Genomic DNA, 144,179 nt, shown 5'->3' with positions numbered 1-144,179 from the left:
TTTTGGCCAGCTTTTTTCGATTTGGGACCACTGTGCGCCGGCTGTTGTGACACAAGTCAACAAACGATTTCGCGCAGTAATTTGAGTGTTATAAACAGTTTCCCAGAGTCTATACTAGTCGACTATACGAGCTCCATATAAAAAAACAATTACTTTTCTCCGTAAAAGATAAAAAAATATTGAAAAAAAATTAAATGAGTTTTCTCGAATATGAAAAGCGTTAAAATTAGTTAAAAAGTTACTTAGGACCCTGTTTTTCAAAAATTTCAACCCATGATTTTGGACCCACCCCCCCCGAACGAAATTCCTGGCTACGCCAGTGACGCTCGGCATACAAGGCAAGACCATCATGGAATACATGCCTCCCCAAAATACTATCGCTCGGCCATAGGACTTGATTGGGACAACGTAGAAAAATAGAATATCTACATCTACACAATACCCCGCAAGCCGCCTAAAAGGCGTGTGGCAGGGGGTGTTCGGACATCAGCCGTTTACAGCTAAAAAAACATGAAGGGCTCTAACGAGGTTGGGACTAGCGTTTATTAAAGTCCTTTATGGTGCGGGGGAAAAACGAATTCCCATATCTATCCGTTCGGCAAAACATCTCTTTTAATTTATCGCTTCTATCGGACCTGGAAATATAGTGTGGCTATAATAATATGTTCTCTGTGTCGCTCTTAAAGATATCCATTCTCAATTGCTCAAGCAATCTAAGTAAGCCTAGCGCGCAGCCTCCGAGTCTCCAGCAGCTCCCAGCCTAATTCGCTTAAAATCTGGGTAACGATATTTGTACGTCCATAGCATTTTTTGACGAAACGCGCAGCCTTCCTTTGTATTTTATTCAGTTCGCGGATCAAGTCTTTTTGCACCGGATCCCATATGCTCGCTGCATATTCAAGGTGCGGTCGGACGAGAGCGAAATAGCACCTTTCTTTTACTTTCTCATCCGAAAATCTTCCCACAATACGCTTGACGATTCCTAATTTTTTCAGGGCTAGGCCGCAAATATTCTTTATATGTGTTCCCCACGTGAGGTTCGAGGTTATCGTAACTCCCAGGTACTTCACTTCATCTGTTGCCTTTATATTAATGCCATCCACTGCATAAACGTGGTTAGAGTTGGACGAATTCCGCAAGAAATGTAACGCCATGCATTTGCTCAGATTAAGTTCGAGTCCCCACTCTTGGCTCCACAAATGAACATTGTTTAAATCAGATGATAGACTTTCATAGCCAGAGTGATCACTAATTTCGCGATAGATGACAGCGTCGTCAGTAAATAAACGTATTTTACTGCTAATGCGGGAGCAGATATCATTAACATATATAATGAACAACAGGGGGCCGATTACGCTTCCTTGTGGTACACCTGATGTAACTTTTACAACATCAGAGCTAATTCCGTCAAGAACTACTTTTTGTTCACGATCTCTGAGAAAGTCGCGTATCCAGTTTACAACTGTTTCGTTTAATCCGCATGACTGTAATTTGCATAAAAATTTGTTGTGAGGTACAGTGTCGAAAGCTTTCTTAAAATCTAGAAATAGTGCGTCAAGTTGTCTTTTTGATTCACCAGTTTTTATAACGTCGTGAAGAAAGAGCGCGAGCTGTGTTTCGCATGATTTACCTTTGCAGAATTCGTGCTGACAGTCATGGAGGAAGTTACGTCTGTCCAAGAAAGTCATGATATTGCTAACGACGATATGCTCAAGTATCTTGCCTATGATCGATGTTAATGAAATCGGACGGTAGTTGCCTGGGTCATGTCTGTTTCCCTTTTTGAATATGGGTGTAATTCCCTTGCAATTTTCCAGTTTGGCGGTAACTTCCCTTCGGAGAATGACTTCTTGAATATGATCTCTAAGTAAGGTGCGATCTGTGGAGCTAATATGGACAAGACATGCTAATGCATTTTTCACCAACATCTGAATCTTAACAATAAATAGCTCTGCTAAGAAAATATGGGGCATAATTTTTTGAGCGACCCTCGTAATTTCTCATTGTCAATATTTACCATAATATTTACCAATCTTTATCATAGCAACAGAAAAGCATTTGGAACTGAGGTCGAGCAGGCAGAGGTTTGAAATAAAAAAACTCCGTTTCGGCTGTGCGGACGGGGTGGGTAGATCCCCCCCTAGCGAATATTTTCCCTGCCGTGATGATTTCCAACGGAATAACGAGTGGAACCCAAATTTTAAGAGCCAAAATGATGTAAAATGTATTTCAAGGCATGTCATTTTTCAAAAATTTTTCCGGACCCCCTGTTGCCTGAGGTGGGGGTGTCGCCCCCCCCCCCCCCCCCCCCATAAAGCATATTGCTAGTAACGCCAATGAATGAAATTCAGAATAAATACACAATTAGGAGAACATCAGTTACCGGGAGAGTGGAGTGGACAACTGCGTCAACCCAATCCTCTGATGGATGACTAATGACTATGGTGGCGGTGGAACAAATATTGTTGGTTCTTGTGTTGTTTGTTGTGCTGATTCAGTGTTTAGATTGAGATAAGGTTAGCTTTTTTGCAGTTTATTAATTTATCAGCAAAACTGTTGCCTTGGAAATCTTTATATAACAACTTAGCGTGAGATTATATGCCTGGAAGGGGTAATTTGGGGACGTATTTATTTACTATTCAGAGTGAAACTGCGACAAAAATACCGTGAAATGGGTTTAAATGTCTTCGAATTTTTTCAAAAGAAGAAGTTCGTCTGTTTTATGTCTCACAATTAAATTTACACATAACTATTCCGTCCAACCTTTTACATAAATTTCGTTAAAATAATTCATTAATATTGTAAATAACTATAATTGGGTAGTTTCCTTCATCAAAGAAAACAAAAGGCGTTGATTGCGATTCGTTACCCAATACCCACCATTAGTGTATTCATAATAAGTAAACAAATTATTTGGTTATAAAAATCCCAGTTTAGACGAATGTTAATGGTCAATTTTAACCTCATTTGAACAAGGCCAGATTGGCGCCCATGCGATGCCATGCCACGTGAATTCACAGGGACCTAGATTCAACACGAGTAGATAGGAGTTTTACATTGTCTGAGATTACCAACGCATGCATGAGGCACAGAGCTCCGGGAAACATCTCTTAATCATCTTCTATTTAAATTGCCTAAGGTCAGAAAGTTTTCTTCGTTTGACAGGGTAATAATAACCCTTATTTAAGCCAAGCTCTACCTGCTAGCTGGTTAATCTGCTGCCTGCTAGCAGCCTACATCGTAGCGGCGCTCAAAGCCTCGCCCCAATGTCACCTCTCTCGACGACAGCGGGAACCAGAAATCGTCACATGGGCTTTTCCAAGCATTCATTCTTAGCTGTCGCGTTGTCGGCGCTTGAATTTTTTCACTTTTCATTTTATCGCGAAAAATAGATATCGTCATTTAAAAATCTAAGAGCTTGAAATGCGTACTCCAAGAGTAATAGTCTTTCTATTTAGGCAATTACAAAATAATAGTAGACCACCCTATTGTTGTCGTTGATTATTTGAAATAGAAGTTCTTGACCATGCTACGGAGGTGAAGCAATGTTTAAATCCAACCACTGCTATTTCTTTATTAGATACAGACATCATCAACGAAAAGAATTCCTTCCTACGGTACGATTAAGAAACGGCGGATAGAATCGGCAATATCTTCGGGAAGTTTAATCTAAATGCCATTTTCAAACCCCACATCCAGGTGCGACTGCTCTTGGGAAATTTCAAGGACAGGACACTCTTCACATTGAAGGAGTGTGTGGAATTCCGCGCGGAACTTGCAACAAGAAAGAAATGCGGGGGGAAACAGAACGAACCGTCAAAACTCGACTAGAGGAGCATGAACTGGCCATTAAACTGGGGTACTCGACGAAGGCGGCCATAGCGGAACACGGAGCCACAGGACACGCGATCCATTTTGAATAATCTTGAGTCATTGCGAAACATTTCGAACTCGTCCGTGAAACAAGCGAGATGAAGGAAAAGATATGAACAGAGACGCCAGATTGGGAATCAACAATAAATGACCATTTCTCCATCTTACCCTTCCCCCTCACCCCCTCGGCCAACCTCTACCACTTGAAATAAAAAGTGAGCAGCGCCAAACACCTCCACCATCCCCTTGAAGAAGTGACCAGTAGTGGGGCACGCAACGTCGGGGGCGTGTCGGATCAAAATCCTAGATACCTGCACGCGGCATACACTCACTAGTCCAACCATCACTAGTATCTTTAGCTCCCTATAGAGTTGTGAGGAACCTTCACATGGCAGAATGCAAGTCTGTAACTGGCACGAATGTCATTATTCTGATTTCATACGAAGACAAATCTTAGAGATTGAAAGAATATCCGGATGGGTGACAAAACGGAAGCAATAGTGATTTAAGAGGGAAGTGCAGTAGAAAATAATTAAATGAGAGCCAACATCTTATGATCGGAATTTGATGCAGCAATCTGAATCCTGAGTAAGAATAAGAATTCAGAAATGGACCATACGCATGGAGAGCTAATTTAAAAAGTTAAAACTTTAAACCAGCTCTAAAAAACATCTGCGAAATTTGCGCAATAGGAGATATATATCATGTGATATCGAGTAGAATATCATCATTTCTATCCCAAGAAAGAAGGAAGCACAGTGTTACATAGGAATGACGTATGGAAAATATGTCAAAGATAGCGAAAAGAATCAATTGCTGGAGAATAGAACGAAGAGCAGAATAATGAATTTGAGGAGGACCAATTCGGATTCAGTAAAGCTAAGGGTACGGCAGAAGCAACAATGGTAAATAGACTGATTGTTAATAAGAGAATGTAAAGAACAAAACGAAGTTCATTACATTCTGTCCACTTGGAGAGGGCTTTTGACGGCGTGAATTTGAATGTTATAATCAGAATTCTCAAAGAAATGTTTATATCTTACAATTATAGAAGAATTTCGCACATTCTATTTAAAATCCTAGTATCCGTGATATAATGTGAATTAAACTGTGGAGGGAACGAGACAAGTTGTGCACTTGTTTTCGAAATTTTTAATGTTAAATCGAAAAAATCACCAAAGAAATCGTAGAGAAGGATTCAAGATAAGACATCCATGGCGAAAGAATTAGCATGTTACGATTTTCTGACGACAAAGCAGTCATAGAAGAGAAAATACTTTGGTGATAAAAATTATAAGGGCCTTGCACAGAGGAAAATCGACAAAAATAAATCTAAGATAAGCATCTAAAGAGAGGAGGATAGGAAAAACATGAAACTTGTGAAACAAAGGCTTGATGAGGTGAAGCAGCTCTGCTACCAAGGAAGTCGAGTAGCCAGCAATGGACGAAGCAAACAAGAAACAATCAGTACAATAACTCGAGGAAAGGAGGGATTCTTCCGGAAAATGCTTCTCGGGTTGCTGCGTCGGCGGAATTTGGAAATTATCGCTCCTGATTCTCCTTCCCACTACTCCTACCACGGTTCTTCAGACATCCTTGACATCGCTCTCTCGCTAAATATTCCTTCAATTGGCCATTCTGCTGCAATAGATTACCAATTATCGGACCATCTTCCAGCCACCTTTACTATCTACTGTCTTCCGGCGCGCAACTCCTCCACAACGAAAAGAGGCATCAATTACAACAAATTCAGTCGCCTTGTTGGAGACAACTGTCATCTGCTCAACACTCTTCCGATTTCAACTCGTCAAGAAGCCAACTTCTTCGTCGAAAAACTCAGTACCATCATCCAGGATGCCGCAAACGACGCATCATATGAAATTCCGCCAAAAAATCGTCCTAAAGCTATTCCGGCCGACATCATCGCCATTATTCAGCAGCGAAACTCAGCCCGAAAGATTTGGCAATTGGATATTATTAAGCTGAGCATCAGGATAAGAAGTGTTTTTAGTTTTATTTTGCCTTTAAGAATGGTCCTGGTCATAGCACCTTGATGACATCACCATAATTTCCTTCTTTTCCCAGTGACAAATGACACTTCTTCCTTTGACCATGCATAATATGTGGTAACTAAATCAAAAAGGTAGCATTCAGGAAAGATAATCCACTAGAAGAAAGTTTTAACCCTTTCGTGCAGGACGTCGGGGACGGGCATTTCCATACACGGAACATCTGACCTCGGGTATAGCCGTCGCAAACTTTTCTACGCAGACGACAGGATGTTGGGTATAGCCGTCCCGGAGGATGGGAAGCGATCGCAGCGGTAGGTAGCAATAGTTGGTGGTATTATGGCCCGGCCCAAGATCCAGCTTAGCGAGACCCTTGTGCATTAAGACCCTTAGGCATTTAAGCCTGACCCTCCCATCCATTTATGATCATTCCCACGGCAGGAATTTGCGGTGAAGTGGTTGAAACGGCAATGGTTTTTGCAAACAATAATTTGTTCATTTTTTATTCATTGTAAGGAATTCTTTGTTTTGTTCTGCGCGTAGGCAAATTTTAAATGAAATTTTAGCGTTTTTTTTGACGAACTTCTCATGTGAATGCCTTAAAACCTTGCTCTCCCATACGGGATGAAAAATATGTAATGGGGAGATGATGTTGTTTTCCTGTCATTATCGCTCATGAATGTTACAATCCGAATAAATTCCTACATTGCATGCCCTATATTTCTGTTTTTTTTTCAATCGCATGCATCCAGAGTGTACGAAAAACACGAAAAAAAATATCGCGAAAAGTTCGTATTTGTAGCCGTGGGGCGCTGGCCAGAACGTCCCAATCCATTCCAATGCAGTTATATGGAGAGTGGTAGTGGTGGGGGCTGCTGGTGCTATGACGAAGCCTGTGCGCTTGTGCCTTATAGGAGTCTTGGGACGCCGTCCGGACATGCGCAGAGCGTCGAGTGTTTTGGCATCGCTGCGCCGGCAGGAGCGGCGGGCGTATTATCTGGCGCCTGCTTGGTGTTGCCATAGAATAGGGACCTACGCAATCACAATGGTCACTGTTCTGGGTGTAGTCATACGATTTTAATTTTAAATTATTCATAGAATATACTTCTTCGGGATATATGAGAGTCATTCAATGAATGTCAAAAAAGTACCGCGCGCAATGCACCTTTTGTGTACAGGTTCATCAGCTTTCTAGCCGTCCTTGTCGTATTGCGTAGTTCATGTTCACCTAATTCCTCTGCGGAAGAGCGGTAGCTGTCTGATGGAATATGTCCACTTGGGTCTGATTTAAGTGGCTTCGAAGAGTTTCTATGAGCGCGGAGATCCTTACAGCTCCCATCTGTGGCTCAGAGTCGTCTTCTTTTACGATCTAGAATTTATTTTCTATTTTATCGTGGCAATGATTTCGAAGACACGGTTATTTCAAGGGCGACCCGTTGGCGTTTCGTGTGTTTACCACATATGAATCTTCGACTCAAGGAGATGGTCCGTGACGTCTTTTGTTTGCTTGAATGCCTTTGCTCGCCTGAAATTCGACCCTCAGCTGAATCGGCATTAGTAGACCACGGCTTCTATCTCCCTTGAGTCGTCCTTATAGTAATGGCAAGACTCTCGGAAAGAACGGAGTGAAGTGAGTTCAGACATCATTTTCGAGGAGTTAACTGTGCGTACTTGCCGATTAAGAAGTTTCTCAGTGCTGTGTATACATTCATGAAGACAATTTGGAATTAATCAACAGTGCTCCTTTTTGTTTTCATTGAAAGTGTAGTTTAATAGGGAAAAATTGTCCCAACTCTGTGTCCAGGCACCTTTTTCTTCTTGGTCGTATTTTTCGTTGGCCTATTTTGTGTCGTCCCTTGTGTATTAAGTAAACCCAATCATAAGAGTCCTTTTCTTTTTTAAAGGCTACAAGTATTAGTACCTCCTCACTTAGGGAAAAAGTAGGTTCTATTCTGTGGTGAACTTGAAACCGTAGCTAAACAATTTAAACTATGCAAAGTGGAACTGAAACAAGAACTTCTAGTTATATACAGCAGAAGAAATTTTTCAAAGGCAACCGGTTCATTGCGGCTTCTTAATTTCATTTATGACAACAACCTAAAAGTTCTCCCAGAATGAGTTAAACTACTCCAGATCATCGGCACCATACGAATGACAACAGCAGAAAGTGAAAGATGTTTTTCAACATTGAAACGAATAAAGACATTTACTAGAAGCACGATAAAAGAAGATAGACTTAGTGCCCTTGCCATGTGTTCAATCGAAAAAAATTGTTGCCCGGCGCTGATTTCAACGAACGTGAAATTAATCACTTTGCTGGATAAAGGGAAAGAAGGATGGACTTCTGCTACAAGCAATATAACTAAAGGCAGGTAAGTAGAGTATTTCAGATTTGGTTAAAAATGTGTGAGAAATGTTTAATTATTGATTTTAAATCATACTGTATTCAAGAAACAACGACAACACAGCAATCGAAGGTTACATCTGCAATAACAAAGCGCGCGCATTCTAGAAGTGTTTCTTGCCTAGTGGAGGTCATTGACACTCCCCTCCCTCCTCAGGTGTTACAAGTGTCATTGCTACCTAAATCATTGCAAATATTGTATAGATTTGACAAATAACGCATTATGATTGAAAAACGAAAAAGAAGTCTATTGCGGTCATATCCGCGCGAGAAATGTAGGAGCTAAAACGTAGAGTTACGTATTTTCGCTTTTTATTGGTAAAATATCGCAACATATATATTTTTATTCTTCAAGATCATTGATCAGCACAATCGAGAGTCCGGACTAAGCTGATCCGTATGACCGAGAGTCTACTGCTTTTAGTATTTATAAATCAAGAAAACTAGGTATTTTTGTTGAAAAAAACGGAACATACGGTATCACAAAATTTAATACCTATATTGCCTAAAAAACTCATTAAATTACACAAAATATTAAAGATTTAAGACTCCTCGGTGGAGTGCGCCCCCCCAGCATTTGACTCTCGAGCCGCCACTGTACGTATATCTTATATTTCACGTCCTTCTTAATCTGTTACACGTCCTCTATTCGTGGTCTTCCTTTTCCATTCCTGCAATCCAGTTTTACCTCGACTCCATCAGGCATTGATGTCTCATGACAGTGGCATAAATATGGGCGAAGTGAGGGGATAGATCCTCCTTCAAAGCCTCAGAGAAATATAAAAAATATTTAAAACTATGCACATCCAATTACTCTCGTCGGGATTGAAGGACGAAGGATTAATAAAGGCAAGACACAGACGAAAATATATTTTATTCGAGTAATTACTTTACATGGATTGATTTCAATTGTATTTGGGTTGAACAATTGTTGTGTTCCACCGTTTCTTCAGCGCATTCCATGCCGAGCCCAGGAGGCCGCGCTTTCGGCTCGTTATCCTGTTTACTGTGGGGATTCCCCTTCCGGTCCCCTTCGGTTCCGGTGAGCCCTATTCAGTAACTAAGTCTCCTCGTTTCCGTGATTTCGGAATCGAACTTTCCGTTTCCGTGTCCGATTCCGTTTCCGTCACTCGGAAGCGTTGTTATGCTATCCACTATGCTTCTCGGAATATATTCCGTGCCCTCCCCCCTTCTTGGGCAGAAGAGGCGGAGATTGCCGAAGTTACTGATGACGTATCCTCTCGGAGCCAATGGCTGATTATCGTCCGGCAATTGTTTATCATACCTTTGAAAATGGAACGCGGAGGAGGTAAGTGAAAATATGCTAATTTTTAATAAATATTTTTGTTTTAAGTCGCAGGCAACTATACTGGACAATTCTCACAGCATTGATTTTATTCGTAAGTAGCGAAATCGCCTAATTTTACGTTGGTATACCTAGTGTAATTTCACTTTTAAATACTGAAAGGTAAGCGTAAATATCAATGGTAAACATAAACAATATCCAAAGCTTAAGTAAATGCCAGTTATTCTCACGGCGACATTGATACAGCGTATTTTTCTGGTGATCCATTATTTCTTACGATTGTTAATTATTGTAACATTGTTCCTTAAAATGCAACATTACGTTGCTGCGAACTAATAAAACTTTCGCATAGGATACTGCACAAGACTACTTTCACAAATGGTTCTTTCCTTGATAGTTTTAATATTTCGATGGATATTTCCTGGTGATCTAAGCTAATTTAAATTCTGCATATTTGTAATATAATATTTTTTTCAATAACTGAAGTTATCAAAATTCACAATAGATACTGGCGTAAGCATTAGTGCTGTGCGGGTGACACCCAGGGTGTCACAGGAGCAGAAGGAGGAGCTCCTGAATTTCATGGTGGACCACCCGGGGTTAGCCACTAACAGAATAGTTGGCCCACAAGCTGCTGCCCAGAAGCAGCAGCTGTGGGCACAGCTAACTATTCGCCTGAACGCCTGCTCCAGTGGAGCAACAAAGACGGCGGAGAAGTGGGCTAAGGTAATATTGTGCTTACACTAATCCAATAGCATTGTCTCTAATTTGATTTTTTGACAGTATCAGAGGAATATTTATTGGCAGGTTTGGCAGGATTGGCGGTGCGACACTAAGCAGAAAGCTGCCAGGATTATGGGGCATGCCAGAGGGACAGGAGGAGGGCCATCCCTCAAAGTGACAGCCCTCACTCCTCTTGAGGAGACATTGCTTGGGTTGTTGGGCCAAGTGGCTGTGGAGGGCCATTTAGATGTACCCGACTCCATGCAGGTAGAACTATTTGCTGAATCGTAGAAACCTATAAAATGGAGTTTGAAGGCAATAATTTGTATTTATTGAGCAATCAAATTGAATAGAAACAGAATACGATTGCTAGATAATGCTGACAGAATAATATAGATAGAGATAACAATTTTTAATCAATTTTCATAAATTATTTCATCCAAAACCAAACCATAGGAGTGCCAACACCCTATTTACACATAAGACTACATATTTCAATCTATTATGGTCAACATTAGGGGAATGGATAATATCTTTTCATGCTAATGAGAAGTTGAGTAGTGTACTACCAAAAAAAGAAACTTTAAATGGCATTACTTGTCACATTACAGTGTTGGCTTCAGTGATAAAAAACAATAATAAACTATTAATAAGGAGAATATAAGTAACACTTTTAGTCACAAATGGCATGCAATATAGTATTGAATATGTCTGTGAGATAATTTAAAATCTCAATGAAGAGGAAAATTAACAGAAATCAATGAATAATTAGGTAATACTATCAGTTTATTAGTTCAAAAAGCTTGATACATTATAATAAATATATTTATAAATATCCCTTAAAGACAAGTTTGTTAACCAGTATGAACATATCACCATAACTACTCACAGAGAGCAAAATAGATAATATTGTGGTATTTTGATTAGACATAATTGATGATGGTAATGTGTTATTTTTATGTGGACATAGATATCCATTACCTTTTTATGATCACCTGATCAACATATGACAACATATTCCGACTGTTACATTTGTGTAATCAAATTTTTGTATCAAATTGTTCATTTTTTGTCAATCATAATCACCCTTGAAATTAACATCATTTACATTGCCCAAGGTCACCCTAGGATGCTTTGAAAAAAAACCACATGCTAAGTAACGTAGAAGTTTTTATCTTCCATTGAGTATCATACATATTAACAGAATCAAACACATGAACCAATATTTAAAAATGCAGTTATATAATAGGGCAGGAATAGCACAAATAATATGCTGTGAAACAAAAAATACTAATTTAGCTCCTAATATGGCTGTTCATCTTCTAAAAAATTAACAGAGTGAATAATAATAAGGCTCTCTGCTAAAAAAATTTAACATTTCTCTTAAAATATGATGGTGTTGAAATAAACCTTACCTTGCAAGGAAGTATTAGAAACAGAAAATCTATATTACAATCTACACTAGTGAATGCACTTTTTTGGTCAAATTAGATACCTGTAACACTTTATGATTAATTCCAATGGCAGTACCATCAAAAATTGTAAAATAGCTGTTGTTGTAGATTTTCAAGTTCCAAAACCTTTTTGGCAGTTGTATATCTGTCTAAAATGTCTAATGAGAAATGACTACACATATACAGCAATTATAGACTAGCTTCTTCAATATATTCCAAAAGACTGTTTGAACTGAAATTGGCCCATAAATTGTTGATTCTAAAAATGTCCCATAATAGGATTTGGTCTCAACCTTGCTTGCTATAGGGTTGTAGGAAATCACCCAGAAATGAATGAATAATTTATAATATGACACGATGAAGAGATAACATTATTAAAAGCTTTAATAACCTTTGAGGGAATCTAATCTGGCCCAACAGAAGAGATATTTATAGAATTGATAGCCTTCCTCACCTCAGATGGAATAGTTGGGGACCAAAAAAGTAATGACAATGACTGCTTGCTCGAAATAACTTAGACACAGCATTACATTGAGAGATAGAGAAGAAATATTAATTTAGTATGGTATATTCAAAGTTTATGCAATTTCTTGCTGATCAAACCATTTTCCCATCAAATAAAATATTTTGATTTGGTTAGTTAACTGAGGAAGAATTAATATGCCTTAATTAATTGGTATAGCATATTTTTAATTGACAATAGTAGATTTAAATATGTTGACTTATTGAATAAGAAACTCATTTTATCAATGTTGTTGCAATCACCCAAAGAAGACTGGTTTGAAGTGCCAGTTTGACTACAAAGAAATCAGCATTAGTGATATGAGAATACTTATTCATTTCCTAATTGAGAATGAGGTTGAGGTTTTCACACAAAGTTTTCACTGATGCGATTCAGCAAAAACTTTTGTATTCAAAAGGCTTTGATATTTTTTATAATGGACATCTCTAAGAAGAATGTCTAACAAGTCTTATGGTGGGAACTGGCCCAATAATGAGTATATTTTCATTTTCTCCAATGAAACTTATTGTCATATGAGGTGCATTGCAGAACGTACACTTTCTTATAGCCTGGCATTGGTGAAACCAAAATAATTCCTTATTAATGAGGAATTTGTAATGAGAAACGAATAATTCCGATTGTCTAAATGGAGGTAGGTGGATCTCATATTCAATATTGCTGGCTGTTCTAAATGAATACACTTATTATTGAAGGGCTGAAATTGCGAACTGGTGGATGGCGTGATGGGTGGAGTGGTGGGAAAAGTGTCATTTCCGGGGAAGTTTTTATCCTTCTTATTGGTGCTGTCAAATGCTGAACTGAATCAGTCAACCGGTATTTCAATACCTTTGAATATCCCAATATAGTAATAGGCCTAAGTATTGCGTAGAATCAACATGGAAAAGAATTCAATTCAAACAGTTTACCATAGTATCGAATTTACCATTGTAACCATCAAAGAAATCTGAGGCCTCATGTGTCATAAACTTTTCATTATTTCTCACAGGTTACGAGGCAATTAAGTGACGGCATTCCCGATTCCCACCCACCCATGCAACTTCCTACCCAGAGCTTATCTACCCCAATTGAAATTGAAACAGTAACTTTTCCCACCACTCCACCCATCACACCATCCACCAGTTCCCAATTTCAGCCCTTCACTTTTATCCCTCAGCCCGTCCTAGATGAAACAACACCGGCAGCATCTCCTCCACCTCCACAGACCAGCAGCCGTAAGAGGAAAAGGCCAGTTGCCCATCGTAAGTAAACCTGAAAATTAAAAGTTACATTAGAAATGCTGTTGTTGCTATTGTTAACTGGTAATAGTTCAGAATAACACATGAATTTTTACTTTTGGAGAGGGAAAAATTTAAGCTACTCCATAAAATGTAAAATCACTCTTAGATGCATTAATGAAGGAATATTTGCACTATGATACTACTCTGAATTATGATTAGAATGAATAAGATGCCTAAATAGATCAACCAGCAACATCAACCTTTATGGTTAATTATTGATATCTATTATATATTATATTGTACCCATCATAACATAGGAAAGCTTACTCGAGGAGGGTTGAATAGTGGGAAAGTGAAATACCAGTGAGCATGTAGGCAATGCATATTGCCAATCTTTTGAATCATCTACTTTTACTCCAGCAAGTAATCAAAGACTTTCTTTTAATCAAATAATCTTTCAATTAGAAGGGGCATTTGCTAAACCTAATCTAAACCTGACCTAGATGAATATAATTCATGAGTTCAAACAATTTATGTAGTAGAAAAGAAATAAGTTCATTCATCAATATTTTCTGGTGCAATTTCCATTGCAGATACCCCACCAGACCAGTATGAGGAGAGACTGGTGAAAGCAGCGGAAGAGAGGGCTGCCGCTGCAACATCCATGGCGGAAACATTCAAGGAGACTGCTCAAGTTTTGTGTGAAACTTTGAGGGAGGTGAAGACAGAGTAAGTTAGTGGTAAAAACAAGCACATTATTTTGAAACACATACCCATAATTTATCTTCGCAAACGGAGAATAATGGACTCCCTCACATTCCTTGCTTCTCCCAATAATGCCCTAGGATGGGCAATAAAAGGCTCTGGTGGGTTGTTTGGCATTTGCCCATTATCCTCTTCTTCCTCCGGTATGGGCAAACCATGCCCCATACACATATTGTGGAGTATTGTGCATGCATTTATTATCCTTCCCACTTTGGCGGGAGCATACTCAAGTGTGCGGTGAAGGCATCTAAACCTTGACTTCAACACACCAAAGCACCGCTCCACAGCACTCCTAGCCCGCACATGAAGCTTAGTATAATTTTCCTCTGGTGAACCTTCCACAGCATCCAGTATGGGTGTTTGCAACCAAGGCTGGTGTGGATAGCCTGAGTCACCTGAACAAGCATATCATGTAATTAAACTGGAGCTGCCCAATAAGCAAAATTTGATAATATTAACTGCCCCCTTAGGGATGAGGTGTAAAAAATGGAATGTAATTAAATGCAGCAGTATTTTCCACAATATATCATTTCACATAATATTTTCAGGCATTCACACAGCTATCTTCAATAGTGTGCTTTGTGAATTATGATGGGCCAAAATTTTGGCCCATCATTCAGCCTTAAGGCGGAATCTCATGTTGAAATATGCAATGCGGTGAACAGTACCATTTTTCCAGGTGTATTTTTCTCCATTTAAACACAAATTTCTATTTTAAATCACTGTTATAACATTATATTTTGCAACTTCAACTGCATTCCAATCTAAATTCTCCTTCCCAAATTCCTTTTTTTTACTTTTCCCGCTTGGTTTGAGTCATAAAACCATTTTTAACGTACTCTTCAGAACATGCAATAGTTACAACTTACAATTAGCTATCAATCTTATCTTGCTCAGGCATTTTCTTCAATAGTTATTCAATTTATGGGTTTCTATTGGAATGAGATTTAATAATTTGACATGAATCATAACTACCTAGTAACCAGCACCTCTCGCCACTTTCCCACACTGTCCTCATTTCTCTGCACACCTCAGGATTCCTCCAAATGAAAGAATCATGTGTGCTGCCAGGATACCTAGCCACACAGTTTAAAATTCTTAGCCTGCTATCACACACCTAGAAAATGCAGTATAACACAGAAAAATGAATTGAATGTCCATATAAATAAATTATTTTCACCTATTCAACAATACTTACCATTTGAGCATTGAGGGAATGGTATGATTTTCTATTAACATACAAATTTTCCCTCTCTGATGGTGCTCTTATGGCCACGTGTGTGCCATCAACAAATCCCAGCACACCAGGAAATCCTGTTGCTTGGTAATTCCTGTTGTGAAGCAGAAATCTTTGGCATTAACATCAATATATTTTTCATTTCAGATTTATAACGTATTTGAGGAGGCAGACGTAATGGTGAATAATTTTTTATATGTATTTTAAATAAAATGCTTCTACCCCTGGAAGATGCTGTGTTATTTCTTTACATTTATAAAACCTTGAACTTGTGGATTTTGTTGAAAAGAACTGGGTAAGGTGGAATTTTCATCAGCAATTGCTAGGTGCAGAAGATGCCTAAAGAAAAGAGTAGCAGTAAAGACTGACACCAAGTCAAAGGTTCCCGTATCCAAAATTAATGAAAATTTATGTTGCTGTTAAATCCATCAATAACTACTTAGAATGGAAATGTAAGGGACATTCAAGTTAAGGGCAAATGCATCTTTGTGTTTCAAAGTATTCTTTTATGTATGCTGTGAGAGAAATCGACAATGGCTTACTCCTGTATGGCCTGCCGTCTTTCATTGCGTGTCTGTGGAAAATGAACCCAACGTGTCAGCACTTGAGGAGAGTTCATCGCCTCAGTCACTTCTTCAATTGCACGGCTGACAGCAGCTTGGCTGAGGCCCAGGTGGCAGTCACTCCCAGCAGACTTTTGGTAGCTGCCTTGCCCAAAAAAATGTAGAGCACATAGGACCTAGGAGCATTTCAGAAAATATATCATTTTGTAATAACAAGAGGCTTGCTGTGCTCATTTATGTGTATTCTCACCTTTAATTTGGTAGGTATTGATGTGCTTCTCTCAGCCTGGTGCATATGCGGCTCCAGCTCTTCAACAAGCTCGGTTGTCAGAGCCTTATTAAGCCGGTAAAGCCCTTGATAAGCAGCATCAGGCATGAGGTATGGGTCGCTTAATTCACGGAGCCGGCGCAACCTTGTCCTGTTGACTTGCCTCAACTCCCTTCTTCTCCTCTCTCTGATTAACCTCAACGCCTGTATTTCGTTCATCTAAAAATGATTTACGTCATTTAATTGCATTATGTTTGTTAATAGAATTGAGATACTTGTGATTTCATTTAACGTTGTGAAGATCTGCAGACGACGTAAGAGAATATCAAAACCCACAAGCTTTTCAAATGTTGTCAAGGAAAGATCAGATGATGAGAGTACTGGAGCCAAATGTGACAAACAGTGACAGTCATACGCCAGGAATTCCCGCAGGAAACGAACTTTCTCAAACAATCAATCATAACTTGTCAAAGATTGCACTTACCTCGCAAGATGTTCCGAGTACGAGGTACTACTAAAACAAAAATCAAGGTCCAAACGGTGCGGGGTCAAAGCGTTAATCTAATCCAAAAATCGAGGTCCAAACGGTGCGAGGTCAAAGCGTTAAGCAAATACTAGCCTAAAAACGTCAGTAAGTAGCGATTCCGAAAAAGAGTAAGTCCAAGAGGTCAGTCAAAATAAGAAAGCAGTAATCCAAAATCATAGCAGGTCGAAATCCAAACACAACGTCAAATTCGTAACAACTGACTCCAAAACAAATTGATTAAGTAAATTTAATGCATTGTTGAAAAGCGTTAATGCCTTTATAAATGCATTTATTTATTTATTTCAACGGATAACACCATTTCCCAAATTGGAACTTATTAAGAAAGTTACTACAACTTGAACAATGATAGGCATTGACTTCTTCGGTTCAACTGCAACTTTATTTGATTCCAAACTTCGTACATAATCATCTATTTACCATTGTATTTAGTACACATACCGTGCCAGTATTGCAAATGATTTGAGATTTCTTACCAGCTTCCACAGCATCACTTTATCGGTAAAAATATTCCATAACTTACCAGCTGGCATATCACTTTCCGTTTCCGAGAAACGGAAAGTCACTTTACGACACCCTCCGTCATTTCGGCCGCTCTCGGACGAGTTCCCGTGACGGAAAGTTCGGATAGACCTTAGTGAATAGCTCATTCCGTAATGATGACGTCTTTCCGAGAACCAACCACGAACTATCCGAGAGATTGTCTGAGTGGATAGGGCCTATACCACGCACCCCCGAGGTCAGAGTAGGGCCGTGACCCTCCTCTGGCCCCGTTCATTCTCACTCACTCCACAGCTTGCTGACTGAGGTACCCATGGCCTCCTTTAATACTAGTATTAAAGAAGGTCATGCAGGAACCACTCGTGGAAGATGTCATCCATCGAGAAGTCACCTCCAGCCATCAGGCTGCGCTCGAAAGACCCATGGCCCCTCTCAACCAGCGGCTGAAAGTGGTGATAGGACCCCGAGCCCTCACCGCGGCCATCGTGGGGGACAGGTAGAAGCTCCTCCTCTCCTTCGTCTTCTATGTCCCCCAGGTAGCCTTCCTCCGAGATTTCGCTGGACGCATCCAGCGAAATCTCGGAGGGATCATCTCCCTCCACAACTCCCTCCATCACTGCTTCAGCCAGGACCGTCACCTCCTCCTCCGTCTCCTCCTCCTCCTGGCGTCCGCAGCAGCAAAGAACGCAGCCCATTATATCTCTTAGCTATGGCTTAAAGACAGCAAGTCCACAACTAAGCAGCTATACAGGCCAAATGAGGAACCCGAGAAGTGGTCTCCATGGAACTCCCATTGTTGCTCAGCGCCAGAGCCTTGAACATCTCATCCATGGTAACGAATGAAGGGTACTTGAAATCAATTGTTGCCTCCGACGTGATTGAGATTTTAGGGTAATCATAAGATTAATAAAGTTTAAAAGAGACATGGTATAAAACAATAATTAATCCTTTGAATCAAAAATTATTTCGATTTCAAATTGAAATCCCTCGTTTTTATCGATTTTTCAAATTTATTCTCAAGTGAGAAATCAGAAGGTGGTTCAGTTTAACTTTGAAAAAAGGTATAATAATTATTATTGCTAGTGGAGGAAATTAACCATAAAAAAAGTGGTTCGATTACTCACATATTATATTTTTAAATATAGCGAGGTGGAAATTGCCATTACTTCGCAAAACAAAAAGTTGTAATACCTACTACGAGATTGAAGTGCAGTAGTCCATACGTCTTTTCCCAACCTGATTATTTCATATTGGAACAAGTAGAGCTTCTTCCGCACAGATATCGGATTTCCCCCAGTGACGCACCGACATCATTGTAGGCTTAGGACACTGCTCAATATAGGGCCTACCCACCATCTGAAATTTATCCCATTCACTTTTTGAATACAGAGAAAACTGGGAAAAAAATTTGGAAGCATTTGGAACTGGAGGTGCGACCTGGGGAAGTTCCGCTGTGCCATAAGTTCTATTATCATTACATTTTAATTTATAGCATTGAATATATAGGTAATTAAAGACAGTTCAAGGACCGGATAATAATTAAAGGTGATTTTTTTGAGAAAAATAGAAAATAATGATGGTCACTCGGAGGGTAGAATCGGTAGAATGTAGGTTTCGTCAATTTCTGCTGAACTTATTTGGAGCTTACAATTGCAAAAAATAGTCCTCTAGTCAAGGTGGACGAGCCTCAGATGTATTTGGAAATCTCATTTTCGCAAAAATTAGTCATCGTCTGGCTCTTGCACTCAGGTTTTCAGATCGTGGTCAATTCCTATGCATGCTTTGCGCATTTATTGAACAGCCTGCCTACCAGTCTCGCTACTTGCCACCAATTCGAAGTTTGCCCCACCAAATCGCGTAGTCTAATCATTATTAACATTAGTACTGCAAAATTAACTCAAATATTTATATGCATTTGTGTTTTCTAGGGCCGCCCCCAGACTTCTTGTGGCCGGGGGTCGAGTTTGGCTGTGAGGCCCCCTTCCCCGAAGAGAAATAGCGTTTGAAATTTCACGAATCTAAGGCCCCTGGCCCGGGGCAGACTGCCTTGGTCTGCTCCATCTGCCCCTCCTACCGACGTGTTCGGCCCTGGTTATTTCTAAGCTTAGGAATTCAACATTCCTAATCCTGAAAATATAGAAACACCTATGGAAATTTATGAGATCACTGCTCTAAATATGTTAAGCTGAGCATCAGGATAAGAAGTGTTTTTTTTTCAGTTTTGTTTTGCTTTTAAGTATGGTCCTGATCAGTGGCGTAACTATGGGGAGGGTTGAGGGGGATAGTTATCGTGAATGACCGTAAATCGTAACTTTAAGAAGTGATATGTATCGTTATATATATTTAGGAAGGTATTATTAAAGAGCATTTCTTATTCGCGTGGATATTTTTATTCCATATTATTTATTTCACGCTAAATTTATTACATATTTCTACGCTTTTTCCATGTCCTAATCGTCACATAATTCAATTAATGATTTGCTTTATTTATAATATCTTTTGTTTGGCCGCTGAAATGGAAACTTGCGTGAGCGAGGAACATTAGAACGTCGTTCCCAAGTTAAACAAGGGAAGGGAAACTTTTTGTATGCTATTTATCCTTTAATACTTAACTAGTTTCACTGCCAAATAACATTTTGCTGGTTTTAGCTACTTTGTGACAACACGCGTCTCGCGACTCCGCTCCCGCCCAAGCCATTCTATCTCAACGGTAGTTGCTCCTCACATGCACCATCTTTAGAACGGAATTCCAATGACTACCGAAAAAACCTCACCGTTCACCATTGCAAACATCAACCTGTGGGAAACATTAATATTAATCCCGTCTGAAGCCCATTTTGTTGGCACGATGTTTCCGATTTGCATATCAATCCGCACCTGATATAAATTGTTTCCTTCTACATTTGCAAGTTAATGGGCCAGCCATGGGCCATTAGATAAATAGCCAGCAATCTCAGGCATGCCATTAGCCAGCCATGGGCCGAAGGTGAAGAGTCTTTTATTTTCCCAAACTATTGGTATCCTATATCTTGTATGATATGTGGCACGATATGATGGAAGTAAAACTTGGAAATGTTGTTGTAACAACGAAATGCGTCGAGTGAAAATAAATTCAGTGGAAACATTACAATGTCTCTTTTAAACAAATGTTTGTATCCTTTTTTTCAGCGGTTTAATCCAATTTATCTGATGAGTAGTATAAGCAGGTAAAACTTTGAGCCGTCAAATAAGCCTCTTTACTGTTATATTTTAAGGAGTGGCCCGAGCATCCATCATATCAAGTATTCATAAATTGCTGGAAGTCCCCTGTGTTATCCCTGCAGGAAATACATCTCTGGATCATGCATAAAATAATTTATGGGTGGAATAAATACATGTATGATTTTTCCGCCAAATAAGAAGACTTACTCGGTACAATTCCGGGAAGACGCTATCACAGGATCTAGCATTTTTTATCCTTTGATCTACGTGGTCTTGCAAACTCAGTAATTTTACTATTTCTTCTTCCACTGTTTTATTTAATCTTCCATTTATTTCTTTTCTCCGATGGTGAAAGCTTACCTTCAAAGCTGAAAATTGTCAAATTCTCATTGCTTCGGTCACTTATTGTTCCTTAATCCATCGAAAATAAGTTTTTATGTTTATAAAATAGCTTTCCAAAAGTATCAAATATATGACCGTTGCATTATTTGTTTATTAATGTTTGTTTATTTGCCTAACACCCGACCGTCTTTCTCCCGCCCCTCGAGCTATCGCGTTGCGTGAAAAGCGCGTGCTACCGCGGGTTAACACCTTAAAAATAAATTTACTGCATGTAATGAGAAGTCAGGAACTGGTTGATTTATGCTTTTAATGGAGTGGTTTGATATCAATTGTAGTCATCGGATTGTAATGAACCTTCGAAAAAGTGGTTTCATTACTCTCATGTTTTTAAATAACAACTGAAAACAAAGTGCATCGTCCAGATTCATAATAATAAATGATATTTTCTTTTGATCTGATATATTTTGTTGAAGGCGAACTTTTAAACATCGATATCAGAGGAAGTTTAAGTACAATATTAGGTTTGCCACATTTGGTGTACACCGCTACTGCATGGGACCCTAATGAAAAAGGAATGGTTTTGGGTATAAATGGAATACATACAGAGGCAAGCAGCAAGATGTGTTGAAATAGTAGTGTATATGTAATTTTGAATAAAGAATGGCAAGGTCTGACCGATTGAGAGGTTAAAATTAGATTAACTATTTTGTGGAAATTTATAGTAATTTTTTTGCCTGGTGTTCAAATTATTTTAAGAGGGCCTAATTAATATGGTGGAAATAATCTCAAGGATAAGATTAGGGAAATAGACTGCAGAACCGATAGAGTTAAGACGTCGCTTATTCCGCATGAATTCAGAGACCATTCACTATCCCTGCGATAATTTAGCTCTCGGGTAGCTTAATTCGGAATAGGTGAGGTAGGCTCTGTATGTTTAGGTAATAACTAATAGCCGGGGGGAGGAAGACCAGATGAGGATATATTACATAAAGATGGACATTGTGAGTGCTCCTTCTGTTTGCCTTGATGTTGACGCTAGAGCCGTCGAAATTAGTCGGCAGCAAATAAAAGTTTGTGGAAGAGTGCTACTTGGTTTTTCCTTGACCATGAATATCTCATCGTTCCACGCCAAAATCAGTTGAATTCATTCGTCACTTTTATTCGGTGGTTTTGCCGATCTCTAATGGAATTGGGACCGAAAACAGGTTAGATGTAGCAAAGAAAAACCAAAATGTAGGCCAACTGCGAACATTGACTTAGAAAAAACAAAACATGCATTTAAAGGTTTTATAATGGGGAAAAACAAGGTTTGCTAAAGTACAACCAGATCAGGCCCAGAGAAAAAGCTGGACCAAGATAGGTCCTTAATTTTTCTCCTCATCTCCACTGTCGACCTCAACTTCTCGGTACCCTGAGTGTGTAATGTGCATCCGCTTTTCCCCTGGCTTCACGAAGTTGACGGACAGTTTGACGACGTCGTATCCCTATTCGGCCAACCCACTATAGCCCCTCCACATCTACGAGGCACTGTGCAATCCACCGCAAGGGTGTGTGGCCCGGGGGGTGATTCAACACTAAGTCGGAATACCTACAGCCACTAACATCCTAACAAGATAGCCGCAATCAAGAACACGCTCGCTCGTCTGACACGGGCCAAGCGCACAGGAATGGAAGATGCGGTCAGACCAGAGAATGCTAAGGACACGAACATGCGAATAAAACCACTATGTAGAGATATAAAAACGAAAACTAGCGCAGCAAGTGATTCATGCATGAATTATAACATGCCAAAAAACTCATACAGGTAGTTAGTATTTAGAAATATAATAAGCTACTTACCTTTGCATTATATTCAGGTTCTCACCGCGTCCGTTGACTTTTGTTGACAACAGAATGCTTCGGCGATAGGGGAGGGGTAGTACCAAGCAAGGCCGTAGCCAGAAAATATTTTCGGGGGGGGGGGGGTTTATTCGAATAGTACGCAAACGTAAAATAATTATTATAAGATAAATAAAATAGCGTATACCGTTATATATAAGTACACATTTATTATAAACCATTAAAGGAAAATATAAACATATTATTATAAAATTAAATGTAGCCTTCTAGCTTTCTTTGCAGCGAACAAATTAATTATCTCCTCGGTGTCGATGTCAATTCTGCGGTGGATTGACATCAAAGCCAAACCGTTTAGTCTTTCTTGGCCTGAAGAGTTTCTTGAATAAGTTTTGTGGCGTTTTAGAGAAGAGAAAGTCCTCTCAGGAGTGCATGTGGGAACAGGCAGTGTTGCAAAGACCTTTAGAAATTTGTGAATATTTGGGAATAACCCCTCATTGCATCCTCCAAGAGCTTCAATAACCCATGTAGGGGTTGGGCGCTCTATTTCAGACTCTTTCTGCCATTTCATCCGCCACATGTCTGATTCAGCGTTTACGAAGTCCCATTCCAAGTATTTTTATAGAGGTCAAAGTTGCGGCGGTTATTCTGTTCTTTGCAACACACAGGTGGTATTAAAATATTGAGAGATGTGATTTTGAAATCTCGACGTAAGCTGATCAATGAAATCATCCAAAAGTTGAATCATTATAGCAATCTTCCATGTATATAAAATAAAGTCGAAAATTGTGTTAGTTAGAACACTTATAACTCGAGAACGGCTGCACCGATTTTAGTGACATTAGGCTCTTTGGATTTGTCTCAGCCCCGAATTACATATTGGACATTAAAAAAAAGGAAAAGTTCACAAAAAATTCAACTTTATCTTAGAGATATGTTTTTAGGAGTTGATTGTTAAGACGGTCAAAAAAATAATTTTTTTTTTGTTTTTACTAATGTATTGTCTGATCTTTTTAACAATATTAAAAAAATTTAAAATTTCAAACATGTTAAAAATATGAAAGTAATATTAAAATAGTATTAAAATAATTGAATTAGAGGTAAGCTCAGCTGAAGCAGCAGCGGAGTTTTCTTTTATAGCAGCAGTACTAGCTGCCAGCCAATCAGCTGTCTTCTAGTTGATTCAGGAACGGGATGGTTTCTTACACTATAGTGGGCTTCTTTTCTTGAGGTTTCAGTCTAAGCATTGCATTGGGTTAGGTGGGGAAAGGAATATGGGAAGGTTTTAGGGCAAATTTGGGAGTTTTATGGCTGGGTTAATTTGGAATAATGTAATCCCAAAGATTCATTAACAGTTCGTTATTGGTTTTGCCAAAAGAATGCTGAAATATTTCTACTGCGGTTTTAAGAAATGACAAAATTGGTGTTATTTTGAGATCGCTTCGGATTTGGCGGTTTTCTAATGAACCATGGTGCTCCAATTATTTTCCTGATAATTTTATTTTCACAGGTCTGTATGCGCTTCAGATGGGTTGCTGCGGCGTGTAGCCAAACTGGAGAGGCGTACGTTAATAGCGGTTTGATCGAAGAGTTGTAGAGTAAAAGCTTAGTTTTTAAAGCCAGAGGAGAATTCGACTTCATCAGTGGAAATAAAGCGGCGTAGATTCCCTGCGATTTCTTAATTGATGACAGGATGTGACAGGACCAGGTGAGGCGTTTATGTAGCGTAATTCCGAGGTATTTTACAGTAGAGCATTTCGGAATACGCTTATTTCCGTAGTAAACATCATGGCCTTCGCCGGCTTTCGGTCGTCTGGAGAAAACTATATGATTGCATTTATCTGCGTTGACGCTGAGTTTCCATTCGGCCGCCCAATCTTCATATTCGTCCAGGTGGTCTTGGAGAATGTCGGTTGTTTTATGCGGATCGGATCCCAGGGCCATTAAGGTTGTATCATCAGCATACTGATAAAGGCGGGTTTGAGGAAGGGAAGGAGTATCATTCACGTAGAGGTTAAACAAGATTGGGGAAAGGATTGCGCCTTGCGGCACGCCGGAGGAAATGGGATGGAAATAGGATACAGAGGAATAGATTTGGACAAAAAAGGATCGATCGGAAGTAAAGGATTGGATGATTTTGATTAGGTAAGGAGGAATATTGATATCAGTTAATTTTTTAATAAGGCCTAGTGTCCATACGCGGTCGAAGGCAGCTTCGAGATCAAACAGCACGCAGTGAGAGATCAATGTTGAGTTGAAGCCGGCGGTTATATCTTCTACCAGTCTCAGCACTTGATGAGTAGTTGAAGTGTTGCTGCGGAAGCCGGTTTGCTCTGGTCGGATGATGTTGTTTTCTTGCGTGAAGTTGCGTAAGCGAGAATGAACAATCGATTCGAACAGTTTTGATAGAGTATTTAGCAAACTGATCGGACGGTATGAAGATGGATGAAGGGAAGAGACGCGTGTTGTCACAAAGTAGCTAAAACCAGCAAAATGTTATTTGGCAGTGAAACTAGTTCAGTATTAAAGGATAAATAGCATACAAAAAGTTTCCCTTCCCTTGTTTAACTTGGGAACGACGTTCTAATGTTCCTCGCTCACGCAAGTTTCCATTTCAGCGGCCAAACAAAAGATATTATAAATAAAGCAAATCATTAATTGAATTATGTGACGATTAGGACATGGAAAAAGCGTAGAAATATGTAATAAATTTAGCGTGAAATAAATAATATGGAATAAAAATATCCACGCGAATAAGAAATGCTCTTTAATAATACCTTCCTAAATATATATAACGATACATATCACTTCTTAAAGTTACGATTTACGGTCATTCACGATAACTATTCCCCTCAACCCTCCCCATAGTTACGCCACTGATCAGGACCATACTTAAAAGCAAAACAAAACTGAAAAAAAAACACTTCTTATCCTGATGCTCAGCTTAACATATTTAGAGCAGTGATCTCATAAATTTCCATAGGTGTTTCTATATTTTCAGGATTAGGAATGTTGAGATCCTAAGCTTAGAAATAACCAGGGCCGAACACGTCGGTAGGAGGGGCAGATGGAGCAGACCAAGGCAGTCTGCCCCGGGCCAGGGGCCTTAGATTCGTGAAATTTCAAACGCTATTTCTCTTCGGGGAAGGGGGCCTCACAGCCAAACTCGACCCCCGGCCACAAGAAGTCTGGGGGCGGCCCTAGAAAACACAAATGCATATAAATATTTGAGTTAATTTTGCAGTACTAATGTTAATAATGATTAGACTACGCGATTTGGTGGGGCAAACTTCGAATTGGTGGCAAGTAGCGAGACTGGTAGGCAGGCTGTTCAATAAATGCGCAAAGCATGCATAGGAATTGACCACGATCTGAAAACCTGAGTGCAAGAGCCAGACGATGACTAATTTTTGCGAAAATGAGATTTCCAAATACATCTGAGGCTCGTCCACCTTGACTAGAGGACTATTTTTTGCAATTGTAAGCTCCAAATAAGTTCAGCAGAAATTGACGAAACCTACATTCTACCGATTCTACCCTCCGAGTGACCATCATTATTTTCTATTTTTCTCAAAAAATCACCTTTAATTATTATCCGGTCCTTGAACTGTCTTTAATTACCTATATATTCAATGCTATAAATTAAAATGTAATGATAATAGAACTTATGGCACAGCGGAACTTCCCCAGGTCGCACCTCCAGTTCCAAATGCTTCCAAATTTTTTTCCCAGTTTTCTCTGTATTCAAAAAGTGAATGGGATAAATTTCAGATGGTGGGTAGGCCCTATATTGAGCAGTGTCCTAAGCCTACAATGATGTCGGTGCGTCACTGGGGGAAATCCGATATCTGTGCGGAAGAAGCTCTACTTGTTCCAATATGAAATAATCAGGTTGGGAAAAGACGTATGGACTACTGCACTTCAATCTCGTAGTAGGTATTACAACTTTTTGTTTTGCGAAGTAATGGCAATTTCCACCTCGCTATATTTAAAAATATAATATGTGAGTAATCGAACCACTTTTTTTATGGTTAATTTCCTCCACTAGCAATAATAATTATTGTTGTGCACCCCCACATGGCCCTGCTTGTGGTCTGTTATCAATATCATGACAGCTGTATGAGAAGCAGAGCCTTTTGGCCTTTTGGGGGGCAAGTCGAGAGTGGGGGGAGGTGCGATTAGGACACAATCTACGCAAGAGGAGGATGTGTCGCCAGTTCTCTCCAGAGAGAGTAGACGGCCGGGCCGGGTTTTCCGGCGTCTCGACGAGCTGGACTAATTAGAGGGGACTTGTATTTTACTTTCAATAAATAACCTCACTAGTATCCAGCGGGAATTTTATTTATTTTTCCCCGATTCTCAACCACACCCGCGAGTCAGGAGGCAGCCACTCGACTCTTGCGACTCGCGATTGTCATTACGTCCTGGCGAAGGCGTCGGGATGCGACATTAAAACTGGTGTTAGGTGTGTGGGGTTTTTCGAGAATCGTCGTCGTGGCCGCAGTGTGGAGACCTGAGAAGGCCACCGAAGAGCCTCACTGAGAAGCAGAGGACATCAGGCGCTGAGAGGGGAGGCTCTAAGCCTCACTGAGAAGCAGAGGACATCAGGCGCTGAGAGGGGAGGCTCTACCGACTAGTCGCCGCCACCCCTGAGATTTCGGCATCACCTCATCGCAGCGGTTCGTCTAGAGAGGAAGCTGCGCTGAGAGAGGGTACAAAGGAGAAGTCGGCTTTACTGTAAGTAAGCCACCCTGATTCCTTTCCTCTGCCCTTTGTATCGCCCTTACTAAGTTTGTCTGCTAATTGTCATAATGTCCGTCACAACGATGACTAGCTCAGAAGGCCTTGATAGCCGCGGAACGTTCTGCAGTATTTCGGAAGCCATAAAGATTGTTAATAAGCCATTCGACGGGAACAAGAAAGAACTCCGGGAGTTTTTAGAAAACGTGGACGTTGTGTTCGAGTTAGTAAATCCGATCGATCATGACAAATTATTAAAGTTCGTGAAGGCTCGGATAACGGGGGATGCTCGTTCAAAAATTCTCGTCAGAGATCACGCTCACACGTGGCCCCAGGTGAGAGCTATTTTAGAAGAAAACTATGCTACAAGACGTACCCTAGACTATTACGCATGCGCAATGTTTAACTCCAAGCAAGGTCCGACGGAGAGCATTGCAAGTTGGGGTAATCGCATAGATTCTATGCAAACGGAATTGAGGGAAGCGGCCAGACGAGTATCTCGAGAGGAAGAGATCGCCGGCGCTTTAGCCTTAGTTAACCATCTCGCAAAAGCTTGCTTTGTTCAAGGGCTGGCTAATGAGCGCATACAAACAATTGTGAGGAGTAAGGGAGAAGTTATACTATTGCCTGCTGCGGTAGAAGTCGCCCTAGAAGAGGAGAGTGCCATATTGTCACTGAAAGAAAGAGGGAATATGAAAGGATATTTTAAATGTGAAAATTGCGGCAAGCCTGGGCATTCAGCGCAAAAATGCTACCTTAAAGGGAAGGTAAACATGAAAGAGAAGGAGATAAAAAAGGTAGAAAGTGTGAAATGTTTTAACTGCGGGCGATTAGGCCATTTTTCAAGAGACTGTCGCAGACCAAGAGCCAAATCCTCCGAAAATGGATCGCCTCAGCCGCGTCAAATTATGGATGATAACTCGCGGTCGCTGAATGGGAAAGGAGATAAGAGCTTTCGTCTGTCGGAAGTAAGAAAATTGTCGAAAGGGCCGAGTCGCTGTGACGTAGCCGATACGATAACCTTCCAGAGTCGAGAGAGCAAACGAGGCATCTTGCGTCTTCTAATTGATACCGGTGCAGATGTGAGTATTATTAAAATGGAGTCCTTGAAGGGGGAAACCAGGTGTTGGCCGGAGGACTACTTGCTATTAAGAGGCATTACTGATAAGCCCATCAAGACAAAAGGGAAAGCGGCTATATTATTGGAGGCGAAAGGGAAGGAGATGCAACATGGTTTTCATTTGATAGAGGGAGCCGATGTTCGTCTTGAAGTAGATGGAATTCTCGGTAGGGACTTCCTGAATGATCTTGGCGCAGTGATTTATTGTACACAAAAAAGGGTCTACATGAGAGGCCTACTCATGGACTTTGACTCAAAAGAATCCATGGAAGACGTAACTAAGAAGATTAGAAAAATATCTATACCCTCCCGAAGTGAAGTGCGAGTAAAAATTCCTACTGCATCCACGGGGGTGGGAGTGATAAACAAGAAAGAGATAAAAGAGGGTGTCTTCTTAGCATCAGCTTTGACGGAGGGGAAGATGGGAGAGTGCATTGGAAGCATTTTGAATATCAGCGATGAGGAACAAGAGGTAGAGATTTCCCCTGTTGAGTTGGAATCTGTGGATACTGATATGAAAGAAATTCAATGCAATGTTCCTGTTGAGTTGGAATCTGTGGATACTGATATGAAAGAAATTCAATGCAATGTTGAAAATAATTTGTCAAGGAAAGAAGTTTTACGGAGTTGCTTAAGGCAAGAGCATCTGTGTGATCTAGAAAAGAGAGTGATCACTGAATTGTGCGAAGAATTCGCAGATTTGTTTTATTTGCCTGGAGACAAGTTATCGCACACTAAGACGTTGAGTCACGAGATTCCCACTCCCAATTTAAGAGGAGCCATTAATACTCGACCCTACCGACTCCCTGAATCTCAAAAGGAAGAGGTAAAAAGGCAGATGGAGAAAATGCTAGAAGAGGGGATAATTGTTCCCAGTAAAAGTGCATGGAACTCCCCAATACTCGTTATACCGAAGAAAGCTGACGTTACGGGAGATAAAAAGTGGAGAATAGTGGTGGATTTCAGAAAATTAAATGAAGAATCGGTGGGCGATGCCTATCCATTGCCAAATATTACAGACATTTTGGATCAATTGGGAAAGGCACGATATTTTAGCACATTAGATTTGGCAAGTGGGTTCTACCAAATCCCGTTGGATCGGAAGGACCAATTTAAAACGGCGTTTAGTGCCTTAGGAGCTCACTATGAGTTTCAAAGAGTGCCGATGGGTCTTAAAGGAGCTCCTTCTACTTTTCAGCGCCTTATGAATACGGTATTGAGTGGTTTACAAGGGTTACACTGTTATGTTTACCTTGATGATATAGTTGTGCATGGAGATAGCCTAGTTACGCACAATCAGCGCTTGAGAGAAGTGTTCCAAAGGCTAAGGGAACACAACTTGAAATTGCAGCCGGAAAAATGTGAGTTTCTTCGCAAGGAAGTGAACTACTTGGGGCATGTGATTTCAGAGACGGGGGTCAAACCAAATCCCTCGACTGTGGAGAAGGTGAAAAATTTCCCCAGGCCGGATAAAGTAAAAAGGCTGAAGGAATTTCTTGGATTGGCGGGGTATTATCGCCGCTTCATACCGGGGTTTGGACTGATAGCTAAACCTCTACATGATTTATTGAAAAAGGATGCAGAGTATGAATGGAAGGACGAGCAAGAAGATGCTTTTAAAAAACTGAAAAATCTTTTGATTACGGAGCCAGTTCTTCAATACCCAGATTTTTCACGCCCATTCATTCTCACGACCGACGCGAGCAATTACGCGTTGGGGGCTATATTATCTCAAGGCATCATTGGGCAGGATCCGCCCGTGGCTTATGCAAGCCGTACGCTCGGTAAAGCTGAGGTAAATTACTCCGCGACGGAGAAGGAAATGCTAGCCATCGTATGGGGAGTTAAGTACTTCCGTCCTTATCTTTACGGCAAAAGATTCACCGTAGTCACGGATCATAAGCCGCTGACTTGGGTATTCAATGTAAAGGACCCGAGCTCTCGGTTGATGAAATGGAGAATCAGATTGGCGGAATACGATTTCGATGTGGTATACAAGAAGGGATCGGAGAATGCTAATGCTGACGCGTTAAGTAGAATTTACTCTTTGGATGCTGAAGAGAAGACGGATGGTGTTGCCAATCCATGCGAGGAAAGAAAAAGAGAAATATTGAAGCAATATCATGACTCACCTCTTGGGGGACACACAGGAATGAATAAGACGTACAAACGAATCAAGCAGTATCATGCTTGGAAAGGAATAAAAAAGTTGAAGACCTCAGCGTACCATCCAGAATCGAACGGAGCCCTAGAGCGAAGTCACAGAACTCTGATAGAGTTTTTACGTCATTTCATCTCGGATGACCAGACAAATTGGACAGAGTGGGTGAAGTACGCCATTTTTGTGTATAACACTACACCGCATTGCGCAACGGGATTCTCTCCGCATGAGTTGATGTTCGGGAGAAAGGCTAACCTCCCAGGAATATTGCAAAAGGACCCCTCAGTTCCCTCGTACACGTATGACGACTACGTGAAGGAATTGCGGGATAGGATGCAAAGTAGTCACATGAGGGCCCGAGAAGTCTTACTAAAAGCAAAACAAAGAAGTAAGGAAATTTACGACAGGACTACTCACTTGGAGATATTTAAAGTGGGCGATAGGGTCCTGTTGCATGACGAAGCCGTTAGAAGGGGGCGTTCAAAGAAATTATCTTCTCAGTGGATCGGTCCGTATGATGTCACAGGGGTGGACGGAGTGAATGTTACGATAAGGAGGAGAAGGGGGTCGGAGGTGAAAGTCCATGCCAACCGGCTAAAGATATTCTTCTAATCTTCCGCAGGATCCTAAAAATGGAGATGGGAGCCTGCATCTTCCTCTGTTTGAGTCTCGCGACCATCGGAAAGGGGGAAGACCACAGAATAGAAGAGTACAAACAATCACCTGGGCTGTATTACGATTCACAAGGAGAGGCGGAAATGTATAGTAGTGAATGGAAATTAGTCACCTACGTAAATGTCACTCAACTGGAAGGAAACTTGGCCGTAGTAAATACTTATGCTTCGTTAACTGAAGACTTCTGCAGGAAATATCAGAATGCTTCGTGGATTCATCTGACTGGGTGCCGAACTACGTTTCATGGACTGAGAAATGATTTGAATAGAATTTATAAACTAAAGGACATAATGGAGCAGTTAACTTCCCGTTCGAGATCTCCTGATAGGCGAAGAAGAGGCCTTTTTAATTTTATAGGGGAAGTAAGTAAAGTTCTTTTTGGGACCCTGGATGACGCAGATGCATTGTACTATACAGGGCAAATAGGTAACCTGGAAGCTGAAAATAAGGACCTTCTAACTATTGTGAAGAAACAAGTAACTCTCATGAAATCCACTATTTCAGCTGTCAATCAGTCATTAATAGACGTCGAGGGAAATGAGAAAATACTTTCTGAAGGATTGAGAAGGTTAGAAAATTATATTGATAAAACAACGGGAGAGCTGATTGATCATACAAAGTATATTATTTTGGTCTTATCAGGGAACGAACATGTCCAACAGTTAAGTCAAGCCATCGGAGAACTCTCCTATCAGTATAATGCTGTGATAGACTCACTAATAAACGCGCAAAAGGGAGTGCTGCAGCCACAAATTATTAGCCCAGAAGAAATAATGACTATGTTTGACAAGCACAAGGCAGACATTCCTAAAGACCTAACCCTACCTTTCCCTCAAAGCGTGGCTTACCGAAGTAAACTTCTCAAAATGCTAGAGCTGGATGTATTTCTATCTAATCACGTATTGGGATATGTTATTTCAATTCCTTTGAGTAACTTAGTAAGATTTAATGTGTACCATGTAATACCATTACCTATTAAGATTAACGGCACGTCAATGAAGTTTATTTTTATCCAGCCGGAGAGAGAGTATCTACTGCTAGATAAAAGTGGGAGATATGTAACAAAACTTTCCAGAGAAGATTTTGCTGATTGTAAATTGGTGAGTGCAAATGCACGATTGTGTAAGCAAACATGCCCACTAAGACTTGTGCACGTGCTTGATGATTGTGAAACTCAGTTGCTTCTATCAGCTTCCTCAATATCATTAAATTGTGATCGAAGAATTGTGTCGTTAGAAAAAACATTCTGGACTCGTTTAGGATCGAGGGAGTGGTTATTTGTTTCTCCAGGACCTGAAAAGGTCACCATGCTATGTAAGAGTGATGACCCTTACGACGTTACCATAAGTGGCACAGGAAAATTAATGTTTAATGACTATTGCAAAGGTTATAGCACTGGTGCTATTCTCCAGGGTGATATAAACCTTAAATATAATAATTCCAAGGATGATGTAATACCTCCTCTTTCATTGACCTTTGATTGCTGTTTATCGGAGGAGGATTTAGTATCTTTTGCGAGATTAAAATTAAACTTGCCGTTTTCGCCTTTGATTCGGCATTTGGATGACTTAAAATATGCTAGTGTAAAGGTCTCGGAGGTGGAGCAATCAATTGAAAAAGAGAGTTGGAACCAAGCTCACATCTATGAGCACAAGAAAATTTCTACATTTACTTATGTATCTTTGATTCTCATATTACTTGTAACGATTTATTGTTGTTGTTGTAAATGTTGTTTAAAAAGGTTGATCCCGTATTCAGATGACAGGGGACGCCGTGAATGTAAAGATTTATGTATAATCTTTAAGCCAAAAATTGTTAGTAAGGTGCATACATCTACAGAACAAATGCATCAAAGTCCACCATCTGATACGGTAAATCTACCGCTGGTACCCCTTCCGGGTTCAAGCCAGCAATTAGTATCGAGAACGGGTGGTAGCAATACGCCACAATCGGGAAAACGTTAGTGCTTTAACTGTGTGTATTTTTTTTTCACTATTGTATCAGTGACTCCAGCATTCATGTTTTTTTTTGTGTGTAACATGTATGTATATCTGCTTGGCATGTGTGCAGTTTGTCGAGAGAATCGTGTGGAAGATTCTCTCTGGTAAGGGGGGGAGGTGTTGTGCACCCCCACATGGCCCTGCTTGTGGTCTGTTATCAATATCATGACAGCTGTATGAGAAGCAGAGCCTTTTGGCCTTTTGGGGGGCAAGTCGAGAGTGGGGGGAGGTGCGATTAGGACACAATCTACGCAAGAAGAGGATGTGTCGCCAGTTCTCTCCAGAGAGAGTAGACGGCCGGGCCGGGTTTTCCGGCGTCTCGACGAGCTGGACTAATTAGAGGGGACTTGTATTTTACTTTCAATAAATAACCTCACTAGTATCCAGCGGGAATTTTATTTATTTTTCCCCGATTCTCAACCACACCCGCGAGTCAGGAGGCAGCCACTCGACTCTTGCGACTCGCGATTGTCATTACGTCCTGGCGAAGGCGTCGGGATGCGACATTATTATACCTTTTTTCAAAGTTAAACTGAACCACCTTCTGATTTCTCACTTGAGAATAAATTTGAAAAATCGATAAAAACGAGGGATTTCAATTTGAAATCGAAATAATTTTTGATTCAAAGGATTAATTATTGTTTTATACCATGTCTCTTTTAAACTTTATTAATCTTATGATTACCCTAAAATCTCAATCACGTCGGAGGCAACAATTGATTTCAAGTACCCTTCATTCGTTACCATGGATGAGATGTTCAAGGCTCTGGCGCTGAGCAACAATGGGAGTTCCATGGAGACCACTTCTCGGGTTCCTCATTTGGCCTGTATAGCTGCTAAGTTGTGGACTTGCTGTCTTTAAGCCATAGCTAAGAGATATAATGGGCTGCGTTCTTTGCTGCTGCGGACGCCAGGAGGAGGAGGAGACGGAGGAGGAGGTGACGGTCCTGGCTGAAGCAGTGATGGAGGGAGTTGTGGAGGGAGATGATCCCTCCGAGATTTCGCTGGATGCGTCCAGCGAAATCTCGGAGGAAGGCTACCTGGGGGACATAGAAGACGAAGGAGAGGAGGAGCTTCTACCTGTCCCCCACGATGGCCGCGGTGAGGGCTCGGGGTCCTATCACCACTTTCAGCCGCTGGTTGAGAGGGGCCATGGGTCTTTCGAGCGCAGCTTGATGGCTGGAGGTGACTTCTCGATGGATGACATCTTCCACGAGTGGTTCCTGCATGACCTTCTTTAATACTAGTATTAAAGGAGGCCATGGGTACCTCAGTCAGCAAGCTGTGGAGTGAGTGAGAATGAACGGGGCCAGAGGAGGATCACGGCCCTACTCTGACCTCGGGGGTGCGTGGTATAGGCCTGACCGGAACCGAAGGGGACCGGAAGGGGAATCCCCACATTAAACAGGATAACGAGCCGAGAGCGCGGCCTCCTGGGCTCGGCATGGAATGCGCTGAAGAAACGGTGGAACACAACAATTGTTCAACCCAAATACAATTGAAATCAATCCATGTAAAGTAATTACTCGAATAAAATATATTTTCGTCTGTGTCTTGCCTTTATTAATCCTTCGTCCTTCAATCCCGACGAGAGTAATTGGATGTGCATAGTTTTAAATATTTTTTATATTTCTCTGAGGCTTTGAAGGAGGATCTATCCCCTCACTTCGCCCATATTTATGCCACTGTCATGAGACATCAATGCCTGATGGAGTCGAGGAACAACTGGGTGGCAGGAATGGAAAAGGAAGACCACGAATAGAGGACGTGTAACAGATTAAGAAGGACGTGAAATATAAGATATACGTACAGTGGCGGCTCGAGAGTCAAATGCTGGGGGGCGCACTCCATCGACGGGTCATACATTTTAAATTTTTGTGTAATTTAATGAGTTTTTTAGGCAATATAGGTATTAAATTTTGTGATACCGTATGTTCCGTTTTTTTCAACAAAAATACCTAGTTTTCTTGATTTATAAATACTAAATGCAGTAGACTCTCGGTCATACGGATCAGCTTAGTCCGGACTCTCGATTGTGCTGATCAATGATCTTGAAGAATAAAAATATATATGTTGCGATATTTTACCAATAAAAAGCGAAAATACGTAACTCTACGTTTTAGCGCCTACATTTTTCGCGCGGATATGCCCGCAATAGACTTCTTTTTCGTTTTTGCAATCATAATGCGTTATTTGTCAAATCTATACAATATTTGCAATGATTTAGGTAGCAATAACACTTGTAACACCTGAGGAGGGAGGGGAGTGTCAATGACCTCCACTAGGCAAGAAACACTTCTAGAATGCGCGCGCTTTGTTATTGCAGATGTAACCTTCGATTGCTGTGTTGTCGTTGTTTCTTGAATACAGTATGATTTAAAATCAATAATTAAACATTTCTCACACATTTTTAACCAAATCTGAAATACTCTACTTACCTGCCTTTAGTTATATTGCTTGTAGCAGAAGTCCATCCTTCTTTCCCTTTATCCAGCAAAGTGATTAATTTCACGTTCGTTGAAATCAGCGCCGGGCAACAATTTTTTTCGATTGAACACATGGCAAGGGCTCTAAGTCTATCTTCTTTTATCGTGCTTCTAGTAAATGTCTTTATTCGTTTCAATGTTGAAAAACATCTTTCACTTTCTGCTGTTGTCATTCGTATGGTGCCGATGATCTGGAGTAGTTTAACTCATTCTGGGAGAACTTTTAGGTTGTTGTCATAAATGAAATTAAGAAGCCGCAATGAACCGGTTGCCTTTGAAAAATTTCTTCTACTGTATATAACTAGAAGTTCTTGTTTCAGTTTCACTTTGTATAGTTTACATTGTTTAGCTATGGTTTCAAGTTCACCACAGAATAGAACCTACTTTTTCCCTAAGTGAGGAGGTACTAATACTTGTAGCCTTAAAAAAAGAAAAGGACTCTTATGATTGGGTTTACTTAATACACAAGGGACGACACAAAATAGGCCAACGAAAAATACGACCAAGAAGAAAAAGGTGCCTGGACACAGAGTTGGGACAATTTTTCCCTATTAAACTACACTTTCAATGAAAACAAAAAGGAGCACTGTTGATTAATTCCAAATTGTCTTCATGAATGTATACACAGCACTGAGAAACTTCTTAATCGGCAAGTACGCACAGTTAACTCCTCGAAAATGATGTCTGAACTCACTTCACTCCGTTCTTTCCGAGAGTCTTGCCATTACTATAAGGACGACTCAAGGGAGATAGAAGCCGTGGTCTACTAATGCCGATTCAGCTGAGGGTCGAATTTCAGGCGAGCAAAGGCATTCAAGCAAACAAAAGACGTCACGGACCATCTCCTTGAGTCGAAGATTCATATGTGGTAAACACACGAAACGCCAACGGGTCGCCCTTGAAATAACCGTGTCTTCGAAATCATTGCCACGATAAAATAGAAAATAAATTCTAGATCGTAAAAGAAGACGACTCTGAGCCACAGATGGGAGCTGTAAGGATCTCCGCGCTCATAGAAACTCTTCGAAGCCACTTAAATCAGACCCAAGTGGACATATTCCATCAGACAGCTACCGCTCTTCCGCAGAGGAATTAGGTGAACATGAACTACGCAATACGACAAGGACGGCTAGAAAGCTGATGAACCTGTACACAAAAGGTGCATTGCGCGCGGTACTTTTTTGACATTCATTGAATGACTCTTATATATCCCGAAGAAGTATATTCTATGAATAATTTAAAATTAAAATCGTATGACTACACCCAGAACAGTGACCATTGTGATTGCGTAGGTCCCTATTCTATGGCAACACCAAGCAGGCGCCAGATAATACGCCCGCCGCTCCTGCCGGCGCAGCGATGCCAAAACACTCGACGCTCTGCGCATGTCCGGACGGCGTCCCAAGACTCCTATAAGGCACAAGCGCACAGGCTTCGTCATAGCACCAGCAGCCCCCACCACTACCACTCTCCATATAACTGCATTGGAATGGATTGGGACGTTCTGGCCAGCGCCCCACGGCTACAAATACGAACTTTTCGCGATATTTTTTTTCGTGTTTTTCGTACACTCTGGATGCATGCGATTGAAAAAAAACAGAAATATAGGGCATGCAATGTAGGAATTTATTCGGATTGTAACATTCATGAGCGATAATGACAGGAAAACAACATCATCTCCCCATTACATATTTTTCATCCCGTATGGGAGAGCAAGGTTTTAAGGCATTCACATGAGAAGTTCGTCAAAAAAAACGCTAAAATTTCATTTAAAATTTGCCTACGCGCAGAACAAAACAAAGAATTCCTTACAATGAATAAAAAATGAACAAATTATTGTTTGCAAAAACCATTGCCGTTTCAACCACTTCACCGCAAATTCCTGCCGTGGGAATGATCATAAATGGATGGGAGGGTCAGGCTTAAATGCCTAAGGGTCTTAATGCACAAGGGTCTCGCTAAGCTGGATCTTGGGCCGGGCCATAATACCACCAACTATTGCTACCTACCGCTGCGATCGCTTCCCATCCTCCGGGACGGCTATACCCGACATCCTGTCGTCTGCGTAGAAAAGTTTGCGACGGCTATACCCGAGGTCAGATGTTCCGTGTATGGAAATGCCCGTCCCCGACGTCCTGGACGAAAGGGTTAAAACTTTCTTCTAGTGGATTATCTTTCCTGAATGCTACCTTTTTGATTTAGTTACCACATATTATGCATGGTCAAAGGAAGAAGTGTCATTTGTCACTGGGAAAAGAAGGAAATTATGGTGATGTCATCAAGGTGCTCGTTTTTTTTTTCTTCCTTCAATCGGCCTTTATTACCTACCTTTTCTTTTCATTAAAATTTTCAGTAAACTTTTAGTCACTTACCTTTGCAGAAAAAAACGGTGCATTTTACTTCGGTGCATTTTTGGTGATTATTTACGATCAATTTATGCTGTACCATAGATGGTATGCTTGCTATGGCACCAATGTGATCAATAGGTATATTTGTACACATAGGTATTTTAATTAGTGAGCTTTTCCTGATATTTTTCTGGCAGATGTAGGTGTGACGCTAACCAAACGAATAACCTTATCTTTCATGCCTCTTTATAGGAGATTGTTTACTTTTTAGGATGTTTTGGCAAATAATTCTACTCTTTTTACAACAATTATTTTTTTTATGTTGGATTTTTTGTGCGTTAATTTACTCGTTAATGTGATTTTTATGTATATGTACTTCAAATGTTGACTTTGTTTTAAGCTCCTAAAAAAATGTTTTGAGCATGAAGAGTTCAGCATGACTTCTTAGCCAAAATTTGCTACATAGCATGATACATGGCAGGTAGACATTTCTTAAAGTGTGTCTGATGTAGATGTCATAGAATTCCTGTGCAGAGAAACTTCTGGATATGTACTTTTCAAAAAGCGACCTCATTAAACAATTCATCTTATGATTTTAAATTGCTTTGGCCGTCTCAGTACCAATGGGTTACATTGTGGTGCCTTGTAAAATAGATTACTGGGAAAGTGGGATGATTTTTGCAGTGATTTTAAATTGTAAAAGCTATTTAACGGAATAGATTACTTCAAATATGCCATAATCTGTTCACTGTACTCATTATAAATGCATGGATAGAAACTATAAAATGTGGAAATGAAGACCTCTTGTAAGACAGTGCTAAAATTCGAAGAAAACCTGTGCAGCTATTCCCCAGCTGTACACAATAATCAGTGCGATATGTTCTCGGGGATTACCGATTGTACGCTTGAAAACATAGCAAATTATCAGATAGGTTTCTAGTGTAAGAAATGGTGAGGTAAGTCCTATTTGATCGATATGGTGTTCCATGAAGCATAGTTTATTATGAGAAATGCTGGAAAGTCTTTATCCACCTCAATTCATTTCTGGAAGGCAAATTGTAAGGCCTTATCTCAGATCTCTAACGAAGGGCAACAACCAAAAACAAGGCAAAATAGCATAGGTATATAGTCAGGTTAGTTACACAGTCCATAAAGATGATTCAAATCATTTTGTTTCAAGTTTTTCAGAATGGGAGTGGACTCAGTTGGTGAGAAATCAGGCTCGACAAGAATCACCCCCAAGCACTTCGTGTACCGTCACATGGTACAGCCTATATCTCATAATCCACAAGGAGTATTTTAGTTATATATTGGATTGAAAATTAAAATAAGATGATAAAATAAATGATGGAATATGAGCAAAAATAGATTATAAAAATAATTCAGGCATTAATGGGTTGAATAATCAAAGAGCACGAGAAGTTTCTTTGAAGATTAATGGAAGAGATTAATAAAATAGTTTTGAATTTTGGACATTTAATTAAACACCACACAGATTCAACGCTGGTCTCAGTTACGGTTAAATTAGCGGATACGGTTATCGCTTGGCTGACGATTGAATTCTTTACAGCTATAAAAACTCCGCCCCCAACTCGATTAATTCTATCTTTCCGATAAACAGTGAACGATTTTGGGAAGATCTCATTGTCTGAATCATCATCTGTTAGCCAACTTTTTGTTCCAAAAATGACGTTACACTTCGTACTATGAATTAAATGGTGGAATTCGGGAATCTTATTTCTTAAACTACGGCAATTAACCACAGCCACGATTAAAACTTCGGAAGTAGTATTATTGCGATTCGGGAATAATTCTGATTTGCTTTTGTCGAATAGACTATTCACAGGCTCTATACCGCTTATAAATGGAGATGTATGTCTTATTGTCACACTATCAAAATGACTTGAGCCTTGTTTGCCTTTGAACGTATTGCTCGACTGACGCTTCTCGTGCTTAAATGTAATACCTGAAACGCTGATTTTTCTTTCTACTTCTCTATTCTCATTTCTGGAAGAATCTTTGTCTGTGAAAAGTTTTGAACTTACCCCTTTATTTTTCAACCCACTAATATATCTACACTCTGCACTACTCTCTACTCTAAAAAAGACCTACAGTGCTCAAATGTGCCACTCGCTATTCTTCAAGGCCGTGTACTCGTTTTGGGTAACACGTCCGTAAGAGCGGCGGTCTTTGGCTTGTACTCTTTGGTATCAAACAAGACCACCCACTGGCCTCCCCCTGAGTTAGCGTAATGGTCTTCAGAGGAGGGTTCATCATGGTACACCACGGGGGTGGGGTAGTGCTGGGGTCGACGGGAGGAGCCGTCCTGCTGCTGACCGGATGCTCCCCACCCGTGTGCTCTGTGACTCATTGATGGACGGTGGTCGGGATAGTAGTTACAAGTGTAGTGTAGGGAAGTTGTTTGTCTCGGGTCTGATTTGTGAGTAGACGGTGGGCCTGTCATTGGTCGGACTATTGTAACCTGGCCGCTGAGGGCCGCTGTGTGTCGAGGCCCATTCTGGGTCTTTACCATCCGTTATGATGATGAGGCCGCTTGCTGATGAAGCTGTCGGGAATGAATCATGTGGTTGTGGAGGCTTTGGTTGGTTGTGCCAATGTTGGCCACCTTGGTAGAAGGCATTGGTTGGAGGCCTGTGGCATAGAGGTATGGCCTCTATGGCCTGTGGTATGATGGGGCCTCTGTGGGGTGAGGGGTGCGTTGGGGGAAGGGAGCCCTCGTTGCCTCGGGAGGCTTGCTCCCTGGGTTGTTCTTGTCAGGGGTCCACTTGGATATCTTACTCGAGGACCACGGGATGGGGTCTAGAGCCATCCAGCCCTTCTTGCCGTTGTGCGGTGGTCGGTGTGGGGAGGGTCTGTACCACAGGTTGACTTTGGAGAGTTGTTTGCTGGAATGTTGCCCACTTCCAGTCCCCTCTCCTGAGCTCAGCTCTCCCTCTGGACCAGTCTCCTCCTCTGTACCATGGTCTCCGTTCCGTCGGATCCCGTTTTCTATGCCATCCCAAAGTGTCTGCACAAATCTGGTGATGGACTCCTGGGGGTAGGCATGTGGGCATTAGTCCATTTTTCATTTGAGGTGAATTTATATGGAAAATTATAGCATGTAGTGTAGTTTACTAATTATAGTACTAGTAATAGAGCGTTAGGAACATCTGTCCTGTATCTATGTAATCCTTAGATAGAAACTCAATCTAACCACCCATTGTAGAAGTAATTACCATACCCTATATATGGATATATGAAAGTCTTTCAACTAATAACCTCGTCATAGATATGTCATCTCAAGGTAAGCAAAATCACCCCAGTTGATGGAACTCAAGAATTTTCCCCAAGGGTGTCTACACTTTGTAACCTGCCCATGGCCATGCATTTAGTACATAAGTATTTGGAACTCAATATAACGCACATACAGGCTACTGTGCACAACCTTAAAACAAAAGATATTAGCTTATGTGAGGAGATGCCTATCATATTGTTTGACGATTTTAATGATGATCTATTTGTAATAGATGGTTGATAAAATCGTCAAACATTATACACGAAAACGGAAAAAGAAGCGTCAATTTCCTTCTGAAAAGCATGTATCTCGTGTGACATGCCATTAATAATGCTTGTTTGTATGAAAAAGCCTATTGCAAGAACCAAATAACCAAATACTCCCGTAGCCCGTAGCATAGCCAGAAAATTCGTTCGGTGGGGTCCAAAACCAGGGGGGAAAATTTTTGAAAAATAGGGTACTAAGTAATGGGTTTTAAACTAATTTAACACTTCTCACAATCGAAAGAACTTCATTTGTTAAAAAAATACTTTGTAAATTCATGATTTTTCAATAATTTGTTTTCTTTTATTAAGGAAAATAATTGTGCTTTTATATTTCGGACCTTTTACTGACCTTGTCGGTGCCCGCTTGTCAGTGCTTCCATCTAAAGCCATAAGGAAGAACCTAGACGTTAGGCCGGTTCACATCGTCACTTCTTAGACCATGGTCCATGGTCATTAAAATAATAGACATCCGATTTATATGCCATTATATGCTATGATGCGCTGTTGGGTTCGATCTCGGGGTGCGATCAGCGATCAATCTAATTGGTATATTTATATGATTTATGTACTTGGTTGTGCTTGGCGGGTTTAGCACCTTGTACCTATTTTCAGCGGGGACTAATTGGTGGTTATTTTTAACTTAGGTAAATAACTCTGGAAGTAATTAGTTTATCTAGCATGCCTCAAGCACACCATTCATTTTTGAAAGTTTATATTAAGTTCTTTTATACTTTCTCAGGTCTCGCACACGATGGATGGGAAAATGAAAATATCATTTGGAATCAAGGCTTCAAAACAGAGTTCTCTGCCTAAAAAGGCGCCTGTTAAGAATGATGTGGAATACATCAGCAGCTTCGATGGTACATGTAAGCCTATTAGGTAAGCGCGTGATGTTTTTACTTCTGTTTATGTTTTCATGGGTTTTTAGAATCGCTAAAATTTCGGTACGTGACGCGTAGTTCAGGTGGAAATCATCAATCTAATCAGTTTTGAGATGTATGCGTGCAATAGAATCATGTACCCAAGGAGGATCAAGAGGCGTTTTGTTTACTATACTCATTTGTACTCCCTCGTTTCTGTCTGTTACCGTTAGTGGCCCCAGCAGATATTTCAAATTTGTGGAATGTTCATAGCTATTGGTTAACCAAATTAGTACACCCAATGTTAAAAACGGGACGACCTGTGTGTCAGTTAACACGTGGTCCATGTTGTGATTAGTCCAAAGAGCAACCCGCAGCCGCGTATGTTTCTCGCGTTCCGTAATAGATGTTATATGCTTTCTTTTCATCCTCTTATATGAATAACTCCTTTAAAACCGACTCTTTTTGCAGAGCCCTGTCAATTCCTGGGATTCCAAGTAAAATGATTTATTGGATGTGGTGATTTTTATCTCATTATTTGGGTTGAATAAGGTTTTTTGGGCAACCTCCCAGGACAGTTGCTTTGCCTTCATAAGACGATTAAACGACCAAAATCTGTTGTTATCCTCAAGGATCAGTTAGGGTTACTGGAGAGTGTTAATGAGAATTAAAGGGAGAGGAAGTAATTAGAATTAAAGTTGAAAGGAAGGAGATGAATAGCGACAGCAGGTTCTGCCTTAGCCAAGGTGGTAACTTTGAACAGAACCTCGGTCTAGGTAGAACCGTCCTAGCAATCAAAAGTTCTGGCTCTAGCCGCATGACTGTTGTGCTCATTGACATGCTGTGTACTGGCGTAGTGTGTCTTGCATCATACACAATTTTGTCCTCAGAAACCAACCAAAGGCGAAAAAACTGTGTAGAGGAAGTAAATGCCATGGTAGTTCATTTGGTAGAACACTTAACAATTTGGGAGGCCTGGAACCAAATCCTGGTTGAGGTCAATCATTTTTCTTCATTTGTGGAATTTTCGCTCAAATTGAGTGCCCCCATGGGTGAATCCAGTATGGTATGCTTTTGGCTATTCTTTGGTTATTTCCTTGAACGACAACGGGAGTTTTGAATGTTGAAATGTTGGAAGAAGATGGTGCAAGTAGCCTGTGAGATTAACGAGGAATGCCATCCCCGGGAAAAGCTATTTATCATTCCTTGGGATGTTTTTTCTCACAGCTCACAAGAGACGAAAGAGCTGGTGATTCCATTCCTGGGGAACACGATGAAGGGGCCATTGGACAAATTAACCAAGGTGACTGAAGAGCTAAGTGTCGGGGGTGAAGAGAAGAATGCAGCAGTTGCTGAACAAGGCCCCAATCCACCTCCATCCTCCTCTCTGAGTCTTGAACAGCTGGCTGCTCAGGAGCTCCTGAAAGGTAACGACCCTGTCTTTCTTTATCCTTAACAGACTTTAAAAAGTTTTATCCATATCTCCAGGAATTGTTAATAGGTGTCAGCAAACCATACACAAGGTCGTATTGCTAAATATTAATTTTAATCCAGTGTGTTTATTGGCTAGGTGTGCAGATACTTCAGATGGCTCAACTTAGTATAATTAATAGTCACGGGCAGCGTAACTTGGTGGAAATCCATAATAGGGTAGTTTCCTTCATCAAAGAAAACGATAGGCATTGATTGCGATTCGTTACCCACCATTAGTGTATTCATAATACACAAATTATTTGGTTTTTGAAATACCGGTTTAGATGAATGGCAAGGGTCAAATTTTATCCTCATTTGAAAAAGGCCAGATTGGCGCCCATGCGATTCCTCTCCTCGTGATGTCACAGGGACCTAGTTTCTACACGAGAGGATAGGAGTTATACATCGTCTGAGGTTACCAATGCATTCATGAGGCACAGAGCTCAGGGAAACATGTCTTAATAATCACCTATTAAAACTGGCTAAGGTCGGAAAGTTTCCTTCGTTTGATAAGGTATTAATAAACCTTTTTTAAGCCAAACGCTACCATTCAGCAAGGTACTCTGCTATCCGCTAGCATCCTGCGTCCTATCAGCGCTCAGAGCCTCGATCAAGGTCACTTCACAAGGAGAGAGGGGGAACCAGAAATGCGTCGCACGGACTTTCCTACTTACGCGTCACGTTTTTGCGCGCTTGAAATTTTTCACTTTTCATTTAATCGCGAAAAATAGATATCGTCATTTAAAAATCTAAAAGCGCGAAATACGTACTCCAGGAGTAATAATCTTTCGATTTAGGCAATAAAAAAATAATAGGAAACCACCCTATTGCGGGAATAGAAGGATCAACAACTTTGCTATTTCCACTAAGTAATTTATTGAAACCGACCATGGTTTCGTTACAGAGTAACATTATCAAGGTGATACCTGGTCGGTTTCAATAAATTACTATGTGGAAATAGCAAAGTTGTTGATCCTTCTATTCCTCCGGCTCAACTTTGGTTTTATGCCTCGTTCTGCTCGTTTATGAGTGAAATTGTAAATTATTAGAACCTCTGAAAAGGTATGTTTTAAGAAATGTTTTTGCAGTTACGGAATGAGTCTGTAAATACTTCCCTGAATTGTTAGATGCTAATAGGGAAATTGCATACTTTTTATAGACAGTGTGCTGATATACTACAGTAAATACTTAGTACCGCAATATACTTTTTTCTGCTTAAAATTCAGTTTATACACTAGAAAATGAGTCCTAAAGGTCTCCCAAGTTTCACGGGCTAAAAAATACCGCCCCCACTAATATTATGCCGTGACGTCATAATTCAGTAGGAGTCCAAGATCCAAGCCCAGTAACGTCGTAGCTGCAGGTTTGGACGAGCCACGTTGCGTTTAAAACAGAACATGGCTGAAATGAGGAAAAACTATGAGTGGTGCATTGTTCCTCGGTGCAATAACACCCCAAAAAAATTTTTGTCAGCATTTACGAAGGAAATTAGAAGAAAAGGCTCGACACATGCCGTCCGTCGGAATGAGCGTTACGGAAAAATAAGAGTATAATAAACGGAATGATAAACCCGTGTGCTATATAGAATATATATATAGCTATATGTGCTATATAGAATATAAACATATGTGTGCGAAGATAACTCTAATATAAATAATATTTCCATATTTCAGCGACTGAATAACTTGAACCTGAGATTTTTCTATAATTCGGCAGCCGTAGAAAAAAAACTTCGAGATATTTGTTTCTCAATGGGTACGATGGACTCGAATTATTTATGGCACTTGTTCAATTTCAGTTACGGGAGGACGTAGAAAATATCATGATGTTTAAAATCAAGGGAGGAAATACGAAAATAAGGAGCAACGTTGTTCCTCATACATTTGACTGCCAGCCAAGAAGACAGCATTTTCTCCTACTATCGGCGTCAAAATAATGTGCCGCTGTACTTTGCAAATTCATATCTTGGCTAAAGGGATAAAGCAAGGATCCATTTAAAGGTTGTCAGGCCATCATATAAAGTAGGACTGATGTACACCACAGGGGAAATGGTGTGTTTGAGGGAAAGTCAAACCCAAAGTTGCCCAAAGAATGTGCAGTTATCTCATATGTTGCTCTTTCCCCAGTTAAAACCAAATAGAAATTGGATTGGGATGATATTTTCACCACGGATTCCAGTGATAGTGAGAGTGCAGGTGAAGCTTATCCCTCTAGGATTTTCGATACGGAATTTTTAAGTGAAAACGATCGCAATGACGATGAGCTCGTCTTGATAGTAGGTTCCAGGATTGTGTTGGAAATTCGTGCATATCATCGCTACTAAATTGAAAATTAGTAGTCTGGTTCGCTCAGATTCCAGTGTTAAAGAGCTTCCTATCGCCTTCCAGGCAAGGTATTTTTAAGTTGAAAGCATCATTGACTGCTTCGAGGTGGAAAATAAGTTCACCATAATACTCTCGACGGGACTGCCAAAAGAATACACATTTCACATGAGTATAAGCTTTCGCCAATATTACTTTCAAGTCTCACTTTGTTATGAACTAAAAACCATTTCAGATCCACATCAGCTACCTTTCCGTTTCTCGGCATCGACTTTCGGCACCGACGAAGTCTACGCAGTTTCACTAAAATACCCTGCGGTATCATGATGGAATCAGTAGCAGGAACCTTGCTAGGATCAGCCTAAGAATAACCATATTCCTTCATCTTTACGCAATCTATCGCTTTCAATTAAGGAGAAATTGATCAAATAATAGCCCTGCAGTCACAATGAACAACTCCGATACGTCTGCACCTCAAGAAATGAATCATAACCATGCCATCGCTTGTATTCAAGTATGCAACCACAACCGTGCTGCCGTGCCTCTTCGTACTGAATAATGATGTCACTTTTCTACCAGCCAATCATCGGGCGTTTTCGATTCCTACTTGCATTTGAAAATTCTCGTGAACTTTGATGAATTAAATATTGCAAACCACGTCATAAAATAATAAAAAACTTTCTCTGTGGTATGCAAACATATATTTTTATATAATTTTTCTTGATTATATCTGAAATATATGTAAGTTCCCTATACTAGTGCATCATGTAAATCATTATCTTCCTTCTTTACAAATTACTTAATTCATTTAAGTTTAAAGGGATTACAGTAATTACAGTAACTGTCTTTAGATTTATGTTTCCTTCAGGTATTGCCATTATTTCTTCCTCTTGATCAACCTGTCCCATTCCACTACACCCATGTCTCGTATAGCGCAAGGGATGCGTTCCTTGGGGTCTTTGCGCCATACGAATTTGCGTTATACGAGAGCGTTTTAACATAGGGAAGATAGGGATGCGTTCCTGGTAGCATAGGTCTTTGGTATTGAATTTCCTCTAAAACATCTATATTCCCATAAAAAGCCTTAGAAAACATTATTTCTATAAATATTTATAGTTTAAAACATCTTTAAAGATAGTATTCACGCATTCAAAGACTTTTATTCACGTTAAAAAAAATTCTTACGTGCTTTCGAAATTCCATCCTGTCGTGCGGGTGGGCTAACATCTGCTATCTCAGGGGATCGTAATGCGTTGCCGGCAGTTGACGATTTTTCAAACTAGTCTAAAAACAACTGTTGTGTCACCCAGGCCCTTTTGTAGCTCATCGAAATGACAGGAAAATGCTACTTTAAATGCCATTTCATAGCTAGCGGAGTTTATGAATGATAAATCATTTTAATTTGAAGTCCTCCGAGTCATTAGCAGCTACGTGAAACAGTCTTTTAATGCCTTGAAACCTGACCCAGGTTTTCCTTCCCTGAAAATGAATGAACGAGAATGCATTCTTTTCCAAAAGAATATCGTCTCGTCAACACTAGATCTAGTTGAGGGGGAAAGGAGCCACTTTCAATAACAGCTTGGAGTTCATCAGAAAATGTTGTGGTGGCTGCGCTATCAACACTTGCAGATTCACCTGATATCGCCGCACTGAAAATACCTGCTTGCCGTTTAAATTCTGGAACCAACCGCTTTCACTAAATGTCTCGGAGCGATTACCACTCTCGTCTTTTTGTACTGATTCACCATGAACTTTCCGTATGTGTAGACCGCTTGGTTGAAGTTGGTGCGGCTGAGGTCACTGATATTTTAGCTTCGTCTTTATTCAGAATAAGGCATCGTGAGTTTAAACTTCCACGCAATATCGCTTTGACGCTCTCCATTTTCAAAGCAATTGACCTCTCTCAAGTCCTCTTCTAGGTTTATGGTTTTTCGTGATAAATTCTTGATTTTTCTACACGCATTCCTATTTTTTGCCATATTCTCTTGGTTTTTACTCTGTATGGCTCTATCTAAATCACCTTCTTCTGCTGAACTGTATTCCTGAGACGCAGAAGGCCTATGACTTCGGGGAGGGAACGAAGCCATTGTGTTTGAGACTCTATAGCGGACCCTTTAATGTGTTGATGCTATTCATGCGCAACTCGGCCACCGCTCCATTTCTCCCCCGTGAATACCGATGACCTTGAAGGCTTTAGCGTAGACCCTCTACCTGGAAGTCAATCGCCCGGTAACCTACGACGGCAAAAATACGTCTCAAACCGTATTGCTGAAAAAAAACTCATTTCCACTAGCCCCACGCTTAATTAACGATCTAAATTATTTATTATCATTCTGTTAAGGAGACGAGATAAATCTTCGGTAGGCCGGCTATCTGGACCCAATGACGAGTAATACTTTTGGCAATTGCACAGCAATGAATTTCGATTGATATATAAACAAAAAAGAAGATTTGAGGCAAGAAATAATATTAATATGCGTAAATTGATAGAAATTACGTGTGTACTTAGCGCAAGTTCACGTTTTATCACGAGAGCGTTTAAAATTTTTGATTAGGCTACACTGCGTTGCAATGTTTCCCCGAGGAACGAATTTGCGCTATATCGAAATTGCGCTATACGAGACATGGGTGTATTTTAATTTACAGTAAAGATAGTATTAATAATGCAATTGATGTATGATGTTTGTATGATTTATGATAAATGTGCAATTTTTACCACATTTTCTTGAACTCCTTTTCTTTTTTGTCATTCTGGGAAAAATCTTGAGACTCAAATTTTTACCAATTCCTGATTAGCTTGGGAAGTGACATTTTCAATATAAAAGAAAGTCGAAATCATGTTAGTTACACTTATAACTCGAGAACGGCTGCACCGATTTTAATGATATTTGGGTTTTTGGATTTGTCTCAGATGCGAATAACAGAATAAACATTAAAAGATAGTCAAGGTTTGCGAAAAAAGTTAATTTTTATCGAAGGAGTATTATTTTAGGAGTTGGTAACACTGCAACAGCTGTCCAGCCTGTCAAAATTACTATCTAAATGAATTGTTATTCATTTGCCAATTTAGTGACGGAGCTTCGTATCAATAATTGAAACTATAAATAATAAAAGAAAATGGAGATGGCACTTTTCCACATGTTTATTTAAAGTATGGTGCGTTTCAACCCTTAGGTCATTATCAAGTACAATGCTTGCAAAACCTGTGGAAAAGTGCCATCTCTATTTTCCTCCAATAATTATAGAATGTCATTCCACTGCATTTTGCCTGCGTCTGTCACTTTTATTCAATAATTAAAACACTGTAATATTAAAAACAATAGCTCCAGTTGACATGCCATGACCAATTTTGTAAACATATCTCCGAAGCAATTGTGGACTATCAAGTAATGGCGATGTTTCTTTCAATGAATTGAGCAGATTTATTTCACTTCCTCGGAATTTTTGCAGTTTCATTTTGAAATGAACTTAGAAAGATGAGCTTATCAATAAAGTGTGCATGAACATGACTGATAACCACAAAAATCACCAATGTTTGAGTGATTGAGCAATTTTTGCAATTAAGAATGTGTTGCATTCACAATGATGATTAACAGATCACAAGGTGAGAGTTTGTGGTCTGAAGACAGAAAACCTATGTTTTTATCCTGGTTAAATATATGTGGCATGTTCACGTGTTGATAATCCGTATTATTGTTTCTTGCTCCTGTTAACAAAACTAAAACTTTTGTACATTGGAAGGTACTTGACTCAGGATAATAAAGCTGAATGTGATGGGTAGACGTTTACGCAATGCACTTTTCCGAACCGAGTTATAACCAGTGTGCCACAGATCACACATTAATATGCTGCTCCCTATGGATTGTTCTCTCAAGATTTTAGCAACATTCTAGCATTGCGTTAACTTGCCAAGGGAACGGGGGAAGTTTACAAAACAGATCAGGTACTCATATGATTTTTTTTTACCATCAATAACACAAATAGTCCAAAAACTGAATGGATAAAATTTTAACTGTTATATAAGTCTAAAATGTCTTAAATTTCTGAAGTTAAAACATAAAAATCAGTCATTGAAAAAAATTGTGTATACATGCCCCGGTATATCCTATGCATTCATGGTGAAACAAAGTCAGTACTATTCCACAAACTTTTATTTTAACAGTCTACTAGTTTCGACGTTTATACCATCATTAATGATGGTATAAACGCTGAAAGTTTGTGGAATAGTTCTGAGCTTTGTTTCACCATGAATATTTCATTGTTCCACCAAGTAACGCCCAAATCAGTTGATTTTATATCCCATGTTGATTGAATACAGAAAATATCTTACTAACAAGCAGGGTTGATTGATTTAAATCACTTTGATTTAAATCATAATGTGATCTATATTTTTGATTTTTAAAGAGTCGAGAAAAGGAAGCTGTAAGTGTACAATTTTGATTTTTATTTCTTAATTAATACAATGAATCGACAGTTATCAGCACAATGGTGGCTCTTAAATAGAAATGATACTGTAGGAATGCATGTGACATGAACATTTAAAAAAATGGCTTTGGTTAGAATACTAGTGTATCAGTTGAAAAAAATTGTTTTCTGATTTAACTTCTAAGCGTAGGCACCATATAAAGTTGCAACTACAAAATTTTTCTAAGCTTCATATGCTTTAGAACCGCATAATATAGCACATTTGATACTTCCAATGGCAATTTTATATTATGCTGGTGTAATTTTTAATTTAATACCATTGGCATTTCCATAGTTCTCTCCCCTGATTGACTAAATGTTGTATTAAATTTAGAGTATGTTGCCTCTTATTGTTTCTGCAAATGATCATTCTCCAATATGCTGCCCAAATAGTTAGTTTTGCAAATAACCGAATTTTTGATGATTGGAGAATCATAAAAATCTCATTTAAATCAATAAAATCTGATTTAAATATAAAAATCAACAAAAATGATTTTTTTTTTTAAATCACGATTTTTATCAACTCTGCTAATAAGCCATTGTAATACTTATTTGTGGAAGTTTATTGTATTTTTTTCTTAATTACATAATAATAGCTGAAATCTGATTCACTGATTGGGTGATTGACCATAATTAGCAGCCCAAACTACCGGGCCGACCGAGCTGAGATTTTTTTGTGGTAAAACTAAAAAAATATTCATCGGGAGAAAAAATCTGAAAATGCCAAAAAGTGTGATACTTTTCGAGATATATTGATCTACTTTAACAGGGCTCTTATGGAAAAAAAATAAATTCGCGATATGACCCACTTAATATCGCCGCATGCGGACGAGATCCAAATGGGAAACATTAGTTTTTTGGCCGATTTTTTTGACATCCGAAAAAAGGGCGTAGGTCGAACCGTTTTCGAGATATCGATTTACACGTGTTCTTATGTGATTTCGATTTGAGAGCTGGCGAAAGAAACTTCAGCTATTCAGCTCGCGAAGTTGTTGGCACAAGTGTACCTATTTGGTACACTTTGGGTTTTCTTTTTTATTTCGGTTTCGTATTAGTAAATTAATTATTTCATTTTGCAATTTTCCCAAATTATTTTTTTGGCTTCCCGGAGATCGCCGCCATTCCTCCCCGGCAAACGGCCGAGGTCGGACTCCGTTAGAAATACGCGCATCGCCTTATAAGAGGGAGCAATGACAGTAGACATTGGGAACTTGCATAGGGTATGTATACGAAGATTCATAACCAAAGACAACGGTCCATTTTTCGAAATGCGTTGTTCTATTGTTTCCAAATTAATATCTGCTATCTCATGAATATGGATATGCATATGAATACAGGATGGGTAGGACCATTGGCTCTTAGGGTCCCCTATGCCGCCATTGAAAAAAGCAAATGAACATAACTCTGTTGGTGTTTAGGATAGACCAATGAAAGTTGGCAAAAGGGTACATCTTGGTATTCTCCATGCAGCAATGTTAAAATGACTACTGTTTGAGGACTCACTTTCGATTTATATCGAATCTACGTTTTCTTGAATATTATTCAATGCTAATAACTATTTGGAATATCCATCGCTGGAGATAGTTGTGCCGGCGTAACATGAAGAATGACCAACTAATGGAATATAAACCAATGGAATTGCGTATTTCAGAGTACCGGTGTCAGTGCAATCGAAAGTTCGATTCGATTATTTTACCAAATACGTAAATTGGCATAACTTGGTAAGTATATTTGTTAGGCCAACGAAATTTGGTGAATTGATACATCTTGGTATTACTCACAATCTGTTGTGTAAATGTACTTACTATGCAGTCACACAATCGATATATATCGAATCTCTGTTTTCTTAAAATATATCGAACTGCTTTAAACATCCCATATACTGAGGATTTGATGGAAGAAATATCTATAAAACGTGATGGGATAACTAAACAACTGCAATCGATTAAGAATAGTAAATCTCCGGGTCCGGAGGGAATACCTGCGCGTGTCCTCAAAGAGTTAGCTCCACAGATCGCGCCTTACTTAGAGATCATATTCAAGAAGTCACTCTCTGAAGGGAAGTTACCGCCCGACTGGAAAATTGCAAGCGTTACACCCATTTTCAAAAAGGGAAACAGAAATGACCCAGGCAACTACCGGCCAATTTCACTAACATCAATTATAGGCAAGATACTTGAACATATCGTTGTTAGTAATATCATGACTTTCTTGGACAGACGTAACTTCCTCCATGACTGTCAGCACGGATTCCGAAAAAATAGATCCTGCGAAACACAGCTCGCGCTCTTTCTTCACGACGTTATAAAATCTGGTGAATCGAAAAGACAAGTTGACGCACTATTTCTAGATTTTAAGAAAGCTTTCGACACTGTACCTCACAACAAACTTTTATACAAATTACAGTCATGCGGATTAAACGAAACAGTTGTAAACTGGATACGCGACTTCCTCAGAGATCGTAAACAAAAAGTAGTTCTTGACGGAATTAGCTCTGATGTTGTAAAAGTTACATCAGGTGTTCCGCAAGGAAGCGTAATCGGCCCCCTGTTGTTCATTATATACATTAATGATCTCTGCTCCCGCATTAGCAGTAAAATACGTTTATTTGCTGACGACGCTGACATCTATCGCGAAATTAGTGATCACTCTGACTCTGAAATTCTATCATCGGACTTAAACAACGTTCATTTGTGGAGTCAAGAGTGGGGACTCGAACTTAATCTGAGCAAATGCATGGCGGTACATTTCTTGCGGAATTCGTCCAACACTAACAATGTTTATGCAGTGGATGGCATTAACATAAAGGCAACAGACGAAGTGAAGTACCTGGGAGTTACGATAACCTCGAACCTCACGTGGGGAACACATATAAAGAATATTTGCGGCATAGCCCTGAAGAAATTAGGAATCGTCAAGCGTATTGTGGGAAGATTTTCGGATGAGAAAGTAAAAGAAAGGTGCTATTTCGCTCTCGTCCGACCGCACCTTGAATATGCAGCGAGTGTATGGGATCCAGTGCAGGAAGACTTAATCCGCGAACTGAATAAGATACAAAGGAAGGCTGCGCGTTTCGTCAAAAACCGCTACGGGCGTACAGACAGTGTTACCCAGATGTTAAGCGAATTAGGCTGGGAGCCGTTGGAGACTCGGAGGCTGCGCGCTAGGCTTAGATTGCTTGAACAATTAAGAATGGATATCTTTAAGAGCGACACAGAGAACATTATCTTAGAGCCACACTATATTTCCAGGTCCGACAGAAGCTATAAATTAAGAGAGATTTTTTGCCGAACGGATAGATATGGGAATTCGTTTTTCCCCCGAACAATAAAGGACTTTAATAAACGCTTGTCCCAACCTCGTTAGAGCACTTCTTTTTTTTTTTATATAGCTGTAAATGGCTGGTGTCCTAACACCCCCTGCCACACGCCTTTTAGGCGGCTTGCAGGGTATTATGTAGATGTAGATGTAGATGTAGAATATGTAGGATTTAACATTCACGGGTAAAGTTGAAGAAGAATAATGTAGTTAATGAACGTAGAAAGTAATTTGAATCAATAAAACTGCGCATTTTACTCAACAGGTGTCAGTATAATAGAAATTACGAATCGATTATTACAGCAAATACGAATATTGGTATAACTTGATAAGTATTTTCGTTGGAGCAATGAAACTTGGTGAGTAGGTACATATTAGTATTTTAGCGTTTGATGCCAGGATTGGTGGAAGGAATAAAAAAGTACTATTATTCATTGACAATTGCCCAGCCCACCCACTAATAGAACTAAGAAACGTTAAAATTGTGTTATTGCCGCCTAACACTACGAGCGTTCTTCAGTTCCAGTCAGCATTCCTATCAAAAAGTGTGCGCTACTGCCGCTAGAGGTCTCTACGTCCGCTGATATTGCGTCTGATTGCGTGAATCTCTACGAAACATAAATATTGCTAACAGACAGACAAAGAGTGGACTTCATTAATCATTTGTCCTTCTATTTATTTGAAACAGTTTTTCACCCTTTCCACCGAAGATAGTTGATATGACTAATATGCTTTTAGATGCCGTAATGCTGTTCGGTTTCATGATTCCGATAGCATTTGAGTCGGCTGTTTTGAAACACGATAGTAAACCATTCATACAGGCAGACTTGAAGCATAAGAAGATTACTTCCACCTTCATTCCGCCGTTAACCTGAAAAAGATAGAATTGCAATGCTCATGTGGAACCCTAAAATTTTATCACGCTCCTTTCGTCACCCAATTGCAGCAGCCACCCATCATTTTCATTACAACTCGGAAAGATAGAAGGTATGAATTTTTGAACAGATTCCGAAGTTTTAGCATTTAATAGTCTGATGCATAGCCATAACTGGTAGTTATGACATGTATATTTGGAGCATCCAAGAAATAAGGATAATAACAGCTCATAATGCACAGTTCAGTACGAGTGAGTCTGAAGCTGGGACTTTTAAAATAGACTTCTTAATGCCTCGGCATTTAGCATCCTCCATAATTACATATGATTTGATCATAGATTGCAAGTGAATATGATCATTAGTGAATTAAATGTTCAAAATAATGATTTAAAACGGCTATCATGCTGCAATTTGCGCCTCTCGGCAGAAACAGCCGTGGTGACGCCTGATGAGTGATTTTTTTGTGACGATGTAACTGCATTCGGTAACAACGACAACTCACTATAGCGACAGATTTCTCTGTTCCCAACAGCTGTCGTTATAAGGGGCTTCCACTGTACATCGAATCTGCGTTTTCTTAATATATATCGAATTGCTATAACATATACGATTTTATATCCACGGGCACAGATGAACAGGAATTATATAGTGGATGACCCTAGATTGAATGATGAAATACAGTAAATTCCGGTTATTACGCGCCTCACTTTACCGCGGTTTCGGATATACCGCGGGTCTCACCATGTCCCCCGAAATGATTACATTGACCTTTTTTTGAGGTAGGTAACTTTGTGGCGAATTTTATCTCGGCGTGTTTACCGACGCGTCGCAACGGCGGTACTTCAAGCGACTGTATTAACGCGGTTGGCGACGTATTCCATACATTGTTTCGTAGCCATAAAAAAACTCGGTAATTCCTGATCGGTCATTGTGTCTTGTGAACTCGAGCTGAAAAGTGTGTTGCACGGCTATAATAATTTTCTAGATTCAGGGAGATTGAGATAATTCTCTTTCGTACGTTCGCACCGCGGCGCTCAAACCAAGGTAGGTACTCAATGCCCACAGGCTTCGAGCATTTAATGATGAATGAGCTGTTTTACCTTTGTCTTTGGCTTAATATTAATATGAAAATTACTTTTTTACGAAAATTTTCATTGATTTTAGGGTAAAAACGATGTCTGCCAAAAGGAAAACTTACACAATTAAAGAAAAGTTGGGCATAATTAATCGACAGAGTGAAACGCGGTGATTCAAAATCAAGTTTATTCAGGGAGTTTGGTGTTCCTGAAGGAACTATTCGTGGTTGGATGAAAGAAGAAGATAAATTACGATCATTTGTTGATCAAGTGGATGACGAAATAGGACTTGATAGAAAAAAGGCCAGATTGAGTGCTGCTGGTGATGTGGATGAATGTTTGTTTACGTGGTTTGTTCAGAAGCGCAGTGAAGGTGTTCCATTATCCGGTCCACTTTTACAAGCACAGGCAATTAAATTAAATAAACAAATAGGTGGTGCTCATGATTTTGTTGCTTCTGCTGGCTGGCTATCGAGGTGGAAAATTCGCCACGGGGTAGCGCAATTAGTTAACATGCAAGGAGAATCTCGTTCCAGTGACAGTGAAGCAGCTAGAGAATTCTGTGGGACTTTACGCAAGATGATTGATGAACGTGAGTACACTGAAGAGCAATTGTATAACTGCGATGAAACCGCTCTCTACTACAGATTGCTTCCAACAAAATCACTTGATATTAAGAAGTCGGCAAATAAATCCGGAATAAAAATGAGCAAAGAAAGAGTGACTTTATTACTGTGCGCTAACAAATCAGGAAGTCACAAGTTAAAACCTCTGTGTATTGGTAAAAATCGAAGTCCTCGGTGCTTCAAGCACGTTAATATGACAGCGCTACCCATAAATTACAAAAACAGTCAGAATGCCTGGATGACTCGAGACATTTTTTTTATCTTGGTTCAATGAAGATTTTGTTCCATCGGTTAAGAGCCACTTAAGATCAAAAAAGTTAGAAGAGAAGGCACTACTTCTGTTAGATAACTGTCCGGCCCATCCGTCTTCTGAGCTCTTGATATCGAGGGATGGCAAAATAGTGGCTTCGTTTTTACCAAAAAATACGACAGCTCTTATTCAGCCCATGGACCAAGGGATAATCAGAGCATTTAAAGCCCACTATCGGCGGGAATTGCTCACTAGTGTCATAAATTCAGAACTGCAGGTACAAGAATATCTGAAAACAGTCACCCTGAAGAACATGGCTTATAATATTGGTTTGGCATGGAAGAAAATAACTTCAGCTACAATCCTAAATTGCTGGTCAAAGTGCGAGTATACAGCGGGCAATAGCATGGAAGACGAAGACGAGTTTTTGGGTTTCACGGAAGAGGACGCACGTGAAGCTTCAGATGTTCTTTGTAATAAACTATTTGTGAGTGATCTCGAGGCCTGGGTTCGCGAAGACGAGGAAACTCCTGTATCTGCTTATAAGAGTGACGAAGAAATTGTGGCTGCAGTCCTGAGCCGCGCAAAAACAGCTGCATCATCGGAAGATGAGAGCGAGAATGAAGAAGACGAAAGTGAGGTCGAGATGCCAAAAATTGGCCATTTATTACATAATATAAGTGAATTGATGAATTGGTTGGAGGGACAAAGTGATTGCGATAGTATTCATCTGTTGCACTTGCAAAGCATAAAAAATTACGTGACAAAGAAACGCCATCAACTATCGCGGCAAAAGAAAATATCCGAGTACTTTAGTAACTCCCATTAAAGTAGAGCGTCTAAATCATAAAATAAATATTTTAATAATGTATTACGCAAATAAATTGGCTATAAAAATTACCTTTAAGGGTTTTTTTTATTGCTTCCCACGCAGATTCCCGTAATAACGCGGTTGTCCGATAACGCGGGTGTAAACTATGTCCCCCTAGACCCGCGTTATAACCGAATTTTACTGTAATTATATTGCGGGTTTTGCAATACAAGTGTCAGTATAATCGAAATTTCAATTCGATTGTTATAGAAAATATGCAAATTGGCATAACTATCTCCGTTGGAGAAGTGAAATTTGGTGAATAGGTACATCTAGGCATTCATTATAATTCTGAATGGGAATATCTTGTGTTTGTGGTATCACATTCGACATATATCGAATCTTTTTTTCTTAGAATGTATCTTAGTGATATTACATTTAGGATTTAACTTCTAAGGCCATGTATTACCACAAATTATATATATAGTGAATTACAATAGACTGGGAGTTAAAAATAGTATTGCGGATTAAACAAAACAGGTGTCAGTATAACTGAAAGTTAGATTCGATTAATATATCGAATTCACAAATTGGAATAACTTGATTAATATTTCTGTTGGGTGAATAAAAATAGGTGAATAGGTACATCTTGGTCATCCTCATTTTTCTGAGATGAAAAACATTTTGTATATAGTCTCAAATTCGATATACATTGAAACTGCGTATTCTAAAAATATAATGAATTGCTATTACATATAGGATTTAACATCAACGGGCACAGTTTACCACTATTTATGTAGTGGATGACCAGAGACTGGAAGTAAGGTCAATTGCTTTGCAGATTTTATAGTACAAGTGTCAGTATAATCGATATTTCTATTCAATTATAGTAGCATAAACGCTAGATGGCATATGTTGATAAGGATTACTATTAGAACGATGAAATTTGGTTATTGAGTGCATATTTGTATTCCTCATAATGCCAAATGTTCCTATATTTGTTCGTCGTCTAACATTTGATATATATCGAATCTGCATTTTCTTAAAATGCGTTGAACTACTATAAAATATATATGTTCGCATCTGCAGGGATAGTGGAGAAGACAATATTAAGGGAATCACCATTAAATGGAAGCTATCATCTTGAGATAGCAAACCTTTCAACAGACATGTCTTGGTTGTCGAAAATTCGATACGAATATGGTAACAAATATGCAAAACGGCATACCTTGATAACTACTGACGTTAGACTAATGAAATTTGGTGAATCTGTTCATCATAACATTGTTCTTAGTTCCCTATGGTAGCTGGTTAGGATCTCATTCCATACATATCCGTTTTGCGTTTTTGTAAAATAAATCGAAAAGCTATAACTGGAAGACAGTACCGTCTGAGGGGATGGATGAGTGTATTTACTATATAGGAAATGGCCAATGAGTAGATTGCAACTCAATGGGATCGAGAAGCGTTCAATATAGGTTTCGGTAAATTCGAAAGTTCGATTCGTTTATAGTAATCGGATCGCACATTTTACATTACATATGTCAGATTAGGTGAAATATCGTTTTCATTATTAAGGCTATTTTCTAAATGCGATGTCTAAAAAAACTATTTCCGTATGCTTCAAAGAAATTTGTGGAATTGTTACAAATTAATATATGACGTACTGCTTTAAGGTCGTATGTTTTGTGGGTGGTATATCTTTATATTTCTATCGAGACTTTGTTAAAATTTCAGGTTTCGCCTTTCACAACGCTTATGGATTAAAAACGTTGAAAAACAACCAAAGAATCTTTTCTCTATTTAAAATTTGAAAACATAACTCCAATTATGTGTAAGTATGTGTACTGTATAATATATGAGCGTAATGTATAATGAATGTTTAATAGTAAAAATAATCAATTTAAAGAATGACGAATTCGTCAAAAGGAATCCTATTAAAAAAATATTTTTGAAGGAGCATATTAGTTTCTTCCCATTTCAATAAAACGTTGGGAAGAATTTCGAAAACATTAACCACTTATGGACACGAGACTCGAAACCACGTGACACAAGTGTGTTTTCTCTACCCTCTCCAATCCGCTTGAAGCATTCAAGCACCCATCCACTCGCTTATTATAAATAGTCAAAAATTATTGAAATCAGTGCAGCCGCTCTGGATTTATAAATGGTGTAACTAAACTGTTCATAGATTATTGTTAGACATTACAAAGTGCACTGGGTCAGCTTGTAAAAATTAAATATGAAATCCAATGAAGGCACTGAAATCGTAATAGGTGCCTAAAGTATCATAATATTTTTCTGTTGTTAATATTTAACAGAAGCCTGAGATTAACCTTCCTTGTATGAATTGCCCTGAAAATTGTAAGTTTCTGTGTGGAATTTTGACTTTGTAGATAACTTCTGCCATCTTTATGTTCCAATCAGCAATTAGATAAACTAAATTTAGGTGCAAAACTATTACAATTTGAGGAAAGAAGTTTAAAAAAAATGGATCCAGAGATGAAAAGATTGGAATCCATTGCGAAACTGTTGACAGCTCTTGGTGAAACTGTTGCATTAGTTCTTGAGATCTCTTGGGGTGCGTTCCGAATCACGCATCATGTGCATCGATGCGCATCAGGCCGTTCCGAATCAAGCATTGATGCGGCCCTGCATCGAGCATATTTCGAGGTTTCGGAAGCATCAACTCGCATCGGTTCGCATCAGAAATTCTTGATGCAGTTGATGCGAAGGCAAAAATGGGTGCAACCTTTAAAATTGTGACTGTGTGTTTGGTGTTTGCATAGAGTGTTTACACGACTCTATTGTGCTTCTACGATCAGAGGAAATAGTTGAAGGAGTCATAGTTATTAGTTTTTGAAATAATAAGTCCATATAAAATGGAAAATGGGGAAATCTATATCCGATGCGTTGAAGTGTGAGTGTATATAACTTGTTTACAACCGTTATTAATTTCATTGGTGGTAAAAATGCAAAATACGATCTATAATTTCACACATTGAAATGCAGGCGTGGTATTTTTAACCGTAATTTTGCTTCTGTACACTAACTTGTGGAAATTTTCGACACTTTAACGTTATATTGTGAAAAGATAAGTTGAAAAGCTACATCAGGGAGTGTTTATAGCACAGAGACTGTGGTTTATAGTATAATAGTATCTTCAAAATAACAATATAAGACTTTGTTCGTCGGAATATTAGAATTGCTTACGCTTTGCATCATCTCACTGGTCTGTCATTTGAAGGCATATATGTTGCAAATTATTGCTATTTTGCCAAACGTTTATTAGCTATGTAATATGCGAAACTATACATTCATTGCAAGTGAATTTGCTCGGTAGGTACAAAAATTATTTTCCCCTGCTGAAGAGCTCTTTAGATCTAGATTAGTTCACGTTATGGTACCACAAGTAAAGGGACATTCAGGGTAGTGATGCCGTGATAAATAACATCATCAATTAATTTATTTATGCAAGGATCATGGATGTGTGCTTGATTTACAGTGATGTGTGCTTGAAGAACCCCATCGAGTTGATTGAGTATTCTGTGCAATTAATTTTTTCATAGCGTGTGATTTGGTAAGCCCGGTTAAATACGTATTGCAGTAGTGCAGTTAGGTTATAAATTGGCTCCAAATACTCTTTAATCGACGCATTGATGACGCGGCCAACTTATTTTCAGTGTCCTCCTAATTATGCTATCCAACTAAAGGCACATTTCTATCAATGTTATCAAAAGTAATGGGTTTCCAAAATGGTTCTCAGTTGAACTTGGGTATTTGTCTTAAGATACTGCATCATCAAACATTGAAAAGTAAACAAAAACATTGAAAATCAGAAATCACCATAACTATAGTGATTTCCGGTTTTCAATGTTTACGTTCAATTTTCAGTCATATTTACACCGTATAAAATTTTGTAAGTTCAGAAGGAAATGCTAAATTCTATTTGATGAATGTCACTCTAAGTAAATGGACAATGCCCAACTATCCAATCCACAAAATGTACTTAATCTTATTGTGATTTAGGCTTTTTTATGGACTTGGAACAGTAAAATATGTACCTATGTTGAAAAATGAGACATTGACCTATACTCCAAGAACTATTTTAACATGTTGTAGCTATTTATTTCTTAACTTTGCAACTATAGGTTAGAAGCACAACAACCTCCCTTCAACTAGTTGCTTCCATCAGCTACAAAATCCGATTCATTAATGCAGTTCAATATATTCTTACCATTGTTAAGCCCATTTGGAAGCACATTTGCTACCGTATTTTGTTGACATGTAATCAGCAATTATTTTTTCCTTTGGCAACAGAGTTTTTAACAAAATGATGTCTAACCTCTGTTCTTTGACCTTCCATCTCCACAATTTGCATTTTTTACTGCAGACTGGTCATCATTGCATACATGCACCACATCAGTACCAAGTTTTTTAATGCAGTTCCCTCCAACAATTTCTTTTATAATTCTGGAGAGTACAATACCATTTTTTGCTCCAGCTGCCTAACTTACATACTCGCCTTCTATTGTATACATAGCCACTGCACAGCACTGCTTTTTGTTTTCCCAAGCTACTGCTCCATTAACTAACTTGTCATGTATCCAGTACAGGATACTCAATCTATTTTGTCAATGGCAAAGTCAGCATTTGTGTATCCCTCCAGAAACGTTCCTGACTAAGAATAAGAAATAAGATAATTTATAGTTCCCATCAAATATCTTAATATACTCTTTGCATATGCCCAGTATTGCATTGTAAAATCATCAATAAACCTTCTTAACTTTGACACTGCAAAGACGAGATCTGGCCTTGTACAAATCATTGCATACATAAGACAACCAATCAAAACTAGAAATGGAACATCAGGAAAAGTTTTTGGGTCACTGCAGGAGCTATACATTCAAACCTGCTTCTATGAGACAAAGGTTGACTGCAGGTTAAGTTAGTAGATGACAAGGAGATTATGTGATCTGGTAATTTTCGAGCCACTCCATTTTTTAAAGAAAACGTCTCTTCTGCTTCTCCTCCCTCGCTTCCAAACACTGACTCATTTTCTTGATTACTCTCAAAACTAGTGTCTACATTAGTTGGAACTTTGTCATTACCCTCACAACTTGATTCAGGGATGGAGTCTTCATTACTTGATATTCTGATATTCCCCTCATTTCTTTGGTACCTTTTTAGCACTGCCATTCTCTCCACTGTCAGGTTGAGGCTAGTAACTAATTGTCCCTTATCCCCCTAAGAGCTTAGGTAGAATAAAATAGTTACCAAGAGATATTTGGACAGGTTTGAGCTCCCTAAATATATTTACAAAGAATACTGCATCACATGCTTCGATGAATCTTCCCGCTATATCAGGGTCAGCCAAAAAATACCACTCCTCACTCCTTACAATTGCCAATACTTTTTGGATTTGGCATCCAGCATCTTTCATTGCTCTTTAGCCACATAAGCATAGAAAATACATCCAAATACTTTTAGATGTCTTCGATTAAATTTTCGTTCAGACCATCTCTCCTCAGGTAATGCATTCCCTCCTGCTTTGGATGGTACTGTTTCGAGATATACAGCTGCTCAACAAGCTTAAACCCAATAATATTTTATTAAATTGGTGCCAGAGAGTTTGTACCTAGCATTCTATTTGCTCAGCTAATCATTTCTGCTTGAAGATTATAAGATTTTGTAGTTTAATCTTTTATCGTTCATGCCCTTAACCTCCCCTGTTATGCCTGACCCATATATATTCACCCCCATAATCTGTATGCAGGCATTTCATATTGTTCCCTGTCTCATTCTCCATGCTTGCCTTAAAAATTGTATAGCATTGTAGGACTACATAAATGAGACTCCTTACTTTAAATAAAGAAAACAAAAACCTTTCTTGTGCAGTCATCAGTGAAGGTGAGCATATATTTTACATAAATAGAAAATATATATTTTCACCTATAATACCATCAGACCACAGAATTATGAGAGGATCAGACTTAATTTATTACATACAGCTTCCATTCTAGCACTTATCTCGAATCATTCCTTGCTAACTTGCTATCAACATATGCTATACAAGGCTGAAATTAATTATTAGGGGGACAATCCACACCACTGACAACCACATTATAACCTGCATGTTACTCTGTCACAAGTCTGCTACTCTTGTGCCACAGACTTAGTAAACAGTCCTCTACTACTTTGACAGTCAATCCTACGTAACAAGTTGCATTACTTTTACTTTCTGAATTGTTTTAAATCTTGACAACATATGCCATTTTCTTCAAAACTAGTGGCTAGATCACTCCTTTTACTTCCAAAGATCTGGCATCAAATAAGCTGTACCCAGATTCATTAAACAAGACAGCTGTGTCTTTTTAACTAGCTTGCTTACAGACAGTACATTGGTTGATAAATTTGTAACATTTTGATCTGGAGTATAGCACTTTACAGTGTGGGATCATGGGCATGGGGGAGAGTGGGAGAGACTGGAGGTGTTCGAGATGTGGGTAAGGAGAAAGTGAAGTGGACTGAGAGAAGAAAGAAGGTCAAAGTGCGAGACATGTTGAGTGAGGAGAGGCAGCTACTGGATAGAATAGACAAAGGAGACAGGAGGTATGGATTAGGCGAGTGCTGAGCTGGGAGTGGATGTTGAAAACACTATTAGAGGATAGAATGTTGGGTAAACAAAGGAGAGAATAGGATTTTTAGATAGCATGAAAAGGGCGAAGTTGTGAATTCAGGAGGGAAGTCCATGAGGGCATGGGGGACTTGTGGAATGCTCCATGCAAACCTACCTTAATACCAAGCGGTAGAATACTTCAATAAAAATGTCTTGGAGTTTATTTTTAAGCATTATATATGCAGTATGAAAAAGCGTTTGTGAAAATTTTATCGAGGTTTTAATATAGTATTTGTTCCCGATTTTTATGAAAATAATTTGTTTTCGAGTCGTATATCTTATCGGAAAGCCATAAATTGATGTCTAGCAGCTAAATCTACGTACTATTGATCGTAAAAATCGTCTCTTCAAAACAATTTGACCCGTAAAACTCACTGATGGCTGAGATATACTATACACTACGCTTCCTTATTGACCGTTTTTCTAGTTAGCTGCACAAAATACCGTCAATTCGCTCAGTCTATCACTATTTTAAGTAAATATGAGTTGCAAGTTACGGCTTGGAACTTTCGAACGACCGTAATGAATATAATTATGTTTTAATATACGCATCAATAAACGTTTTTCGTCATCAGAAGTACTATGCATATTAAATTTCGGCATATCAATCATTGTATTATCGCTTAACCCGAACTATCTTCCAGCACTGATGCCTGCGGGTATTTTGAACGGCGGAATACTTCCCGCTCATATCGCATCAAGCCGTTCCGAATCACGCATCAGCATAAGCGCATCAATGCCTTGATGCAATTTCGGAACGGCTGCATCAAGGTCATGCGTTGATGCGCATGATGCGTGATTCGGAACGCACCCTTGTTGATATTAAATAATGGCATTTGGCGTAGAGTCAAAGAAGTAATGGGTAGAATAAGTGATGTGCAAAAAATAAAGTGAAGTGTGAAAGAAAGAAAGGAGGAACTGCATATTAATAGGATGCTTTAAGACATTAATTTCAGGGCATCAGGACAAGGCAGGTTTGCTAAAGGAACAGTTTAATTAGAATATTTTATCAGATTAGCACTTTGAGGGCAATTTTTTACATAAATTTTACCATAGCAAATTAAGCATAGGTGTGTTTGCATGGAATATCCATTATGAAACCCTTGATGGCTGTTGATGAAACTGTTACATTAGTTCTTGATTTCTACTGTGGGTTAAAATGATAGGAATAATAAAAATATTTTTAATTTTATAGTTCAATAAATGGTGAGTGAAAGTGAATAGAAATCCATCTATTGTTGAAGTTAATGGAAAAAAGTCTTCTTTTACTTGATTAAAACATTGTGAATGGAGGTTATTAGAGTAATTATGGCAATAATAATTATACTGCTGAATTTAAAGTGCTTGCATTATTTAAGTATCAATGTGTGTCACCAACCGAGTGGGATCTGGTATATTGTTTTGAATGCTAGAAAACTTTTCTTGCTTTTTGAAATTAGCTGTCGGGTGTCAAAGATGGAATATTTGAAACAACCACCTAGTGGTTGTACTTAAAATTTAAATCAATTGCAAAGTTTCTCTTCAGCAAAACTAAAAAGTCTAAAATAATATCAAAGCATAAAAAATAACATTTTTATAAAAACAATGTTTTATTAAAAAAGAGAAAAGAATGGCTTAAATCATTGAAAATTTCTAGGGGTGGATGGATGAAGGATTTTTTTCGGATTCGGATTGAATCCTTGATTTTTGGAGCCGGATCTTTCAGATCCAAATGCATTTTCAAATTCCTGACGCTGAGATTCCCCCGATGATTGTTCAATCTCTTGGGAAGAGTCACACTATGTTCCAGTCGTATTTTGCCTTTTTTATTTTCCTTGGCTGTAATTCTCCTACGTAACCTCTGCGAGAGCTTTTAAACAAAACGGTTCATGAGTAGGACAACAATCACATGCGACGGTGCATTCGAAGATAGAATTGGAACTCTTTCCACCCTTATGCATCACTGAAGCTATTATTTAAAATTTCGGATCCAGATCCGATGTCTTCCACGACTTTGGATCCGATGTATCCGATGAAGGGCATTATCCGCGAATATTGGGATCCGAGGTATCCAAATGGAAGGAACAAGTGACTTTGCGTACAAAGTCACTTGTTCCTTCAGTGCTTTGAAAATTGTCGCCGCAGACCAGCGGAAAATAAGGGTTTTTCTCCCCGACAGTGGCTTAGTAAGCACGACCCTCGCCACATGTGCCACAGTGTGGACTTGTGACGTCAACATCTTGTTCGGTAAAACCCATCCCGAAGTTCGCTCTGAGAAGATGGCTTGGTGGTGTAACTGGTAGCACGCCTGACCGGCAATCGGGAGATCCGGGTTCGAATCCCGGCTAAGTCAAATATTTTTTCATGGCGAACTTCATCCTTTGGTATAAAATTAATTACCTGCCGCTGCATTTTTCGTTTTTTAATCTGAAATGTGTTTCTACAACTTGTTTTAACTTTCCCATGAATCATACTTGAAATTTTCAATGATTTAGGGCGTCATAGGCCATTACTTTATTCTTTTTGCTAAAACATGGTTTTTGTGAAAATGTTATTCTTTTCAGTTTAATGTAATTATAAATTAATGCTGCAACATAACCATATTTAGCCGCAACCTAGGGTCCAGGTTAATAAACCGCAATCCTGGGTTTCAACCTAGGGAAAGGCCAAATGGAATACATATATCATGCTAAACTTTCCAACCGCTGCGTATTATAGAGATGACATGTCTTTCTCTGTGGGTTTATTTTGCATTGTAATTGCACTGTAAAAAAATGTGGAATATCCCCTCAAGAACTACAGTAGAACCACGTCGAGCTGGTCATTGTCGTCCTCACTATCTCATAAGCATTAATTATGAATAAGAAACTGCTGTAAAACTCCTCTTTTACACTTTTGACGGGGACAAGGAAAAAAAGTGTAAATTGCGGGAAAGTGTAAAATCGAGGTTAGGCACAATTTTATGAAAAATAACCCCTTTTAATATAGTTAAATGTTCTATTTTTCATATGAATCATGTTATAAATGAATAGTAAGTATAAAACCTTTAATTATGACAACAAAAAATTCTTTATTAGTACTGAACTCTCAGTGAGGTAGATCATATTTTCTGATTTCATAGATCAGTCTTTTAAATGTTCTTCATCAGCTTTTTTAAACAATATGCAATTTCTCCCTCATCAACCTCTTTCCATGATCGTGCTACATAGTGTAGTGTATCTAAAACTGATACTTTGAAGCTCTTAGGGTCCCTCTCACTGTCCATAAGATTACAGTGGAACTTGGTTAGTACGTTCCTCGTTAGTACGTTTTCCTCCTTAGTACGGCGATTTCTCTCGGTCCCGGTACAATCCGAGCAAAATACAGGTAAAAGTATTTGGTTAGTACGTTCGAAAAAATTGCGCTTTCCTGGTTAGTACGCTCAATTGCTTGCCGTGACGCAACCTGCAATTCGTTCTCTAGTATCTTCTTAAGGGTGTTAACCTCCGAATTCATGATTTAATTTATTATTATTAGACATTAACAATCTTGCATTCATTCGACATCTCTTTCTTCGACCGTGATTTATCCAAATGCATTTCTCAATTCTTATGACGTGATGAATAATAAAATGCGGCCATTTATCAGGAATGTCTGCCTATGGAAAACTGCAGCCAATGAGAAGCCCCGATTTTCCCCACCCCGAGCTCCTCTCCTTCTGTTGCCTCTGGAGTGCCCACTGCGCACAAATTTTGCAAGTGGGCAATTGTTGCTATTGCACGAGTTATCATGATGAAGAAATGAGTATTATCCAATTCCCACTTTATCTAAAGCAGTACTGCACGTACTCCATAAACTCGACGTCAAGGCTATGGAAGCATTGCATTGCATCTCCTTCCAAGGAACAGTAGAAATAAATGAGATAACATTCTACAATTAGTATTATACTGCCTTCTTTTAAATGGTCTAGGTTAGGTCTAGCGTATTTGACTACTGCTGCGGGGCAGACGATGCTCTGGATCTCCACGCAAAGCTTAGCTTAAAAATACGTTATCTCGGCACGTAAGCAGACAACATTATACAAATTCCTAAAGTAAATTTCAACTGTATAATAGAAAATCTTCTTGTAATTACGTCGTAATATAATAATCTTGCGTGTTATTAATCGATATATCGATCGATATAACAATGGATATGGTTTTATTTCAGAACCGAATGTGTACGGCTGTTGCCGTAATTGAAGGTTAATACAATTTTGTCCCATTTTTATGATGTTTAAAAACAACCAGTGGACATAATCAGGGTTGTTGTTACATTCTCCGAGTATGCTGTGAGAAAGAAGAAATGACTTACAAGGAGAGGTCGCCAAAGTGATGTTTGGGATCTGAATGACGATGTTATTTCCTGAAACAATATAGGTAAGGTAGAATAAGTGTCACGGCTTTCTTCCACATAGGCCCGGGTTCGAGAGATATTCGCATGTAAAGATTCCGTGCACCATGACTTCCTTCGACTACCCTCGTACAGCAAGCGGCGTAGCCTAGTGGGTTAAGGCGCGAGGACGAGACATTTGATGTATACGTTCGGGGTTCGAGTCCCAGTGGGGTCAAATTTTTTTCTTGCTTATTATGTTTTAAAATCACTGCTATAATTCATTCCTATTCGTTTATGTCAGTTACTTTGCTATCTTTTATTTTTATATTAGTTTACGAATTTTAAATAGTATTCCGAATGGTTTCCATTTCCACCCGCTCTATGTCTTTGGCGGGTAAGATGTATCGCCAGAGTGAGGTGTTGGATCTAATTGCTCTACGCACCTTCTTCCTTTCCTGTGTCTCTCCGGTCCTAGAATACTGCAGCCAAATCTGGTCTACGGCCCCACCTTCTTTATGAAAGCTCCCAGAAAGCCCTTTGAATTTTTTTCCTTTCTATTGTCCGCTACCGCCACTTGCCTTTTTGTAACTTCTCCCTCGATAAGATTAGATCCTCTCTTGGCATTGCTACTTTAGGTGATCGCCGTATCCTCAATGACCGGAGACTTTTCTTAAATATCATTAATGGCAAATACAGATCATCTGACCTTCCTTTTTTTTCCGCTTCGCGTTCCTTCGCGCACGACGAGGTTGAGTGGCCTATTTCATAAACTCACCCCCCGCCTTTCTGTCTCCAAACGTTCTTTTCTATTCAGACTTCCTCCTTCCATTAACTCCTATGCCGAATGTGTTCCAAATTTTATCCTTTTTTTCATACTTCATACATCTTGCTCCATCACTATCGTAATTTGTCCCCTATTCCTCACACCACCCGATAAAATTTACTATTCTTTGTTATTTATTTGTAAATACTGTTGAATATTTCGTTCATTAATGGTTACGATGCTTTATATTATTAAATTGTTTCTCCTGTTATTGTTTATCCTCTCTAATTGGCCTCGTGCTGTTTTTGGACTGGATTAAATAAAAAAATATATAATTACGACGCGAACTTGAGGACGCATATAACTGCACGTGAATTTCCAGGTAATGTGCTCATCCTCGACCAAGACATTGTTCCCTCAGCCTCTTCTTATATTTATGATCTCAACTTATTCTTCTCACCAAATAGACACAACCGGGTATCCGCATATTCAGTCACCAACCCTAGCCAGGTACCTCCCCTACCCATTATCGCCCGTCAAGTGCAATGACCCTGCGTCCCAACTGCCTGCTCAAGCCGTTCTGGAAGTCTTCTTTGTCTATCTTTCGCACACTTCTTCACACAGTTGGGCCCCTGATACCTCATTGAGGGATTAGCAAGGGTCAACTGCGGAGGGAAGGTTGTCGGGGCGGAACTCTTTGAAGGGCGCAAGAAGGTATGTCATGAAGGGGACAGGGTAGATGGAAGGACATTCTGTAGTTAGGGGCGATAAGATTTGTTTAGAAGACAGTGGGCGGGCAGTGGAGAAATCGTAATGGAGGGAAAACCCAGTGGAAATGGCGTTATGAGTAAAGGAATGTTGAAGTGGAAAAATCCCGTTTTGAACCTTTTTTCAGTGCTGGGAAGGGTTATTCTATTCATACGGCAATGCATGCTAGTTGTTATTGGCCGTCTTTTCCGCCAGTTCCAATCCAGCTTTTGATCAGTGAAGTTGAAGTGAAGCGTAGTTCAAGTATCCTGCAGTAAGTGTAATGCGTTATTTAGTTTCACCTAATTAAAGCGTCGTGGCGTGAGATTTTGGAATCCAAATGGAGGGTACTCGAGAATATTGTCCGTCGTCCAGTAGTGCCTCTTCATTGTCAGACAATGAGAATGACACCCTACTATCGGTTTTGCCATCAACTCAAAAGAAAGAAGACATCTCCGGTGCTGTGCGTTGCTTTGAAGGTAAATGAAGTAGTGATTTTGATTGAATTTCTACGCAATTAGATCCAACATCTCACTCTGGCGATACATCTTACCCGCCAAAGACATAGAGCGGGTGGAAATGGAAACCATTCGGAATACTATTTAAAATTCGTAAACTAATATAAAAATAAAAGATAGCAAAGTAACTGACATAAACGAATAGGAATGAATTATAGCAGTGATTTTAAAACATAATAAGGAAGAAAAAAATTTGACCCCACTGGGACTCAAACCCCGAACGTATACATCAAATGTCTCGTCCTCGCGCCTTAACCCACTAGGCTACGCCGCTTGCTGTACGAGGGTAGTCGAAGGAAGTCATGGTGCACGGAATCTTTACATGCGAATATCTCTCGAACCCGGGCCTATGTGGAAGAAAGCCGTGACACTTATTCTACCTTACCTATATTGTTTCAGGAAATAACATCATCATTCAGATCCCGAACATCACTTTGGCGACCTCTCCTTGTTAGCTTTACTTGTCCTCTTTCTATATATATATGTAGGATAAATCACGGGAGATAGACGCGGTTTTTATGTAATTGTCTTCGGGAAACCTATGAAACATTGTGATTTTTATTCACATGCTATTGTTTTTCAATTTAGTGCTCATTCTCGTGATTTTAAAGGTGAAAAGAGTTCAGGAAGGCGATCCTACGAGAACTACCGATAGTAATTGTAATTATGACGACTTTTCCACAGATTGCAATTACCCCGACTGCTATTATTTACTTTCCTTGTTAGCACGTTTTCCTGGTTAGTACGTTCATTTTTTGTGGTCCCTTCAGAAACGTACTAAACAAGTTCCACTGTAATTGCTTTTCTCACTAGAATCCTGCGGTAGTTGGATTTGAATACATGGATTATCCCTAAATCTAATGGCTGTAATTGGCTGGTACAATTTGGTGGGAAGAACACCAGTTTTATATTCCTCAAATTCATATTTTTTGCGTGGGCTGGGCATTGGTCTAAAAATACTACAATTTTTTGGTTTTGTCCACCCATATTGGCATCTAGAGCCTGCATTTGTTCCTGAAAAAAAATGTAACGTCATCCAAGCTTTGGTATTAGCGCCATAGGTTGTGGGATATGTCTTGATATTTTTAAAACATCTGGGATTTTGGATTTTCCAATAACAAATGGCCTTAACTTTTCACTACCATTAGCATTAGCACCTAACAATACTGTTTAACGAGCTTTGCTATGCTTTCCATTAGGGTAAGATTCACCTCTAAAGTCTTACAGGGAAGTGTATTGAAAAAAAGGCCAGTCTCATCTAAATTGAAAATGTCTTTTGGAGCATACCCTTCTATATGCTTGTAGCAGGCGTCGGTGTTGTCTGCTAGCAATGATAAGGCACTTTAGTGGTTTGGACGATGTTTATTGATCCGTTCCAATTTCCAGACTGACTTGCTGGCCGAAAGGCCGCAGTATTTATTCTATTGGTGCACTTCCAGAGTGTTCTATGTTACTGTTTGTGAACATGAAAGAAATTTCTAGAAAGGAATTCTAGAAGGCAAGAAAAAATCAAATAATTACACTCTCCGGCACGGGGAATCGAACCCGGGCCGCCCGCTTGGGAGGCGACCACGCTGCCGCTGGGGTAGCTGGCCTGTTGAGGAGAAGCGATGATGGAGCGCGGTTTATGTTGCCTCAGGGCAAGCGGTGTGGTGGCGAGGCAGGAGGTGCAGCCACCACACTACACCCCCTCGGGGAAAGACAGCTGGCGTGGTAGCGTACAGGTGTACGAAGAGTCCGACCCAAGCGCGTCATTGGAGGGGGGCGGCAGAGGTGTCCGCGGGCGAAGGCGACGTCCCGGTCGATGGCGCGGAAGATGGTTTTCCGGAGGTCGGTTCAGAAGGTTTCGATGTCCTTTCTTGAAAATCATCCGGCTGGAGAATGTGCGCAGGCTTAAGTCGGGCGATGGAGACGACTGTTGGTTTCCCGTTGATGTTGATGGTGAATGTTTTCTCGCTGCAGGTGATGACTGGATATGGCCCTAGATATGGTGGCATGCAGTCAGCGACGACATTGTTCTGGCCGGAGACGTGGCGTACGTCAGTTGTGAATTGAGTGATGAACTCCAGGTGTTTGAACTGACGTGGTGAGCAGCTGTCAGCGTTCTTGGTGCGATGGCTGAAGGCGAAAGTCAATGGTTTGTGGTCCGTAAAAATGGCGAAGTCGCGGGCTTCTACCATGTTACGGAAGTGTTTAACTGCCTGATACATCGCGTAGAGGTCTCTGTCATAGATGCTCCACATCCGTTGCGACGGCTTTAGTTTCCGTGAAATGAAGGCGAGCGGTTGCCAATTGTCACCTGAGCGTTGTTGCAAAGCAGCACCAATCTCGGTCTGGCTGGCGTTGAGGAAGAGGGCCAGGGAAGCTTCAGGGTCCGGGTGAGCTAGAATGGTAGCCCGGGCGAGACTGGTTTTGCATTCTTGGAAGCTGTGAAGAAGTTCCTGAGTCCAGGTGATTGGCGTGGAACTCTTGACTGAAGGACCTTGCAGGAGCGCGTTGAGTGGTGTCTGGGCTGAAGCTGCGTGTGGGATGTGGGGCCTGTAAAAGTTGAGCATACCCAGGAAACGACGGAGGTCTCGAATGGTCTTCGGTTGTGGAAAGTCGTTGATGGCAGCAACTTTTTCGGGTAGGGGTGAGCACCCATCAGAAGTTACGGAGTACCCGAGGAAGGTGACTTGTGAAACTCCGAAGACACATTTGGCTGGATTAATGACGATTCCATAGTGAGAAAGGCGTTCGAAGAGGGTGTGGAGATGCTGAAGATGCTCCTTTTCCGTGTGTGAGAACACAAGGATGTCGTCCAGATAGGCGTAGCAGAAAGGAAGTCCTTCCAGAGCTCCGTCGATAAAACGCTGCCAGGTCTGCGCGGTGTTTCGCAGTCCAAATGGCATGAAGTTGAATTCAAAAAGGCCAAATGGAGTTATAATGGCTGTTTTGGGGATATCCTCTGGAGCCATGGGAATTTGTGTGAAGGCTTATGCGCAGTCGACAACGCTAAAAATGTTGCAGCCGTGGAGGGCAAAGGAGAAATCTTGCAGAGTGCGAACTGGATAGCGATCTGGGATAGTTCGACTGTTGAGCTTCCTATAGTCGCCGCATGGGCGCCACCCATCGTTCGGTTTGCGGACCATGTGCAGAGGCGAGGCGTAGGGGCTGTTGGAGCGAGGTGCCGTACCCTCACGAAGCATGACATCGAACTCAGCTTTTGCAGCGCGGAGGCGGTCTGGGGCCAGGCGTCGAGCTCGATGATATATAGGAGGTCCAGGTGTAAGCTCGATGTGATGTTGTGTTTGATGGCGCACTTCTCTTGGAGCACCTGGAGGTTTGGTGATTTCAGGGAACGTGGCGAGCAGGCGGTGATACGCTGTTGTGCCGGGGATTGTCCGAATGCTGGCTTGATGAGAAAAAGCACGGTGTCCCTGAGTACACAGGCCAGTTACTTGGTCGATGAGCTGGGCAGTTTTTAAATCCGGAACCAGGTGAAAATGGTCGAGGAAATCCACTCCAATGAGTGGCTCGCTGACTTTGGCGACGGTGAAACGCCAGACAAAATCACGACGAAGGCCTAAGTTGAGTCGGAGTGGCATTGTCCCATAGGTGCTGATCCGGGATTCGTTGGCCGCGGAGAGATCTTAGTTGGTTTCGACTCGTCTGTCATTGCAGAACTTGACTGGAGAGATTGACAGATCAGAGCCGGTATCGATGAGAAATCGATGACGGGAGTACTTATCAGTAATGAAAAGGCGGCTGCTCCCTATAGGGCGGGCGGTGGCCTCCGTCACTGCTCGCCGCTGGAGTTTTCCGTAGCTCGGGAGCAGGGCGCTTGGCACCTCCTGGCTGCATTACCGAAGCGTCGATGGTAGTAGCACAAGCTGGCGTCGTCGGCTGGGTGGTAAGTCTGGGAGGGGCTTCTGGACCGTGAGGGAAAATAGTCTCGGCTGCGGGAACGGCTGCGTGAGTGCCGGTGCTGATCGCTTAGTTGTTAGAGGAGAGCCGTTAGTTGTTTTTCGAGGCTCCCCAGTCGTCTGGCCAGCGAAGAGAAATCTGTGGAGCTTGTTGTAGCGTAGACGGTGGGAGCTGAAGTGTCCGTTGAGCTGGCAACAGCGTTGACGGCTAGGGCTGGTGGTGGAGGTAGCGGTGAGACCTCGACGATCCGATCGGCGATTTTGGCAAGTTCGTCTAGCGGCAGTGTTGTCTGTGCTTGCAGAATGACTTGGACGGTAATTGGAAGGTGCGTCAGCCTGTCGTTGCGTTTGTCGCAAGAGTGTATCCTGCATTTGGAATGATCCGTTGAGTGAGCGCAGATGGCGTAGGAATTGCGATGGCTGCCTATCCCCAAGTTCTTCTGCCTGAAGGAGTTGCCTAACCCTCTTTTCCTGGGAGAGTGAAAGGCGTCGGATAAGCTCATTCTTCAGATGTTCATACCGGTTTAGAGCTGGTGGATTTGATAGGATGTCTTCCACTTCCTCGACGAAATGGTTGTCCAATATGGAGACGATGTGGTTGTATTTCGTCTCTTCCCGTGTTATGTTGGCAAGTTCGAACTGCACCTCGGCTTGAGCGAACCAAACTGAAGGCTTACTTGGCCAGAAGGACGGTAGTTTCACGGCTACGTGGCATGCCTCCTGCTGATTGGTTGCCTGGAGTCGTGCGGCATTTGCTTCTGCGTCGCGCTGGGGTGGCGGAAGTTGCTAAGGCTGCTGCTGCGGTGGTTGCTGTGGCGGCAGCAGTGGCTGCGGGTTTTGTTGTTGTTGCTGCTGCGCCGCAAATGCCTGTTGAAATTGTTGGGCCTGATCGGCGAGGGCCTGCTGGTGTTGTCCAACAAGCGCCTGTTGTGCTTCCGCGTGTTGCATAGCCGCCGTCTGGAGTTCTGTTCGAAGTTCGTTCAGTTGACGAGTAAGCTCGGGGATTTCGTCGTCCTTGCTGGGCATCGCGGTTGTATCCGTGGTCGGGGGTCACCAATGTAGCAGGCGTTGGTGTTGTCTGCTAGCAATGATTAGGCACTTTAGTGGTTTGGACAATGTTTATTGATCCGTTCCAATTTCCAGACTGACTTGCTGGCTGAAAGGCCGCAGTATTTATTCTATTGGTGCACTTCCAGAGTGTTCTATGTTACTGTTTGTGAACATGAAAGAAATTTCTAGAAAGGAATTCTAGAAGGCAAGAAAAAATCAAATAATTACACTCTCCGGCACGGGGAATCGAACCCGGGCCGCTCGCTTGGGAGGCGACCACGCTACCGCTGGTCTAGCTGGCCTGTTGAGAAGTGATGATGGAGCGCGGTTTATGTTGCCTCAGGGCAAGCGGTGTGGCGGCGAGGAAGGAGGTGCGGCCGCCATATGCTCACTTAAACAATGTTCCTTCCACTGTGCCTCTGTTAGGGGATCAACACTATTGGACTCATCACAAATTGTTTTGTATACAACATTATGCCTAGTCTTAAACCCGCTTAACCATCCGTTTGAAGCCTTGACGTCTTCAATTCCCAGCCTCACTGCCACATTTTGCACTTTTTCCTTTAGAATAACTCTGCTGATGGGTATGTTCGAGGACCTAGTGTACTGAAACCATTCTTTTAAAATTTCTTCTAGTCTATCATATTTCGAGTACTTAACATATTTTCGCCTCTTTGCACTGGGTCCGCATTCCACTGCACTGCTTTCTATCTGTTTGCAAGTTTTAACAACAGTGTTTAACGTGGACACTGGAATCCCAGGCTTTTTGGCAAGGCAAACGCGTGAGCCTACATGTGAGTCAACTCATCCCAAAATTTTAATTTTATCTTCTATTGAAAAAGTTTTCCTCTCTCGTTTCTGGGCCATTCCGTATTTGATTCGCGTTTATTGACGCTGTCATGAAAAGAGCTGGGAAAAAGAGATTACGATTAAAACGACTTTAAAATTGATCGGAGAACTTGGTAATAATGTACCCAAAGGAAAACACCCAGTGCGTGGATCATAACGAGAACGACCATGAATATAAACATAGCATCTATTTTTGTAACTACGATGCTCACAAGTGAAGTGGAAAACCTGCAATATTTACCACCAACAAATGGAATTTTCGTCTGAAGACTTTCACAGCTTCTTTTATCTATGTTGCTGGTGGTTTTCGGGTATTGCTGTGTAGAAAACATTTTAACTCGACGTTTCACTCCTCCTACTGGGAGCGTTATCAAGAGAATGGAAGGAATTTATACTCGTCCCGAGCTTATATATGTTTTTTCGCTACCCATTGTTGTGCCGGATTTGAATTTTAGCCGATAGCCGTTGGCCATTATATTGTGCTAGGAACCCTCTCCATGTACGGCTGAGGTTATACCCATCCTCCCTATTAAAGTTATTAGGTCTTTTCGCAATCTCGATGGATTCACGTATAAGACGCGGATGGTATTCTTCCGTCTTCGCTAATACCCGTGTAGCGTCAAACATTATTCTATGCCCAGGGCTGGAGGCAAAATGTTCAGCAACAGCTGATGCGTCCCACTGATGTAATTTTAACGCCCTTTCGTGCTCCTTAAGCCTTTGGGAGATTGAACGCTTGCTCTGTCCCACGTAGCTTCTGCCGCAGCAGCAGGGAACCTCATACACTCCCATAGATTGAAGGGGAGGATGGCTATCCTTCGGTGAAGGTAGGATATTCTGAATCTTCTTCACGGTGCAGAAGCGAGTCTTAATGTTGCCTTTATGGAGGATTCTGGCGATTCTATCGGTGACCCCGGAGATGTATGGAATTTTAGCGTATGTAAGTGGCTTCTTCCCCTTGTGGCCGTCATGTTGAGGAGGGTGTTTTTCTTTCATTGCTCTTTTAATGAAAGAGACACTATAACCATTGCCTTTCAGTGCCCACATAAGGTGTTGCATTTCATCACTGATATGCTCAGCATCACACACGATATTGGCTCGGTGGGTTAGCGTTTTAATGACGCAGGCCTTTTGTTGTGGGTGGTGATGCGATGTTGAATTCAGATACCTGTCTGTGTGGGTCTTCTTTCTGTACACTGAATGGCCTAGGCTTCCATCCATTTTTCTCTTAACCAGTACATCTAAGAAGGGGAGACAACCTCCTTCTTCGAGTTCTTTTGTGAATTTTATGTCTGGATGTACTGTATTTAGATGTACGTGGAATTCCTCAAGTTTTTGTTTTCCATGTGGCCAGATCACAAAGGTATCATCCACATATCTCAACCAGCATGATGGTTTCTTCTCGCTCGTCTCAAGTGCCTTCTTCTCGAAAAACTCCATATATAAATTGGCAATCACAGGTGAAAGTGGGGAACCCATTGCCGCACCACTTTTTTGTTCATATATTTGCCCGTTGTAAAGGAAGTAATTGTTTCTAAGGCAGAATTCTACCAAGTTTGGGTAGTCTTCTGGCAGTTATTCAAATCCGGCACAACAATGGGTAGCGAAAAAACATAAATAAGCTCGGGACGAGTATAAATTCCTTCCATTCTCTTGATAACGCTCCCAGTAGGAGGAGTGAAACGTCGAGTTAAAATGTTTTCTACACAGCAATACCCGAAAACCACCAGCAACAAATGGAATGATATTTAAGCGTCGCAAACAACCTATCTCCAGGAAATCCCGCGATCATAAATACTCTATTATGTAGTAATATAAACTCTATGCCCGCGATAGTGGTCAGAAACAGATGAAGAAGGAATTATTGTAGTATTTCAAAGAGGCCGTATTAATGATAGTGGTGACAGGTATGCCAAAAAGGCAAGGAGGTTGTAAATACAACTTCCTTTCCTATATTTACAACCTTCTTGGAAAAAGGTTATCCCAGGCTCCGATCTCTACTCTTTCTTCTTGATTACGGTGCGCTATCCGCCATGTTCCCTTCGGTGGCCTGGTGTAAATAGCGGGTCATTTGAAATTTCGTCAGCGTAAATGCGGGGAAGACTTAACATTGTAGAGATACTTAAATCATTGGGACTTGACGAAAATGTTGCAAATTGGGGGAAAATGTATAATACGGGGGCGTAAAAGCGAGGTTCTACTGTATCTATAAATTCTCCCAGCATTGTGCCCAGCATCTTTCATGTTTCAGGAAGACTTCAACTTGAAAGGGGAGGAATACCTAATATCGTCCAAGGGGCAACCTTTAAGGAAATAAAATAAGACTTCAAAAAAATGAAGGCTAATTAGGCAGGCTCCAGAATAATATGTACTCATAAAAATTATGCAGCTGCAGAATTGAGAGGAAGCAAATGTGATTTAGGAATAGTGTTTTAAGCTGGTCTCACTGCTGTAATCAGCTTCTCATTTTTTTAAGTTCACAATTCTTCCACTGATAACTGTGGGGCCGCTATTGAAAAAGAGTGAGGAAGGGCAGGAACTGGTGTGAGGATGGTCAAGTTTGTAAAGTGCGGCAGGGCATGGTGTCAAATGCACCCTAGGTGGATTGAAACAGTCTTAGTTTCGGGTGTCTATTTCCATATCATCGCCTGGCAAAAGGGAAATGCATTAATGCCAATTGAAATGAAGAGTACAGAGGACTCCCGATCATGCATCCTGCTATGGTTTATCCGGGTTGCGGATTATCCTTGCATGATTTTTACTCTCGCTCAATTTTTTCCGTGATCTTTATTTAAAAAAATAAAATAAAATCGGACGCAAAATCATCGGAATTACTGCGTTAATGCCACGGATACACCGGGCTCATTATTTCCGTTAGAATCCCCTTCGTAAAACGGAAGTGATCGCGCGCTAGCTGCATTCACGGGAGCACCGTGTTCCTGTTTTCCAAGCCTTGCAGTGCGCATCCGTGCTCCACTAAAAAGATCGCAAACTGGCAAAGAAAGCTCTCATTGAGTCCGGGAATCACTCTAAAATAAAAGAACACCTGCATAAATAATAATAAATTGTTTGTTTTAGGTAAATTAAGAACATTGCAAATCATTTAAGTGAAAGTTTGGGTTATCCGTGTTTTCCGATTATTCGTGCCGTCTCTCTCTCCCCATCGTTAATTAGCCCATTGGGATGATCGGGAGTGTATTGCATGTAGTATGGCTCAATCAGGGTTTTCAGCAATCTGGGAATGTTGAGAAATCCGAGGTAGGTTTATTTCAGTGGAAATATCAGGAAAATCACTGGGAAATATCTCATTGACTCTAGATTATTCTATGCACATGTAAATTTTGTAGTATTACCCTATTTAATGTAATGTAAGCACCAATGGAATTTATCTAATGTTCTAGTAATGCAAAATGCTAAATATGCAATATGCTTGTATTAATGCAAAATATTTTCCCATTTGGCAGTTCATGATAATTATTTCTTTCCTGGCATTGATATTTCAGATGCCAAAGGTGCCATGCTTGATGGTAAAAAGTCTGTGGAAGTTGTGCCATTGCCCATGGAGCAGTACAATGATGCTAATGAGGTAAGATTTGAATTTACTATGTATATATATTTCAAATGTGAACCCCTTGTCTGCTCTTATGAATGATAATAACAGGATATTATTAGCTAGAAATGGCACAATAGGGTGGTTACCTATAATTTTTTTATTGCCTTAATCGAAAGATTATTACTCCTGGAGTATGAATTTCACACTTTTAGATTTTTAAATGACGATATCTATTTTTCGCGATTAAACTAAAAGTAAAAGATTTCAAGCCCGCAAAAACGCGACGGCTAAGTAGGAATGATGGGAAAAAGTCCGTGTGACATATTTCTGGTTCCCCCTGCCGCCTTGTGAGGTGACTTTGGGGCGAGGCTTGAGCGCTGATACGACGCAGGCTGCTAACAGGTAGCTGAGTACCCTGCTGGCTGGTAGCGCTTGGCTTAAATAAGGATTGTTATTCCCATATCAAACGAAGGAAACTTTCCGAACTTAGGTATTTTTGATGTGTGATTATTAAGAGATGTTTCCCTGAGCTCTGTGCCTCATGCATGCATTAGTAATCTCAGACGATGTAAAACTCCTATCTACTCGTATAGAAACTAGGTCCCTGTGACGTCACCAGGAGTGGCATCGCATGGGCGCCAATCTGGCCTTTTTCAAATGAGGATAAAATTGACCGTTACCATTCGTCTAAACTGGGATTTCTAAAACCAAATAATTTCTATATTACAAATACACTAATGGTGGGTAAGGAATCGCAATCATTGCATTTCGTTTTCTTTGATGAAGGAAACTACCCTATTGTGACTTCAAAGCCATTTGCTATTCTAAACGTGTGAATGACAACTGTAAGTGGCTATTTATTGTTCAAGATCCGAATTGTGGTTGTCAATGAGAAATAGCATTCTTGCTGTGATTACATACATAGTGAGCTTCTGAAATGTGGTCACTGGTGATAGCATCTTATATTCATTGTCAATTTTCAAGGGGAGTGGGAGCTGTTTCATTTTTAATGGTATTACAGTCGAGCTTGGTTAGTACTATAGATGGGTCTGTTCCGTTTCTCGTTTCTCGGTACTTTGGAACCGGCTCGGAATGGTGGTAGGGATTTGAATTTGGTGGCCAAAGCCAAAATGGTCTGCAGAGTATTCAAGGCCAAAAAGTGAAAAAAAAAAGATTGAAAAGACTGACATTGCTTCAACATCCACATTTTTTACTTTTGTGAGTTGCTCGCTAACACGTGCATTTAAGGGTTCGTCAGTGTGTCGCTCTCGCTAACATTGTAGCATTTCCGTAGCCGCGGCTGCTTTCAACCAAGCTGACTTTTCGCCTGCCGCCGTCCATGGCATGGCACCGTCCTTTCTTCTTAACATTGGTCTCTATGGATGTCTTCAAACGAGTTGAATCGCACATGGCACGGTGCCCATTTCAATCTGGCATGGCGATACGCTGCCTATGGCGTGAAATACAGACATTGCTAAATTGAGGCCAATTTCAGATGAAACGACTTTTTGCCATCCAGCAATTCAGGCGGCTTTCAGACAAGATGACTCTCTGCAATGCTGTGTGCTGTGCCGTGAACGGCGACCTGCGAAAATCGTTTTGTCTGAAAGTGTTCTTATGATTGAATTATGTATTTATACAGTAATTCTTTGACATATGAGCAAGATGCATTCCAAGAGCTTAATAGTAAATTGATAAACCTAAGCAAGGCATCGAAAAGTGTGGTTATCCTGCAGAATGCAACACTGCATTACAATTTGCATTATCTCACAATCACTCAGTATATTCATGGTGTCGCTATATCAGTGTGTTGAGCAGTTTAGTGTTTGGGTTATGAGAACTGTGACAGTGAAGCATTTGAATAAGTTGTCAATTTAACACAACATTTTGACATGGAATTCAATTCAGCGGCTGCCTGACTAGCCTTGTATATAAAGGATTGCAGTTCTGCAGATCATTTGGACCCGAAAACGGGAGCTGGAACGCGCCCGAAACTGTCGTCCGCAAAATATGAGTCAATGCAGAATGAACCCGAAAAACAATCACCAATGGGCAAACAAGTCAAATGCTTCCGATGGTTTTTTAATTATTGAAAATATATTTATGGTAACTATTAAGACATTTGAACTTTGGATGAACATGAAGATGAGGGTTAATTACTCTTTGATACCTGGAATATATTAAGCATTACTTAAATATTTGCTGAGGAAATGTTAGTAGTTGCTCGAATAAACATCATGCCAAAGTAAACAATAATTTAGCTCACATTATTAGCATTTTTGATTACTCGTGTGATGAGACATGTAGAAAACTGTAGGATAATAAATATCCCAAGAAAATGCTTAGGAGTAATGAATGCGCCTGTCAGATTGTCTAAAATACTTAAAATATATAGAGCAATTTGCATTGATAGTGATACATAATAAAGGCATAGGCTGCTATTCTGGATGGAATAGCATTATGCTATTCTCCGATATTGCAACCGATGTTGCTATAATATAGCGCATTGCAACGCATATGCTATACGGTATTGAGAACGGTTGCAATTCGTGTTTTTACAGCACCGGAAGACGTAATTCTCAAAATAGCAATTCACTTTTCTGAACGGCGAATTGCAACCGGTAGGGTTGCAATAATATTACGCGGTCTTCGAGGCCGAGCTATTCGGTATTGCAACCCAGAAAATGTGCGCATTGCAATGTCGAATTGTTTTTCTGAGGTTGAAGTAACCTAATCAAGTTTTGAAAAATGGAATAATAGCCAAAAATAAAATGATATCTGCTTTATTTTAATTAAATAATCATAGCATAAGTGATGCATATTTAACTAGTTCAGTGAATTGGGTAGAAATTAACATTCGAGCTTAATATATGAAGCACAAGCTTGCTTCATCGACAGTACGAAAATAATAACAATTAATGCAAAGAATTACTACGATTAGCCCAAATTTTCTGTGTTTTATTCATATTTACAATTCATAATTTTATTTCATCACTTGACTTGCGACTAAAACATCCTCAATGTAGGCTATCAGGTCGATTCTTGAAAATTTTCAAGCTTGTGTTAACACACTAACTCGCCAAATATAATAATAGTTATAGCTTTCAATGAAAACCATATATTACCATAATAATACCATATACTTTGATCAGCCATTCATTTCCTCTATTGGACAGTATATAAAAAAAATTCATGCATCGAGTCAAAATTGTTTTCCCCACTATTCGCTACCGTATACAATTATATCTTATTTAAAAATTTACTAAATTATAACACGGGCAGTTGACTTGAATTACTTGCTTGAAAACAAAGGATTTCTCCGAACACCAATAAAGTTTCCGAACAAATATGATTCACCACAAACGTTTAATGGAATATCCATGTACATCATTAATGCAATTTTTATCATGTGGAATTCAATACAAATTGTTTCCTCTATAGGCAAGTAAGTTATTCACACAATTAAGTTTCAGTATATCGGCACAGTTCAGGGTCTGTCAAAAATTTCAGTGAGCATATTAACCCTCCAGCGGGCGCTCTGTGGCACAAAGTGCAACATTATGCCGCTTCGGCCTCACGTTATTAATAGTAGTTGGTCAGTTAACCAAACGCACCAATTATTCCAACAAGGTCATGAATGTATGCTTCTTAATTCGAGTTTTTCTTATTAATATCAGTGGAAAACCAAGTGTTGCACTGAGTTTCACGCGTGCCCGCTAGTGTCAGAGAATATGGCGCACCTGCTGAAGGGTTAAAATCAGCTGATACGAAAACAATAATAAGTGACAAAACAGCACTTTCCACACGATTCACTACTGTTAGATTCACTTTTTCACAGCTGTTCCATCCATCCTCAAATTCACCATCACCTCCCTCTGCTTTTTCCAAATCTGCAGCTGAAATATCGATACTATTCCATCATAATACATGAAAGCACAGCTGTGACATTGCCACCTACTTCATTTCCTAAACAGAGATTGAATACTGAAATTAGGGAGTCATATAATATAAAGCTAGTATTAGAAACGAAAGCTTCTAGTCCATACAGTAAAGCTATATCGTTACGATCAAAGCTATAAAAGTTGATACATATTTATTTTGACATGTAACGAACAAACAGACTTCGAAGCCGAAGACAATTACGAAGAAAATCAAACATATTTAGCTTTCAATGATTATTTCGCATAACATATATCTCACGATAAAGGACCGATCGGACATAGGTAATTGATTCAATATTTATGCCCGATAAATCATCATAATAACAGTAAAATTATGACCTAACCCACCTGTCTGAAGTCATTGTGATATTATCACAACAACAAACAGCTGATTTCCTAAATGAGATTTTCAAAGCGTATTATATATACATCCACGGTTTAATATAATTTTTAAATGCAAATGAAGCAATTATGTGCAATTGCAAATCAATAGTCCGTAAAATACAGAAAAATATATAAAATACCTTCTCCCTCATTGGTTGCGAAAACTTTTCAGAAAGTTTTTCATACGGGAAGAGGCGGAGCTTCCAAATAGCTCGCGCAAGAAATAGCATGATGCTATTCCGAACAAAATTATTACTACACGTCATTCAGAATACGGGTCGTATAAGGCAACTTTAAGAATTCTATTTACAGACGTAAATTCCGATTTTTAGTTTCTTTCTTATAAGTGAGTTGCAAGGCAGATACGTCTCAGTATTTATAGTACAAGCCAGACTACTGAGACCATCCATCTCAGAATACTATCAGGGTGAGAATCGCGTGACTGAGAACTTAATGCTTCGCCTTGTGTTCTGTGACCGAGAGTAGAAGTCGCGAAGAATTTAGGAATAGAGAAGAATGCCTCGGTAGGTCTATCGCGGACGGTGAGAGTGAGTCAAAGTGGCCCTTTCAATACACAGAAGGCATTTAAGCAATACCCGGAGTTAGAAAACGCAGTTGCTCGCGCTGGCCGTGGAGACCGACTTTTGAAAGTGACTGTTCGCCTGTTATAGCATTGCAGACCACAATCAGCGGCGGGAGAAAGTACTCTTGATTAATTTTAGAAGTTTCTTCACTGGTTTACCACTCGTAAATTAAGAATAATATTATTCACGATCTTTTAATGTATATTTCATATCGCAAATACGCAGTTATTGCCGTAGCCTCGCATGCGGTTGAATACGGCCTGAGGGAGAGAGAGGGATTTCGTCGCACTCGGGAATGTTTACGCCGTGACAAGTGAGGGTCAAACTGGCGAGGAACGGAATAGTGGAAGTGAAGACAGCGGGGAGGTGGATAAGGAGATAGCGTGCGTCATAGCCAGGCACTCGCTCGCGTAGACAATTTGCCGTGAGCCCTGGTTTGATACGACCGTTGATGCGCCGAGGCGTGCCAGTTGCCTTTACTGAACGTCCGTGTTCCTCGTCTGCTCGCGTCCGTCACGCTAAGTGATCATGGACCCGCAGCAGTCGCATCCCCGGAAACTTGTGAGAGACGCGGCGTGGTGCCTGACTGTGCAGTTTCCGACGTCGCGTAGCGGTTTTCAAGTATTCGTGCAAACCACTTTTCAAAATCCGTGATCTTGCATCTCACGGGCGCGTGGTTTACGGAAACCAGGTATTATGTAGAGCAGTAGGAATAAAAGTACAATCACGTTATCGCCGCTAAAAGATCGCGGTCAGGAAAAGAAAGCTCTTAACGATTCCGGAAACAAATGTATAATAGCAGAAAATGTGCGTAAATAGTAATAATAATAGATTGTTTGATTTACGTATATTATGAAAATGGTGCAAAATCATGTCAGGTGACCATCACCGATTTCTCTGAAAGTTATATATATGAAAGCAGTATCCTTGTGATGAATAATGATCACTTTATCTCAGCTCAGAACTGAACCGTTATAAAGTTACCATCCTTTGAACATTGTACTGTCAGGCCTCAAGAGTAAAAAAATGGATAATCACATAAGTGCTGATTACTATGGAATCATGTCCTGTAAAGTAGTGGTTATTGTTTTATTTTTAAGAGAATTCATTTATGCACATTCTGGCATAACTTGCAAGTCATTTTAAGCAATAATAAACAAATAGGACTTGTTTAAACAGTAAAAATTAGTCATTATTTAACAATTTATTACTAAAAAAGGCCACCTTTTGTTTTCTTTAAAATTTCTCAGTGGGTAGTTTAAATGTTCTGCTATAAATAAAGTAAAAAAGGCAGTAATTTTATACTTATAGTTTCAAGGCATGTCAAAGTTAAGAATGTTTCAGACTCTTTTACACCAAGATTGCATACCCTCAAGGGGGCAAAAAATGAATTTTCATTCTACTTAGCATTCACAACAGTGAAAAGTTCATATCTAAATGATTGGTTACATCTATTGACTGAAAGCAAGTTCAATCTTGTTTACTTCCATGGCATCCAATGTGTGCAAACACCCACTGCGACTGACTGGAAATGGTGAATGAGTTGCAATTTGCACAGAGTATTTTTCAATGGCACTTCACGTAAGTCTTCTACTTTGAGCCATGTGGAACAATTCGATGGACCATGTGGATGCATAAACGAGACACTAATGTCATTCTCTTCTAAAAACACTGCAGTGAAATTAGAAATGCACCAGGTTATTCAGAAGCACACAATGAAGTCATTAATGGTGAGATTTTGAGTATTGAATGTCTTAATATCTGAATTTGTTAGAGTCACAGCCTGTTTGCATGTGTGGTCTGCAGAGCGAGCTATAGTTGTCCCATGTCTGTTAACAATCCAGACATGGAACTGTTGATGCCATGCACAGGTGCTCCTTTCACCCAATCATTTTTTTGCCAAAATAAGGTGGTTTCCTTTTATATTTTTATTGCCTAAATCGAAAGATTATTACTCCTGAAGTACATATTTTAAGCTTTTATATTTTTAAATGACAATAAGTATTTATTGCGATTAAATGAAAAGTGAACATTTTCAAGGGCACGAAAACTCGTTGGCTTAGTAGAATGCTGTGAAAATCCCGTGTGACGTCTGGCTGCTTGCTGCCGAGCATGGTGGTAGCATAGAGTCCCCTGCTAGCAGGTAGCGCTTGGTTTAAACCCTATCAAACCAAGGAACCTCTCCGACCAAAGGCAATTTTAATAGGTGATTATAAATATATTCCTTTTATATATTAATGACCTACCTGAGAGTATCCCAGAAGCAAAAACTATAATATTTGCAGATGATACAAATGTTCTCATCGAATCCAATAAAAAATCTGATCTACTAAAGAAAGTTTGTTCCACAATGAAATGTTTAGAAGACTGGTGTCAAAATAACATGATGGCCATTAACGTTCAAAAAACAGTCTGTGTTAATTTTGGCAGAGATCAAACACCTCCAGTAAAATTATGCGGAAATGATTTAAAATTTGTTGAAAACCTCAATTTTCTTGGAGTAAACATTGAATCAACAATGAAATGGTCTATGCATATAGAAACCCTTACCTCTAAGCTAAATAAAACTCTTTTTCAATTAAGATATCTAAAAACAAGTACCAGTATCCATATTCGAAAATGCCTCTATTATGCAAATTTTCAGTCACATCTGTCATATGGAATTATTTTCTGGGGGGGCTCACATCAATCTCATAAAATCTTTAAATTACAAAAACAGGCAATTAGGGCTATTCTCAATCTACCCTATAGGGAGTCATGTAGGGCACATTTTCAATCCTTACAAAGTATGCCTCTTACTGCCCTGTATGTATTTAATTTAATAATGTGTTAAAAAAAAATCTGAATTCATTCGATCTAAACTGTGAAATACACCAAATAAACACCCGACAAAAACATGATATACATATTGAACTGAGGTCATCTAAACTTGCTAGTGAAGGACCATATCATAAAGGGGCCAAACTTTTTAACTTACTACCACCAGATATTAAAGCAATCCAAAATAGCAACTCATTCAAGCACAAATTAAAAACGCTTATATATCAAAATTCAATTTATTCACTTGATGAGTTCTACGACTTGTGTAAAAAATATGTTAACAAAAAGAACTCGACACCTTGCAAGCCGTAACATGTATATATGTCATCTGTCTTTTATGTTTTTATCTCATGTGTTGTTTGTCCACTATATGACGATTTCTATGTTACATATGTAACCCAACGGAAATAAAATTATTATTATTATTATTATTATTATTATAAGAGGTTTCCCTGAGCTCTGTGCCTCATGCATTCATTGGTAATCTCAGACGATGTAAAACTCCTATCTACTCGTATAGAAACTAGGTCCCTGTGACGTCACGTGGAGTGGCATCACATGGGCACCAATCTGGCCTTTTTCAAATGAGGTTCAAATTGATCATTAAAATTCGTCTTAACTGGTATTTCTAAAAACCAAATAATTTGTATATTATGAATAAACTAATGGTGGGTAACGAATTACAATCAATGCCTTTTGTTTTCTTTGATGAAGGAAACTACCCTATTCGGCTAGTTTAACATGTGTAATATGCAAAAGTTTGATAGGATATACTCACATGTTCTACAAAGTAACTCTTGTCTGAATGCACTTGCTACAATTGAAATTTCTCAGCTTTTTCTTTCTGGTATAATTTTTGACCAATTCTTTCAACGCCTAACCATGTCCTATAGCACTGAACAACCACCTATGACCTTCTTCCTGTTTAAGACCTTTTCCACATTCAAATATCTGAAATCTGTTTTTTTTTAATTAGCGACTGACTTATCTAAAATATATGATTTATTTCTCCATATGATATCTTTTTAGAATAGCGTTGTTCTATCTGATTTATCCCAAGAAAATCATGTGCAGTGTCATGTGATAAATTATTTTAAGTACCTGCATACCTTAGTTATTATATTCCACAAAGGTAAATATTGATATCTGTACTTTTTGCCAGTGATAGGGTTGTACTTAATCTGGAAGAATGACACTGCAATTCTTGGAAAAGTCAAACTGAAGCACCAATGCCACACCAATTAGTGTTACCAACCTCCTCTCTTTATGAATAGCTTCCATTTCTATTTTCCAAATATGGTGGTGATACATTCCTTTCTTAGTGTAATCCTAAACTTCAGCAATGAATTTTTCCATCAAAACAGTCTTTTTTATCAAATCACCTTTTTCCCAAAAACCGTAAGTCACTCCTTCATTTTCCTCGTCATCCAATCTGTAAGTGGCCATTGTCAGGCCATCAATGCCTGGACATATGCCACATTCTTGGGACCAGCACTCTTCTTTAGGGCTTTCACAGAGATGCAACTTATATAAATAATCATTTTCAGTGATTGAGTTGGTCAAATTTCTTATACTGTTACATACAATTTTCAAATTGGAGCATAAAATACACCTATAAATGTCGTGCACTGGTTGAATGTCAGCCCATCTAGGCCTTACTGAGTAGAACTGGGTCAATCAAATTTCTCCTTGCAATGCTTATGATTTAGTGAAACCTGTACAATGCGATGTACATTATTGACGCATCACGTAAGCCTTTGTGGGTGAATGAGGAATTCATTGAAGTCCTAATTTTTACCATTTCAGGCTACCCTGGAAGATTATGACAGTGTTCCAGTGGAGGACTTTGGCAAGGCCATGCTGCGTGGGATGGGTTGGCAGCCAGGGAAAGGAATTGGCAAGAATGAGAGGTTGGTGCAACTGATAATCTATTTCTTTAATTTTTGCTTTTTTTGACAAATACCACTGATAAATACTCAAATGATATGATTAGGTTGTATAGTGGAACCTCGATTTATTGTTTTTCAGGGGGATGGATGAAAAAAACGATCAATGCGGGAATGTTTGTCTGGGTTGCCTATGTCCCAGGAAACGCTGGATTTTTGCGAATTATGACATTCATTAATGGATTTAAAAAAGATTTTAGCTGATTACAGGAATATTATTCCTTTATCGAAACACTTAGATCATATTGTTGATTCGGATTATATCTCTTTCAAATATCCTGAAGGAACCCGCCTTGCTAAAAAATGTTTCACTCCACTCGGAATTTTCACTGCTATTATGCATTTCTGTCCGATGTAAAAATTCTTATCCATCAAATGCCATTTCAAGTATACGTATTTACGAGAGAAATGTGCGTGTTATGCCTCAAACAACCGATTTCGCCGTCGCAGTGATTGGTTATGAGATGGATCAAGAAGGCCAAAAATAGTTTATTAATTGAAATGTTCCTTTCTTGCAATTAAATTTTTAATATGATTGAGGCAATGTGGCGTTAATCGTCAGCGGCACGCCCAACTGATCCTCGGCTTCATCCCACTTCTTGTTTTCACCAGGGATCTCACCCTACCCCTGCCGTCATGTACTAGCGGATATACCTAGGCGTGCTGTAATATTCACGCATTTCTAGCCCGGATTCTTTTCTTCGTCTTCAATTATTTTCAGTCTATCCTTTAAAGTTCTAACTCGTGTCTTCGAAAGGGCCATGGTCCGAAGACGAATAAGAATATAACTAATAAAAATGAAACCGGACTCTATAGAACCCACACGGAAAACACTCGCCGGTTTTAAGTCAACCCACCCTGGAAAGTACGGAACCACTCGTACGAGGTGAAGTTCGGCACTAATGCTATCGCATACGGCGTAAGCAGAGCTTACTGCAGAGGGTGAAGCATGACCATAAGACTGCGCAAATTTTTTATCCTACGGAGAAGGCAACTTACCCACTCATTTCTAACAATAAGTCGCGTAGCTCTAGATGAGCAGATGAATTCAGATTGCTAGTAGGGAGAAACAAAATATCCTGAGAAGACATCGCTTCGTTAGCACCTCAGACAAGTGAGACTTGTAGTGTAACTCGTAAATTGTAACCATACGCCCTGTTTTCGAAAAAAATCCGCATCAACTGCCGTAAAGCTCACTATCAGCTGCGAGGATATCGATATTCGCCAGAAATCACCATCGTATTATTCCAACTATTTCCTTGCTTAAAATGGTTAAATAACGTTAGAAATACGTCGTGTTTGGTATCATTCTTTTTTGAATTACGTGCACATCACTAATATCTCAATCTAATAAAAATATAATGCCAATAGCCGAAATTCATTTTTACACACCTTTCAGGCTAATCGGTGATTCATGCAGCAGTTGACCTCCAGAGGTGGGGATCTTTGAAGCGAGTCAGCTAAAAAAAAGTCAGCGGTCGAGAAAGGGGGAAGTGTGAAAAAGGTTTCTTTTGTTCTCGAGTAACTTGATATTTTCTTTTGAAGCTAAGGTCTTCGTAATACGATCCCTGCTTGAGCTGGGACCTTTTTTTTATTTCGGAGAAGAGGAAAGCTTCAAACGGGTGCTGAATGAAGCGAGTGCTGAATGGAGGGGGATACCGGATCTTGGGAAATGCGATAATGTAACTATCCCATGGCACTCAGCTTCTCCCTCTCGCATTTCAATCTCCTGGGGAAGATTCAAATTATGTCTGTTGTTATAACCATGTAGCCATAAATAACATGTTGTAAACACTTCGTCTTATTTTTGTCAAAAGATGGATGCGGGAAAATTATACGACGGGACCGCGATCTTCGAACGATCAATGCGGGAAAACGATACTTCGGGGAACGATAGATGCAGGAAAAAATTACATTGTCTTTATGGAACTTAATTTGGGACCAGGAGCGGCGAACGATGAATGCGGGAAAACGATGAATGCGGGAACGATAAATCGGGGTTCCACTGTATATTGAATTCCATTTATGCATATACCTCTGCTATGGAATACATTGCAGTATGCAATACGAAACTCCTGATGGAAACAATGGTCAAAGCATTGAAATGCGTTACTTATATTCCAGCATGAGGCTTACTATGTACGATATCATTTTATACGTAAACAGTTGTGGGGAAATGTTATGTTGCTAAATAGGAATGGGTTGATTCCACGTTTTTTTTTTGTTTCAGTTCTTTTCTTAGCTTCAGTTCTCTCTTCTGGTTCTTGGTTCTATATTTTGATACTATTCTGACGTAGCTGAATTTTCAATGGAAAAAATTCTTTTATTTGATTATTATGTCCATGGTAGAAAATCACTTTTTGGGCTATGTCGCCTTGAATTTTCGGGTGTTCCCGACTGATGCTGACCACCTCATCAAGGGAATCAGATTCCAAAAACTTTTGCACCGCCATGAGCAGCACCAAGGTAAGTTTTAACAAAGAATTGTAATGTCTGTCTAGGATAATTTTAATGGACTAATTCACCTCTTAATTGATAGTTTTTTAATAGTAATTTAGTGATATAGTTCAAGAAACTAAGGTATTTATCTTCCGGTTTTTCAATCTGTTGCTTTCTTCTCAAACTATTTTGAATGAAATATGCACAGTCCTGAACCCTTTTGCAGATAAGGTGATGTCACAAGCTCATGCCAAGCAGATTACTACTGCTTCTTGGCTACTCCTTGGCTTTGTTCTTAGGTCTTGCATGTTTTATGTTGTTTGAACTCGTGTTAGCAAATTCTTCTCTCAACCTAAGGTTCTCTCTGAACAAGTGGATGGACCAGAACTAAAATGACGCTATCCATATTGCTAACAACTGGGATTGGGTTTAGTTTGGTTCCTTGACTTTCAGCATGCATACGGCTGTCGTTGATGAAAGTTAAGAAGGCCATGAGATTATTGTAAATAAAATTGAGTTTTTTGTGAAGGATAATTCTGTATTAAAGCCGAATGAATTCCTGTGTAGAGACTGTGTCATGTTTATTGACTGTTCAGCATTTTTTTCGTGTCACCTTTCCTTGGAAAGTTTCATGAGGCATTTAGATGCGATCTGTTATTGGTGTCCTTGAGGTGTGATTTTTTGCATTGTGCGCAGGGTGGTGGCCCCCGCTGCTCCTCAGCTGAGGCCAAAGGGTCTGGGCCTGGGAGCTGACCGAGCGCCCTCTACTAAGGGTCAGCCTGCCGAGTCGTCACAACAGGGTGCGCAACAAGCTGAGCTGGCCCTCACGGTTGGCTGTGGGGTGCAGATTGTGGCAGGAGGGCATAAGGGACTCTATGGCAAGGTGAGGGCAAAGAGAGAATCTGAATGGTCCTTAATAATAAGTAACGATACGGTAAACTCTCGACAATATGAGGACTGGAAAATTGGCACTTCGTAATTTCGAATTCCGTAATTTCAAAACTTTTTAATAAGTCTCAAAAAGATCTTTGCCTGTGTTTATTTTTGATAGACTTAAAAAAACTGCTTTTGTCATTGATTTTATGCTGTGAAAGATAGTTTTTAAAATTATATGACCTTAAACTTCGCATTCTTAATTAATGCAACATGGCTGAAATGGCGCCAAGTGACTGGTGTATTGTGCGACCGTCGAATGCCCGAACGATTCAGGGCCAAAGTATACAAGACCGTACTCCGCCCAGTGGCCCTATATGGAGGAGAATGTTGGCCAGCCACAGCAAATCAAGAACAGGCCATGCATGTCATGGAAATGAGGATGCTGCGATGGATCCTAGGCATCTCCCGCCTGGATCACATCAGGAATGAAGACATTCGGAAAAGAATGGGAGTTGCACCGATCACGGACAAAATGCGGGAGGCTCGACTTTGGTGGTATGGGCACGTGGTGCGTAGTGACGAGAACTCCGTGGCGAGAACAGCAATGAGGCTGAGCCCTGCAGGATGCCGAACACGATGACGACCTAAGATTCGCTGGCTCGACAGAATTAAGGCAGACATGAAAACTATCAACGTCACGCCAGTAGACGCCCTGGATCGAGCCAAGTGGAGGAAACTTAGCAGAACGGTGGACCATGCAATAGCACGGGACGAACGCTAGGATGAAGAAGAAACTTCGAATTCTTTTTGGTTAAATATTAACGATCTTATCACTAAAGAAATTCTCATCCATTTTAGAAAACTAATTCATACAGTGAATTGAAAATTTCTGTTTACAAATTTAATCCTAGAAATTTGTGGTAGCTGCAAATAGCAACTATTGTCTACGCATAAGATATTTGTTTCCAATGCCCACAGAATTTTAATGGCAGCTGGCCTAACAGCCATTTATGTCACCCTATTCGAGACTCAAATGACCGATGGCGGCGCTGCTGTCAGTGACGTCAATTTCCAATATGGCCGCCAGAATGATGGTAAAATCAAAACAATCGTAAAGCATTGGCGTACGGAGAGAACATAAACCATAATATCAAGAGCTTATAAGATAGAAATATTCTTTTAAAACCTTCATATGGTGTATTTATCGGCTTCTTTCGTCCGTAAGAAGATCTAGAACTGAAGAAAACTGCTTGACGATGTAACTAAAGGTGTTTATAATGTACCTAATCATTACCACTCAGGTTTGATTCTCGACTTGCATCCATCCGACTCGTATTGCGTTTCTTCCTAGCCATTTCTTTCGAATACACTACAAAAGAACTTAATTGTATTTCATACACAATCTGCCGCTTCAATACATGGGACCATAATCCATTCCAGGCAAATTTCGTGTTGTATTTGGGCGCCACAGCCGTCTGCTTCACTGATGTGGATTGCTGTGTTCACCTATATTATTATCATATTTCCGGATAATAAATGAACGAAATAGTTATTTGGTGTGATTTACTATTGGGAAATGATTTTGTTTGGTATAATTTAGAAATTTAAGGAAGACTTAAGGATCTTTACCGTTGATTCACATCTTCGTTGACTACCAGTTCTTGGTAAAATCATGGAGACGATAGTTATTCGTTCTTTATCCCCATGTTGAAGTATGTAGTTACTGAACAGCAAGGTTTCAGATAAATAATGTCTACTGCTACTAATTTAGCTACATTTAATAATTTCATTAATAATTCCTCAGATGAAAATATACAAGTTGGTGTAATTAATAGGTAATTTGCAAAAGGCTCGTATGTATGTTAGGTTTTAAAAATTGTCTGCTTTGAGTTACAAAAACACATTCATTTGCTCAAAGTGATTACAACTGAAAGAGTACAAAGCAAATTTTAAACTACTATGGTGGATTCAATACTAAACATATCCCATACAGAGAAACAATGCATATTTTGGATATCCAACCGCTGATGGTTAGAAGGAAACTGACTGGCCTGATATTTTTACATGAATCATGTAATAGTATGATAAGTAGTACTTGTCTTAATAATATTAGTTTTAATCGTTCGGTTACCTCAGAAAGGAATTGCAATATTATCTTTGTAATATTCTGTAGAAACAATAGTATTTATAGCAATCTTATTAACACCAGGTTATGCTTATTCGACGGAGCATCACATGAAATTGGCTGGGTTTTGAATTTAAGTTGGGTATCACAGTTAAATAATAATCCGATGAATGAGTTATTGTAACTGTCTACGGGGAAGGGGAAAGGAATTTGGGGACTAAGCTTATTTGCCCACTATTACATTTCAAAGTCGAAATGAAACTTGGCATTGCCTTCCATTCATTGGTGAAAGTCATCCATTGCTTGTCTGAAAGCAGTATGTTCTGTGACTATGTATGACTTCGAATTGTCTACTGAATTGACACCCGGAATCAATCAAAATAAGCTAATAATGTTTACCATAATTCATATATTACTAATTTACATCGTGAGACACTGTTAAAAATCGTTCTTTCAATGGTACAGTAGGTTCATCCTCCTTGCTATTGATACTTAACGTCAATGTTGAGTTACTATACTCAGCAACTTTAGGTAAATTGTTCAATAGCACATCGCGCACAGAAGGAAAAAAAACACATTTATCAGACTAACACGGGTAAATACCATCCTGCTCATAATAATGGCAATGTAAATATTGAGTATGTTATAATGAAAATCTCGAAAACCGCGATCACGGATATCGGATACTTTGATGCATTGGATATAAGCTATTTTTCTACTTTTTTCTGCATAACCTGACACATGAACGATTTTCAATTGAAATAACACTATATTAATAGTTATAACATGTAAAACCAACGTATCTCCATTAAAATCGTCCTAAGCAAGAGCTTTCTGCTCCTACCTACGTGCGGGAACAACAGCCGTCGCCTCGCTTTGAAACAATTCCACTTCTGCTGCAGTTATTACAGGGTCGTAGAATTAAAGAATATTTAACCTCAAGTAACGGTAATAATTGCTTTGAAACCAAAAAGTAGGTATCCCCCCGTAACTAGTCAATAAAACAGTGTAAAGGTCTCATATACACTATTCCTCATAGCACTACCGCGTCATGACCATCGTTCCTCTGTTTCGAGCGTTCTCCGCCAGGTGGTGTCTCCCTTGGCTGGAATCGCGAATATCGCTCACTGATAAGAAAAAAGAAAAACAAGGGCCTTAGCCTGTTTTCCAAAATAACCTTCTTAGGTCAATATGTATTTGTAGTTCCTTTCATTATTTCAGGTAAATTTACGATATTTTTAATTAGTCATTTTCATCATGATTCAGTCACAATCATGAATTACGCAGGATATGATTTTCCACCAGTAAATATCTGCAGTAAATTCTTGTCAGACTCTCCATCTGGCTGACGTGCTCCATTGATCTTCTTTGCGGAAGTTACCGTATAAGCGCGTGTAAGAGGCGCACCTTTTTTCCCAGACATTGCGGCCGAAAATAGGGGTGCGCCTCTTACACAAACTTCTTATCTTCCCCACTCCCCTTCCCTGGTCGCAAGTCCAAGGGAACTAAGTGGCCTTGGTTTTCCACGCGAGTCATCTGGTCAAAATCAAGCGGCAGGCCGGGGAGTTTCTCCCATAGTGACGTATTTTTAAAATGCTCCTATTTGTTTTTTTTTCAAGCATTGCGCCGTCACGTCGGTACCCCAGAGGTGAACATTGAAAAAATTGCGCGGGGTGATTCGCTCCGGAGCGCGTGCTAAATTTACTGCCACGAGTGGGCATCCCACGGCAGTTATGCTGCATATAGTAATCGCTTATCAAACATATAGAAACGCGTAGTTTTGAAGGACATACAGTGGAACCTCGTTAAAGCGAGTACGGGCTATAGCGACACCCCCGCTATTACGAGAGATAGCCGATGCACCGTCAATTGGCCCTATAATAAGCGTGTTAAAAATTCGTTTTTACGAGACCCTTTCGGCGTTGGCTCTCGCCATAGCGAGGGTTTCACCGCCGGAAGACTTTCATCAAGACTCCATAACCTCTGTAACTGCTAGCGATCTGTTAGAAATGAAGTTAATGGAGTGCTCAGTCTCAAATTTATGTGGTAAACTGTCGTTCGATAAATATAATGATTGACGAAACAATGCTTTGCATGATTTTTATTCAGTGCGGCGCTTATAAATTGTTTGAATAGTTAGTCGTTATTTGAGTAAGGAAATTTATTGATGCAAAGAAACATCGCCTTTCGTCTGGATTTATGCTTACGTTTATCGGATAGATGTTTATCTGTCGCCGCACCACTCCTGTTCTTGTATATCTGTTCGCAACAGGTATATTGGCTATTATTTGCTCCACCTCCGGTAAAGCGACAATTCGCTATAGCGAGTGTTTATTAGTGCACCGTGGGGTGTCGTTATATCGAGGTTGCACTGTACCTGGTTAATAGTCAACATCTGTCTTGCCGAGCATTTTCCATTACGCTGAGCTCCTGATTTTTTGCAACTGAAAATTATATTGGTGTCAAAACCTGCGGTTTAAAAAATTGGAACGAGTGTGTTCATTGTTGGACTAAATGGTGGATAGAAGAAATCGGAAATGCTTATAAGTGAAGAGCGCTGAAGGAGAGGTCGAGGGGAAGGAGTGCGCTCCCTCCCCTCCGTATTTCAAGCTATGAGGCTATGAGCGAAGGAGCACGGGAAGAACACCTCCGATCTTGCATATGACGTCGTCGTTGCCTTTAAAGCGAAGGGGCGAAGGCACAGCAATGTGATATACGCAGTTTGAGTTGCCTGAAGTTTCCAGTCCGTCTCGTCTTGTTTGAATGCGCTTATGCTACGCTTGTTTCTTCCGAAATTGTGCTGTTTGGACTATGTTGAATACTATTAGCCTTGTTTTAGCTATAAATCTTTGTGTCAATCAATTAGAGCTCAAAAAACTTAAATGCTGTCAGATATACGTCGCGTTAGGTCTAATTCTTTTTAGAACCTCGTGGGAGTCATACAATTGGTGAAAGATATCGAGATATCTTCGAGCTCAGAAGGTGACTCACATAGCATTTGACCTCCAGAAACTCGGAGAATTGAACCTGGTAGACCGAAAAAGGTCAGTTGGTGAGATGGGGTAGGGATGAAACATGTTTCCATTGTTCCCCTGTAACTTGATGTTTTCCTGTTGAGTCTCGGAAAGGAAAAAAACGGCAGAGGCATTGGCTGATGGAGGGCCGAGTGTAGTTCCATTAGGCCCCTTGCACACACACCGATTTTGGACGGCCGGTAAAATATCAGCCAATATTTTACCGGCCGTCGAAGCGATGCTTGCGCACACGCCGGATTTTTACCGGTCAAACGATAAGTTGCTATGTTTTTGAGCCGGCACCGGCGATCCACAGTGACAATGGCCGGCAGCTTACCGGCATTTTGCCGGTGCCGCCGCGTGGTCGGTACGTGTGCAAGATCCGATGCTCTCCTTGTGTTCACTATTGGAATGTGGACGGCCGATATTTTACCGGCCGTCCAAAATCGGTGTGTGTGCAAGGGGCCTTAAATGTACGACGTGATTATTATCCTACGGCGCTGAGATTGCCCCGATTGTTGTCCAAGCTCTGGGGAAGGTTCATGCTAAATGCCTGTCGTGTTTTCCCTTAAAATTTTCCACGGCTGCAATTCTATTGCAATACTTCTTAGAGCTTTTAAACAAAATTGTTCGTGAGTAGGACAAGCAACGTAGAGCGATGGCGTATGCGAAGAGAGGATAGGAACTCTTTCTACTCCCTCTTATGCCGCTATTACCGCCGCAGTTATCAAAATTTTTTCTTTGAAATAGTACTGAAAGAGGAAATTTCGATAACTGTCGAAATTCCAGGCATACGTCTGCAACACCGCACGATAGGAAAAAAAATGCAGCAAAATTTTTTTTTCTTTATAGCTTAGATCCTCAAAATAGGGGTGCGCCTCTTACACACGCTTATACGGTATAATGGAAGACTTTTTAATCGTCATCAAGGCCATTGATGCGGGGTGTGAGGTGCCATGTTTATAAAGTACCTATGTCTCTCTTCTTGTATGCTGACAGAAGCATGGTTTTAATGGAGAAAGGCTACAGAAGCATCTTCTATTATTGGGAAAATAAAGAGAGGAACATTATTATCCATATTTATTTTTTTCCTAAAACATATGTCTTATTTCTCTACACATTTAGGTGTAGTATTGGTTCACTTGAGTGAATTCCCAAAAGTGATACCCCCAAAACATGATACCCCCTTAACCTCCTTTAGTTTTTGTGTTTCTTGCTCCATCGTAATGAAAAATATGCAAAGTATCATTGATATACAAAAGAGATTAAAATGGCGTGACTAATTTTTAGTGCTGAAACTAAGAATTTTCTTAGTTTCAGCACTAAAAATTAGTCACTCCATAATCGTGAAGGAATAGAAGCGTGGAAAGGTCAAAGGAAGTTCTAAACTAAATTCAATTGAAAAGTCTGCAGAGAAGAAGAGAGACAATTTTATGAATGTAGCACGTATTTCCTGGCAGATATCAACGACCATGATGACGAGGTAGATGAGAATGCCTTATCTGGACATATACCGAGAAGATAATTTGATCATTAATTAGTTTTTTCCTCCCTTCCTCGCAAATATTTATTTCCGTTTATGGCGTCCCTATTTCTGGTGCTAAATCTAAAAAATCTTTTTTCTTTTTCAACGTTACATAGCATCATTTTAAATATGGTGAAGAATGAAACCGGAAAACTATAGAAGACCAACATATTGAGGTACCATTTTCATGAGTTCATGAAATTAAACCAATATTGCAAAATTACAAATTTACATTAAGATATTTATAAAACGATGAGCCCAAAACGTGACGTATTTGTGGCTTCACTTAAGTTCGTTTATCATGTTTTATGTGATTAAATTAAGAAAGAAGAACTTTGTACTTTCACATTAATATTGTTATATATTATTAATGTGAAAGTACAAAGTTCTTCTTTCTTAATTTAATTATGAATCGCTTTCACCAAGTTACGCCTCAAACAATTAATGTTTTATGTGGTCAAATAAAATATAAAATAAGCTCATAATTTCAGATTGAAATCATATTTTGGCTCAGTCTCAAAAAATATTAAGCAGATTGCTAATTTTTTAATCCCATGGAGATGAAATAATTAATTCAAAAGAGTTGGTGTTTTGTTAAGTTTTCCCTAATATGCGATTCGTGCTTCCTAACTTGGCTTCAATGATTAGGCTCAATTACAGGATTAACAAGGCAGGTAGCCCAGCTGTCTCTCTAGGTAAACATAGTGGAAGGGGATGCTATGTGCTAAAGTTGCACTATGATTTATGATTTCACAATTTGATGCACCACAGTCAGAAGCAGTGTTTGTTTTTGCTACTTTCGCTGGAGTAGCTAGTTATGTTGACAAATATTTTGCCGTTGTACGTATAAACAAACCCATTTGCTCCTGGGAACTGAGCCAGATTTTTTTTTTAAAATTCCAAAACTTTGTATTTTCGACTTGCGCCATGTATGTACCTTTTCACCGGGACCACAATTTCACTACGTTTTATTGAAAATTTCATTATATCCTGCTTTGTATAATGAAGAGTTTACTGTAGCTATTTGTAGGAAAACCCCAAAATTGACGCTAAAATATGCAGTTTTGCATTTGCATTTTCTGCAGGTCCTAATTAATTTCTTATACACTGCAATTTCATTCTTTGGGTGAAAGATCCCATTTTTGTAATTTTGCGCACTCATTCTTTTCAGTCTTTATTTTTGGAAACGCGCTCTGTCGTCCTCTCTTCAATTTATTTCACTTTTCGCTTACAGATGGTGAGCCGCAATGAGGACACTGGGCGCTGCATTGTCAAACTGGAGATTGGAGGTTCATGTGTGTCAGTCAATGAGCATTGTGTCAACGCTGTCAGCAAGGAGGAGTATGCCAGCAGCTGTCGAGTGCTCAGTGAGTAGACTCCTAAAGTCATTTGTTGATATTCTTCCAATCTCTTCCCTCCTCCCCACCCTGGAGGCATCATCAGCCTTCTTTATCACAGCAGCACCTCCTTCCTTTTCATTCCTTCTCCTCTCCCTTTTAAGGCCAGAGGAGTAAGACGCTGACTTATGCGCCCAGCCTTTCCCCTGGGGGATCCATCCTAAGAGGATCTTTTTCTATCTGCATTCATTGTTGTAATTTGCAAAAAGTGGCACTTCAAACCAAACCTATCTGCAAAACTTACTTTGGTTTCTTATTTCTTGGTCCATCTTTTAATGTGAATAAGTGTTTCATTTGGAAAGTTTTTAAAAGTGATGTGACATCTGCTGAGTGCTGGTTTGTGTCTAGAATGGCACATCTATCACCCTGCGATCTGCCTCGAGAAGGGTATGGTGGAAGGCACTAACCATCAATACTAAAAATTAAGGTTGTGCTTGTTAGGTATGTGACACCTGCCTAGCATGTTAACCCATCCATGGGCATACTTAGTTTTTCTAGGCTACGTTTTGTTTAGATATGGGCCGGTTCCGTTTCCTGGTTCTTGGCTATGAAACTGGTATCGACAACCAATTGCATAAAGTCGGTTCTTTGGAACTGGCTCGAAGCGGTGGCAAGGATTTGAATTTGGCGGCCTAAGCTGAAATGGTTTGCAGCGTATTCAAAGCCAAGAAGTGACAAAAAAAAGATTAAAAAATGCATATATTACTTTCCGATTGCATGGCGTTCACGTTTTCTTTTCTTTGTAGAGCTGCTCGCTAACACGTGCATTTAAGGATTCGTCAGATTGTCATCCTCGCCAACATTGTAACATTTTCGTAGCCGCGGCCGCTTAAAAAGGAGCTAACTTTTTGCCTTCCGCTGTCCCCGGCATGGTGCCAATCGTTCTACTTACCATAGTTCTCTATCTCAAACGAGTTGATTTGCACCGTTGATGGCCAGGCACCCATTTCAATCCGGCCGGGCCATGTGACGTCTCCAGCGTGAAATAAAGACGATACATTGAGCCCGCTTTCAGCCGAAGCGACTTTTTGCCGGCTGGCATTCTCATTGAATTCAGGTGGCTCTCAGACGAGACGACTCTCTGCAACGCCGTGTCGTTAACGATTGCCGGTGGAAAATTGTTTTGTCGGAAAGTGGTCTTAATCTCTTCCCTACGCAGGGCGTGATTTCACGGCCTGAATTTTCTGATGCTAAAGAAGGAAGGCCGGATTTTCACGGCTTGAATTTTTCGAAGCAAAAGGCCAAAGGCTGTGTTTTCACGGTTTCGCGGTCAAGCATGCCAAGTGGGTCCCAACCGCCATTAGGGTCCCTCAGCGTGAGAGGTCCGACCCTTTCCTATTGTCCGTGTGGGGATTACCTCGGCCCATTTCGGCTCTGTGTCCCACTCAAGGAAGGTGCTCATGGTCACTTTTTTGTTTATAAGTTAAAATAACTAAAAACGTTCATGTTGCATTTATTGAAAATCAATGCGAGGAATTACATTCTGTATGTTCTGCTGATTGGTTCCAAATTTTAAACGGAATTCTAGCGTTCATATGAACGGAGTTGATCATCACCTAGAACAATTTTTGGAGACGCTAAGGTTAGATTGATTGTTATTATGATTGTTATAGCTAAGGTTAGTTTAATTGTTATTTTTATAACTTACTAGCAAGTTTATAGGAGCGATATTGTAATGATTTACATCTAAAAATATACGTTACTCTGTTAGCTACATTCTAAGTGTACATTTGCGGTGAAATTCGATAGGATATCCGATTTAACTTCTATGAAAAAAAGTCCTCGTAATGTAATAAAATATGATTCTCTCAGTTCTTTGTCATGAGCCAAAATTACAGTGACTATTTTTAATAACGTCTTACCAACCTTTGAATACAAAGGTATTAGAAATGAATTTCGCTATAAATACTGATTAATGCATATCCTAAAAATTCGTAAATTTAATGTACCAATAGGGAATGTTTTACGTAGACACATGTTGTGAGAAGCATTCCATACCATTGCAGGAATAAGAACTGCTGTACCCAGGTAATTACTCTCATATCTTGGTTCTCTGGTCAGGATCCATTAAGGTGATCTGCCCTGTGCACCTCACGGGCTTATTTCGGGACACATTAGCACATTAATGTTTTCTTGGAAAAACTTATTATCCTCCAACTGGCACACCTAAGAGTATATTGGTGTAAGTATTCTCCTACTGAAATATGTACGTGGAAGAAGATAACCTCACTCTTCTCGGAAAAGCTTTGAAAAATTTGCTTTAAAAAAATTATATTTAGCCATTTCAACAAATTTGTAAGATTCAAGTAGTTTTATGAGAATTTTTCGGGAAAATATTCTTCTAAAAAAATTCTAAATGTATCATTCTCATGTTTTCAGAGAACTGGAGAGCAGACGCAAATGAGGAGAGTGTGGATTTTGGCATCATGGATCTAAAATATGTTAATAACATAAATCGTAAATACCTAGAAGTGGGCTAGGAACATTGAAAGATTTCATTCCCTTTAAAGTATTTGTTGGTCTATAACATAGTGCCGTTTTGCTGAAAACCCTAAAAATAACCGTAGAACTTCGTTTAAAAGTTCTACAGGCATTGCAAAATGAAAGGAATACATTGATGAACTGACATTTAATGCAACAGTAACAATAAAAAAAATTAAAATTGCACTGGCAACAACAAACTGACCGCAAAAGTACGCCGGGATGGGCTGCCTTCGGGGAAAAGGGTCGAGGATTATATTTGCCCAGTTGCTGAGGAAAGGGTCCGGGACCCCGCTAGAAAAGGTCATTAAGGGGAGGAAGCGACTACCTGGACAGAAAAAACTCCGTACGGGGCGAAAAAGAAGTTCTCAAACCCTTCGTAGAGCCAAAAGCAACTTCCCGTGAAGGAGCTCGGCGCGAAAAGGTTAAGACTTAATCATGTGCATAAACAGTAATTCTTTGATGTACGATCAAGATGTATTATGAGAGCTTGTTTGTAAGTTGATTAATCTATGTGAAGCATCGAAAGGTGTTGTTACCCTGCAGAATGCAACATTGCACTACAATTGTGTGTTAACTCATGGCCGCTCAGTTTATCCATGGTGTCGCTGTGCCGGCGTGTTGAGCAGTTTATTGTCGAGGCAATGGGAACTGCATCAGTGAAGCATGCGAATAAGTCGTCAATTTAAGTAACAATTTAAGCTACATTGCAGAATACAGAATATGCATATTTTCAACTGACTCATAAGTTACTACAAATTAACGAATGATGTGGACAGAAGTAAGGGAAGTTTCTCTACTGATCCTGATGCTATGCAGTATGTTAACTTTGCTCCAAGCATCTTTCGCGTGGCCCTTCAAAATCAACACTGACCACTACTTTTTTCAGTGAATGCCTGCGCAGTACTGCAGGCAATATTTCTGCCAAAAAAGAATAGATTAGACTCGGATAGGGTAAAATGTTGAATTTTTTAAATCAAAACATGGAGAAGGAACCAGTGGCTGCCTGATGTAATGTGACGTATTGGTTGATAATGCATTTTTTAACGATAAGTTATTTACCCTTTTTTAACTTGGCAAATAAAATTATTGAGACGATGTTAAGTTTTTTTAACAGAGCTTTCTTGCTACTTTACATCTTAAGTGAAATTATTTTCTTTCACTTCTTTTGGTTGTTCATTTAAATTTGCCATTAATTCAGGTAATAAGAGTTTATCCTTGGAACAGGGTATCGAGAACCGAGAACCATTTGGGGAGAACCGGACCGGTACCAAGAACTGAAAAAATATTATAACCGACTCATCCTTAGTTTTGTTATTAAATTTTGACCTTAGGCAATATGTCAATCAAACTTCATTTTTTTCTTACGTTCCTTAAGATGTGACCCAACACCTGCAAATATAAAATTTATGGCTTTTTGCTTTCTTTGTTTTTCTTTGTTATTTTTGTGAACGCTATGTTGCAGTTGTAATGTGCTGGGCATTGTATCATTAATGCAATTTGAGCAATCGAATTTGAAGTGAAGGGATGATTGTTGTGGCGGTGGTCCGAGGTCAGCGTGCCATTGCGCACTGAGCTGTGTACGTTTTATTTCTGGTTCATGCCATTATGAACAATACATGTTAAGAAAATATCATAGTTAAATTCTTAGTCAAATCGATGTTAAAAAAAATTTGCTTCTACTTTCATCATAACAGCTACTAATGACGATATCTTAGTGGAGCGCAACTGCTGTTTCAGTTATGCTACACTGAGTGTGGTTCCACGCCCGCTCACGTCAACTCGACAGTTGCGCCTGCCCTATAGTTCAAGTTGTATTTCTTTGAGTAAACGTTTCTCATGCATTGTTAGGAAAAAAACAATTTCAATTATGCTTATTATCCAGTAAAGTGTCTCACTTATTTTTTCATTCTGTTAGACCTGGAGAAACACAGTTTTTTTAGGGTAATGAGGTGTAGTATATAGTATTGTTCAAGTATTGATTGCTTCATATTGACTCTATATTTCAGATGCGGCAAAGTACAAGAAATACAAGGAATCCTCTGACCTGAAGCTTGAGAAAATGAGGGAGAAATTTCGTGATGCTGATGAAGCTGAGGATCGACAGTCATCAAGTGATGGGCGACGAAGGCACAGATCTCGATCTCCACACAAGTAAAGCGATGTATGTGGCATTCTGCGCTCACACTGGAGAATTGATGCTGGTGTCAGTCGGAAGTGAGTACATAAATTTTAATTTGTTTTAGGAGTAATTGCACTCTTGTGAACAGGGTGTCCATGCCATAATGTGTGTGCTTTAGTTGAAATTGGCATGACTCTGTGGAATGGGGATGGTTTTTTGAAGCTCGATGCCACCATAGATAGCTGCTATGGTGTTGACTGCTTGTTTACCAAACAATTCCAAGTTACAGAATTTAGTGCTGAAGGGAATTCTTCAATTTTATGTTACTTCTTTCTATGGCTGTGGAGCTGAATCACCTGTTTTGGATTCAGACTGTGGTAGGACCCACGGCTGCGTTATGGGTGTACACCATTGTGTGCTATGTGACTAATGATGAGTTAGTTTTGAATGACCGACATACACAATCAAAATCTTTTTTAGTATCAATTGATGAACACGATCATTCCGATGAACGATATGATCTCTTTGGTTGTTTTACTACTGAAGTCAGTTGTTGGTCACCCTCTATTGGAGGTGAATGTCATCATTTGCAATTGAGGTCGGTCATTTGTGACCTAAGTTTATGCTCCATCACTTGGATTTGCAATCAGTGTCGGTTGTTCCTGATGGATTTTTCATGATTATAGCTGGTGGACGGTCATTCACGACCAAGTTGGTATTCGGTCATTCACGATTGCAGTCAGTGTTGGTTGCTCCTGTTACAGAATTATCATCTTCCAGAAAAGGCTTCCATTCACAACCGAAAGAGGTCCTTTGCAAGTGAAATCCACTGTTAATTATAACACCTACGACAAACAATTTTAAAAATTCTCTACACCAGATCAGAGCTCTAAAAGAAAATTCTGATTGATGCAGCTTTCTTTAGGCTGTATGTGATTCCTTGGCTGTTTTCACTCACTGTGTGGCTTTTGTCCTTGATGCAAGGGTGTCACTCCATGTCAGTTCATGACAACCACCGTCACAGATTTGGATAAAAGTTGACAATTTTCATCGATCCATGTGGGAATGAAGCTACATTAAGTTTTTTTCTCATCTTAAACAGTTTTTTTTTCATGACCATTTATGGTTTTGGTAAAACTGCAGTTTTTCAATGAATGAGGTCTCCAAGGCCACTTGTACCTTCAGAGGTTAAGAAATTGTTTTAGCCTCATTTTTCATTCAATTCCCATTGAAAATATGCAGGCATATCATAGGAGGCGTGAGGATTCCAAATATATATGGAAAAATATCTTCAGATGCACTGAAAATTCTCTAAACTTATATGTTTCATAAGATTTTAGAAGATATTACGTCAAAAACATGGTTCTGTAAAACATTAAATTTTGACCTATGGCAATATGTCAATCAAGCTAAATTTTTTTCTAACATTCCTTAAGATATGACTCAACATCTGTAAAAATAAAATTTATGGCTTTTTGCTTTCTTTCTCGTTCAAAATATGTTGATATTCTTCAAAAATTTCTTCTTCACGACCCTGGTAGTGTTTGTTCGGCCTTCCTTCAAATGCAACGAAATGTTTTTGACACAGCAGTTATCTAAGTTAAAAGAAATATTCTTGGCATGAATCTAGCAAGTAATAAGTGCAAAAATAAAAAAACATGCATTTTTCAATGGGAAAACTCATGCTTTTTTTCTGTGTATGTCACTAATAATAGCAGTGCCCCTTTTTGTGGCCTAACAAAACCATTATTGCCATTTTTCTCTGTTGAGGAAATGAATATGTAGAATTAAATGTGTTCAGGATTGTGTTGTTTAGAATTAAATCTGAGTGTTGTATTATTAGATTCAACACTCACATCAACAGTTACTAAGGATGCCATCTGTTGAATTACCTTCTCCCTCTTCTCTTTTAGGAATTCTCTCTGCTTCCACCTCCTACTGAACAAGGTATTGTAGGAAATCAGAATGTGACAAAAATTAACCCAGTTGATAACCTTTATTCATTGAACAATGAACGAACTGGTTTAGATTTGTAAAATAAAATGTTTAGGTAATTACACACAATGCAAATTCATTTTGGATTCTTTCTGTTTTTCTTATTGTATTTTTTAGAAAAACTAACGTTTTAAGGCTTGGTTGTACTCCTCTTCTGCTAGGTAGAAACAGAAGTCTTTGTTTGACCAATCTGCATGCACAAGTTCTATTTTACTTGCGATTGCTTTCAATTATTAATCAAAACATTCCTCAACTACATGGGCAATATCATAGATTCTTGTGATTTATTTATCTCACCAGTGCATAGTAACCGAGAAAATAGCTTAGGGAATTGGAGTAATTTTTTGAAAGATTGCAAACAATGTATCGTGATTGCTCCTAACACTTCATAAAAATGGTGGGGCATTTGGAGCTATCAAACTGGCAATTTATGCTCTCTCTCCACCTTCAGAGCCCTCCAAAGTGTGAAGTGGACTGGCCTGAGGTGGTTGTAGCGTGAAATGGACCGTGACCACGTTCATCATCTAGCCACTGCCTAAAGGTGGCTGCTGCACTTGGCAGCCTCCCGCTAATTAGAGCAGGTGGAGGGATATGGTTTAGCAACTGTTTTAGTCCACTGCAACTGCGGACTATGTTTGAGGCCCTCCCGGGACAGTGCCTGCAGTACCATGCGTGACCACAGCCGGGACGTGGCACTGCTAATTTCTTGGTCTTCTCCTCCTGGGCATTGGACTGGGGCCAGTGTTAGGCAGAGCAACTTGGGAGCTAGGTGTCACCAATCGCATATTTTTCAATTTTCATTGACAAACTTCAATCTGTAGTGATGTCAGGGAGTGGGTCATGCAATACCAAATGAAAAAAGTGACTTCTTGCATGCAAGCAAACATTAAAAATCATAATTGAAGGAATTATTGGTTACTCTTTTTATTGTGTGTGTTCTGTTTCTTATTTGGTTCCTATCATGGACATACATTTGTTCTCTATATAGATATGTTTAGAAATTAGTTTGACTGAATTTGATGTCCATTATTCCGTACATTATAGGTGCGTGCCATTTGTGGAGGCTGTTGAGTGTGCCGCCCTCTGGCGTGATTCTGACCCAGCACTGCCATGATTTGTTCCTCTTCTGTGGAGGTTATCAGGGCCAGAGGCATTCTGCACTAATCTGGGGAAGACATCAGTATTAAAAAGAACTGTATTTTTCCAGCTGCTTTTGCGGAAGAGAGGAGCCGTTGTAGCTTCCTCATTCTCAGCGCAGGAACAATCTCTGGGTAGCCTGAGAGGAAGGCTGCAGCTCTATTTGTAAAATGATTTTGAGATTTCGTGAGGTTACACTAAGGCAGTAACTTTGCCTTCTATTTTGACCTCAGAGTGTAAATAACAGTAAAAATTGTATATTGCGATTGCTGTTTGTACCTTTACGAGAAAAAAATCAACATTTCCTATGGAAAAATAAAAATTATAACAAAAAATTTGGAAATCTGAGGTAACTATCTAATGCTCAGCTGCTGGAAACCCTGTTTTGGACAGGGCAAACAGGTCGTTGAAGTTGGAGGCAGTGAAGGGAAAGGAACTCACCTCCGTACCCTGAACATGTGACCATCATATGCCCGTGGCTTTGTGTGGAATGGGCTTTTTCCACTGTGATGGTCTCTTACCTTGGGTTTGAAAAACTGAGTGAGTGAGAGTGGGTTTGGAAGGCATTCTAAAATTGCGTTGCATTGTAGATTTCTGGGTAGCGGAAAAAAAAGATGAAGCAAGTGTCAAGAGAGAACTCGATCAACCTCTGATGGTGGTGTAAATACATAATTTACATGCTGCAATTAATTTGATTTTGGAACTATATGGTTGATTGCTAGTTTTCTTGTATGTTATATGGTACAACACACAAATGTGAGTGTAGCCCTGTATTATATTGTGAAGTCATTTGCCATTCTTCATAAAGTAAAAGCTGATTCATGCAAAAAGCATAATTTAAGAATGTTGAAAATGGAGCTAATGAGTATTCAGTCCATGTATTAGGACTTTTTTCAATGCTTGCTTGACAACTGACTGTGAAAGATAGTCCCGAAGGAGTGTACATATTTCGTGCCAAGAATGCTTTAACGAGCGGCAGACTTGAGTTTGGTTACATTCAGTGATGTGGGTTGTGCGGTGGGGACATTTTGAGAAACCAGAGGTATGAATGGAGTGGAATCCAATCCCTGTCACTTAATTTACTATCTTTAAGGCCTGAAGTTCAGTTCATCAGTTAGGACTCGTAACTCCCTCTCAAATGGTCGTATTCTGTTCTTTGACACAGCGTACATTTCTCTCTTAAACTTAAATGTGAAATTTTCAGAGTACTTATCGAGTTGAATTTTGTCAGCATTTGCCTGTTTCTGAATCACAATTAAATAAAGTCCGAGTCTGAGTGAAGGTACATTTTTATCCAGTGAACTGTTGTCATGCCCCTGCGAGGAGGGGGTTTAAGAGAATACTCCCGCAGTATCCCTGCTTGTCGTAAAAGGCGACTCAAAGGGTATTTAGGGTGGAGAAGCCACCAAAGGTGAAGAGGAATTGCGGAATCTTTGAAGTGGTCTAATCTATAGTTACGGTAAATTAATTGACAATTCCTGGATGTGCAATATTGAAAGGGCCTGTAGGAATTTTGCTGCATGAAGGGAAGTCCAGCCTGCAGCATTTCAACTATGAGCTTCATCCTTAAAATATCCATCTTTTTCACATTGGAAAACATTTTTATTGACATTGAGTAGTACATCACTGGAAAGCTTGGACTTTTTGTTGTGGACTTGAAGTTATTTATCTATGTGGTCCCTGTGGACTTCTGGATCCAGGTCACCATCTTTTTGATGCTTTAGCCACATAAGTCTCCTGCAATGATGTGTAGGTCGTTCAGGACATCTTCATAGATTATTTACTCGAGAAAGAAAAATGGGTAACTCGAATAAGAAATACAGGTGTTAAAAATGGTGAACTAAGTTCTGGCGGCTGCAATGGCACTACACTTACATCTACTAAAGAGATAATCATGGAGATGAATATCTAAGTAAATTGCCAATTCTATCAAGTTCAACATGAGCCACTTATTGTCAATTTGACACACTTTCAATCAAATGTTTACCTCACCATTTAAAATTTTGTTGTTATTAGGTATAATGATAGTGCTGAGACTAAAAATACCAATTTTCAATTTTTTATCTCAAATAATTTCTGAAATATGGCTATGTAATATTTAAATTTAGTAAACTGATTTTTTTCAATCTCTCTTTGAGCTGCTTTCATTGAGCGAAAGAGATGGGAATTGTCATTTTGCATGCCCTTTCCAGTGAGATTCAATGCAACGTATTGGAGTGAAGGCTTCCGTAGAGTGGTATGAATGATGTGTGTTTCAGGTTCTCTGCCGTGTTTATTCATCTTCGAAGATAGCATGTTTTACAGGCGTGAGTCTGCTTCTTCAGGTTTGAAAAGTGTGAAAAATCTACAGGGAAAAAAATCATTCGCTTTGACAGGAATCCTGGTTAAGGCGAATGATTTTTTTCTCTGTGGATTTTTCACACAGTTTGTGTATCATGGGTGACTCCTTAAAGTTATCACCCTGGCTAGTCTTGGTATACTTAAATTCTGGAGTGAAGACTCAGACATGAAGAAGCTGACTGCAATGCCTGCAAAACATACCATCAGCTAAGATGAACAACAAACATGACAGAGAAACAGAAATACTCAAGTCACACAATATTGTTGTTATATTTTTTTCAAATGCTAAAAGAAATTCTGACTTACTTTTTGATGATATAAGAATGAGAAATATGTCAATGGAATTTGAAAATCTGCTTTAATGGACCCAACTTAATGAACAGGAGCCTATTCAATAACACCACAGGAGGAACTATGAAAATTTGCTCAGTGATGTTTCAAATTTGATGAATTTCAACGTTTGAAAAGGATTCTTTTGAAAGTTGGAACATGAAAATTTAGTGTTTTTCATTATTAGGAGTTGGAGGCATTATGCAATAGAGCCTAGTGACAAAATATGTGCATGTGACCATAAGCCTATTCAAACAGAAGAGTGTTGTAACTTTAAAAGACCAGATTGTTTCTTTATAGGCAAGACTTCTTTATGAATAGGAAAAGTAGTACTTGAGGGAGTAAATGGAATAGTTTTTAAAATATATATGACGATGATTGATCAAAAATTGATTCATCAAACAGTGATTCATTTGTTAGCTTTATTATTAGCTGGACAGAGTGGTCGCACTCAATTTGTGCTTGCAACACTCGCCAAATCATAAAATTAATAAGTGCGATGGTGGTTGGCGTAACATGGTGAAACTCCTTCATGATGCACAAAGGTTAAGAAAAGACTGCTGTTTCACAGAATAAAATATATTTGCGATCGGTTTCGATACAGCGTATCATCATCTGGCAATTACAAGTATCAGTACATAGAATTCAAGGGTATAAATTCTATGTACTGATACTTGAAATTGCCAGATGATGATACGCTGTATCGAAACCGGCCGCATATATATTTTATTTTGTGAAACAGCGAAGTCTTTTCTTAACCTTTGTGCATCATAAAATTAATGTTTAGACATCAACAACCTAGATATGGTATTGGAAGTTACTTAAGCAATAACCAGCAATTCATCGCAAAATTGCTTTTCAATGCACAACCAATTGATTGCTACATAGGAAATTGTGAATATTGCCCATGAGAAATTGTAGCATGTGAAATTTACAAAACTACCGTAAAGTAAATTTTAATTGAAAGTGTTCATCTCCGACTGTGGGTGTCAGTTAATCACTGTGACTCGATTCATATTGGATCCTATGGTGTGCTCTGTATCCCTGGAAAATGCTTGAAAGCCCTTCAAATGACATTTCCCAGCTCTCTAGTTCAATTAGAACAGTAAGAGTATTTGAAATTATACCATCCAAGGCTTTCAGCCAGTTTTTCTAAGCATAAAATACCCTTCTTTCATTAACTGTCTGAGATATAAATTGAAATTTGGTACACATTTAGTCCCAGTACCCACTATGACTTTACCACTTATTAGCCAAATTTAAGTTATCATTTTTCAATTGCTAATGCTATCCATATGTGCAGCAACTCCATCACACAAATCCAGTGTCTCATATTGTTCTTGAATGATGACTTACAGTATTAAATGTACTGTCAATCAAAAAATAAGACAGTGTTCCCTAGTGAAGAGGATGTTGCCACAGCGTACCCCCTTCGGCCAATGATCTTTTGGGATTACCTACCAGTCACCACGGCTGCTCTTGGTAGGATTGTGTCAGGTCATGGGTGCTCATTCATAGGAATTCATTTAGGGCACCAAACAATCTCGGGATTGTCGTCCTATAAATTTTATTTGAGTCTTACTATAAATGCTCCTGGCTTGCGTGAGAGAAATGAGTTCCTTGCAATACAAAATCTGATTCCAGAATTCAAAATAAAGGTTTATTAAATCTAAGAAAAGTAATAGAAATACACAATGCAATCGAGAGGTCCAATGATTTCAAAAGGTCATTGAAACCAATGAAAATTGAATATTCATAATCAAAATGAAGAAATAAGTGATTACCATTTGATACCATGCACTGAAATGTTAAGCTTACTGACTGAAATCTGATTATTAAGTTCATCTGAAATAATTAACAATGGTAAGACCCAAGGTCTTCATCTCTTAATAAACATTAAATTTGATAACACAAGGAAAACACTAAAATTAACATGAGCTCTAAGAATAGTTAGCTCAAACTCGCACAGCTCACGGACAACTTTAGGATGTCCGATGACTGTCCGCCATGCGGCCTACAGACATCCATAGGCAGCCCGAATTCATGCCAAAGGATATCCGCTGCAAGTCCGCATGTCAGTAAAAAAGATTGCCTGCGGACGTCCTGAAAGTGTCCGCTACAGACACCTTCAGGGCACTCAAAGGACACGTTAAGGTTAGGACTGAATTTTGTTCGATACTAATAAATAATAGGTCCAGACAAGAATTTAAATAAATAAGGCATCAATTTCATACACAATATTTATTTGGCTTCTTTGGTAAAATAATATAACCCAAGAAACTACATATGTAGAGGAAAGTGCCCAAAAGTGGACCCCCATTTTGTTTTTAATAAATTAAACATTCAAAAAAAGTGAAAAAATGCTTTAAAAACATGTAATGATTGCTTGACAATGTTTTTATCATTTAAATTTTACTTTAATAAAATATTACCAACAATTAATAAGAAAAAAAATATTTTCCAAAACCTTACATTTTGGCAAGCTCAAAAAAAGTAGCCTAAATTGGACCCCTTGTAAAAATTAAGGAAATTACACTAAAATAAATGGGATTAAATGACAGACAACATTGTTAGTTGAATGTAAGGGTACAATAACATTAAAATATTTATTAATGGTAAAGTATACAAATTTCAGGCTTATTACAAACAACTGGAAGTCAGTTTAAAAAAAGTTACATTTAAAGTACAAAAATGAAATTTTTACCGGCAAAAATCTCAGACATAAATATCTTTTTCTGCCCCAGCACAATCCACATGGGCCCACTGCGAGCACATAATGCACATCACCTAAAGTTCGCCTTTATAGTCCTCAGAAAATCTTCTTTCACAGAACATACACAAAGCGTCGTCATTTTTTGATGGCGTTACTCCTGGCATAGACTCCATTACAGACGAACCAGTCGAGATGCTGTCTTCTTCACTGCTTGATTTTTTCTCGTAATTTTTCTCAAAGTTAAGACGTTTTTTCACAAGCTCTTTTCCTTTTCCTGAAGGTCTTGCTGACTTGCCCCCACGACCACGATTGGTTTTGCATCCTCGAGCATTACTTCGTGCTTGCTGTTCAGCTTCCTTGGCCTCTTTAGCTTTTTTAGCTTCCATTAACTGCTCTTTATAAGTCGTAGATGTAATTATCGTGGAACTACAGGCCTTTCGCCCTCTAGTTGAGTTCTTCTTTCTGATCTTTGGGATGGGACCAATGCCAAATGGACTTGTCGAAAAAGACGAAGAGCCTTGAGTGGCATCAAGCGCAGCTGGTGACAAAGCAACACACTGCCCTGCTGAAGATGTTGACGGTTGATCTGGATTAAGCTCTGCAATTACTTGTGGTTCGTCTACATAACATTCTTCTGTTACTCCAGAATATATCTGATTGTTTGCAGTTTTTCTCTTAAGCACTGAATTATAGAAAGCTGAATCTCTTTTTTTGTTTGCCTCTTCAATGAATTCGGCATCTGAGAACAACTTCTTATTCAGGGGATATATTCCTGTCTCTCTGAATCCATTAATGGCTATTTCAGCTGTTTGGCATTTAATGTAGGCTCTGCCAAACAGGTCCATTACATCAAAAGCACTGACAGCACGTTCATTGAGCCGCAACCATTGCCTTATTTCTTCACTGTAATATACTTTAAGAGGACCCATAAAGGTCTTGTCCAACGGCTGCAACTTATGGGAGCAATGAGGAGGTAGGGACACAATGGTAACAAAATTGGCTTTTGCCAAATCAATAACCTCGATGTTCTGTTTGTGGCTAAAGTGGTCATCTAATAGCAACAACACTGGTTTTTCCTCTGTGGGATTAGTTAACTCGACGAAGTGTCTAAACCACTGAGTGAAGGAGTTTAATTGGATCCATCCCGATAGGTGTACTGCAAATTGTGTACCGGGTGGAGCCCCTTTTTTCAACTGCTCTCTCATGTTTTTCCTTGGAAAAATTACGAAATGGGGGATAAATGAGCCACTAGCACTCATACAGGCAACAACAGTTATAAGGGCACCACGTTCTCCTGATGTCAGGGCAGCTATCTGTCTTTTGCCTTTTAGTCCAATTACTTTTGGCACTTTAGATTGTTCCACAGTGATGCCACTCTCATCGACGTTGTATATTAGGTCTGGTGTGAATTTTCCCTTGTCATTGACATTTTCCATAAGGTCATAAAATTTCTCTATGTTCTCTTTGCTGAACCCAAGGGCACTGCTGAAGGACGTTCCAGTAGGTTTCCTTTCCGACAATTTCGCTCTGTGGCGTTTAAGGAAAAGACTAACCCACTTTTCCCCAGCAATGTCATCTTTGAAGGGATGTTCTAGGTTGTTCTTTCCCGCCACTTGTACGGCCATCCTTCTCAAGTCATTTCGCGTAAGTCCGAAAAAAGAGGCCTCCATAGCTAAGCAGTATTCAACTAGTTCTTTTTCCCGGTCTTTCCCAAGAACTGTAGGTCTGCCTCTGTTTGTTTTAGCTGCCTCCTCAGGAGTACCATATTTCATGTTTGATAACCTCATAAGGGTTGTTTTCGGTACATTAAATTGCTTAGAAGCCTTCTTCCAACCCATCTTATTTTTTCGAACTGCGTCAATAGCTTTAGCCATTTTAGATTGACTCCACTTTCTATGGTCAACCTTCCCCATTATCCTCTTGAAATCTGAAACAGAATTCAAGAGAATAATATTGTGTAGAGACACATAAAGCAGGTTTTTAAACATGAAATGTAAGGGGTCTACTTTAGGAAACTTGTGGGGGTCCACTTTAAGCGACTATAGCCTAATTGTATTTTACGTAATAACTTTTTAACGGTACGTTCAAATGAGATGGCTCGATGATAAATATTATCTTTATTTCTTACTATTTAAGAATATATATATATCTTAAAAGCCTTACTTGCAAAAATGTAGGAGAAATGTCGAATGTCGAATGGTGTATGACACTGTAAAAAGTTCATCCGTCGACAAATCACGTAATGGCGGACTGACAGCCGGCGGGTGAAGCAGGTGACGTGAGCGCTCCACCTTTTAGTGGTAGAAGTCTAAACTACTAGTTACTCTTGGTTTCAATAGAGTTCAGCATCGTACAGAGCAAACAAGCCAGGGGTCCACTTTAGGGGGAGGGGTCCGGATTTGGGCACTTTCCTCTTCCTTAATTTTCTTCTTCCCCTGCAACCGCTCCTTGGCGTGCCATAGCCAGTTTCTGATAGCCACCTCCACATCTTTTTCAGGGGCTGACATGCTCTCCTGCACTTCTCCTGTAATAATGAAGTATATAAACATGTCATTGTAGCAAGAAATCGTCTCTTGTAGGTAACGAGCAGATTACACAAGACAGGAAGCTGCAGTCTTATTAGTCTCGTGTTCAACATTTTTAAGGTGTCAAAATTAGGAAACCTGTCCTTGAAGAGAAAATAGTAATTACTCCATGTAAAATGATATATCTTGTATCATTTGATTAAATCTGGGAGGTAAATTGAGAAATTATTAACTAATATTCCAAAAAGAATAAGCAATCAGATTTAGTAAATAAGATGTCCATATTGTACTCCCACATTCTCATAATGGCGGTAAATGATTCAACTTCCATGAAATATTATAGTGTACACCTATTGTAAGAGGGAATGGAAAATACGAAAAAATGTCTAGGATGATCGAATTAATGTGGTAGAGAAATGATAAGCGACTACTTTATTATTTTCCTGACCCCGCACGGGGGGATGAGGGTGATCTCTTCCTTTGGGGAGTAGCGCCCCTACGGACCCGAGCCCACCGGGGAGATAACCTCGTTTAAAAACCCTTTGTAAGCTAGGATAGTGTCCAGACAGCATGTGACTCTGCTGTTCTGAGTAGCCGTAACATCTGGCGTCCTGATCACCCGCGTGTTTGCCGTGCCTGGAGACCCATACGTGGGGGAGAAGGGGATCCTGGTGGGTGAGTTCTCCGGCACCCAGCTGGGCGTCGGATACCCGGTATGGGCGGGAGTTCAATACCCCACTTCGGCCCTGGATTCCCCGCAAAACGGGCGGCCGAGCAGAGCCCAGCTCGGTCAATGGGCTCCTGGCGGCTGGGGAGCTTGGCGGCTCCTTTCGAGCGTACGCCAGGAGGGGTTAGAGCTGGAGATAAGAGGGTCTCCGTAGGGCCGCCGAAGGCGTGTGGGTTCGGAGGGCCACCGCACCGGAGGTTCTAACCCTAAGGAGACCCCCTATCGAAGGTTCCTATGTCCCTTGGGTAGCCCCGGCGACCGCACCGGGTCTCGGTGTGGCGTCCCAAATGCGTGGTTCCATGGTGGGTGGGGAGCCCAGCGGAGGATAAAGTTAAGTTTTATGGAGGCCATTACTCTTCCTCCACCTAAAAGATCTCGTCCTATCCAGGTCGGGGAAGTGTCGTGACATTAAGGAATAAATTATAAGTACTTATTTGTTGGTCGAAGTTTATTACACATACATCTTACAGCAAAATCTGAGCCCGGTGGTTGGGAGGAGGATCTTCGGGTCTTGCGAGGGCGCAGACCGGAAAGGAACAGGGGAAGGTGCGGGTCTTGCGAGGGCGCAGACCGGCTAGGAACAGGGGATGATACGGGTCTTGCGAGGGCGCAGACCCAGGGAGAGGTATGGCAAGAAGGGGTCCCTTGTCCTTTGGGTACCCCATATTTATATCAATACGGGGCTCCAAAGGACAAATTGATATCAAGAGAGTGATACGTCAGAGAGGGAATAGAGTGCAGGCGGACGCGATGAATTCACAGGAGTTCCGTTACTGCAATCCACCCACCCCCCCCGCGACATCACCCCGTCGGCAGTTAAGCCCCTAGGGTGCGGAATTTCCGCGGAACCGTGCTCAGAGAAATGCAAGAATAAAACATATTATGCGGGATATCACTAACATTTCACACAATAAAAATGAATAAACTCAATTCATAAAATATTTAAATAAATTTTAACTTCCATTGTAGCACTTAGAAAATATCAGGATATTTGAAACAATAATCGTTTTCTTTTATACACAAAGAGAAATGGATTAGTTTTGGTAGCACTTTTGTTTCTTACAAATATATCAGCTAACATAACTACAACTTAATTGTTCTTTCATTTAATATAATCATACATTGTTTGAATTGGGAAGCAGCACCCAAATTGTCATTATTCACTGACCAACTTTGGCTCAAATGGGGGATCTTCACTTACCCTACGGCAGAGTTCGATGAAATCCTCATCTGCTGTCAATGGCAATTGGCTGAAATTCATCTCCTTGACGGCAGCATCCTGTCGCTTTGGGTCACATGCCGATAAAGTATCTACTTTCCTTTCCAAGCGAGAAAAGCAAGGTGCCATTTCTCCCGACCACATGAGGTGTTGGCTATTCTGTAGTTTCAATTTACTGCAGCCTGTAAATATAAAATTTTTGTAAATACGCTAATACCAATTAATTTGCTTATATTATACTACCTTCGCACTCTTGGTACTTAATCATCATAAATCCTGCATAAATGTTTATCAAACAGGTGCTAACCATAGATTTTAATATACCACTAATTTTTCTGTCAACACACACGAGTAATTGATTACATAACAAAAATTTTTGAGGATTGCAATCTTAATGTGCAGAAGCAGCTTAGAAATGCGTTACTTATGCCCTTAAGTGCAACATATCTGTTAGAAATGTACTGGCAGAAATGTGCGATACATACATAGGCATTTGTAAAAAATGTACTAAAGCACAAATCAATACGTAAATCATAATGATCGGAGAGAGTACTATGGCGAGAGAGATGGCTATGTTTAGAAAAGCTAATTAATTGCTATTATTCTTCGACATATTCCCAATGGTTATTCACTTTCAAGAAACATCCTTCAAATACGAGTTAATTGAGATTGAGACTAATACTTAAATGCCATAAAGATCTGCTAACAGAGTGGATTCTACTGGCGATGATATTCCGTGACATTTCAACTTCAACCATGGATTGTTTTTACTATGCCAGCGAATGCAAAGATCGTGCTAACTTGTAATTATTCTGAGAATATAGTAATGAATAATCTTAAATAATTAGTGGATAGTAATTGGCGGTTCATTATTCATAGTAGTATATACACAATTATTAGAACACACGAAAGGGTACATACACAAGTGCGGTTATTTACTATCGAATAGAAAAAAATGTTCCATTTACTTACATTTACACGGTCAGCACAGAAGAGGTGGGTTGATGCTGACAAAGGCATCTTCTTAAATCTTTTAGTGCCGCTAACAGTCACTGTGTTCGGGATTTCGGTATACAAAAACTTATTGGGGCGTTAATTTAATTGTGCATGAAACAGTATTCTTCCAGACCCTTTTTCCCCAGTATTCACTACGAAACACTGACTATTTTTTTCTTCCATAGCATACTTCAACGTAAATTTGTTTGTAAAATAAGATTTTACAGCACAGCTAAATTCACATTCACAAAATAGAGTAACTACGAATGTAAACAAAGTTCAGAAGCAAAGGCTGTTGGGTCAAATGGTACACAACATGGCCGCAGGGCGTTTTGGCGCGAGTTTCAAAATACGATTTTTAATCCAAAATATTAAAATAAGTTTGTAATATAATGGGAAAAAATTGTTACTTGAGTTTTTATGAGTATGAAGATCATTATATCAAATGACATTATATTGATATATCACTAAATGGCTCATTGAGAACGTATTATTATAATTTTATTACTGAGCTTCCAGTTTTATCGTTATGATGGAAGTAATTGTTTTTAGTACAGATTTTAAATGGACACTCTCGCGTACATTATTGTATGTGCACTGTATTCACAACCCATTCAATGCGGGTCTATATGCGAATTTCTTTCCCAGTGTCGGAATTCAAATTTTCGCGTTTTCAAATCTGTAATTGTGTTTTGAGTAACCATAAAACATTTAAAAATATCAATTAGTATGTTTTATCTTATTTTTAGAAATTAAAAAAAAATGACTCATGAATGACATCCGCTCCGCTGAAAATCCGTCGTTATGCAACACGCATTTCTTTTTATTTCGCTGCTAAAATTCTCCGTTATCTTCGGTGAAAATATAATATATTGGTGTCTGAACTTTGGTAATTGAACTTTATATGCTTTTTCTGCATTGTATAAGTAATAAGCATGAAATAAATAGGTATCGGTATCATATTAATTAATATATTTATTTTATATCCATAACATATCTTTGACTCCTATCTTTTTTGTAACATTTTTCTCTAGTTCTATTTAAAAATGAGAATTGGGTTGTTTTCTGCTCTGGCTTATTGGTCGTTTTTATAAATTTTTAAAATAAATAATAGTAAATAAGGATGAGTAGTATTGCTGACGAAATTATTAAGTTTTTATTTGCTGCTGTTACCCGGCTGTCGGTATTTCGATTCCTTCACACTAGGACGTGATGTTACTTATATTTGCGGCCTTTTGTCCCCAAGGGCCATTTGCTGCGTAGGCATTCCTCCTTATTCATAAGCTTGTAGTTGCAGTTGTCCTGGGGATCCTACCTCCCCCCCCTCCCTGGTCATTATATTTTTATGGGTAGGTAATTCGACTCTCCATTGTCCTCTCTCCACAGAAGTGCTTTACCCTGATGCATTCTCGTTCGCCCGTCGCCATTCCAAACTGCTCCCAATCCCGGCCAACCCCCGTAGTCCTTGTCTCAGCGCTTTCCCATGGAAATCACAAAATCTTTCCAATTCTTTGTTTTCCGAGGTCAATGTACTTAGCTTCATTCACATGCATCACATTTTCCCCTCTTCCCTTTCACATGGCATTTTTATTTATTTATATCGTAATTTTGAAGTTAAAGCATCAAAACGTTTTAAATTAAAAAAACACTCGCCTTCCGTATGCTACCTTTCTTTTCAACTCCACCCATGAATTTATTATAAGCAAACATGGCCTCTGGTTTTTCCTTGCCTTGTATAGTGGTTGCCACTGGGTGATTGGTGACCAAATATCTCTTTTGGATTGTCCCTCCTATTTGGTCTCATTGTACCTGTACAATAGAATTTTTGACAAGGAAGGTCCCTAGTAAATGCAACGTTGTTGTAATTATTGTTCATGAAAACACTGCGGCCACGAGCTTAAAAAATTTCCAACAAATTTTTACGATTTTATCGCCATGTCCCCGTCCGCCCAATTCATTCACCACGTTTACCAACCGATCTCAGATCGGTCTGAGCTCAGACCGAGCTGAAATTAGAAAGTGAGCTGACTCGGCGCGTTGCGTTTACCAACATGGATTTGACGTATCGATTGTTTCATAGAATCGATCAGAATCGATCTTCACCCATCGATTCTGTTTGGAAAGTGGTTTTGTTGTCATTGCTTGTTGTCATTGTGGAAATCGCAGTAAGCTTTTTAAGTCATGGAATCGTCAGCGATATTGGCATTGCTATGGAGTCATAACCTGGAAATTTTCTCGGCGAATTTAAGCAGGTACCAGCTTTTTGTAACCCGAAGGAGGAGGGAACACCGGCAAAGATTATTTGCAATCATGAAGGAATTTACGCAGTCACTGTCAACGATAGATAGAAGAGTGCTTATTCTTCATTCTCTTGACCGAAAAAGAAGAGGAAAAAACAAACAACGGAGCGGACATTGGTGGGAAGTCGTTGTTTCCCAACATTTTGACGAAAGCGATTGGTTGAGTAATTTTCGAATGAGCAAATGCACTTTTGAACATTTGTGTTTAATTTTGGAGCCAAAACTCTGTGCGACAAACGATTCCGCGCAAACACCTGTACCTTTGAAGAAGAAGGTGGCGATGACCATCTACAAGCTTGCCTCCTGCGCAGAATTTCGAGTGGTAGCAAATCAATTCGGAGTCGCGAAAAGCACTGCATGCAAATGGTTCCGACTTGTTGTTGTCGCGATAAATACTTCTTTGATGGAGGAATCAATTAATTTGCCATCTTCTGAGGACTCTCAGCTTTTAGCAGCACTTTTTAAGGAAAAATTTTACTTGCCGCAAGTTATTGGAGCCATTGACGGAACTCACATTCCTATTTTGCCACCGAAAGATTCGTATCGGGATTTCATCAATCGAAAGGGTTGGCCATCTGTAAACCTAACAGCTGTGGTGGATTATTTTTACTGGTACGGGGTTAAAACTTTTCATTTGACACCTGAAGGAGGAAATTCGAAAGAAAAATAACTAATTAATCTCTTTTAGTTTCAGATACGTAAGCTGTAAGATGCCAGGGTCTGTGCACGATGCGAGAGCTCTTAAAGAATCGACCCTCTATCAATTCAGTGACTATCTAATGCCTTCAGGTGAAGATGACCTGGATGGCACTGCTATTCCATATCTAGTTCTGGGAGATCCAGCCTATCCTTTACTATCATGGTTGCTGAAGGGGTATCCTGGAAGGAATTTATCCCCTGAACAGGAATCATTCAATGTGTATTTAAGTTCTGCAAGAATGTGTGTTGAGATTGCTTTCGGTAGGCTAAAAGCTAGGTGGAGGTGCTTGCTCAAACGAATAGATGTGGACTACACATTTGTGCCTCAAGTTGTGACTGCATGCTGTATTCTCCACAATCTGGTTGAAAGATCCAAGGACACCTTCGTTGATAATTGGTTAGAATTGGTGCAGGAACATATATTTCCTCAACCATCAACTCTGATGATGACTGACAGAGACAATGAAACCATGGCTTCTCTCAGGAACAAATTATGTTCTTACCTTAGTGATCGGGCTCCCTTGCGACAGTCCTCAATGTAATAATAATAATTTGTATCAGGGCAACAATGAAAACATCATCAGATATTCACATAAATTAATTTATTTTAACTTCTTTTCCCTAAAACTTCCTTCAGACTCTCCATAAATTTGTCCGTACATTGTGCCATTAGTTCTTTCTGAGCATCAATAAATTTTTTATTTTCCCTCTCCTCCCATTCCCTTTGCTCCCTACACTCCTCCTTCCACTTGGCATTAAAGGTCTCAAAGCGAGTGGTGAGTTTCTCTTCTGCTTCCTGTATCTGCTTCAGCACCATGTCCGTCTTCCCTTTCCTCCTCTTTGGAAGCGGAGAAGGGGAGGAGCAGACACTGGAGGTCGAGGGTCCAGGAGATGCGATATCATATGGTCCTCCATTGTCTCCTTCTTCTCCTGTGACAACTCCTAAAAATAAAGCAGAAGAGCATTAGTTTGAAGTTCCCATTGTAGCAATGGAATTGCAATTTATAAGCATGAACTGATGTCACGCTGATGGTAATTTCATCATTCCCAGGAATAATTTGGATGTCTACACACATTATCACTTATTATGGTAAATCAAAGTTTTAAAAGGTACAATACCATCAGCTGGCCATAGGTTTTCGACACTATAATGATATACATGGTCATTGCATAACAATATTTTACGGCTGATGAGAATATGAAACCACTGTTCAAAAATTTATGTAGCTGTCAGATATGCTTAGAAGAAAATTATTTGGAAGTCATCCCTCGAATTGGTAATTACTTTTTCAGAGGCCAACTATAAAATAATTTAAACCTCGTAAGTTTACAGAGATAACATGAGTAGATCTTGAAGGAGATTTAGAAAGGTTTTCAAGAGTACTCAAGCCACTGCTCGCATTAATGAAGAGTCATAATGTTCGAGAGAAGGACACATCTCCGAGATACATTTGTTATTACCTGAATCAATTCCCTCCTCTACGAAAGTAACATTCGCACGATGTCCTAAAATTTCGTGAAGAGCCTCAAAATAAGGCGATGCGTGTCCAGCACCTCCACTGCGTCCCCTGGCAGCCACCTCCTTCCTGTACTCCTGCTGCAAATGTTTCCACTTCGTCCGGAGCTGGTTGACGTCACGGATGTAGCCGGCTTCGGACATTGGGCCCACTAGCCTCATGTAAATATCGGAGTTCCTACTCCTGATACAAACCAAGGATACAATTACCGCAATTAGGATTTCCATTTGTTCAAAATTAAAAAGAATAATATGCAGCGTCTACAAGAGGGCATTATCGAATCGCATTTAAGACTGCACCAAACATTTGTGCACATGCAGCACGTTAACAAATTATCAATTATTTTACCTCTTTCCATCTAGAAGACGCATAATGTCCTCTTCTTTGATTAAATTTATTAAATGCATCGTCTCCTGCTCGCTCCATACGTTCCTCTTCCTTTCCAAACTCATTTCTAAAATCTTATTTCTCACCACGCCAACTCAATGAATCACAACAACCAAACGTGCTCTTGAAGAGTTACGATTGCATTTTGTCTGTTATGGGATGACAAAGAAGGAACGAAATGCGCAACGGAGCTGATCAGCTCGAATCGTTTACCACTCAGGCCGAGCTCTACGGCTCGATCTGAGATTTCAGACTGGTTTCGAAAGTGGACTGAGCCAGCCCGCTTACAGGCCGGCCTGGTCGGGCCGCTGCGTTTACTAACCCGGACCGAGCCGGCTAGACCGATCTGAGATCGACTGGTAAACGTGGTGATTGTTCCCAGAGTCTGTATAAATTAGCAATCGGTGAACTAAGCCAGACGGCTCACAAAGCGTGTTCATCTTCACACCATGCTTGTGCTTCTTTCCCTGTATGTATTGCAGTAGTAGATACAGAAAAAGCAAAGGGGGGCGCAATAGATACCTTGAGTTACCTTTACTTTTATCGTAATGAAAAATAATCAAGCCACATGCAAAGTTGAAGAAGTTTTAATTAAAATGATTATGTAATTATACAAGACAATGCCATTTTCTTATATAATAAAGATAGAATTGTGATTCTGCAATGCTTGGCAAAACGGGCGGCCCCACAAGGGGAGTGGGGGCGCGCGTCCCCTGCGCCCCCTACTGTATCCGCCGCTGATGTATTGCCGAAACATTAGACGGCCTCTCAACAGTACCATCGACTCATCGATACCTTATATCAAGTTCTCGTCCTGCCAAGACAGCAGTTTCCATAACCTTCTTGAAATTGTCTAAAAGAGGTATTATTTTATAAAGACGATCACTAGGCGCCGCGGCCGTATGTCACTGTAAAGCATTGCTAGCCAGCGCGCCGGCTTTTCATTGCGACTTCCTGCAAAATGTAATGCTAGTAAAATCTCAAGAAAGCGATCCCTTGCCGTAGATTCTCGCAATATCGGTATGCTGTAAAACTTACTGGCTATAACAATATACCCACAATCAAGATTTTATAGCCATAATTTTTCTGAACAGAAGAAAAAATTCTTAAAGAAGACGTCAATTCCGAAACAGAAAAGGCTAAAGCACTATCAAATAAAAACTTATTCACCGAAAGTCTCGAAAAACAACAACAAAATTCAAAAATCCGTAGAAAAAAAGAAAAATTGGCGTAACCAGAAGAGGGAGCACACTAGACAGAAGCTGGGTACCAACTAAAGAGCGGCGTAGTGGCGGCAAACCGAAGGGGCTGAGCGTGGTACTGTTATAACGCATGAGAAAGGACCCAAGGCCGTGTCATTCAAGAAAGACATCCGCGCAGGTGGCAAGTCGCGGATGTCATTCATGAATGAAATCCGCATTGAAAATGTGTACATTGTTCACATCCTGTATAGAAATTGTGTGAAAAAATTTCATTACGGTGCCTGCTATAGGCACCGGAAAGGCGCCTTTTGGAGGCAGTGTCTTCAGTGGGATAGTAATACTAGAAAATATAATTGTAAATATAAGCAATTCTCATCTCTGCTTGAGGGTGAGCTATGACTGAGTTTTCCAGAAAATATTTCCATGGCAAGGGAAACTCAATTTGGGTAGTTTGACGTAGGCCGGACACAGGCTTGAAAAATTCAACCTTGACATTGCAAGGAAAAACCAAGCTGGACATAAGCTTACATGCTACGTGGGTATCAGAAGGTTCGATATGGTAAGCTTGCTGCAGGTGTGAAATGGCAAGTTTGCTGCAAATGTATTAAGGCAAGTCTGCAGCAGGAATGATATGAAAAATCTGCTATGGGTGCGATATGGCATGTCTTCTGCAGGTGTTATGTACAAGTCTACGGGTTGTATGTGTTCACATAGCTTGTAAGCTTTATTCAAGCTTGCACATAGCTTTCAAGCCAGAATAGGTTTGTCGCAGCAATTTTGCTGCAAACATGCGAAGACAAGGTTTGTCGTGACAACCCAATGACAAGCCTATGACAAGTTTGCTGTAAGTTTGCATGCTATCTGGGTAAGAACCGAAACCCTCAAGCAATCCAACACATTTATATGCTCAGAATAACAGCACTCCCACTGTAACTTAATACGCTAATCAAAGAAAACGTTGCGGTGCATTCAAATGCAAACCAACTTTTAATCCCATCTATTGAATTACGTAGAACGACAAAACAAGTTCAACCGCACACAGGTTGCATACCAAGCATCTTAATAACAATTAAACTCATTGCGATCAAAAATACAACATGATAATGTTGTGAAGCGGTAGTAAAATCACGAGTATGTCTCTCGTCAATTCTTTCGCCAAGCTGCTAGAGCGATTTCTTTGACGTCGCTGGCGAAATTCGCACTTGGCGAATGTTTACGCTCGCCAGTCAGAACGAGAATAACGTAATGGTCTCCAGAGACACGAAGCGAAACATTTCTGGCGAAATAGATAGCGAATGAAAATGGGAATACGAATTCAGTCACCATTTGGCAATCTTTTCGACAAATCGCGTTGGATATAGCGAGAAAGAACCAGAATCAGGACCCTGGTATCCTCATTGCCTGGACCTGCGCGCCTTCCGGCTCGCAGGGATCAGGTGTTCCTTTGTTGACTCGCCACGGACCTAGATAGATACTTCACTGTCGGCTGGCTGACGGATTACTCGGTTTCTCTTTCATTTTGAGAGGGGCTGTTATCAAAGTAGGTAAACTGTGGCCTCAGTTGTCCTTGGGCAATAGAATTGGTCAACGGCAAACAAAAAAAATTGAATCAATCCCTCTATGAATACGCCAGTCAAGGCTAATTCAGTTGACACGTTACAATGTATTCATAGAGGTAAGTATCGAAATTCATTTCCAATTCCATCGAGTTGATCACTTCCAACCTTCACATATCAACATGATAGAAATCCAAGAGCATTTTTCAATTGTTGGTGCCAATCTTTAGTTATGCACCTCCATAATATAAATTCGACGTTTCAAGTTGTACTTGGGCAATGAATTATGTCTCACGATGTTCGGTGCCGGAACACAAAAAATGTACAATCAGCATTAGGTTTTCCACCAGCTCCTAGTTGAAAGGAAATCTGTGTGTGCCCGAGTTGATTCTCTGCTGCCTTTCTTTTAATTTCTGCAGCAGTTTTTCTATTCTCTCTTTTCCACCACCAGGGAATGGAAATCATGAGTGCGGTATTGAATATATTGGTAGAATTTTCTATGTCCTTCTCTGGGCATGGGTCCTCTAACCACTTTCTGTTATAATTTTCATCCATTAAGGCGATCAAATTCGATTTTATTTTTTCTGAATGAGCATCCATAGCCATAAACTCATCTAACACTGTGGTGGCAGTTCCAACGGTGTTGATGAGACCTTTACAAGTGTCAGACCCACGTGTTTACGCTGTATACCTTAAAAGTGGATATTCCTTCATGAAGGAATTCATCTCCTATGGTCGTGATGAGACCAATGCTGCTGTTGTCACAACTGCTCCCTTTGAAAATCTGCGGGCAATGTAGGCTGTAGCATACGCAAATGTGAATGTTTCAATATCTGGGTGAAATTCTTTCATGGAAATAAAGTCCTCTCCCTGTTGCTTATGAGCATCCTCAAACAAAGCTTTATTGGGTGCGGGTGCAGTGAGAAACTCTTTCAGGTTGGACAGTAATTGTTTAAGATCTCTCACAATTTGAAGCAATAATGTCTTTGAATGCCACGCCAATAACAATGGATGCTTTTAAGGCACTCTTGAACTGGGGCACTGTTGGATTATTGTTGCACCGGTACTGATGCTGTATGCATCCAAATAAATGTTCCAGGGTGAGCTTGGCTAAGAGGCCTAGTCTCCAGGAAGTGTATTATCCCTTATAAGTGTACCTTTGGAATGACAGTGATAAAAAAGTTTAGATGAACTCTTTTGGTCATATTGGCATGAGCCATAAATTGCACTATAGTTGTTACTAATGTAAGACAAAACGTAGGGTATTTTTTTAGACCAAATAAGACAATTAATGGATACATGCAATTAATTTCCGAGATTCTTATATTCTCAATGGGATGTAGGGAAAATCTTCCGGTAGTGGATGAGAATTACGGAGATACTCAAATAATCATTATCATTGATTAAAATTAATACTTACCACTAGAAACGAAGCCGCGAGTGGTTGCAGCCATGGCATGGCTGAGTACCTGGGCTGCAAGTGAAACTCTCATACTGAGATAGCCGGTGGCTATTAGGTGATCAGAGATCAATTTCCGGAGATGCATGTAGTGCTGCTGCATTCCATCAATTCCATATGCATTAATGATGTGGTTCCAGGAGGCCTTCCCATCCACACCAACTCCCCCACTTTCACTCCAACATGTATATCATTGCAGAACACCATATTCCGGAAGCACTTCATGAGGAGTAGAGGGTCAAACAAGGTGTGAATTGACCATTGCTATGAATAGGTTGATGAACCCAACATTTTCAGGGCGCAGACACCTTTTGGTCCCATGTCGCATATCGTGGCCACTACATGAAATTCAATTCTTTCATACGCATCAAGGGCTTCTCTGAGGATCGTTACCTAATCTTTAGATCTGACGCCACCATGACTATAAAGGTATGCCACAGGCTGCCTCGAATTGGGGCGGAGTCCTTTTATCATAACTCTAGGCCTTGGTTTGTCTCCTCTTCTGAACGGCCCATTCTTCCTGAAAACCTGGAAACCCATGACTCTGCCTGCCTTTACATTATACTGCTGATGCAGATGTAGAGCCGTCTCGTCAAACATCAAATAACAGACTCACTATCGTTCATCCATGCCATTGACACCTATTTGCATAAATTGTTACCTTTATTGATAGTATAAAAAGTGTGGTCCATCTTTCGCTATTGTATGGGAGAAAGGGAACTGGCCCTTTTTTTCTTTCCCCTAATGCCAGGGGCGCCGCTGTGTTGTATAGCGAACCGCTTCATTTTGTGTTGATCAAATATGGATCGCTAACTGCAGAAAGAAATCATGTCCAGGTTGGACGATTTTCTTTTAAGTTGTTGCAGGTACAAGGCTCGGAGGCTCTACATCTGCATCAGCAGTATAATGTAAAGGCAGGCAGAGTCATGGGTTTCCAGGTTTTCAGGAAGAATGGGCCGTTCAGAAGAGGAGACAAACCAAGGCCTAGAGTTATGATAAAAGGACTCCTGCTAAAAGGATAAATGTTCGCTCGGTGTTATTAGCATGACATGTTTTCTTTTTAGTAGGCAACGTTTAATCTTGCTCCTAGCAATACTTGAGGAAAAAAAGAAATCGTCCAACGTGGACGCGATGCCTTTCTGCAGTTAGCGAATCATTAGGACGTTAGACTCAACAATTTGGAAAATTCAACACACTGCAACTAAAAAACGTTAACCATGAGGAAAGATCTTACTCACCTGATATCTTTTACTTTGAGTAACTATTAAATACACTGGCCGAAGTGGCTATAAACTACAACATGTGCCTGCCTAGTCGGCCATGACATCAGCTGGACCAATGGCGCTAGGGTGGCTACATTCCGAACTGTGTAATCGGTCCATCTCTCCCGGACTTACCCCACGGTAAATACGTCCCTTTTCGTTTTTTTCTTGATATCAATTCCCTATTACTGTTTTCGCAATAAGTCAATCACATTGCTTTCCTGCCCTCATACCCTGCGAAGTATTCTTCGATACCGTCAGACGCACACATTGAGGGATACGTGTCCTCGTAGAAATGTGATCTTGGTAGGATCTCTGCAGACATTCCTTTCTCAATTATACCGTCCAAGGTTGATTGGTACTGCAAACCTTCTCACATCTAATGTAGTTATGTCCTGTAGCCTCATTAGGGTGTCGAGGGCGTTAGGGCCTGAAAAATTGCTGCCTTTTGGCAGCTTAACAAGGCTGTAAGTTACAATTAATCTGAACAGCTGCTCAAGTTGTACAGAATCAAGATGGTCATTAGCGCCATACGCAGCCCTCGTGCTAAAGAACCTCTGCAATGCATAGTGTAAACAAATATTTATTATAAAAAATTAAGGAATAAATAAGAGGTAACTCGGAAAATAACCAAACTAATTCAAGTTTAACATAAACTTGTTTTCTTGAACGCCACCGTAATGAAACACAGGTTTCGTTAACTCGTCATTAATTTTAGGCGATTCTTGTGAGAAAAATATGCTTTGATACCACTCATGAAAAGCACATAAATTGGAGTGTATTGTATGCATTAGATTGATTGTGGACTTGTTCACTTTGTGGAAATTCATCATTAGCAATAATACAAAGAGCTGTGTTATTTCACATGAAAAACCGGACAAAATTATTTTATATTTTATTTTACTATTTTATGAAATAAAAGTCAATAATTCATCATAATTAGGCATTTATTTAGAAAGAAAACAATTTAAAAAAATTTAGAAATCTAAGATAGTATTTACTCTTAAAACAGGATTTGTTTTCAAGAGGATAATCATGAGGAGACCGAATCAATCAGAATCACTGTCTCCGAGTTCACATGTGATTTGGTCCTCATCATCTTCGTCGTCGGAACTGTCACAATTCAGTGTTTTCGTGAGAAGCATACTAATAGCTTCCTGGGAAAAAGACTTGCTTTTCTTCTTCCGTTTTATTCGGTTGCAGCTGATGAAGGGATCAGCAACAGCCTATTTAAAATATCTCTATGGCAGTCCACTCTTGAAAAATTTCTTGCAAAGTCTACGCGATATTTACGGAAATGTTTGTTCCGGGCTTCAGCAGCCTCCTCTGATAGCTGTCCGATAGGTACAATGTGACTTGATATTACTTGAGCGCCATGCATCAGAATCTTGTGAACTGTAGGTGACATAGGATGCCAACCATACAATTCCACGTACAGTTTGGCAGTTGTGTGAGCAAAGTCATCGAATTTCGCCGGATCAATATCATATCCGCTTGATATCACTTCAAGAATGATTTGGAACCTTTTTATCAAATCTATATTTATTCCAGTAATCCGAGATGAGCATTCAGGATTGTCAAAAAATCTTCTCGACGTATTTCCGTCGTTACTATTGCCGTAACCGACTTTGGGTATGTCAACAAGAAGGCCCATCTCTTCTTTGAAGCTTTTTTGTATTTTCTGTTTTGTTTCTTTCAAAACATTTTTGTCTTCTGCCGTTAGGGCTTGCCACTTCTGTAAGGGCGCTTTGTACGCCAGGTGCAACAATAGTTCGAAGAAATGAATTCTCGCGTCCAGAATGGAGAGTCCGAATTTCAGAGACTCTTCACAAACATTACTTCTTTCAAGTTTGTTGAAGTCCTTAGATGTCTGTCCACATATGTAGCATCTCATTGTTGAAGCCGTATCAGTCGCGGCATTGCACACCTTTCCATCGACCATTGTGAGCAAAATGGTGTGATTTATTTTAACGGAATCTTCCATACCAGTTGTTTCTTTGAGATTCCTTGCTTGTTCTTCAATAAAGGTAATTTCTTCCTTTGTGATATCCTTTGTTTCGTGAATGAACCGAGCCCGGATAGGACGACAGAATCTCACTGAAGAAGGCACTGGATTTTGCCTTCTTGTCTCTGAACTGACTGAAGTTTTCTTGTCTCTCCACTAATAGAAACAACCATTCTCACAGGTACAAGAGAACTTAAAATATGTTGGCATCATCGTAGCCAGTGTTGGCAAATGTCTGCTTAAACTGTGTCTGGCTAGATCCATCACAGCCCCATTTTGATATTAAGGTAAGATGTTGTTTCTCAAACTCTGATAATGTTTCAATCACTTCTTTTAAATACTGAAGTAGTCGCAAAGCTGTATGGTCCAGCAAAGCTTGAAGTTCCACTTCAAAGCTAGTTTCATTAACTTTTATGCTATCTTCGGCGGGATAACACTCCTGTAAAAGCGAATAGCAAGGATAAATTTCTTTTCGGCCACCTTGTATTAATTCCCACTGCCCTCTTGTAAAATTACCTTCTACAAATAACGCTAATGCTTCTTGTGGTGTGTATTTTCTCGCGATTGGTACTTTTTTAGCTGACCGTATTGCTTTTCGGAACTTTTTAGCTCTGGTAGCCGTTGACGTTATTTCTTTCATAATCTTGGACGCATCAACATTTCCCGAAGTACCTTGACTCATTTGCGGCATTTAAGTCAACATCTACATAATACCCCACAAGCCGCCTAAAAGGGGTGTGGCAGGGGGGTGTTAGGACACCAGGCGTTTACAGATAGAAAAATGAAGTGCTCTAACGAAGTTGGGACTAGCGTTTATTAAAGTGTTTTGGTTCGATGAAGAACGAATTCCCATATCTATCCGTTCGGCCAAACATCTATCTTAATTTATCGCTTCAATCGGACCTGGAAATATAGTGTGGCTCTTTCGTGTCGCTCCTTCCTTCAGTAGGACCCTTACTTCTAATGCTTCAGGATTCCAAGGAGCAGTCAGCAAGTACTGGTAGCCACAGTATGCCACTAGGAAATCGCAAGTTACCGTCGTAACCGTCTGGGTTACCTTTCACCCAAGACTTTGACTAAGGGACAAGAAATGGTAGTCATTACTGCCGGCCTCTTGATTCCCATTCCTCTAGATATTCCCAGATTTCCTCAATAGCCTAAACGAAAAAAAATATTATTTGAGAATCTAGTGCATTGATGAAAATATATCCAAACAGACACCTGTGACAGGTACATATCCTCGCCCTTCATTCCTTAGTTCTTACTCAGAGGTTACCCCGGAAGTCATAGCAGTATCAAATCTTTTACCCTTTTAATAACTTAAATAGGTACATGTCAGACGATTTAATTTGTATTTAGGATATAAGGATAAAGTCAAATTTTTGGTCACCATTTAGTGTGCATAAGTCTTTCGAGGCGTACATTGTTAGTTTTATCCTTGATTAAGGTTTGAATATAGTTCGGGTGCTGGGAGAGCTTATTATTAAGGAGTCAAACGCAAGTCAAATAGGAGATGGAAGTCTTTGCTTCTATCTTCACCAAGTGATTTAAGTTCCACAATTTCAGCGAAGAATGTTCATAGTTTGTGACTGAGCGAAAGAATTTAATTTCCGCAATTCATGTAAGCTGTTTTGTTCTGTTTCTCAAGTTTTTGTATTTTTGAAATGCAATGAGATATAGTTTTCTTTTTATTAGAAGCGAAAGGCTGATCTCGTTTTGCCATGGATTATTTTATTTCTGAATTAACTAAGGGCGCACGTGGCTTCTAAACTCGGATCTTCTTTACAGGAGCAAATATGTCAATCTGATAGATCATCTGTTGATTTGGTCTCAACTTTGTTATCTTCCTAATCAGTTAATTCAGTAGTATTAGTAGGGCATAACGGTAGGATTTTTGAGATTTTTTTCGTTGAATATTCGCTGAAAGTGGACTTCGTCATGCGCATCTGTATTAAGGTTGCATTGAAATATCCTGATGTTATATATGTTCATATTCCGGGGAGTATTCCGATATTACCGAATCCAAATCACCTGAGTGTCCCAGTGTAGGTGGGATATGGATGATGCCGATAAAAATATTCGTGAAATTTATTGTTAGATCGCAGCAAAAAGATATTCCGGAAGCCTGCCATAGTTGGAAACTCATTGTAGGTACTTCAAATTTTAAGTCGTTACGTACTGCAGTCCTTCTCCGGCACCGCCTATCAGAGAAACTGAGGCACACGGGGACTGAGACACACTGATGAGCTTAATGCTTTGTCTCAGTTTTGTAGGGGTGGAATGGATGTCCCCGTGACCTCTAATCTGCGAATAAACGTTTTCAACTGAGTCAATGGTCAACCTAGATATTATCAGGTATTCCATTCCTCCGTTAACCACCGTGTCAATTGAATGGCAGTCTTTGCGGCCAACTGTATCTTAGTTTGATTGGCTTCCAAACACTACTCCCATTAAATTTTAAGTCCCTTTTTTATTGTCACGTAGTCCTCCGCTGCTCTGAGTTTACTCTCAGCATTATGCCTCCCCAGAGCACCAAACTAAACCCTGACATTCGATGGGTCAAACCAGCAATTCATTTGCTGGATAAACCAAGCCGTGCTGCAATCAATCGTGTGGTATAAGTCATATTCCAGCGATGAACTCTGGAGTGCAAGCAGTCGTGTGGCTCAGTGTATTGCAAGCATGCTCTAATTTTTTTGGAACTTGGTTGTGGTTACATAAGAGTGAGCCTTGCATTAAGTTTTTCCCCTTACCCCCTTCACTTCAATGACGTTTTTGATTTGGTCCATTTTCACTTCGTCGGTTGGTAAATTGATTTTTAAAATATTGGTTAATTAATTCACCAACTGACCAAGTGGAATTGGGCCAAATCAAAAACGTCATTGAACTGAAGTAGGTAAAAAATTGACTTTTAAATTGTAGTAAATTAAAAAATGTCGTGCTCAATGTGACCAGTTAAAATATTTTTCAACAAATGAGGGGCATCAGGCATGAAGCAAACCGTCCATTTGATGCTGAGTGGGGGACACGGTTGGATACCTGAAATCTGGCGTAGTGCGTACCTAAATGACTCCGAAACATCGTCTTATCCATCCCACACCTCGGCAAAACAAGCAGTATTCACGTCACCATTAGTTCGCAGGTTTACTAATTCCTTCATCACTCTCCAAAGCTTTCGGGCCTCAATGGAATCTCCATTGAGCAACGAGCATACCACTTCCTTCCAATGAAGGGAAAGAACTAACTTTAAATGCTAAGACACGAGTAGCCAATTGACATCAATGCTCTTCATATTCTCTGCGAATTTCGGGCGTAATCATTCTGATCGAAGTTTTCAGGCCTTTATCATACTCTGATGTTGGCCATAATTGCATTCCGTCAATGCAGAGGACACGGTCCTTGTAGTTAATGGATTCGTTTGATAATGTATTACCAAGCCAATGAATAATGTTGATTTGTAACCGTGCCCCGCACGGGGGAAGAGGGTGATCTCTTCCTTTGGGGAGTCGCGCCCCCACGGACCCGAGCCCACCGAGGAGACAAGCTCGTTAAAAAACCCCGTCGCTCGCTCGGATAGTGTCCAGACAGCATGTGACTGCTGTTCTGCGTAGCCGTAACATCTGGCGTCCAGAATCACCCACGTGTTTGCCGTGCGTGGACACCCGTACATGGGGGAGAAAGGGATCCTGGTGGGTGAGTTCTCCGGCACCCAGCTGGGCGTCGGAAACCCGGTATGGGCTGGAGTTCAATACCCCACTTCGGCCCTGGATTCCCCGAAAACGGGATGCCGAGAAGGGCCCAACTCGGTCAATCGGCTCCTGGCAGATGGGGAGCTTGGCGGCTCCTTTCGAGCGTACGCCAGGACGGGTTAGTGCTTGCGATATGGGGGTCTCCGTAGGGCGGCCGAAAGTGCGTGGGTTCGGAGGGCCCCCGCGCTGGAGGTTCTAACCCGAAAGAGATCCCCTGTCAAAGGTTCCTATATCCCTTGGGTAGCCCTGGCGACCACACCGGATCACGGTGTGGCGTCCCATATGTGTCGCTCCGTGGTGGATGGGGAGCCCAGGGGATGAAAAAGTTTTGTTCGTATGGAGTTGGAAACTCTTCCTCCACCCAAGAGATCCCGTCCAGATGTGGACGGGGGAGATTTCGAAATTAAAAAAAGAAATAAATTTCTGATTATGAAGTGCACAAAAGAAGGCGAAAATCTGTCCAAAGTATATCCGTTACTAATACGTAGTGCTGTCTGTCGCCATTCCTGGAGATTTGGTATCAGTGAAGAAGCTACGCGAGGGTACACTACTGATAGAAACGGGAAATGAAACACAGAGTCGCAAACTGTTGCAACTAGAAAAACTACATGACATTCCGATAACAGTCGAACCACACAAGACACTAAACACGTGTCGTGGAGTGGTCACCTGCTTTGATCTCCTGTACGTTGATGTGAAGGAAATAAAGACCGAAATGGCCCCCCATGGTGTCATAGAATGTCGCCGGTTTACAAGAAAACAGAACGGCCAAGTAATAAATACAACATCTGTAATTCTCACATTCGCCAGTGATTCCCTACCCGATAAGGTATTTGTGGGCTATACTTCCTATCCGGTGCGTCCCTATATACCAAATCCAATGCGATGCTTCAACTGTCAGCACTTCGGACACATCTCCAGTAGATGCCGAGGCACTGCTGCCTGTGCACGCTGCGGTGAGGGAAAGCACGAAAATGAAAACTGCTCTTCCAAAGCGCATTGCGTGAACTGCGACGGCGATCATCCCGTCTATTCCCGTGACTGTCGGAAGCTGAAGGATGAAAAGAAAATCGTGGAAATTAAAACTCTTGAAAAGATCTCGTACTTTGAAGCTAGGAAGAAATTCAACGCCCAAAAGGCTCCAATTTTCTCCCTCTCTTTTGCTTCTGTGGCTTCAGATTCTGTCCGCTGCGCTTCAACACAGACTGATTTTCAAAAAATCCAAGATACTCCTGTTGAGAAACGCGACCAGCAAGCTTCTGGCCAGAAGAGTACAAATAATGGAAATAAAGAAACTGATGTATCAAAAAAATCACAGAGCGACCGCAAGGATAACCTTTCCCTCCCAAAGACCCAAACACCTGAAAGTCCTCCGAAGAGAGGACATAAAAAATCAAAGAGTGTTTCGCCTAAAAGAGGTGAGAATTCTACTCTCCCCGGGCCTCAAGTCAAGAGCAACGCCCAATGTCAGATGGAGGAGATGGAATACGACGGCTATCCCTCTGAGGCGGAAGTTTCAATGGCCAGGAAGAAGGGGAAAAGCAATCGCCTGCGGCGATAATATATTTATTTATTTATAACTTTATATTTATATATTTTTTTCCTTCTTTTAATTTATTTATGGAGTTTATTCTGCAGTGGAACTGCAACGGATTTTACAGGCATAAGGAGGAGATTGCTATTTTATTGCGAGATTTTAGACCGTGCTGCCTGTGCCTTCAGGAAACTCATTTTAAAACCACGGACAAAGGGATTAAAAAAAAATTTAATGCTTTCAGGTTAGACGATACCACTGGCGAACGAGCCAAGGGTGGAGTGGTGATTTTTATTCGGGAGTCTCTTTACTCATACCGCGTACATCTAACCACACCGTTTCAGGCGGTAGCAGTGACGGTACACGCCCCCGAGGCGGTTACATTATGTAACGTGTATCTGCCTGAGGGATCACCAGTCACACGTATGAATTTAGAATCCCTCGTTCGCCAGCCACCTCGGCCCTATATTTTAATGGGTGACTTCAACGCACACGACACCCTATGGGGTCGCACAAGAACTCAGTGCAATCAAAGGGGACGCATAGTTACAAATTTTATCAATGACCTTAACTTGTTTTTACTAAACACGGGTGAAAAAACTCGATTCAACAGCTTCAACGGTACCTTCTCGTGTATTGACTTAAGCATTTCGACGGGTGGCCTAATGCGTAGGCTTGAGTGGTCCGTACATAAAGATTTATGCGGTAGCGACCACTACCCTATTTTAATTGCTAAAGGTGGCGGTTTTATCCACCGTCCAACTCAACCAAGCAATTGGGTTGTCCGCAAGGCCAATTGGTCTCTTTTTAAAAGAAAAATTTATTTTAACCACGACGACAATGTGAATGGTGTGGGGAACATAAAAATACTCACAGATAACATTCTAGAAGCCTCAAATTCCACCGTACCCCGTTCTAAATGCAAATCTCGCAGGCCCGCAGTTCCTTGGTGGAACGAGGAGTGCGCAAAAGCTATACGGGTGCGAAAGAGGGCACTCCGAATATTTAGCAAATATCCTACGGTGACAAATCTCACCGCCTTCCGGCGCCTCAGAGCGAAAGCTCGGTAAGTGGTTAGGGAGGCCAAGAAAGCTTCATGGGAGGAGTTTGTGTGTTCTATAAACCACAGGACTCCCATATCCGACATCTGGAGGAAGATTAAAAGCATCTCTGGGTCTAACCACAACCTTGCAGTTTCATCCCTGAAGGAGACTGACCGAGTCCTGACGACACCTCCCGAAATAAGCGAGTGCTTCGGACGTCGACTTGCGGAGACGAGTTGTAACGGCAGCTACGACGAACCATTTAGGACACTGAAAGAGCAGAATGAGACGATACCTCTTACCTTTAACCCGAGAGACTCTGGCGAGGTTTACAACGACCCCTTTTCTCTGTGGGAGTTGACCTCCGCCATCCTCGAATCCCGTGACGGCTCTCCAGGAATAGATACGGTGCATAACGCTTATCTAAGAAATCTTCCCAAAGAAGCACTCCCCCATATGCTGCGATCCCTTAACCAAATTTGGTCAGAGGGTAGCTTTCCAGACCCTTGGAGGGAGTCCATAGTCGTACCCATCCTTAAACAAGGAAAAGATGGATCGGACCCAAACAACTATAGACCGATATCTCTCACCAGCTGCGTATGCAAGGTGATAGAAAGAATGGTAAATCGTCGTCTCGTTTGGTGGTTGGAGCGGCGTAACCTACTTTCAGATATCCAGTGCGGCTTTCGACGAGATAGGTCATCTTCCGACCATCTCGTCAGGACTGACAATTTCATTCAGGAAGCATTTCTCTTGCGGCAAAACGTAATTGGCGTATTCTTCGACTTAGAGAAAGCGTATGACCGTGTTTGGCGGTACAAAATTCTGAAGACACTTGATAAATGGGGGTTTAAAGGAAATCTACCTATTTCCATTAAAAAATTTTCTGTCTGCCCGAGTTTTCAAAGTTAGAATAGTTGAATATCTATCTACCTTATATCCACAAGAAAATGTCACATATCTCGACGGTTCATAATACTGGACTGCGTTTAGCAACCGGTTCCTTCAGGACCTCCCCTGTCTTGAGCATTTACGCCGATACAGGAGAGCCTCCCCTAGTCAATCGTAGAGAGACGTTGATGTGCAATTATGCCACAAAACTTTTATCTGCGCCGAACCACCCCTGTTTTAACATTATTTCTCACCCCACTGCTTTTAGACCTTTTTAACCGAAAGACAAGATCCACTAAACCTCTTAAGGGTTCGCTTCAGAAACCTAATCGCAGAACGCACTTTTACCTTGCCCGCCACTTACCCCACTGGGTACAGTAACGTGCCGCCGTGGTTAATTCCCCGGCCAGCTTTGAGACTTGACCTTGCTCGTTGCTCTAAATCTACTACTATGCCGGGAGAATACCAACAACTTTTTAAGGAATTCCACGCCGAAAACTCCGAATTTACGTTCGTATACATTGACGGTTCCAAATCGGATACCGCCTGTGGGTGCGCTGTGGTATCCCCATATCATGGAGTCCTTAAGGCAAAATTGCATCCGTACTGCTCCACTTTTACGGCTGAGCTCACTGCCATTAGGATTGCTCTCCGATCCATTAAAAACAGTGTTGCGTCATTTATGATCTGCACAGATTCATACAGTGCTCTCCAATCCATATCTCCTTATTCTCCTTGTCACCCCATTGTTCAGGACATACAAAGCACTCTGTTATCCCTGAGTAAAAAAGGGACCACTATAAGCTTCGCTTGGGTCCCTGGACAAGTGGGCATACCAGGGAATGACAAAGCAGATTCTGCAGCCAAAGATGCGCTGAGGTCTTCGGATACAGATTTTCAGTTAATGCCAGCGGAAGATTTAGGGAATGCCATGAGGGGTATGATTAGACAAAATTGGAAGACGCAATGGCTCGAAATCCAAAATAACAAACTTCGGGAAATAAAGCCCGTAATAACTGCGTGGCAGACCTCTATAAGAAATGTCCGCAGGGAGGAAGTGGTTTTAACACGCTTAAGAATTGGTCACTGCTTATTAACCCATTCATACCTCTTCACCGAAGAGAGAATACAGCCCCAATGCTTAAATTGCGATTGTCCACTAACAGTGCGACATATCCTGACGGACTGTGCAAGATATCGGACTGCACGGGTGTGTCAAAAGCTCGGAGTTAACCTAGCTGAGGTACTAGGAGACACTCCCGAAAACATTTCCCGACTGATAGCATTCCTACACTCAACTCGACTTTTCAATAAAATATAAATGATACCTCTTGTAAATTATTGACACGTTAATTTCAGAACGGGCCTAATCCCCTTTATCAATTCCAGTCAGTGAGTGGTGCAAAATGGCCTTCGCCGCCGACGCACCCTATAAAAGAAACACTACTAGGAGACTGACCGAGTCCTGACGTCACCTCCCGAAATAAGCGAGTGCTTCGGACGTCGACTTGCGGAGACGAGTTGTAACGGCAGCTACGACGAACCATTTAGGACACTGAAAGAGCAGAATGAGACGATACCTCTTACCTTTAACCCGAGAGCCTCTGGCGAGGTTTACAACGACCCCTTTTCTCTGTGGGAGTTGACCTCCGCCATCCTCGAATCCCGTGACGGCTCACCAGGAATAGATACGGTGCATAACGCTTTTCTAAGAAATCTTCCCAATGAAGCACTCCCCCATATGCTGCGATCCCTTAATCAAATTTGGTCAGAGGGTAGTTTTCCAGACCCTTGGAGGGAATCCATAGTCGTACCCATCCTTAAACAAGGAAAAGATGGATTGGACCCGAACAACTATAGACCGATATCTCTCACCAGTGGCCCGAGTCTTGAAATTTTCGTTACTCACCGAACACAAATCAACGTTTTCGTTATCATCATAGCGAATAGCCTCATAGCGAATTTCGGCATCAACGAATCGCGGAGCAAGTCCTTAATTTTTTCGTTAACAGTACAGCGAATAATCTTCGTTTCGTTATTCCCGCTGGTGCTGCAGCGACGTCTGAGGCTTTTTACCAAACTAAAACAAATGACTGCTCTAACGCAATCGTACCCCAACCCACCGTTACTGATGGTTACCATGGATTCTTACAGTGTTTATTTTTCCTTTGGAGCGACTAGTGCAGCTTAGGAGCGGATTTTTGTAATCTTACATTGTAATAAAAATATAATGGAGAGTTTGTAAGAAACGAATGAGCAAAGTCTCCGAGAAGCAGCAGGAGATAATGCTTGAACTTTATACAAGGCATAAAAGTATTTTAACCGGAAAGCTTGGCCCTAATGTAACAAGCAAATCTAAACAAAAATGCTGGGAAACTATCGCACAGCAATTAAATGCAGGGTCCAGCGAAGGGCGTGGAGAAGTGGAAGAAGGTAATGTTTTGCTGATTATGACTGAACTAAATCTTGGAAAATGTAAACATTATTGAAAAACTTCAGTCCAGAAGTAAGTAATGCCGTTGAAGTGAAATAACTTGAACTGTAATCATTTAGAGGGAATTAATTGGATGTCTTTGGAAAAAGGTGTTTATTTATTCGGTTCCTCTCTTCGTAATTCATGCTCCTTGTTCTAACGTTATCATCAAGTCTGTTAACTGCTTTTGAATTCAGAATAGTTTTGCGCGTTATAGTTCATGTATCAATGGTAAGCTAAAAGTGCTTGCAACATTGATTTTGAGACAGACATGGGCAGACTGGAGAAGCTCAGTTGAAGCAAAAGCGTTGCGTCTCCAGAAATATCATAAAGAGACAGGTGGGGGAGGCATGTCAAAGGAAATTTTAAGCCCTTTGGAGGAAAGACTTTTAGAAACTATTGGAAAAGTTTGTACCTACGGAGATCCAGGTTGTAAGGAATCGCTTGTGGAGGTATTTTTGATAAACTTCAGTGTATTTGAGCAAAGTATAATTATTTTGATTCCTTAGTTTTTGTTAACATTACGGAATTTCCATTTTAAAAGGAGGAGATTTCAGTTGACAATGAGGAGGTCCTGCCAGCCATAGGTTTGTAAAAAGCTGTCACCTATTCATAGTTTGTAGCATATTTGGATAAAGGGCCTCATTAATATATTTTGTTACTGGTAGGGCAAGTGCTCATGGACTTTGGATGTAGTAGTAGCTTTGAAGATACTACCAATGCAGGCGTGTACTGGAAAATGACAATTTTTCCAAACTCATATACATACAATATGATTCTTGGTTTTTTTATTAACAAGCAGTGAGAAAAGGTAGAATGCACACTTATGGAATGATAAAATAGTTTTAAATAAACAACTTGTATTAAGAAATATGCTCTGGCGTGATCAATGCCAATTGATGGAAATTAAAATGATTGTTTACACAGTAAGAGAACCCTCCTCGCCCTTGGAAGAGATAGTGCCTCCACCCTCTCCATTTTTGTCAAGGCAGAAATCTCCTCATTCTTCCCCAATTAATAGAAATTTTATGAAAGAGAAGAGAAAACTCAAATGTATAAAACTGTTTGGTGTATCATAGGTGTAATTTAAATACCTGGTGAACCATGGTGAATTGATAACTACCACATTAATGCTCATATTAATTACTTTAATTTCATTTGTTGAATCTTTCCTTCCTGATTAACAGGCAAGAACATTTCTCCGTATGAAAGAACGACGGAAAGTATTTCTCAGATAGAGGAAGAGAAATTGAAATTTAAAAAAGAGATAGAAGAAAAAAAGTTAAACGTTCTTAATCAAATTTTAAAATCATTAAATGACCTCCAACAAACTGAAAGTAGAAAAGCAGCTGCAGCTGAGAAGCAAGCTGATGCTTTTGAAAAGATTTCAGAATGCCTACAAAATCATTTGATGAAAAAGTAATTTGAACCTCTGTTACATCTATGGCATCACATTTGTTTGAAATGTTTTAAATAATAATAATAAATATCAATATTTAATTGCCAAAGGATCAGAAAGCAATGAGTACATTGATTCAGATGTATGGCACGTTAATAGAAAATAGTAAAAGCATCACCAGCAATATCATTATGTTTACGATGGGTAAAAATGGAAATGGTCAATTCTGCCATCAGCATTTTAGATGAGGTGCTAAAGAAATGCACTACCATTAGTCATTGAAGCCATTGATTTATATGCATGTAGAGGTAGAAGTTCATGGTACACTTAGGGGCAATGTTTGGATGAATACAAAAAGACTTTAAGAATTTACAAGTTTTCATAGTAATACTATTTTTAGAGGAGAAATACCTTCACTTTATCCATGAAAGCCTTGTCAGTTGGGAAATCTTAATTTGTAAGGAAATGTTAATGTAAAGTTGCAGCCCCATACGTTGAGGCCCTATAGGTGATTTCCTTGTTCAAACAAATGGTTGGTGCAGATCATTTTGTTTTCAGGTTGAGTACTGGTGAACATCTGAGTTGAATTAATAATCATTCATGTTTTTTTGTGTAAAGAATTTTTAAATTATGCTCACTCAAGAAAGGGTAAAATTTTTAACTTCTTGAATGGGAAATGTCTGCATGGGCTGTTGTTATTGGCATGAGATATGATTCAAACAACCTTCTTTTGAATATTG

At 40.0% G+C, this 144,179-nt stretch overlaps 8 protein-coding genes across 11 annotated transcripts; 5 read left to right on the top strand and 3 right to left on the bottom strand.

The window, feature by feature from the left end:
* The first annotated feature begins 9,341 nt into the window (after window positions 1-9,341).
* Window positions 9,342-15,714, top strand: LOC124154704 (nuclear apoptosis-inducing factor 1-like). 2 transcript variants are annotated; one of them, XM_046528586.1, is made up of 6 exons: window positions 9,342-9,595; window positions 10,098-10,318; window positions 10,409-10,582; window positions 13,278-13,530; window positions 14,103-14,238; window positions 15,659-15,714. In XM_046528586.1, the coding sequence occupies exons 1-6, from the start codon at window positions 9,580-9,582 to the stop codon at window positions 15,687-15,689; spliced, it is 831 nt and encodes a 276-aa protein (XP_046384542.1). In that variant the 5' UTR covers window positions 9,342-9,579; the 3' UTR covers window positions 15,690-15,714. The 2 variants fall into 2 exon arrangements, with proteins under 2 accessions (XP_046384542.1, XP_046384541.1); XM_046528585.1 differs by having other exon boundaries at window positions 10,400-10,582.
* Window positions 13,453-17,448, bottom strand: LOC124154703 (putative nuclease HARBI1). 2 transcript variants are annotated; one of them, XM_046528583.1, is made up of 6 exons: window positions 16,325-17,448; window positions 16,054-16,250; window positions 15,473-15,605; window positions 15,250-15,391; window positions 14,283-14,669; window positions 13,453-13,540 (listed from the first exon to the last, which is right to left on the bottom strand). In XM_046528583.1, exons 1-5 carry the CDS (start codon window positions 16,559-16,561, stop codon window positions 14,290-14,292), a joined length of 1,089 nt encoding a protein of 362 aa, XP_046384539.1. In that variant the 5' UTR covers window positions 16,562-17,448; the 3' UTR covers window positions 13,453-13,540; window positions 14,283-14,289. The 2 variants fall into 2 exon arrangements, with proteins under 2 accessions (XP_046384539.1, XP_046384540.1); XM_046528584.1 differs by lacking the exon at window positions 13,453-13,540 and having other exon boundaries at window positions 14,195-14,669; window positions 16,325-16,561; window positions 16,827-17,448.
* A 13,831-nt stretch (window positions 17,449-31,279) lies between these two features.
* LOC124153285 lies at window positions 31,280-39,615 on the top strand. Its single transcript, XM_046526382.1, has 7 exons — window positions 31,280-31,788; window positions 31,930-32,892; window positions 33,025-33,075; window positions 33,635-33,768; window positions 36,269-36,291; window positions 36,748-36,765; window positions 39,485-39,615. The coding sequence occupies exons 1-7, from the start codon at window positions 31,420-31,422 to the stop codon at window positions 39,613-39,615; spliced, it is 1,689 nt and encodes a 562-aa protein (XP_046382338.1). The 5' UTR covers window positions 31,280-31,419.
* A 2,712-nt stretch (window positions 39,616-42,327) lies between these two features.
* On the top strand, window positions 42,328-110,394 carry LOC124154702 (G-patch domain and KOW motifs-containing protein). Of its 2 annotated transcripts, XM_046528580.1 has the most exons (10): window positions 42,328-42,501; window positions 42,597-42,736; window positions 43,945-44,144; window positions 80,278-80,360; window positions 89,863-89,966; window positions 93,138-93,324; window positions 101,216-101,348; window positions 105,869-106,076; window positions 107,895-107,928; window positions 109,021-110,394. In XM_046528580.1, the coding sequence occupies exons 2-8, from the start codon at window positions 42,609-42,611 to the stop codon at window positions 106,015-106,017; spliced, it is 984 nt and encodes a 327-aa protein (XP_046384536.1). In that variant the 5' UTR covers window positions 42,328-42,501; window positions 42,597-42,608; the 3' UTR covers window positions 106,018-106,076; window positions 107,895-107,928; window positions 109,021-110,394. The 2 variants fall into 2 exon arrangements, with proteins under 2 accessions (XP_046384536.1, XP_046384537.1); XM_046528581.1 differs by lacking the exon at window positions 107,895-107,928.
* Window positions 110,395-114,570: 4,176 nt separating this feature from the next.
* Window positions 114,571-116,268, bottom strand: LOC124153284 (tigger transposable element-derived protein 6-like). The gene has a single exon (XM_046526381.1). The coding sequence runs from the start codon at window positions 116,266-116,268 to the stop codon at window positions 114,571-114,573; it is 1,698 nt and encodes a 565-aa protein (XP_046382337.1).
* A 4,780-nt stretch (window positions 116,269-121,048) lies between these two features.
* On the top strand, window positions 121,049-123,504 carry LOC124153283 (protein ALP1-like). The gene is made up of 2 exons (XM_046526380.1): window positions 121,049-122,875; window positions 122,952-123,504. Exons 1-2 carry the CDS (start codon window positions 122,145-122,147, stop codon window positions 123,502-123,504), a joined length of 1,284 nt encoding a protein of 427 aa, XP_046382336.1. The 5' UTR covers window positions 121,049-122,144.
* Window positions 123,377-125,234, bottom strand: LOC124154701. The gene is made up of 3 exons (XM_046528579.1): window positions 124,828-125,234; window positions 124,424-124,662; window positions 123,377-123,904 (listed from the first exon to the last, which is right to left on the bottom strand). The coding sequence occupies exons 1-3, from the start codon at window positions 124,929-124,931 to the stop codon at window positions 123,570-123,572; spliced, it is 678 nt and encodes a 225-aa protein (XP_046384535.1). The 5' UTR covers window positions 124,932-125,234; the 3' UTR covers window positions 123,377-123,569.
* Window positions 125,235-136,814: 11,580 nt separating this feature from the next.
* Window positions 136,815-137,660, top strand: LOC124153281. The gene has a single exon (XM_046526379.1). It carries the CDS (start codon window positions 136,815-136,817, stop codon window positions 137,658-137,660), a length of 846 nt encoding a protein of 281 aa, XP_046382335.1.
* The last annotated feature ends 6,519 nt before the right edge of the window (window positions 137,661-144,179 follow it).

Source organism: Ischnura elegans, chromosome 2 (assembly GCF_921293095.1).
Source record: "Ischnura elegans chromosome 2, ioIscEleg1.1, whole genome shotgun sequence".
In the NCBI taxonomy this organism is placed as follows: Eukaryota; Metazoa; Arthropoda; class Insecta; order Odonata; family Coenagrionidae; genus Ischnura; species Ischnura elegans.
The sequence above is the reverse complement of the archived record's forward strand: the minus strand, read 5'-3'. Positions and strand labels throughout refer to the sequence as shown.

Excerpts from the sequence above, each read along its gene's own strand:
- LOC124154703 (XM_046528583.1), bottom strand. The coding sequence starts at position 16,561 with ATGAACGAAATACAGGCGTTGAGGTTAATCAGAGAGAGGAGAAGAAGG. Across the intron at positions 16,251-16,324 it reads CAATACCTACCAAATTAAAG|GTCCTATGTGCTCTACATTT; the intron begins GTGAGAATACAC and ends AAATGCTCCTAG. Across the intron at positions 14,670-15,249 it reads CGAGAGGTGCTGGTTACTAG|GTGACTCAGGCTATCCACAC; the intron begins GTAGTTATGATT and ends ATGCTTGTTCAG.
- LOC124153281 (XM_046526379.1), top strand. The coding sequence starts at position 136,815 with ATGGCCCCCCATGGTGTCATAGAATGTCGCCGGTTTACAAGAAAACAG.
- LOC124154702 (XM_046528581.1), top strand. The coding sequence starts at position 42,609 with ATGGATGGGAAAATGAAAATATCATTTGGAATCAAGGCTTCAAAACAG. Across the intron at positions 44,145-80,277 it reads TGCTCAGGAGCTCCTGAAAG|ATGCCAAAGGTGCCATGCTT; the intron begins GTAACGACCCTG and ends TTGATATTTCAG. Across the intron at positions 80,361-89,862 it reads AGTACAATGATGCTAATGAG|GCTACCCTGGAAGATTATGA; the intron begins GTAAGATTTGAA and ends TTACCATTTCAG.
- LOC124153284 (XM_046526381.1), bottom strand. The coding sequence starts at position 116,268 with ATGAAATATGGTACTCCTGAGGAGGCAGCTAAAACAAACAGAGGCAGA.
- LOC124153283 (XM_046526380.1), top strand. The coding sequence starts at position 122,145 with ATGGAATCGTCAGCGATATTGGCATTGCTATGGAGTCATAACCTGGAA. Across the intron at positions 122,876-122,951 it reads GTGGTGGATTATTTTTACTG|TTTCAGATACGTAAGCTGTA; the intron begins GTACGGGGTTAA and ends AATCTCTTTTAG.
- LOC124154701 (XM_046528579.1), bottom strand. The coding sequence starts at position 124,931 with ATGAGTTTGGAAAGGAAGAGGAACGTATGGAGCGAGCAGGAGACGATG. Across the intron at positions 124,663-124,827 it reads CGTCTTCTAGATGGAAAGAG|GAGTAGGAACTCCGATATTT; the intron begins GTAAAATAATTG and ends GGTTTGTATCAG. Across the intron at positions 123,905-124,423 it reads AGAGGAGGGAATTGATTCAG|GAGTTGTCACAGGAGAAGAA; the intron begins GTAATAACAAAT and ends CTTTATTTTTAG.
- LOC124153285 (XM_046526382.1), top strand. The coding sequence starts at position 31,420 with ATGGAGATGGGAGCCTGCATCTTCCTCTGTTTGAGTCTCGCGACCATC. Across the intron at positions 31,789-31,929 it reads CCCGTTCGAGATCTCCTGAT|AAGAAACAAGTAACTCTCAT; the intron begins AGGCGAAGAAGA and ends CTAACTATTGTG. Across the intron at positions 33,769-36,268 it reads AGAGTAGACGGCCGGGCCGG|TTTCACTTTGTATAGTTTAC; the intron begins GTTTTCCGGCGT and ends TTCTTGTTTCAG.
- LOC124154704 (XM_046528585.1), top strand. Across the intron at positions 10,319-10,399 it reads CGGCGGAGAAGTGGGCTAAG|GTTTGGCAGGATTGGCGGTG; the intron begins GTAATATTGTGC and ends ATTTATTGGCAG. Across the intron at positions 10,583-13,277 it reads ATGTACCCGACTCCATGCAG|GTTACGAGGCAATTAAGTGA; the intron begins GTAGAACTATTT and ends TATTTCTCACAG.